General features: G+C 43.8%; 1 long non-coding RNA gene across 1 annotated transcript; it reads right to left on the reverse strand.

Annotated features, from left to right (window-relative positions):
• Positions 1-29,227: 29,227 nt before the first annotated feature.
• Positions 29,228-69,454, reverse strand: LOC125636969 (uncharacterized). The gene is made up of 3 exons (XR_007356785.2): positions 69,298-69,454; positions 61,182-61,308; positions 29,228-29,844 (listed from the first exon to the last, which is right to left on the reverse strand). It is a non-coding gene; the product is annotated as an uncharacterized LOC125636969 (long non-coding RNA).
• Positions 69,455-144,179: the final 74,725 nt, after the last annotated feature.

Raw genomic sequence — 144,179 nt, forward strand, 5'->3', positions numbered from 1 at the left:
GATCTTTTCTGCGCTGTTTGCACCTCCTATTATATGCTCAAGTGAATTTGCAGCACTGTATTTGAACACTTTCCCCCACACAAATCTGAAAACCAAAATGCAAAGCCCCTCTTTGCAGATTGCATGGAGCTTCATAATTTGATTGTCCCTCATTTGTGTCTAATGCTTCAATGTCTCTCTCTTTGTCCATTCCTCCAGTTGCAACAATCTCAGATACCCATTTGTCCTCTTCTCTCACAGATCCCTTTGTGTTCTCTCTGATGCTGTGCCTCATGCATGGAAAACCCTCCCTAATCTGAAAGGTACTACTGCCTTATTCCCCTCAAGAGCCACTGCCTCTGTGATGGCTACAAGAAATCACCAAGCGGTTGGCAAGATTGAACCACAGTTGGAGATAATTGATCTTCAGTATTGCCAAGTCTAGTGGCTTATTGGTGTTGTTTCTTGATGCCCCAGCTCCTCGAGTCATGTAAATAATTGAGAATCTGAACATTCATCGGGTGAAGGGGAAAGTACTGGATATTATCGATTTTTAGGTTTAAAAAAATCTAAAACATTCAGAGTCATCAAGCTGTATATATAACTAACTTGTATAACTGCATCGCTTTTAGCTTCTTTCCCACTCTCTTCTTATTACTTACTACACTTACTATTCTGCCTTGTTTCAAATGATGGCTAAATCATAGAATCATAGAAGATTAGAGTTGGAAGAGACCTCAGGAGGTCATTTAGTCCAACCGCCTACTCAAAGCAGGACCAACACCAACTAAATCATCCCAGCCAGGGATTTGTCAAGCTGGGCCTTAATAACCTCTAAGGATGGAGATTCCACCACCTCCCTAGGTAACCCATTCCAGTGCTTCACCACGCTCCTAGTGAAATAGTTTTTCCTAATATCCAACCTAGACCTCCCCCACTGCAACTTGAGACCATTACTCCTTGTTCTGTCCTCTGCCACCACTGAGAAGAGCCGAGCTCCATCCTCTTTGGAACCCCCCTTCAGGTAGTTGAAAGCTGCTATCAAATCACCCCTCATTCTTCTCTTCTGCAGACTAAACAAGCCCAGTTCCCTCAGCCTCTCCTCCTAAGTCATGTGCCCCAGCCCCCTGATCATTTTTGTTGCTCTCCGCTGGATTCTCTCCAATTTTTCCACATCCTTTCTGTAGTGGGGGGCCCAAAACTGGATGCAATACTCCAGATATGGCCTCATCAGCGCTGAATAGAGGGGAATAATCACTTCCCTCGATCTGCTGGCAATGTTCCTACTAATGCAGCCCAATATGCTGTTAGCCTTCTTGGCAACAAGGGCACACTGCTGACTCATATCCAGCTTCTCATCCACTGTAATCCCCAGGTCCTTTTCTGCAGAACTGCTGCTTAGCCAGTCGGTTCCCAGCCTGTAGCAGTGCATGGGATTCTTCCATCCTAAGTGCAGGATTCTGCACTTGTTCTTGTTGAAGATTTCTTTGGCCCAATCTTCCAATTTGTCTAGGTCACTCTGGACCCTATCCCTAACCCTTTTGTTATATGTAGCAAAATTATCCTATAGCCATATATGAAGCATAGTGTATGGTAAAATGCATTGTGAATGAAACTCATGCTAGAGACTCTCATGAGACTAAGTATCCTGAACAATATAAGCACAATTAAGTGGACAGCTCCCTCCAGCCATGCATGTGAAGCATGCCATGTGAACTGAGATATGTGAGCACAGATCAAAAAAGATTAGGAGGACACCTTTGATCCATTTTTCCCCACTGCTACAGTAGGTGACACTGATCTGTCACTTTTTGTTGAAACTAAAATATATTTGTAGTAGAGCAGGCTGCAAGCTGGGTTCATGGAGGACTGATTCACCGTTCTATTATTCCAGCTGCATGACTCTGTAATTCCATTGATTTCACTGGCGTTGCATCATCAGTAGAGCTGATTGGGAATTCTTTGAAATGGTTTTCATCGAAAATGGTGATTCATTGAAACCACAACTTTTCATCGTTTTGAGGAATTTCTCAACTTGATCCATGTTTGGCAGGGAAAAGTTTCAAAATGGGACATTTTCTAAACAAAAAAATGTTGGGTTTTTCATTTCAAAATGACTTCATTTAGAACAGAGGTAGGCAACCTGTGGCATGCGTTGCCAAAGGCGGCAGGCGAGCTGATTTTCAGTGGTGCTCACACTGCCCAGGTCCTGGCCACCAGTCCGGGGGGCTCTGCATTTTCATTTAATTTTAAATGAAGCTTCTGAAACATTTTAAAAACCTTATTTACTTTACATCCAACAATAGTTTAGTTACATATTATAGACTTATAGAAAGAGACCTTCTAAAAACATTAAAATGTATTCCTGGCACACCAAACCTTCAATTGGAGTGAATAAATGAAAACTCGGCACACCACGTCTGAAAGGTTGCCAACCCCTGATTTAGAAATTTAAGCTAATTAGCGTAAAAAATGGTCAAAATCAAAACCAAACACTTCAAGATTATTGAAATGAAACCTCTGAATTGACCCAACCTGATCTGTTTATCTCCTCTCCTCAGCCCTGCCGACTGTTTGGTTGTGAACATTTTTAAGGTTGAAACTTTTCATTCCAAGTCAGGGCAAAATTCTTTTCATAATCCTGACAATTTTCATGGGATAGAGAAACCAGTTCCTGTCTAGCTCTACTTGGCAATGATATTAGTGTAATCTGATGGTCCTGTATTTGAACCCAGTCACCTTCCCCAAGTTCTCCTGAATACTGGGCATGTTTGGAGCCAGTGCCACATTCAGACTTTGCAGCTCTGCCCTTCCTGTAGAGTTGGTGTCAACACAGAGCTTTATGCTGCAATATCACAGCTTGGTAACATCAGGAATAGCTGTAAACGGTTTGAGTTCAGAACTGCTGTTAGGAGATAGTGCCAACAGCAAGCACAGCCAGGCCAGATGGAATGGGAAAGTTATCTCTTGTGCACTGGAGAAACGGAAGCTGATGAAACATATATAAATATTAAAGCAACAGACAACAACTAAAATCCACCCAGCACATTACTCATCAATAGGCCTTTCTGCACTGCAAAATGCAAGTATAAGGTACATCATGGTTTTCATTAAAGAATTAGGCTTTGTGTACATAAAACTGGGAACTGGGATTGTTTAGTCTGTGGAAAAGAAGAATGAGGGTGGATTTGATAGCTGCTTTCAACTACCTGAAAGGGGGTTCCAAAGAGGATGGATCTAGACTGTTCTCAGTGGTGGCAGATGACAGAACAAGGAGTAATGGTCTCAAGTGTCAGTGGGGGAGGTTTAGGTTGGATATTAGGAAAAACTTTTTCACTAGGAGGGTGGTGAAACACTGGAATGCATTACCTAGGGAGGTGGTGGAATCTCCTTCCTTAGAAGTTTTTAAGGTCAGGCTTGACAAAGTCCTGGCTGGGATGATTTAGTTGGGGATTGGTCCTGCTTTGAGCAGAGGGTTGGACTAGATGACTTCCTGAGGTCCCTTCCAACCCTGATATTCTATGATTCTATGATTCTACATTACAAATTACTTCGTCATGACTTATGTTGCTCAGGGATGTGAATAATCCACACCCCAGAGCGACGTAAATTATGCCGACCTAAGCGCCGGCGTGGACAGCGCTATGTCGGGGCGAGAGCTTCTCCTTCCAACATAGCCACCACCGCTCCCGGAGGTAGGCATTATTAAGCCAATGGGAGAGCTCTCTCCTGTCGGCTTAGAGTGTTTTCACCAGAAGCGTTACAGTGGTGCAGTTGCAGGTGCTGTAGTGTAACCATAGCCTTAGGCTCAGGGAATAGCCCGATTACTAGGATAATAATAATACAATTATGAATAAAGACATGAATATTCGTAGCCTCAGACTGACATGTTGCTTTAGATCAGTGGTGGTCAGTCTGTGGCAATTGGGAGTTGTGGAAAGCAGTGCGGGGCCGCAGGGACATGCTGGCCACCGCTTCCCGCAGCTCCCATTGTCTGGGAACAGTGAACTGTGGCCACTAGGAGCTGCAGGCAGCCTTGCAAGTGTAAACAAACTGGCAGCCTGCCAGCGGATTACCCTGACAGGTTGCAGGTTGCCCACTACTGCTTTAGATTCATGCCTAGCACCAGAAAAACTTCCCTCTGGTGTCATCAGTTTTCATTCTTTCTTTATTTCTCTCCTCCCTCATCCCCCCCAATGTGCATGACCTGCTACTCCTGAGTATTTCGATGTCAATTAACGTGATACTTTAGTCAATATGGTTCTTCCCACTGGGCAATGACACAGGAATCAAACTGAATCCTGCATAACCACATGCAACTTCCAGTCAAATCACTCCAAACCAGCTCACTTCATGCTGATTTTGGTATAAGAATTGTAAAAGCTTTTATTTTTAAAAAAAGTGTTGTTTTTTTAAAACGGGAATGATTTAAATGGATATAGACTACTCTAACAATCAAAATGTGAACTAATTGGCTATATATATGTGCCCCAGTTTGGAAACAGGAACTAAAGTAAGCTTTCTTGTGAAGAAGCATGGTCCAGTGGTTAGGGCACCAACCTAGGAGTTGGTCCCAGTTCAATTCCCGGCTCTATCATGTGCTTCTTGTGTGACAGCCTTTTGGTTCCCCGTCTGTAAAATGGGAATAATAGTACTTCCTTACCTTTCAGGAGTGTTATGATGATAAATATATTTAAGATGATGAAGTTCTTTGAGATCTACTGATGAAAAGCACTATGTCAGAGCTAGGCATTATTATATCTGAAGTGCACATTAGGATGCACTATAGGAGCAGGGTTCTTAGATAAATCTATCCTTAACTAGGATAGTCCCCTTGTTAAGGCACAGTGCTAGGAGTCAGGAACAAAAGTCTCATTTGTGGATCTGCAATTGTCTTCTTGTGTGACTGGCAAATGTAGGTCACCTCTCTGTGCTTCAGCTTCCCCATCAGTAGAACAGGGATAATAAGAGTTGCTTACATCATTGAAGTTTTGTGAGGCTGACTTCATTGTTGTCTGAGCATCTCAGCTGGAAAGTACTAGGAAGAGCCCAGTATTATTAGAGAGTATTTAAATTCTGTAACATGCTTAGGTCTTTAATGATTAATGTGAACCCTCCCCCTTCGCCCACAAGCTATTGCGGTGATGTGTCACCTGCTGTTGGCCATTTTCTCCAAGCGCACGTCATTTGATTTACTTTTGATTTTGCTGAAATTTTGTCAATTTTGCTGTTGCTGAGACTGGGGTTGTCCACCTGTCAGCAAAGGTCTGAGTAGAGTGTATAAGAGAGGGTACAGCAAATGTACTGGTAGAGAGTGAGAGAGAGTAGCAGTGTGGAAAACATACAGGGTGTGTCTAGCATGCAAAGGAGTTACCCAATGTTCTGTAGTAAAGGAAGTGAGTCCACACGCATGAAGGAACAGGTCCAGCATTATTTTGTTGGCAGAGCTCCAGCAGCCTGCTTCAGAGTGCATCACCTTATGCATTACTGGCAGATTCAACCAGTAGCACTAAGATACTTAGGTTCTCACTGTAAATTCACACCACTGCATCAAATGCTAATAGGAAGGAAATTCTACTCTCCCCCGACATGACCCCTCCAGCAGGGGTGAGCAATAAGAGAACGGTGCGTTCCTGTATCCCTCTATAGTGTTGATCAGAACTGGTCGAACTATTCATTGTGAATTTAGTCTTGTTTTTGGCCAGTAAACTGTTCAAGAACTGATCTTGATTTTTTTTCAAACATATTTGTTATTCTTCAAACAGTTTGGATTAATCATTGTCACATTTATACTGTATCTCACAACTCAGAACTATTTGCTATGGCTCTCCACTGATGGTTATTTGGGATGTGCCGTTGGTCTCCTAAATCTCATGGTATTGTTTCTGCTCCCTGAATACATAAATTAAATGTTTTAAACAAGAGAATAATTAACATAGACTAGAGGAGAATGCAGCTCCTTTAGGCACTTTTCACACAAGTAATCATTCAGGCTAAAATTCACCACTCTTTTAGAGTTTGTGATCATTTTCACTTATGCTCGTTGGCTGTCTGAATATTCACTAGTAAAACATGTCTCCAGAAATTATAGCCAACCAAGCTTACTTGGTGCTTTTATTTTCAAAAAATGTTTATGAATCTATTTTCACCCTCTTAATTTTTACTATTCAACCAGCTGTAATGGTGTTGATAAGGGAAAGAAAGAAGATGATCGTTCAAAACTGTCTGGAGCTAAAATTATGGTAGAGGAATGTTTACAAATGTTGACACCTTTTCCTGTGTCACTTTAATACCCCCAATCTATTATGTGTTTTATTATTTTAAAAAACCATATGGACAGCTGGCAATTTCTCACTCACTCACTCACACACCCACCCACCCAGTGCTGTGATGCCCTCAGAAAATAGTATAAATTCAGAATCAGGCCAGGTGAGGATAGAGATGGCTGTGACACAACTGTTTCCCCCATTCCCTGCCCAGAGGTAGCTGAATTTTGGAGGTGTATGAAATGATGGTTTTAACAGAGTTATATTAGTGAATCAAGCCTTAAGTCTATTCAACATTCTCTTCTATCAATCATATCATATCATAACATTCTATTCACTAAAAAGATTAATTGTGACCAGATGCTGAACACAATTTATATTAACAACAAGGGGGAAGGAACACAAGCCAGAATAGGGAAAGAACAGTTTAAAGAATACTTGGAAGTTAGATGTATTCTAGTCCCTGATGAATTTCACCCTAGCGTACTTAAGGAACTAGCTGAAGCAATCTTGGAACCATTAGTGATTATCTGTGAGTACTCATGGAAGACAGGTGAGGTGCCAGAGAAATGGAGAAAGTACTATATTGGCCTATCTTTAAAAGGGGAACAAAGAGGACCTGAGGAATTATAAACCAGTGAGCCTAAATTCAATTCCTGGAAAGATACTGGAACAAATTATCAAAAAATCAGTCTGTAAGCACTTAGAGGATAATAGGGTGATAAATAATAGCCAGCATGGATTCGTCAAGAATAAATCATGCCAAACCAACCTAATTTCCTTCTTTGACAAAGTTACTGGCCTAGCGGATGGGGAGGAAGCAGTAAATGTGGCATATCTTGATTTTTGTAAGGTTTTTGACAAAGCCCCACATGACCTTCTTATAAGCAAACTAGGGTAATGTGGTCTAGATGAAATTACTATTAGGTGGGAGCACAGCTGGTTGGAAAACCATACTCAGAGTATTTATTTGCTGTAAAATTGGGAGGATGTATCTAGTGGGGTCCTGCAGGGGTCAGTCCTGGGTATGATACTAGTCAATAGTTTCATTAATGACTTGGATAATGGAGTGGAGAGTGTGTTTATAACATTTGAAGAGAACACCAAGCTTGGAGGGGTTGCAAGCACTTTGGGGATAGGATTAGAATTCAAAACTACTTTGACAAATTGGAGAATTGGTCTGAAATCAACAACACAAAATTCAGTACAGACAACTACAAAGTACTTAGGAAGGAAAAATCAAATGCACAAATACAAAATAAGGAATAACTGGTGAGGCTATAGTACTGTTGAAAAGAATCCGGGGGTAATAGTGGATCACAAATGAGCCAACAATGTAATACAGTTGCAAAAAGCTAATATTCTGGGATATATTAATTTGAGTGTTGTATGTAAGACATTGACAGTAACTGTTCTGCTGTATTCGGCATTGGTGAGGTTGCATTTGGAGCGCTGTGTCCAGTTTTGGGTGTCACACTTTAAGAAAGATGTGGACAAACTTGAGAGAGTCCAGAGGAGAGCAACAAAAATGATAAAAGGGTTAGAAAACCTGGCCTCAGAGGAAAGGTTTAAAAAACCTGGGCATGTTTAGTCTCGAGAAAAAAAGACTCAGGATGGGACCTGAAAACACTCTTTAAATATTTTAAGGGCTGTTAGAAAGAGGATGTTGATCATTTGTTCTCCATGTCCGCTGAAGGTAGAAGAAGTAATGCACTTAGTCTGTAGCAAGGGAGATTTAGGTTCGCTATTAGGAAAAACTTTCTAACTATAAAGAGCGTTAAGAAGTGGCACAGGTTACCAAGTGAGAGGGTGGAATCCTGAAGGTTTTTAAGCACAGGTTAGACAAACATCTATCAGAGCTTATCCAGTTATACTTGGTCCTGCCTCAGCACGGGGAGATGGACTAGATGACCTCTTGAGGTCCCATCCAGCTCTACATTTCTATGATTCTGTATGCTTCTGAAATCAGTGATGCTTCTTTTACCAACCCTCAGTGGCAGAAGGTCAGATACTGACTTTTCACTGAAGCGAACTACTGATGTATTCCTAGATTTTTAAAGTGAAAAGGGAACAGTGTCTAGTCTGAGCTGCTGCATAACACAGATCATAGAATTTAACCCAGTAATTCCAGTTTCAAGCCGATAAAATATGGTTAAACTAGAGCATACATAGAAAGACACCTCATTTTAATTTAAACTCTTTCAGGGACGGAGAATCCACCACATCACGTGGTAAATTATTCCCATTTTTCATGTTTCTTAATCCCTGTTGATAGCACTGATAGTGAAAGATTTGTGCATGTCATGTAATACAGCTGCCTCCACAGCAGGCTAATGGAAGAAAGGGGCAGCTCATCATCTGATGCCGGTGACAGTGAATTACAGAAAATAAAGTTTTCAGAGTAGCAGCCATGTTAGTCTGTATCCACAAAAAGAAAAGGAGTACTTGTGGCACCTTAGAGACTAACCAATTTATTTGAGCATAAGCTTTCGTGAGCTACAGCTAACTTCAAGTATTCATTTTTTTTTAAATCCCGGATGATACAGTAAGTGGATCAGCTGCTGTCCTTGCTTGTTAGCTCCAGGCAGCAGCTGCAGGGCTTCTATCTTTTTGGATGTGATAAAAATAACATTCTACTCCCTCATGATCATTAAGAACCCATAGCCTGTTTGCTAGAGCTTCAAGTGCCTGTTTCCAGGCTAAATGTCAAGCCGGGTTATATTCTGTTGACCTATATTCCCTTGCAATTTCAACTGATTTATTACAGTAGTTATTCTTCACTTTTACATTGTTAAACACTTGTTTTATTTCACACTGTTGCTGGGAGGCACAGGTCCTGCTCCCTGCTGGTATCCCATTGGTGTTAGCTGTCGGAAAGTGGGCATGCCCACACAGCCCCACTCTGTGCCATGCATCAGCTCCTAAAACTCTCCAGGAGCAGAGTGGGTGCACATGCTGTACCCTCTCCTGGGATGGCAGAGCTCAGCTCTATATTCACATGAGGAATTCTAGCTAGGTAGAGTGTCGCCCAATAATATGATTTTTGCTTGCAAATGGTAGGATCTAGCCCTAAGTCTATGAAGCCAACAGGTGGGAAAGAGGAAAGGTCTATGGATATCGTGGATGAGCTTCTAAATGTTGAGGGGGGTTTCCATACCAAACTTCCAAATCTTTTGAGGGTCACCGTCACAGCATGAGCTGTGGGACCTTGGGTCCAACCTCTCCTGTGCCTGGTTTATTTTCCAGATCAAGGGAATTAGGGCTAAGCCTGTTAGGAGATATAAGGGGCAACTTGTGCTCACTGCAAGGGGGATAGCTGGCAGGAGGAACGCTATGCTGCTCTCTATAAACCAGGCTCAGGGGAAGGACTAATGGTGACTCCTTCCCAGCTAGGGACTTGTGAAGGAGCTAGGAATGGGCTAAAAAAGAGGCCTACAGAAGGGCTACAGCAGGACCTGTGGGAGAGGTTTGTGTACTGGGGGAGCCAGAGAGGTGGCACTGAAGTTATGAAATGGCCCTGGGAAATAGAGAAACAGGGCAGCTTTGAGTCTGAGAATTGAAAGTTTACTACTGGTGTGCTGTAATAGAGGGAGGGCACGCATCCCATTTCCCCCCCCCCCAATGCCCCCATAGTGCCATGCACAGAGGATGTGTTGGAATGCAAGGGGGAAAGGAAATGTATAGAGGGCTGGTGGGACACAGCCAGGAAAAAGCCAGGAAATCACCTGAGAGCCTGGAAAGGGCCACACTGTCCTACAGAGCTCAGAAGGGAGCAGAAAAACATTAGGGCTGTCGCGTGATTAAAAAAAGTAATCCCGATTAATCATGCTATTAATCACACTGTTAATAATAGAATACCATTTATTTAAATAATTTTGGATGTTTTCTACATTTTCAATATATTGATTTCAATTACAACACAGAATACAAAGTGTACAGTGCTCACTTTATATTTATTTTTGTTTACAATATTTGCACTGTAAAAAAACAAAATAGTATTTTTCAGTTCACCTCAGACAAGTAAGCAATCTCTTTCTCATGAAAGTTGAACTTACAAATGTAGAATTATATACAAAAAAACTGCATTCAAAAATAAAACAATGTAAAATTTAAGAGCCTGCAAGTCCACTCAGTCCTACTTCTTGTTCAGCCAATCACTTAGACAAACAAGTTTGTTTACATTTGCAGGAGACAATGCTGTCGGCTTCTTGTTTACAATGTTACCTGAAAATGAGAACAGATGTTCTCATGACCCTGTTGTAGCCGGCATCGCAAGATATTTATGTGCCAGATATGCTAAAGATTCATATGTCCCTTCATGTTTCAACCACCATTCCAGGGGATATGCGTCCATGCTGATGACGGGTTCTGCTTGATAACAATCCAATTAGTGCGGACAGATGCATGTTCATTTTCATCATCTGAGTCAGATGCCACCAGCAGAAGGTTGATTTTCTTTTTTGGTGGTTCGGTTTCCGTAGTTTCTGCATCAGAGTGTTGCTCTTTTAAGACTTCTGAATGCATGCTCCACATCCCGTCCTGATCAGATTTTGGAAGGCACGTCATATTCTTAAACCTTGGGTTCAGTGCTGTAGCTATCTTTAGAAATCTCACATTGGTACCTTCTTTGTTTTGTCAAATCTGCAGTGAAAGTGTTCTTAAAAGGAACAAGAAGTGTTGGGTCATCATTTGAGACTACCATAACATGAATTATATGGCAGAATGTGGATAAAACAGAACAGGAGACATTCAATTCTTCCCAAGTAGTTCAGTCACAAATTTAATTAACACATTATTTTTTTAAGGAGCATCATCAGCATGGAAGCACATCCTCTGGAATGATGGCCCAAGCATGAAGGGGCATACGAATGTTTAGCATATCTGGTATGTAAGTACTTTGCAATGCCAGCTACAAAAGTGCCACACTTCTTATGCCTGTTCTTATATACATGGCACCAGAAAGTGAGAAGAGGGCAGCATAAGTGTAAACAAAGTTGTTTGTCTTCGCGATTTGGCTGAACAAGAAGTAGGACTGAGTGGATTTGTAGGCTCTGAAGTTTTATATTGTTTTGATTTTCAGTGCAGTTATGTAACAAAATAAATCTACATTTGTAAGTTACACTTTCACGGTAAAGAGATTGCACTACAGTACTTGTATGTGGTAAATTGAAAAATACTATTTCTTTTGTTATTTTTACAGTGTAAATATTTGTAATAAAAATAATATAATCTTTGATTTCAACTACAACACAGAATACAATATATATCAAAATGTAGAAAACATCCAAAATATTTAATAAATTTCAATTGGTATTCTACTGTTTAGCAGTGCGATTAAAACTGCGATTAATTGTGATTCAATTTTTAATCACGATTAATATTTTTAAGTTAATCGTGTGCATTAACTGTGATTAACTGACAGCCCTAGAAAAAATGTTTTGTTTAGTTGGCCTTTTGTTTCCCCCTATAAAGGGGAAACCTTTTGCTTAGGCCAGAGGTCCAGAGCTCTGAACTCCCACTACCAGTCTCTGTCGAGAGGGGAACAGAGGCATGAGCCATGTCTCTATGCTGTGGGAGGTGAACCGCTTACAGTCACCCATTGTTAGCAGTGATCAGACAATGCTGATCATGAAAGTAACACAGTGAGCTGAAGTCTCTTCCCCTTCCTTCCCCATTTTATTGAAATAGCCAAGTCTAGGGCAGTTCTGTTGATGGAATCTGCTTTTTGCCTCTAATCTTTACATTTTCAGTAAAACAGCATTGGCCCTGGTCTTCAATCTTTCCATTGGTTTGGATGCAAATGAGTCACTGAAATATTTACAATCATTTCCAATGACAGAAATGCATAGCTGCTGGTGCATAGAGGAATCATAGAAGAGTAGGACTGGAAGGGACCTCAATAGGTTATCTAGTCCAGTCCCCTGTGCACAAGGCAAGACCATTCTTGATAGGTGTTTGTCCAACCTGTTCTTATAAACCTCCCATGATGGAGATTCCACAACCTCCCTAGGCAATTTATTCCAGTGCTTAACTACCCTGACAGCTAGGAAGTTTTTCCTAATGTACAACCTAAACTTCCCTTGCTGCAATTTAAGTCCATTGCTTCTTGTCCTATCCTCAGAGGTTAACAATATTTTTATTCGTGTTACATTTGTCAATATACAAAGAGCAAAGCATGTACTTTCTTTCTTGCAGTTCTCTTTTATCTCAAATTACTCTTTTTAGAAGGAAAGGAAAGTCACCATAAGAGCACTGTGTGTGTATCCTCCATTATAGACTGAAGCACCACTGAGAACAAAATGCCTCACTGTGTCTTTAGACATGAGAGCTTTTAGATATTTAAAGGTGCAGTGCACCACAAAGGCTTAATAGCTACATACGCTACAAATAGGTATGTTCTTCAGATTTATTTATTAATGGACCCAAATCTCCCCTTAGATGCACCCATGGAACTTGGCCCATGTGCCGCAGAAGATACTCACTTCCTTCCTAGATTTCTCTTCACTGATAGTTGTTTGTTAATTGTGACTGTTTGAGAATCTGCCCATCATGTCAGTTTTTCAGAAACCAAGCAGGAGAAACCAAGCTCCTCTTTTGGCCTTTAAGAGAGTGCCTAAGTCTTTTTTTCCAGCAGTCCAAGTTCACTGTGCAGAAAACATAAAGCATTTTTCTTAGTAAATTCCTAGCATATTTTCCTAGTAAACATTTGAAGAAAACTCAAACTTTCCGCCTGTGTCCAGAGGGAAGTTTCTAGCTGTTATCATTTTGCTATGCCTTTGTGCAGAAAAGAGCAGATTTCTGAAGCAAGCTGACTCTAATGTTCAGGCCATACACTAATTTGTATGCAAGGGCCTCTCTTTTTACCTATGGAGAGTTCTAAACTGTTCTTTAACAGGCTAGTGCTTACATAGACACTGGTCTTATTTGCATGCTCTTACACCATAAGTGCATGCAAATATCGTATTCTAAAATACCTAGTGTATTATCACATTGGTGTGCTGTGGATGAATACAGTATTTTAAACCCTCTTGTCTGTCTCCAAGCCATTGTTTTATGTCTGTAGTGGTGTGTAATCCATAATACCTTGAAATTGGTAAACTTTGCCAGTGGTTCCTTCAGTCAGTAGGTGAACATGGATTTTTTTTTTCAGTTGGGGAAGAGATATTAGGCCTGATTCTTCTCTGTTATATCAAAGAAAACTTGGGAGTCACTCCAGTGGTTTCAGTGGATGGCACAGGAAGTAAGTCTGGGCAGAACATGACCCATACTCCCTACTTCACACCTAGACTTGAAAGTTTGCTGTAGAACGGCACAACAAAATCTCTATTAGATATTTTTCATAAGTGCCAGATTCTATCAGACATATTCCCAATGAGTAGAAACTTACTCTGTAGTTAGTTCACTGATTGCAACAGGACTTCAAAAACTTTTACAACTGTCTTCATTTTATTTGCCCTGGAAGGAAGAACAAAATGAAATTCATCAGGCTCCAAAATGGAAAACTTGGTTTCAAAATGAAATTTTCCTTTTGCTTTTCAACAACAACAAAAGAGTTTGTTTCCTCCTTTTCCGCATTTTGCCATGGAATGCAGTGGAATGAATGACGTTTAGTGTGTGGGATGTGTGTGTGTGGGGTGGGGGTTCTTATACCTTCCCTTTTGTTTTTTTCAACTATGGAAAAGTTAGAGTGGGAAACGAAAAAAGTGGGTGGGTGGACACCTCCCTAGACATCAATTAATTTTGTTGGATTCAGTGGCAAAAAGGAAAACAAAATTTGATTAAAAAAAAAAAGACACAAAACCAAACAGAAAACTTCAATTAAAAAATAAAATAAAAATCTTTTTATGTTGCAATTGCCCACCAATTTCATTTAAAACATTTTCCTGCAAATTTTTAAAAATGTTTTGACTAAATGCCATTTTTTTGAGTGGGGGTTTGAAGATGTCAGGTAGTTCTGTTCTTCTTTGGTAGAAATACCAAATTAATGTTGTTCGTTCTTCAGCACTTCCCTTTTTTATAACAAATGCCCCGTACGTTCAGTATACGGAACATGACCCAATCAGCAATTTGTTTGGCCTGGTTTACAAATCAAGCTGTGCACTGTTTAAAGCTGAGGTGAGGCTGTTTCTCAAAACGTCCATGATGCTCTCCTCAGGGAGTTCAGACCCGTGAGTCAAGGTGCTAGCTCTCTGCCTCAGCAAGAGAGTGCTTTGCTGGAACTTAAACTGTGTGACTGCCACACCAGTCTGTCCACCTCCCCAACAAACTCCTCACCAACATACTCTGTCAGTCTAAGCTTTGACTTGCAGGTAACCATCTGTGAACTTCTGGTCCTGAGTTCCCCAGAGGTCTCTCTTTGCAGTGTCCAATCCCTGTCACTGGACACACAGAAATGAACCTAGTCCACTGTTTTCAAAGAGACAGAATAAATGCCAACCTGCTGGATCAGCTGAGGATGCTCACTTTACTTTAATATAACAGCAAGGAGATGGTTTAGAGTAAAACTAAGAATAAGTTTATTCATAAAGAGACGAGATTTAAGTGATTATAGTTATTGGTCGTGTCCCCACCCCCGACCTCTCCTCAAATCTGAACCCTGGAGATTTGTTTAAATCTTTGCTGGTGACCTCATGGAGATTTTCTTCAGCTGTGTACATGAAGAACTTTGTCAGAAGATATATTGGCCTTGATGGACTTTTCATAGTGCAAAGTACAGAGCTGAGCCTTTCCTTTGTTCTAAGAACTCTCTGAATGAAATTCACCCTTGTGCAAGGAGCCAGCACAAGATCTCTGCTAGAGTTGGGCAAAATTTTTCAACTGGATAATTTTTTCACCAAAAAGTGCAGTTTGGGGACAATGAGAACTATTTGGGAACACAGGATGAATAGTTTTGGCCAAATGAAATTAAGATCTTTTTTTTAAAAAAAGTGAAAACTGTTTGTTTTGACATTTTCAAACTGAAAAATTGTGATTTTTTGTTTTGAAACATTCTGAAACCTGTCACTGTTTTGTTTGAAATTTAGCTAGATTTTTGAGGGGCTTTTCAAGGGTAAAAATACCACCTGGAAATATAAATAAATGAAATACTAAAATGGTTTATTTTCAGGTCAAAGGAAACATTTCTTTTAACCCAAAACAATTTTTTTCTAGATTTTTCTGGTTCAGTCACCACGCAAACAAACAAAAAAATAAATTATTTACTGAGCTCTCATCTCTGCACCACTTAAATTCCACTTACAGGGTTAAATGGGATTCAAAAGGGACAGAAGAACTTGTGCTGTCCCTCTGTACAGGGGTGAATTTCACCATCATGTGTCCTGCCTCAGGGAGGACATGGAGTGTCTGGAGCCGGAGTTGGACTTCAAGTACAGTATTACATGAACATTTGTAGCCTTTGCATCCCTGAAGTATTCCTTACTACAGTGTACATAAGGCACTGGTCTGATGTTTATAAACTCTGCATGTTACAGACACATTCAGCTTCAGCAAAAGACTATCAACTCCGTGGTGCTTATAAACTCTGTTGGTGTACAGCTGTGCTGGCAGAGTCTGTAAACTTCAGCCAAACAAGCTACAGAGAATCGAGGAGATCACGTACTCCAGGAGCACATTATTTGAGTTTTCTGTTTCACTGAACCACATGCATTTTTTTACACTAAATCTGTAATTGCAGGAAAAAATATATTCTTGATCTCCGAAGAAATAATCTACATAAATTTTTCACATGACAAGGCTTTGACATAACTTCTTAAACTGAGGACAAAGCACAAACAAAGCTTCATTAAGATACAGTTTTCATGCATTTCAAATGGAAACTACATACCCCTGCTTAGAGCAGTCCATAGAACACCTAATAATGTACAAAGTACCCTCTCGGTACATTGGAGCCACCTACCCTTACAGACTTTGAATTCACCCTCCCGCAATAAGTCAGCTAAAATAATCTTACATTTGTATAGAATCATTGAACCATAGAGTTAGAAGGGACTTCAAGGGTCATCTAGCCTACCCCCATTTTACTTGGCAGATACAAATCAAAGACCTCTGACTCACTTTCCCACTATATTCAAGTGACATTTTGACATCTCATTGTCTACGAGCTATCTTCCAATACTCATCACTATTCCACCACACTCTGCATACAGAGTATAAATTGCCCTTGTCCCCAGTGATGTGGCTGTGAGAGCTAACTATCTATGCACAACCAGGAAGGCACTATGATCCTGGCTGTTGAATAAATGCTAGCTGTACCCTCTGACTTTTAACCTCTATTTAGTGTGTCCAATGGCTTGAAATCACATCTGATCCAATTTTGTGTCTGGGAATATTAAATAAAGCACTCTGCATAAAGAGCCTTAAAAGTAAAATAACACTACAGTTCCCCCTTAATAATGGTGCTGGAATACCATCTCAAACAACTTGACACAGGCAGCTGGTAATATTTAGGCAGTACTGGCTAAATAAAGAGTGACAACTTTCTGTCTATACCAGCAGCACGGTCTGTCGTCTTAATGCAAAGTCTATAAAAGGGCAAATCCAGCTCACCTTAGTCCATGGGATATACAAGTACCAGGATGTGGCCCTCAAGATCTGGAGTCACATGTCATCGTTAGGAATTTACCAGTTCAAATGTGTTTATATCATGCTGAAAAAATCAGATATGCAAACAAACTCAGGACATTGGGCGTGTGCATCAGAGGAGTCAGGAATCAGAGATCCCCTGGCATGCTTATACCCGAGCATGCCACAGTTTGACAAACACGCATTTTCGCTTGACTAGTCAGAACAAAGGCAAATTAGTAAATCCCTGAGAATACAATTACACCCTCACTATCTAATATGCTATTTAATTATACCTGTTGCCATCAATGACAAGGTCACTCGGGCAGTGGTAAATTATTAACTGCTGGCTGTATAGCATACTGTTCTGATTTCTCCTGCCCTTTACATTTTCTGTTCTCTGTTAAGCAGAAACACACAGGGGCCAATGCCATCCCTGATGTAACTCCACTGGAATCAGGGAGTCTGGACTGCTGTGTCTAGCTTTGTTTTGGTTTAGGCTTTGCAGGACACTAATTCTATCGCAAAGGACGAGGGTTTTCTTGCATGAGTGACCTCTCTGTGATTCACAGGAAGCTGGCTGCCTTTCCAGCTCAGGGCCCAATTCTCCACTGCTCTGTACCTAGTGGAACCAATTAGTCTTCTGCAAGACAGGATTTAAATGCTACCAGATCACTTGGCACAGGTTCAAATGGCCACAGTGGGTGCAGAGCAGTAGAGACAGAGGAGCAGGGAAAATTATTTTTATAATATGCTTTGAGATCTTCAGCGGAGGGCTGCTATATGGATACAAAGATATTATAACTTACTTATTTAGCACTGAAAGCAGAGGAAGAGATAAATGAGCATTGGCAGAGAATGGAGAGAGAGAGATTGATTCTTCTGACTCTTGTAAAGATGCAGATATGCAGGACCAAATGAGAACTCAGCCCTTGCACTCAGAGCCGAGAAAGGCTGACAGCTGAGGGGAGGGCATTAAAGCACTACTTCCAGCCTGAAGGGCACTTTGGTGCAGCTCAGCCAACAGGCACTCTCATGAGCTGCTCGTTCTGTTCTGATAGTCGCTAATGATCTGATCTATGTTAGGCATCCACTTTTCTGTGACTACATAGAATTACATGAGAGAATCATAGATGGAAAAGACCTCTGAGGTCCCCTAATCCATCACCCTGCCAAGACAGGATTCTCCCTGACAATGTGTTTTTCCAGTCCTGTTTTATGTGTTCCTTGCTATGAGATTCCCACTTCTCGTCATGTAGTTTTAACGCTGCCCCTTTCCAAATACACATGTGCAAAAGCTGAAAGACAGCACTCACTACAGCCTTATTTCACTAACAAATGAATGGACAGCAGACTGTTTTCTAGGGTTTATTACGTCTTTATCAACCTATTGTCTTGAAAATTAGCACAAGTTTTATCCTTCACCAAGAGCTATTCATACACTTAATGTAAAGGGCCTGATTCTCTTCTACATTAGGAAGCTTTGCACAAAGCTGCCTCAAAGCCAGCTTAGCCATTCACTGCAGGATTATTCTACTGTAGGGAAATCCTTAGGTGGTGTGTTGGCTGATACGGAGGAATGGCTGCAGATTAGTGCATGTGGCTAGGGCATCATTTGTGGCTTGTTAATGTTTAGCCATAATAGTTTCTCAGGGCTGCTGGCAGCCACCGTGAATGTAACGGGCTACAAATATGCATAATTGTCACTGATTCTTCTATCCTATCTCCTCCTTCATGAAGACAGATTTCAGAGATGTCCACTATCTCAGATCTCCTGTTCAAAATTTTGTGAGCACAATGTTTTGTGTAAAAAGTGGCCTTGTTTTTCTGTGATTCAGTGCAAAACCTCAACCCCCTGCAAAACTCCACAACTCCTCCCTCCACACAGTAAAGTGTCTCTTGTGCTGAAATGTGATTTAAAAGTGAAATTTGGAATTGCAAGATCACTTGGCATGGAACCGTACAATCTGTCAAATGAAAAACATTCCTTATTTTTGCATAGGTCTGATACAGACAATGTTGCTAAAACACAATCATACAGAGACGACTGCAGCCAGCTGGCACACAGAATGACATGTGTGTAGCAGAGAACATTGATGATTATGGGGCTAAGGGAATGGACTGGGACTTGGGACACTTGGAGCCTTGAGACCTAGGTTCGATTTCTGGTTCTGTTACACACTTCCTGTATGATGTCAAGCTCACTGTGCTTCAGTTACACACCTAGAAAAATTCTTTCCCCACCCTTTAACTGTCTTATTTAGTTAAGCCCTGAATTTGGAATTGACTCCATATGTGGGCATAGAGTTTCACCTCCTGAGGCCTATTTACACCAGATACCTGAGGTGCTGGAACAATTTGTATAGTGGGGGTGCTGCTGAGAGCCATTGAACCAAACTGTTAACCTTGTATATAATGGTAACCACGTCCAGCCAGGGGCTGCAGCAGCACCCCCAGCGCCCCTAATTCCAGTACCTATGCCAGATATAAGGGCTTTGGTACATTCATGTGTAAGGGATGGGGGAGAGCCAGGACTGTCTCCTTACTACATGTGTAGAGCACCAAGTGCAATGGGGCCTTGATTTTGGAAGTAGCGCATGGTCTCTCCAGTAATACAAATAACTATGTTGGTCAAGGGCAGAAAGATATACTATTATTCTTATGAAAAATGCCATGCCATCATTAATGTCCATGAAGAACAGATTGGATCACTTTTTAAAAATTAATTGTTACTGTATTTTCAAATATTGACCACCTTTGAACTTGACACTCTCACTGTGAATTATGTCTGCCCTTCAGATCTTCAGCTCTTTTATTTCACACTTGAGTCTGAGAAGGGTATCCATTACTTCAGTGGTTGGCTCCTGCAGTTCCGTGACTATTCTGACATCTTAGCAGGGATTATCTTTTGTCACCTGTAGTTCAGACACTTCAAGAAATTTCAATTTCATGTCCTTTATCTATGAAACTTGTTCCAAAGTCCCATACAAAGGTCAAAACAAATATCAACTGTATAATTGCTCACCTGTTTTTGTTGTTTGGTTTCTTCTGAGTTAGTTTGGAGCTTTCATGCTTGATTGAGCAAGAAGAGAGACTTTGGCTGCCAGTCAAAAAAGGAACTGGCAAACTGGATGGTTGGTGATCTTCACTGTAAATATTGGTTTCACAGTAGCAGCCGTGTTAGTCTGTCTTCGCAAAAAGAAAAGGAGGACTTGTGGCACCTTAGAGACTAACCAATTTATTTGAGCATAAGCTTTCGTGAGCTACAGCTCACTTCATCGGATGCATAAAAGTGGAAAATGCAGTGAGGATGTTTTTATACACACAGACCATGAAAAAATGGGTGTTTATCACTTCAAAAGGTTTTCTCCCCCTCCCCACCCCCACTCTCCTGCTGGTAATAGCTTATCTAAAGTGATCACTCTCCTTACAATGTGTATGATAATCAAGGTGGGCCATTTCCAGCACAAATCCAGGGGTTTATCAAGAACGTCTGAGGAACAGGGGGAGGGAAAGGGGGGGAAAAGGGGTAGGATAACCCCTGGTTGGGGTTCTAGGCATGTGTCTGCACAGATCTGTTCCTGTGCTTTTTCAGTGAGTTTCTTGAGCAGATGGTGTAGTTTCTTTTGGTAACCCTCAGTGGGATCAGAGGATAATGGCCTGTGGAATGTGGAGTTAGAGAGCTGCCTAGCAGCCTGTTGTTCATATTCCAACTTATTCATGATGACGACAGCACCTCCTTTGTCAGCCTTTTTGGTTATGATATCAGAGTTGTTCCTGAGGTTGTTGATGGCATTGTGTTCAGCATGGCTGAGGTTATGGGGCAAGTGATGCTGTTTTTCCACAATTTCAGCCCGTGTACGTCGACGGAAGCACTCTATGTAGAAGTCCAGTCTGTTGTTTCGACCTTCAGGAGGAGTCCACTCAGAATTCTTCTTTTTGTAGTGTTGGTAGGAAGGATTCTGTGGCTTAGTATGTTGTTCAGAGGTGCGCTGGAAATATTCTTTGAGTCAGAGACGTGGAAAGTTGGATTCTAGGTCACCACAGAACCGTATCATGTTCGTGGGCCTGGAGGGACAAAAGGAGAGGCCCCGAGATAGGACAGACTCTTCTGCTGGGCTAAGAGTATAGCTGGAAAGATTAACAATATTATTGGGTGGGTTAAGGGAACCACTGTTGTGCCTCCTTGTGGCATGTAGCAGTTTAGATAGTTTAGTGTCCTTTTTCTGTTGTAGAGAAGCAAAGTTTGTGTTGTAAATGGCTTGTCTAGTTTTTGTAAAATCTATCCATGAGGAAGTTTGTGTGGAAGGTTGGTTTTTTACGAGTATCCAGTTTTGAGAGCTCATTCTTAATCTTTCCCTGTTTGCTGTATAGGATGTTGATCAGGTGGTTTCACAGTTTCTTTGAGAGTGTGTGGCTAATCTCTCAGCATAGTCTGTGTGATATGTAGATTGTAATGGATTTTTTACCTTCAGTCCTTTTGGTATGATGTCCATCTGTTTGCATTTGGAAAGGAAGATGATGTCTGTCTATATCTGTATGGGTTTTTTCATTAAGTTGATGGATTTCCATTCCATATGGCTAAATTCAGTGCCTTGCATAATGACAGGTTTCAGAGTAGCAGCCGTGTTAGTCTGTATCCGCAAAAAGACAACTTAGACAACTGATGATTCATGTTATCTGGAATGTCTAGCACCTCATTATTACTCATCCTTCTTGTTACTCTCCACCATCCCATTGTGGTTTGGTCAGCTCTATTCTCCTCGCTCACCCCCACACACTCTGTATTGCTCATAGAATTTACAGATAAAACAGACCATTAGTTCATCTCCTATCCTCTCCCAGGGCAGGATTTTCTCTGTGTCCTGATCTGCTGTACTCTTCCAGTTCCACATTCAGCCGGGTGCCTAGGCACCTGTTTACCATTAGGCATCTGAGCAGTCCCACTGAAGTTAATCAGGGCCCCAGCTCCTTAACCCCTTCCCTTTCTCTTGTGACTCACACTATCTCTGCTCCCACCTACGTTCTGTGCCTTGCTACTCTGAAACCTGTCATTCATGTGCCTTACTCATTCATTTTGTTGTTCTTTCAGCTTATTTACTTAGCACTGATCTCATGCCAGGCATCTCCCTGAATGAGCTACGTGTTTCCTGTTGCTTCACAGAAGCAATCTCCTCCCTGCAGAAATGGGAGTTTGCTGAGAAAGTTCTGTGGAAGTCAAAGCATGGAAGCAGACTCCCATGAGGCAGTGGGGAGGTGCTTCTGATCCTACCACCAATCCTGTTTCTGTGCTGTCCTGCATCACTGCCTCAGATGGAGAGGCATTGGGGAGCTGCTGGCATGGAGTCTCCCACCCCTCTTATCCATAGCAGGGTAGGGAAACTGGTTCCCCAGATCCTGGCTTGAATGGTGAGGAGAGGCCAGCTAGTCATAAGAACATAAGAATGGCCATACTGGGTCAGACCAAAGGTCCATCTAGCCCAGTATCCTGTCTTCCAACAGTGGCCAATGCCCGGTGCCCCAGAGGGAATGAACAGAACAGGCGATCTTCAAGTGATACATTCCCAGCTTCTGGCAAACAGAGGCTAGGGACACCGTCCTTGCCCGCCCTGGCTAATAGCCACTGATGGAAATATCCTCCATGAATTTATCTAGTTTTTTTGAACCCTGTTATAGTCTTGGCCTTCACAACATCCTCTGGCAAAGAGTTCCACAGGTTGACTGTGCGTTGTGTGAAGAATACTTCCTTTTGTTTGTTTGTTTTGTTTGCTGCCTATTAATTTCATTTGGTGACCTCTAGTTCTTGTGTTATGAGAAGGAGTAAATAGCACTTCCTTATTTATTTTCTCTACACAGCCATGATTTTATAGACCTCTATCATATCCCCCCTTAGTCGTCTCTTTTCCAAGTTGAAAACTCCCAGTCTTATTAATCTCTCCTCATACGGAAGCCGTTCCATACCCCTAATCATTTTTGTTGCCCTTTCTGAACCCTGCCCAATTCCAATATATCTTTTTTGAGATGGGGCGGCCACATCTGCGCACAGTATTCAAGATGTGGGCATACCATGGATTTATATAGAGGCAATATGATATTTTCTGTCCTATTATCTATCCCTTTCTTAATGATTCCCAACATTCTGTTCACTTTTTTGACTGCCATTGCACATTGAGTGGATGTTTTCAGAGAACTATCCACGATGGCTCCAAGATCTCTTTCTTGAGTGGTAACAGCTAATTTAGACCCCATCATTTTATATGTATAGTTGGGATTATGTTTTCCAACGTGCATTACTTGCATTTATCAACATTAAATTTCATCTGCCATTTTGTTGCCCAGTCACCCAATTTTGAGAGATCCTTTTGTAGCTCTTCGCCGTCTGCCTGGGACGTAACTATTTTGAGTAGTTTTGTATCGTCTGCAAATTTTACCTCCTTCTCCAGATCATTTACGAAGATGTTGAATAGGACTGGTTCCAGTACAGACCCCTGGGGGACACCACTGTTTACCTCTTTCCATTCTGAAAACTAATCATTTATACCTACCTTTTGTTTTCTATCTTTTAACCAGTTACCAATCCATAAGAGGACCTTCCCTCTTATCCCATGACTTCGGGAATGGACTAAGGTTACTTTGCTTAGTCCATTCCCTCTCCCTGCTCCTGGACCTACTTATGTAGTTTTCAGTAATTTCCTCCTGGAACGAGAGAGGCCTTTCCTATGGCAGTCCCTGGAAAGTGCTGGTGGATTTTTCTGCCTCATGGAAGGGATGGGAGGCCACAGGGCAGCTAGGTTTCTACTGTCTGGGTTTATATGGCACTGATGCTCTCTTCCCTCTTGACCATGATCCAACTGCTGTCCTGGGCAAGTTCCTCGCCAGGGCCTTTTCAGGTCAGCCTCCAAGAGGTGGTGGTGGGAGCTCCTGGTTCACATGTTCCTGGGGGTGGAGGAAGTAGGGGTTGGAGTAGGAGAGAGATGGCGGCCTGGTGTCCCAGAGTCCAGGCCTTCAGGGTAAGGAGTTCAGGGGTACCTGATCATGTTCGTGTTACTCCGTAAGTCTAAGACCTGACAAACCTTTGCTTTTGTTAACACTTAGCACTTAGTTTCAACAGAAGTCTGTTTACAATAAGTCAAAATCAGAAGATGGTTGCTTACGGGAAGGTAGGATACAAGTGGGATTGTTGGCAAATATGGTTTAAATTGGACCAAGACCAACATTTTAAAATCTGTGTACTGAAAGTTACTTGACAAGAGCGGGAGGTGCTCACCGCTGCTAATATACAGATCATTTATTAGAACAATAAACATAAGAACATAAGAACGGCCATACTAGGTCAGACCAAAGATCCATCTAGCTCAATATCCTGTCTTCCAACAGTGGCCAATGCCAAGTGCCCCAGAGGGAATGAACAGAACAGGTAATCATCAGGTGATTCATCCCCTGTCACCCATTCCCAGCTTCTGGCAGAAGAAGGTGTTTAAGTATAGATTGAGCTGCGTAATGTTAGCATATGTGGAAAACTTGGGCTCCAAACCTAAGTCTTCATTCAAATCAGAACTCCTGCTGAAGTTAATGGAAGTTTTACCTGAATGAAGACTTCAAGATTTGGCCCAATAACTTTAGGATGAAAGTTAGTCACTGAGATAATGCATGCTGGGTGCCAATGTGAGAATCTGATGGGTAGAGAGAGAAACTGGGATATTTTGATTATTTTGTAAATAGAACCATTATGAGCCCTTTGAAGTTTTTTTTCCCTACACACACATGTACATTGTAGGAAATGTATGTCTGAGTACAGGGTGATAGATAATTTGATTACAACAGACTCTGGTAAAGTTGGGATTAAAAACTGGGACTATTTACTATACATTTATATACGAGAGAGTAACGTGGGGAGGCAAATGCAGCTGCAACGGTTGGTGATAAGCTCTCTGCCAAAAATTAATCAAGAATCTCACATGAAGGCTTCATACTGTGAATCTACTGTGTGCAATTGAGCAAGTTTCAGCCAGTGTGCTCAACCAGTCAATGATCCAGTAGTGTTACTTCCACAAAATGTTTGTCGTAATCCCAAGGGTGTGCATTATTTCACTGTTGGAAATAATAGTGTATCCTTCAGGATGTCTGTAACCTCCTTGTCCTTCCTGGAATCAAATACAGAACAGTCTACACTGTATAGGATCTGAAGTCATATAATCAGCTGCAATATGCACTTGGACAGCTTCAGCATATGTAAAATATAGCTAGCTAAGCAATCATTGTTCAAGCATATGAAGAGAGCCAAAACAGCACAACATTCAGGCTTTCTTCTTTCCTCCACATATCCAGATGCCTCTTATCAAGCACTTCCTGTAAGTTCTCCAAGTTTCTAGACCTTACTCTATACATAAGCATCAGACTATAATGCCCCCTATTGGGGAGCTATTTATTGTAACAAGCATCATTCAACATACACTACATGTAGAATGAGCTGCACTGTAGTGATACCTAATGATGATATCTAATGGGAACTTCTCCTTGAGCCCTCAGATACCCTAGTGATGGAAACATTATTAGAACCTGATGGACAGATAAATAGAATGTCCCCTTAGCACAGGAATACGTAATACTTAACAAAGGCTCACCTGGTGAAACCAGAGAGGACCAGGACAGTAGCTGAGCATGAACCAGAGCCTGAAGATAATGCTGGTTATGATCTATGGCTGACTGTTTTAAATGAATAAATACTAGAGCTATTGGAAACTTTCTGCAAACAAAGTTTTGTTCGGCATAAAATGGTCTCTTTCAAAAATGAAACATTAAAGTTGTCATTCACCAAAAACTGCATTTTCTTATAGAAAACCAGGCTTATGGTAAATGAAAAATGTCAAAGCAATTTCAGTAAGGATTTCATGGAAATTGAGTCCATTTAGAACCCTGCAAAAAAGAAACCCCTTTGAAATGTTTTGTGAAATATTTTTCTATTTCTTCTTCTTCCAACCAGTGCTAATAAATACATATTGTACTGCTATTAAGGCAGACTTAGTGCAGGAGATTCCATGAGAACACCACTATACATTAACAAAATGAGTCACTGGTGAGGCAAGATGGCTGTCGCTAAGGAAAACATATTTGATTGGTACAGTACTCCTCAGATTTGCACTCCACAGGTAGCTGCCTGACCATTTACTGGATTCAACACCTTAATTGGGCCAAATGCAGACCTGTTTGCTGTGAAATGATTACATGGTTGCAAGTTAAAGTGTAGCGCCCCTGATGAGTTCTATACCCAGTGTGGGTTACTTCTGGAAGCGGTAGGAGTAAACTGTGAGAGGAACTGGACAACAGCGTCAGGAAGAGGGCACATTAAAATGTGTCCATTATACCTCTTTGATCTGAAGCCCCACCCCAGGATCCCCTTCCACATATCTGACAATGGAAAACCAATGGAATGTGATCTCTGCAGGGTTTGGGGAAGCCAGCTGAATGGATCAAAACTAGTATAGTCTTTTGGGCTCATGCCTATGTAGGCTGATAACTGATTTTTGCCAGTGATCATAAAAGCTTTATCTTAACCCTGGTCTTTCAGTGTCATCTGAACTTTCTCAAGCCCACCAGAACTGATCTGCCCATTGCTCTCTGGTGAGCTGACACTCTAAAAATAAGATGAATACACATTTTAAATGGCTGTGACCCCTGGGATTGTCTCTCTTCTCAGGTGATACCACAGCATTTGTGATAAAAAAGGAGGCATTTGAGCTAAGAGTCCCATCGTCAATAAGGGGAGAGGTTTATAGTCAGGCCTCCTCAATTTACTTCTCCCTTGGATCCCAAGGAGAAAGACACTGATCACCTCCAGGATCTGCAGTAAGACACTTCTTTCCCTGGGACGAATGAACTGTGGGACTGGAGCAGTGGTGTGCAGTCTTAAGGGAGGAGTCTATAGAGCATCAAACTACAATAAAGGGAAACCCAAGTTCTATTCCCAGTTCTGCGTTGGGCAAGTCCCTTCATTTCTCTGTGCCCCTATTTCCCTTTGTCTGTCTTGGCTATTTAGAGGATAAGCTCTTCAGGGCAGATGTTTGTTTACTATGGGTATGTCTACACTACGGAATTAGGTCGAATTTATAGAAGTCGTTTTTTTAGAAATCGGTTTTATATATTCGAGTGTGTGTGTCCCCACAGAAAATGCTCTAAGTGCATTAACTCGGCGGAGTGCTTCCACAGTATTGAGGCAAGTGTCGACTTCCGAAGTGTTGCACTGTGGGTAGCTATCCCACAGTTCCCGCAGTCTCCGCTGCCCATTGGAATTCTGGGTTGAGATCCCTGATGGGGCTAAAACATTGTTGCGGGTGGTTCTGGGTACATATCGTCAGGCCCCCGTTCCCTCCCTCCCTCCGTGAAAGCAAGGACAGACAATCGTTTTGCGCCTTTTTTCCTGAGTTACCTGTGCAGACGCCATACCACGGCAAGCATGGAGCCCACTCAGGTAACCGTCACCGTATGTCTCCTGGGTGCTGGCAGACGCGGCACTGCATTGCTACACAGTAGCAGCAACCCATTGCCTTCTGGCAGCAGACGGTGCAATACGACTGGTAGCCGTCATCGTCATGTCCGAGTTGCTCCTTGCCACGTCGGGCAGGAGCGCCTGGGCAGACATGGGTGCAGGGACTAAATTTGGAGTGACTTGACCAGGTCATTCTCTTTAGTCCTGCAGTCAGTCCTATTGAACCGTCTTATGGTGAGCAGGCAGGCGATATGGATTGCTAGCAGTTGTACTGTACCATCTTCTGCCGGGCAGGCAAGAGATGAGGATGGATAGCAGTCATATTGCACCATCTTCTGCCGGGCAGGCAAGAGATGAGGAGGGCTAGCAGTCGTATTGCACCATCTTCTGCCGAGCAGCCATGAGATGTGGATGGCTTGCAGTCCTTCTGCACCGTCTGCTGCCAGCCAAAGATGTAAAAGATAGATGGAGTGGATCAAAACAAGAAATAGACTGGATTTGTTTTGTACTCATTTGCTTCCCCCTTCCCCCCCTGTCTAGGGGACTCATTCCTCTAGGTCATACTGCAGTCACTCATAGAGAAGGTGCAGCGAGGTAAATCTAGCCATGTATCAATCAGAGGCCAGACTAACCTCCTTGTTCCAATAAGAACAATAACTTAGGTGCACCATTTCTTATTGGAACCCTCCATGAAGTCCTGCCTGAAATAATCCTTGATGTAAAGCCACCCCCTTTGTTGATTTTAGCTCCCTGAAGCCAGCCCTGTAAGCCATGTCGTCAGTCACCCCTCCCTCCATCAGAGCAATGGCAGACAGTGGCTGCGAAACTTTCGCATGCGTAAGGGCACTTTCATGGAACTTTGTGACTTGCTTTCCCCTGCCCTGAAGCGCATGAATACCAAGATGAGAGCAGCCCTCACAGTTGAGAAGCGAGTGGCGATAGCCCTGTGAAAGCTTGCAACGCCAGACAGCTACCGGTCAGTTGGGAATCAATTTGGAGTGGGCAAATCTACTGTGGGGGCTGCTGTGATGCAAGTAGCCCACGCAATCAAAGATCTGCTGATATCAAGGGTAGTGACCCTGGGAAATGTGCAGGTCATAGTGGATGGCTTTGCTGCAATGGGATTCCCTAACTGTGGTGGGGCCATAGACGGAACCCATATCCCTATCTTGGCACCGGAGCACCAAGCCGGCGAGTACATAAACCGCAAGGGGTACTTTTCAATAGTGCTGCAAGCTCTGGTGGATCACAAGGGACGTTTCACCAACATCAACGTGGAATGGCCGGGAAAGGTACATGACGCTCGCATCTTCAGGAACTCTGGTCTGTTTCAAAAGCTGCAGGAAGGGACTTTATTCCCAGACCAGAAAATAACTGTTGGGGACGTTGAAATGCCTATATGTATCCTTGGGGACCCAGCCTACCCCTTAATGCCCTGGCTCATGAAGCCGTACACAGGCAGCCTGGACAGTTGTCAGGAGCTGTTGAACTACAGGCTGAGCAAGTGCAGAATGGTGGTAGAATGTGCATTTGGACGTTTAAAGGCACGCTGGCGCAGTTTACTGACTCGCTTAGACCTCAGTGAAACCAATATTCCCACTGTTATTACTGCTTGCTGTGTGCTCCACAATATCTGTGAGAGTAAGGGGGAGACGTTTATGGCGGGGTGGGAGGTTGAGGCAAATCGCCTGGCTGCTGGTTACGCGCAGCCAGACACCAGGGCGGTTAGAAGAGCACAGGAGGGCGCGGTACGCATCAGAGAAGCTTTGAAAACCAGTTTCATGACTGGCCAGGCTACAGTGTGAAAGTTCTCTTTGTTTCTCCTTGATGAAACCCCCCACCCCTTGGTTCACTCTACTTCCCTGCAAGCTAACCACCCTCCCCTCCTCCCTTTAATCATTGCTTGCAGAGGCAATAAAGTCATTGTTGCTTCACATTCATGCATTCTTTATTCATTCATCACACAAATAGGGGGATGGCTACCAAGGTAGCCCAGGAGGGGTGGTGGAGGAGGGAAGGAAAATGCCACACAGCACTTTAAAAGTTTACAACTTTAAAATTTATTGAATGCCAGCCTTCTTTTTTTGGGGCAATCCTCTGTGGCAGAGTGGCTGGTTGGCCGGTGGCCCCCCCACCGCGTTCTTGGGCATCTGGGTGTGGAGGCTATGGAACTTGGGGAGGAGGGCGGTTGGTTACACAGGGGCTGTAGTGGCAGTCTGTGCTCCAGCTGCCTTTGCTGCAGCTCAACCATACACTGGAGCATACTGGTTTGGTCCTCCAGCAGCCTCAGCATTGAATCCTGCCTCCTCTCATCACGCTGACGCCGCATTTGAGCTTCAGCCCTGTCTTCAGCCCGCCACCTCTCCTCCCGGTCATTTTGTGCTTTCCTGCACTCTGACATTATTTGCCTCCACGCATTCATCTGTGCTCTGTCAGTGTGGGAGGACAGCATGAGCTCAGAGAACATTTCATCACGAGTACGTTTTTTTTTCTTTCTAATCTTCACTAGCCTCTGGGAAGGAAAAGATCCTGTGATCATTGAAACACATGCAGCTGGTGGAGAAAAAAAAAGGGGCAGCGGTACTTAAAAAGACACATTTTATAAAACAGTGGCTACAGTCTTTCAGGGTAAACCTTGCTGTTAACATTACATACATAGCACATGTGCTTTCGTTACAAGGTCGCATTTTGCCTCCCCCCACCGCGTGGCTACCCCCTCAACCCTCCCCATGGCTAACAGCGGGGAACATTTCTGTTCAGCCACAGGCAAACAGCTCAGCAGGAACGGGCTCCTCTGAATGTCCCCTGAAGAAAAGCACCCTATTTCAACCAGGAGACCATGAATGATATCTCACTCTCCTGAGGATAACACAGAGAGATAAAGAACGGATGTTGTTTGAACTCCAGCAAACATACACTGCAATGCTTTGTTGTACAATGATTCCCAAGTACGTGTTACCGGCCTGGAGTGGTAAAGTGTCCTACCATGAAGGACGCAATAAGGCTGCCCTCCCCAGAAACCTTTTGCAAAGGCTTTGGGAGTACATCCAGGAGAGCCGCGAATGCCAGGGCAAATTAATCTTTTCACATGCTTGCTTTTAAACCATGTATAGTATTTTAAAAGGTACAGTCACCAGAGGTCCCTTCTCCGCCTGCCGGGTCCAGGAGGCAGCCTTGGGTGGGTTCGGGGAGTACTGGCTCCAGGTCCAGGGTGAGAAACAGTTCCTGGCTGTCAGGAAAACTGATTTCTCTGCTTGCTTGCTGTGAGCTATCTACAACCTCATCATCATCATCATCATCTTCTTCGTCCCCAAAACCTGCTTCTGTGTTGCCTCCATCTCCATTGAAGGAGTCAAACAACACGGCTGGGGTAGTGGTGGCTGAACCCCCTAAAATGGCATGCAGTTCATCATAGAAGCGGCATGTTTGAGGCTCTGACCCGGAGCGGCCGTTCGCCCCTCTGGTTTTCTGGTAGGCTCGCCTCAGCTCCTTCAGTTTCACGCGGCACTGCTTCGGGTCCCTGTTATGGCCTCTGTCCTTCATGCCCTGGGAGATTTTGACAAAGGTTTTGGCATTTCGAAAACTGGCACGGAGTTCTGATAGCATGGATTCCTCTCACCATACAACGATCAGATCCCGTACCTCCCGTTCAGTCCATGCTGGAGCTCTTTTGCGATTCTGGGACTCCATCATGGTCACCTGTGCTGATGAGCTCTGCATGGTCACCTGCAGCTTGCCACGCTGGCCAAACAGGAAATGAGATTCAAAAGTTCGCAGTTCTTTTCCTGTCTACCTGGCCAGTGCATCTGAGTTGAGAGTGCTGTCCAGAGCGGTCACAATGGAGCACTCTGGGATAGCTCCCAGAGGCCAATACCGTCGAATTGTGTCCACAGTACCCCAAATTCGACCCGGCAAGGCCAATTTAAGCGCTAATCCACTTGTCAGGGGTGGAGTACGGAAATCGATTTTAAGAGCCCTTTAAGTCGAAATAAAGGGCTTCATCGTGTGGACGGGTGCAGGTTTACATCGATTTAACGCTGCTAAATTCGACCTAAAGTCCTAGTGTAGACCAGGGCTATGTGTTTGTAAAGGGCCTAATGCAATGAGGCCTTGTGGAATTTTGGTTAGGATTCCTAGATGCTACTTTAATACAAATAAGATTATATGTAAATATATTTTATACATGCTCATATGATCATAGAAGATTAGGGTTGGAAGAGACCTCACAAGGTCATCTAGTCCAACCCCCTGCTCAAAGCAGGACCAGCCCCAACTAAATCATCCCAACCAGGGCTTTGTCAAGCCGGGCCTTAAAAACCTCTGCGGATGGAGGTTACACCATCTCCCTAGGTAACCCATTCCAGTGCTTCACCACCCTCCTAGTGAAGTAGTGTTTCCTAATATCCAAAGTAGACCTCCCACACTGCAACGTGAGACCATTGCTCCTTGTTCTGTCATCTGCCACCACTGAGAACAGCCAAGCTCCATCCTCTTTGGAACTCCTCTTCAGGTAGTTGAAAGCTGCTATCAAATCCCCCCTCACTCTTCCCTTCTGCAGAATAAACAAGCCCAGTTCCCTCAGCCTCTCCTCATAAGTCATGTGCCTCAGCCCCCTGATAATTTTTGTTGCCCTCCGCTGGACTCTCTCCAATTTTTCCACATCCTTTCTGTAGTGGGGGCCCAAAACTGGATGCAATACTCCACATGTGGCCTCCCCAGTGCCGAATAGAGGGAAATAATCACTTCCCTCGATCTGCTGGCAGCCCAATATGCTGTTAGCCTTCTTGGCACAAGGGAACACTGCTGACTCATATCCAGCTTCTCGTCCACTGTAATCCCCAGGTCCTTTTCTGCAGAACTGTCTCTTAGCCAGTTGGTCCCCAGCCTGTAGCAATGCATGGGATTCTTCTGTCCTAAGTGCAGGACTCTGCACTTGTCCTTGTTGAACCTCATCAGATTTATTTTGGCCCAATCCTCCAATTTGTCTAGGTCTCTCTAGACCCTATCCCTATGGACCCTCCAGCATATCTACCTCTCCCCCGAGTGTAGTGTCATCTGCAAACTTGCTGAGGGTGCAATCCATCCCATCATCCAGATCATTAATGAAGATGTTGAACAAAACCGGCCTCAGGACCAACCTCTGGGGCACTGCGCTTGATACCGGCTGCCAACTAGACATCGAGCCGTTGATCACTACCAACTGAGCCTGACGATCTAGCCAGCTTTCTATCCACCTTACAGTTCATTCATCCAATCCATACTTTTTTAACTTGCTGGCAAGAATACTGTGGGAGACCATATCTAAAGCTTTGCTAAGTCAAGATATATCACGTCCACTGCTTTCCCCATATCCACAGAGCCAGTTATCTCATCATAGAAGGCAATCAGGTTGGTCAGACATGACTTCCCTTGGAGAATCCATGTTGACTGTTCCTGATCACCTTCCTCTCCTCCAAGTGCTTCAAAATGGATTCCTTGAGGACCTGCTTCATGATTTTCCAGGGACTGAGGTGAGGCTGACCGGTTTGTAGGTTCCCTGATTCTCCTTCTTCCCTTTTTTAAAGATGGGCACTATATTTGCCTTTTTCCAATCATCCACCTCCCCTGATTGCCATGAGTTTTTGAAGATAATGGCCAATGGCTCTGCAATCACATCAGCCAACTCCCCTCAGTGCCCTCAGATGCATTAGATTCGGATCCATGGATTTGTGCATGTCCAGCTTTTCTAAATAGTCCTTAAGATGTTCTTTCACCACTGAGGGCTGCTCACCTCCTCCCTATACTGTGCTGCCCAGCACAGCAGTCTGGGAGCTGACCTTGTCCGTGAAGGCCAAGGCAAAAAAAGTATTGAGTACTTCAGCTTTTTCCACATCATCTGTCACTAGGTTGCTTCCCCCATTCAGTAAGGGTCCCACACTTTCCCTGACCACCTTCTTGTTGCTAACATACCTGTAGAAACCCTTCTCATTACCCTTCACATTCCTTGCTAGCTGCAAATCCAATTGTGCTTTGGCCTTCCTGATTACAACCTTGCATGCTTGAGCAATATTTTAACATTATGAATGTTACCCACTAAAATGTATCACATTATGAGTTTATTATTTTACATTGGCTGTAATATATTATTTGAGCCAGGTAGAGAGAGTTATTTGTATTTTAATTGTATTAAGGATATTGTGCTTTTAATTGGTTCAGTTCCTCGGGCTTGAAGAGGTGTTGTTATATATAAATGGGCTAGTTTGATTCAGATGGATCTTCTTTGGCATCCCTTCAGCACCCCCCATTTCCCTAGCAGTCTCTTCTGTACACTTTGGGCCTAATTTTTAAAGTTGTTGAATGCTTACAATTCCCAGCGGCTTCAGTTGTAGTTGTGGGTGCCTGGCACCTCTGAAAAAATCCAGCTCTATTTTCCTTTTTTGCTTCTACCCTGCATTTGTATGGAGATGGAGGGGATGGCCTACTAGATAGGGTGACTAGGTATCTGGTTTTGGACTGAAATACCCAGTCGAAAAGGAATCCTGTCGGCTGTGCTGACCGGGATGTTGAATGTCCGGTTCGTGGTGCTGCAGCGGGGATGGCAGGCTCCCTGCTAGTGCTGTGCGCAGCTCCCTGGTCCAGAAGGAGCCAGTATTTCTGGCTCCTAGCCTTAGGGGCTGCCAAGGGCGCTCCACGTGCTGCTCTGTCCCACTCCTGCAGGCGCAGCTCCCATTGGCTGGGTCAGGGCAGGGGAGGAACTATTGCCACTCATGAGCCGTCAGCAGGCAGCTGTTGAGGGGTTGCATGGCACGCACTTCTCCCACTGCTGCCCGGCCCTCTTCTCCTCACACTCCTCCTCTGGCTGGGCTTGAGCTGCGGCGCGTGCCCTGCTGTGAACCGCAGTCTGTCGCCCCATCACCGGCACCCAGGAGTTGGAGGTATGTGTATCCCCATCTTCGAGTGCTGGGAATGCTGCATCCCAATCCCCCTCACTGCATCCCTCCCCATCTCAACCCTGCTGCACTCTCATCCTCCCGTCACTGCATCCCTCCCTGTCCCAGCCCCCTGCATTCCCATCCCCCTCACTGCATCCCGCCCCCCCATCCGCCCATCACTGCATCCCTCCCCATCCCATCCTGCCCCCAACGCGTACTCATTCCAGCCCTCCACCTCCCAGAGCCACCACCCCCCATGTCCCTCACCCCCCACAGCCCTGCACCCCATTCACCTCCACACACTGCTGCATTCCCATTATGTCCCTATACACCCCTGTGCCCCTCACGTCCTCATGCACTTGTAGCTTTCTGCCTCTCCCTGCATCCCCATCCACCCCACATACCCCCTCCTCTCTCCTTCACTGCCCCCTCTCACCCCCACCTTGCTCTCATCCTTGGCCTCTTTCCCTCCCCATCCTCTCTCCTCCACCCCCACCCATCTTTTCCCCTCCAGCCCACCCTCTTCCCTTCCCGGCTGGGTGATTTAGGCAGCCCCTGGAAAAGTGTTTGAAAAAGTGTCTCTGTGTAGGCAAGTGTGTGCATTGTATGTGTGTAAGAGACTGTGAGTCTTTGTGTAGGGAGATGTGTGTATTGCCGCATGTGTGTATACCTGTGAGAATAAAATTTGCAGCCTGACTTTTTGACTTTTATTCCTTTTGCTGGCTTGTGCACGAAAAAAAAATGACGACATAAAATGTGTGTATTCATTTCATAACAAGTTTTTAAACGAGAAGAACTCTAAAAGAAATGTATTATTTCTTAAAAGCTGAATGTTGTTGACTAGTAATTGGAAAAGAGCCAATGTATCATACATTTCTCCCCACCTTTGTCTAGTTACATTATAAACTCTTTGTTGCAGACTCTCTCTTTTTATGTGTGTATCCAGCACCTACCACCCTGGAGCCCTGATCTTAGTTGGGTTCTCTAGACACTAAACAACAATTGTAATAATAAATAGTGTAGAAGTATGTGTCTTAATGCATGCTAGATATGTACACATGTGTATCTGCATGTAGGTGTGGGAGTCAGTTTCTGCAGATTTATTTTTATAGGTATCTGGACAGGTGTGCATTTCTGTGGTTGTGCTCTATGGATTTGTATTTGGGCTTTGGGAGTGGGCCTTTAATGGACCCATTGCAGCTGTGATAATGTGTGGTGCTAATTCCACACATAAAATTACAATAACTTTAGTAAACAAAAAACATGGAGCTGGTTATGAAAAATGGGAAGAGGGGAGGGAAAGAATCATGAAAATCTTTGTGAAATTTAATTTTTTTTAAAAATTACCCTTTTTGACTATTTTGCTGCCAGCTCTAGTGTCCTGTAACAAATAAAACCTGAATTTAGCATAATCATAGACGATTAGGGTTGGAAGAGACCTCAGGAGGTCATCTAGTCCAACCCCCTGCTCAAAGCAGGACCAACACCATAAGAATATATCTGTCAAAACAATACATATGCCTGTTTGGGCCTTGCAGTGAAAATGAGCACATGAGAGAGGATAGGGGAGAGCAAGCGACGGAGGGAGAGGGGATGGAGTGAGCGGGAGGTGGGGCAGTGGGCGGGGCAAGGGTGTTCAGTTTTCTGGAATTAGAAAGTTGGCAACCCTACTACTAGGTCTATTTTGTTTCTAACATCTATGATTCACTAGGGCCTTTGGATCCAAAGTGCTATGTAAAGAACTAAATGGTAATATACTATGATTCAGTCTCGTTTTACTTATGTCTTTAATGTTCTTTTCTGTTTTAATCATTTAAGCATAATGGATTTATGTTAAGAACTCTTCAATGCATATAACATGCTTATAAGCTAACTGAATGCCTCAAAAGTTTCAGGGAACATTTGCTTGAATTAAAAAAAAAAAAAAAGAATTCACTTTGGCTGGAAGGTTAGTAATATACAAAGAGTAGGAATGAAATGGTGTTATGTTCCAGCCCCCAAGCTTCAGATCTTGAACATGCTTTCCGGGCAGACAGTGTGCATCCAACACACAGCCCAGAAAAGTGACACTGTTAGGAAAAGTCAGCAGACAGCACACAAAGCATTGGGGTGGACACCCTTGTTGGCAGATTGCTACACAAATTAGTTCTGGATAAGTTGGCTCATCTACAGGCACATGAAACTATTGCTCTCCAACCCTCCTTCCTAATGCAGTAACACTGAAAGAACTACAGGACTGGAAATGTTTGGAGAAAGTATGAAGGGGGAATATGTGTTTGGGCGGGGAAGTCTGTAAGCACTTAGACAAAAAGAGTCGTGCAATAAACAGTTTGGGTTTATAAGGATAAAACATGCCAGACAAACAGGATTGGTTTTTTGGAAGGAATTACGGAATTAGTGGAGGAAAGGAATGCTGTAGATGTGATGGGCCAGATCCCAAGCTGTTTCTCAAGAGCACTCAGCATAGTTTAAGCCACTTTGGTGCTTCCCTGAAACTGGGGCTGCTGTACTTTATATTGGCTGTTAGCTGGGTGTGAAGGAGCTTTGACCATGCCCCATTACCTCTGGCCCTGCCCTTATATCAGCAGCCAGTGTGTTTATGGGGGGTGGTCTGGTGCAGAGCTAGCAGAGAAGCTCCCATATGCTTAGAGAATCCTTTACGTCCAGCTAAGCTGGCTTTTGGGCATCTTTGTGCCAGTACAGGATTGGGCTAGATGCTCTAGCACAGTGTTTCTCAAACTTTTGTACTGGTCACCCCTTTCAGATAGAAAGCCTCTGAGTGCAACCCCCCTTATAAATTAAAAACACTTTTAAATATATTTAACACCATTATAAGTTCTGGATGCAAAGCGGGGCCTGGGGTTAAGGCTGACAGCTCGCGACCCCCTATGTAATAACCTCACGACCCTCTGAGGAGTCCCAACCCCCAGTTTGAGAACTGCTGCTCTAGCGTGCTATCTGGAGTAAAATCCTGGCCCCGCTGCAGTCAATGGCAAAGCCTTTGCTGACTTCAGTGGAGCTAGAATTCCACCCTACGTTTTAGAGAAACATTTGATAGAGTATGTATCAACACTTTACTTGGAACAATGCATCTACATTGGATTGAGTACAGTCAGTGGTGCAAGTAGAAATAATTTCTTGCTGGTATGCTGCACTCATGGAGGGACACGGGGGGAGGGGGCACGTGACCCCTCCACATGATTCTTCCCCACCCTGTCCCCAGCCCAGGCCCCTGCGCTCTCCCCATCCCCTCCCCATGGTCCACATCCATCCCCATTATCAGGGGGAGGGAGGAGTCTCTGTCCTCCTCCCACTGCGCTGGACACCTCTGCTGTACAGACCCCAGGCAGGAGGACTCAGGAGATGCAGCTGTGTGGAAGGGCTGGGGGTGGGCTCCTCCTGTGTCTTTCCGTTACACCATACCAGCCATAAATATCTTACTGGTACAGCATACAGTACCGTACCACCATACTTGCACCACTGGGTACAGTTGTCTCTTGGCTGAAAACTAGCTGAAGCACCATAAGCAAAGGGTAGGGATTTGGGGCAGTGCAGCCCCATCCCCAATGGTGTGCAACAGAAATTGATGTTATTCCTGCCTTATTGAATTGGAGGAGGAAGGACTGCCCTGATTCCTGCTCCATACTCGTCAGCAAGGTGTCCTATTATGGCGAGGAGCATGTGCTTACACGCCATGAGCGTTTCAGTGGATATGTACCCCTGCAAGCTGGGAAGCTCCAGCAGTCGTCCTGGCTCCAGTAGCTTCTGTCACTGTGGTACGGCTTTGCACTACTCCAGTGAGGGGCTGGACATGTTAGGCACGAGTGGGACTGATTTGGGACAAGTTGTCAATACCATTGTGAATAGAGATCGAACTAATTGTGCTCCCTTTTTGTTATAAAGGTAGGTGGGAAATTAACAGGATAAGATGTTATTTGAACACATGCAAGTGAATACAGAGTGTACTTTCTCCTTTCAGCTCTGTGATCAACACTAGCAATGGCCTTTGCCTGATGCTTCAAATTCCACCCTCTGAGCCAGTGAAGCTGATTTCCTCCCAGGGGAGAGTCACCCACAAAGGACGGCAGGTAGCATTTCTGTTGCTGTTCTCTTTTACAAGGTTTGCCTGGGGAGGGCAGCTTTAAACTATGGTTAGGCCTCCATAAGAGCCCCCCTGTCCTAGAGAGAGCAGCCTGGGGAAGTCCTGAATCAAAGCATCCCCTAGCCGCTTTTAACACCCCAGTGCTCCACCAGCAACCCCACCCCCGCAACTGGGGGCTCTGTTGGCCAGCTGCAGATCACCTGGTTAAGGAAGCTCATAAAGGCCTTGTGCTGATGTAACCCCCTCTGTATTCCTCCACTATGCCAGTTGTCCGCTACTAGGGCTCATGTGCCCACGGTTCCACCAGCAGAGGCTACCTAACCCAAGGATAATCTAATCCTAAATATGTACTTTTTGACTAAACAACAAATAAAGAAAATGTATCCACAAGGATTTGATAGATATAAAGTCCAGCAAGGAAGAGGAATTGTTTAGTGTGGTTGAAAGAGATATGGCTAAGAGTGATTAAATAGAACAAAGAAAAATGCAAGATGAATATCAAGAAAAATCTACGAGACCTCTTAGACCATAGGAGATATTCCCAGGGATGCCCTATTGCTTGGGCTATTTTTAAACCAGACCCTATAAAGCATTGGCTGAAATATTGTACGGAAGAGTGGAATGTTCTTATTTCCAAAGATATTCTGTCATGCCTGGCACGTACACTCTCTCAGCTATACTTACACCCACATGGCTAGATGCCCATATGGGTGCATCACATGCAAAGAAGGAGAAGGGTAATGTAGAAATAAGAATTTAAACACTTTCTTTCAACCTGATTTGTCCTCTCATTCTGGGACCATAGTATCTTATGTCCAATCAAGAAAGCAGATAATTGGCTTTCTGTGCTGTCAGTAGTGATTCTGATATCTGTATCACCAGGTGAGGCGATAGCTTTTCATAGCATCCAGCACTGATTGCTTCAGACATGGGTATGTTTTCCTAGTATTTCAGCAGGCTGGGACTAGAGAATTCTTAAATTCACCACTTACCTGGGGTACTCAGATGTTTTAAGTGATGGCTGCCACCTACACCGCCTGGATTGGCTTATGCCTTAGATGGACAAATACACACCTCCAGATTAGACCTTTGCCAAATGTATAGGATGATGTTTGATGTGACAAATGAACAAGGTATCCAGTATCCCTCTTAAAGCACATGGGTGGAGCATTTGTAGCATACAAGAAATGGCATATAATAACTCCACCTACACCAGGAGTAGCTTTATCTCGGAGTCCTATAAATAGAAAACGTAATCAGTCATCTGACAGATGTTTCAGCCAGAAAGCACAAGTTTACTCTGGCATGGACAGCACTAGCAAGTGGCTTGATTGTTTCAGTATCTTCTCTTTAAAAAGTCTCTTGCCTGTCAGAGGGAGAATTAAAGAGATATATAATGTTCAGGGGATAGGAATGCTTCTGCCTGGCGCCTATAAATCTACAGCTAACTGAGACACAAATGGCAAAGATGAACCAGGTAAGGCTTATTGTTTGTGTCCTCGTTGTCAAGGAGACAAGAGCTTTGTTTGACTGACATGGATAGCAGGCAAGAGTAGGAAATGTATACCCTGTTTCTAGAACCATTTCCAAATTACAGGTTCTGTTCTGAAACAACACCATTGAATGATTTTTTTTTTGTAATAGGCATCTAACTAAATCCTACTTAACACAAGTGTTGACACATTTCTGAAAGCCAAAGCAGACTAAAGTCAGAAAGGAAAGAATTATTGCACCACAATCCCATATTGTTTGCAAGGAGGGGTGCAATGATGCTGTCACAGCTCTGGCAAAAGGTGGTGAAAAGTGTGAGGGACATAAACCTTTTAAAACAAACAGGATTAAAACCTTAAGTAACCAACATATGAAATGAATAGTCTCAAACTGTCTTCTCTCTGTAGAATAATTATTCTATCCTATATCATCCCACCACCAAGGTACCTGAGCACCTACTCTTCCCTCTAGAGAAGTTCTTTCTTTCTTCCATTTACTAAGTCTTCTCTCTCCATTACCCTTCCTACTGAGGCCTGAGCTGTTTGAAGTGGCCCAGGCACTATACTCTGCTTGTCTACATACCTGTAGTAACAGGTTTCAGAGTAGCAGCCGTGTTAGTCTGTATTCGCAAAAAGAAAAGGAGTACTTGCGGCACCTTAGAGACTAACCAATTTATTTGAGCATAAGCTTTCGTGAGCTACAGCTCACTTCATCGGATGCATACTGTGGAAAGTACAGAAGACGTTTTTATACACACAAACCATGAAAAAATGGGTGATTATCACTACAAAAGGTTTTCTCTCCCCCCACCCCACTCTCCGGTTGGTAATAGCTCATCTAAAGTGATCACTCTCCTTACAATGTATATGATAATCAAGGTGGGCCGTCCCCCGTCCCCCCCCACAGACCAACAGAGTGGGTTTGTGTGTGTGGGAAAAAACAAAAGGGGGGGGGGAGAAAACCTGGATTTGTGCTGGAAATGGCCCAACTTGATTATCATACACATTGTAAGGAGAGTGATCACTTTAGATAAGCTATTATCAACCTTTTGTAGTGATAATCACCCATTTTTTCATGGTTTGTGTGTATAAAAACGTCTTCTGTATTTTCCACAGCATGCATCCGATGAAGTGAGCTGTAGCTCACGAAAGCTTATGTTCAGATAAATTGGTTAGTCTCTAAGGTGCCACAAGTCCTCCTTTTCTTTATACCTATAGTAAATGCCTTTGTGGCCGCACTTCAAACTACAAGCTAGGGATGGGACAACTAGTTTGGATAAGACAGCTCATCTTCCTGCCTGTGATTCTTCACCTAAAACTTGAACTGAACCTGAACTTTATCAAAGTTTAGAAAAGCCTTTGATTCACTTTCCCTCCTCCATATGCCGCATGTCTTTATATCCAGGTTCCAGCAGGGACTGGAAATGCAGCTACACTGCAAGAAGTGCTGATCCTGGGGTCTTCTAGTCTGACCAGAAAATAGAAGCACTCAAAATCTCTGGTGAGATCCTATTCCCTAAAGCCTCTGTTTCACAAGAGGTTCAGAGACTATGAATTGGCTTCAGATAAGCATCCAGGTTTTGGAGAGATTATGTGATCTGAGCCTAAATACTGAACCTATTAAAGAGGCTCATCTGTATTTCGTATCCAAACTAAGCATGTGTAAGTTCCTTTAAATAGCAGCTCACTTTAAAAATAAAGGCTACCAAGTCATCTGTTCTCCTGAACTGGGGAATGAATACAGGGGTCCAACATATGAAATGCATTATTTACTGGCAGATGAATTCCTCATGGAAGAATGGGAAAGTCAGATGTCCAGCGCAGACAGCTTTGTGGTCTTTAGAGTTTCATTGTGTGCTGTCTTGTCCTTAATGCTGTGGAACTCTGTCAGCAGTATTGACAACAGCCTGACTGACACACTCATGCCACTCACGATGTCATCTCACAGGCATTTGTGTCAGTTCTTTCCGAGTATCCACTCCTGTACAAACAGCATTTCACTCAAGTGTAGCGGTAAAAGCTGTTTTCCATATTAATTAGGTTATATCCCCTAAAAAAGGCAATATACAATGAAGGGAACAATCTGGCAGTGGTAGAGGGATAGACTGCCTGACCCAACAGATCTCTGTATTGTACTTACCTGCCCCCCCTTACCATAGTATCCGAGCACCTCACAATCAGTAATATACTTCTCTTCACTACATTCCTGTGAGGTAGGGAAGTACTATTACCACTGTTTTACAGAGGAGGAATTGAGGCACAGAGAGACTAAGGCCTGAACGCACAAAAGGAGTTAGGTATTGAATTGAACAGAGATCAGCTTCTTCTCCCCATCTGGTGGAGGAGGGACTTGAACCCAGGGTCTCCCACATGAATACCCTAACCACTAAGCTAGGAGTCATGAGAAAGGTTGTCCTCCCTCGGCTGTTTTGTGTGAACGCACCTGCAGAGCCTGAGCTGCTAGGTGGTCTCTGAAAGCACGCCATCAGGGTAGGCTCTGTGACTTAGGCAGCGGAATGCTTGTTTGTGAATCACTCTGGGGCTTCGGTGGGGAGATACGCATGTGGATGCTCCCAGAGAGGCAGCGATGCACATGCTCAGAAGTGGAAACATAGGCGGTTAGGGAATTTTACTGCCAAAAAACCCTCCAAAACCATAGGTGCCTACAGGGTTTCAGCAGGAGTTTTATGCCTTGCAGCAGTTCTGAAACTGGGACTTAGGCACCTAAATCCTTTGTGCATTCAGGTGTAAATGACTTGCCCGTCACACAGGGAATCTATAGCAGAGCAGGGAACTGAACCCAAGTCTCAAGCTAGTGCCCTGACCACTGGATCGTCCTTTCTCTCTGTGCCTATGCTATTATGTCTTATGTATATAGACTATAGTTGTGGGTGGTGCAAGTAAAAGTCATGGCCCCTGCCCTGAGCATCTTACAGTCTAAGATATATAAATCACAGCATAGCACAAGAAGGGGACATTGGGCAAAATGTTGGGAAAATGTGGGAGACTTATATTGTTTAAGGCTGTGAGGTAACTAATCTTCACATTGTACATTGTGTTATGGATTTTTGTTGTTTTAAATTGTAGTTTTGGCAAATGGGGCAAATTCAAAAATGACGTGCACCTTGATACAAGAGAAACATCAGCAAAGTGGAGGAAATTCAGAGACAAGCAATAAAGAAAGAGTAATCTTGGAAACTTTCTTAAGATTCAATTTAGAGTTCAGACTGTTAGCCTGGTGGGTCAGCACTGAAGTCAAACAAAAATAAACTTGTTAAATGTTTTTCCTTTCAAAAACATGCATTTCAAAGTACCTTCCCATGTAGATGACTTGTGTGGACAGCGAGTTTCACTTGGGGTCGGTCTTTGTAAATATGCATTGTTTGCAATAATCTAGACTCATCTAGACTCTGATGAGTGGATATATTCCAAGGGTGTCCATCCTATCCAGATGAGTGCTTTTTGCTCAGTAGGGCCCCAATCCTGCAATTAGACGCGCACAGACTTCTGCATGGAATCCTGTTGGCTTCACTGGGGCTCTGACCAGACACAGGAGTTCACCAATATGGTTGGCTTTGCCGTATCAGAGCCTAGAAGAGCAAGGGGCTACACCTAATTTGCATTAAATGGAACAGATTGCATCTGCGTTTCCTTTTAATATAGTGATTTGATCCATAAAATACAGCCAGCCAGGAAATGGAGCATGGGCAAGATGTTTCATGCCATCTTTCCACCCTACATCATCTGGCATGGGCCAGGAGCCTCCCCAGCACCTGACACAACGAGGAGGAGCTCCAGAAGTTTCTCTGAATTACTCCACCTTTGGCACAGTCTGTACCTCAGGACAGTTACAGCACATAATATTCTGGCCCCACCCTCTCCCAGCACCCAAACATACATTTACATTGTTGTGCGGGGCTTAGCGAGTCAACCCCATGCCAGTGGGAAAGCCCCCTCGGCCCAAGAATTCCCCTTGGGAGTTCACTGTGCCTTTTGCACTGCATTGGCATAAAGGGGCCATAGTGGAACAGAACTGAGCCCTACAGAGGACAGAGCAGGCATTCTACATCTTGATACTAGTGGCCATAACTCCATATCAGAGATTAATATTGCACTAAATTTGATCCATGGGCTGTTTTTTCCAACACATTTTGAAGAACTGCTTTAAACTCAAGGTCAGGAGACTTGGGGTTTTTCATACCTTGCTACATAATATCAAGGACTAACCAAGAGCAGAACTAACAAACATCCAGGACCCAGCCCACAGGGTTTAAGATGCATTCTGATATTTTGAGTTCTAAGTGAAAACTATTCATTGTAGGATTGGGGAAGGAATTTATCCTTTTTGTTTATTTTCTTTGGGCCTGGTTGCAGTTGTTACAGCTTGGTTGGAAATTACTCCCCTGGCAAAGGAGATAAGAAACCCAGAAGAATCAGTGAGCAAAAATAAAGCACAGGAAGCCCAGCCTCAACATTCAAGGAATACTGCTCTGCAGAAACTGAAGTCATATGCAGGCCCTTCAAGCTTGCATAACTACCAGGAAGAACTAATATTATTCTGTTGTAAATGTACCTATTTGTGCTAGCATTAGATTTAGGCAACAAGTGAGAGGTCTGCAAACCTTTCAGTGACCTACAAACCTGCAATTTGACCAGGTTTGCCCCAATTTTTATTCTGTAATAAGTAAAAAATTTTCCCCAAGAATCGATAGTAGAGTGCGCTTCAATCTATCAGGCAAAGGCATAACAAAATCCCATGGCTAGAAATGGAAGCTAGCTAAATTCAAGCTAGAAATAAGGAGTAAATAAAATATTTAACTGTGAAGATAATTAATCATTGGCACAACTCCCCAAGGGATGTGGTAGATTCTCCACCACTTCAAATCAAAATTTGATGTCTATCTAAAAATTACACTCTACCTCAAACACAATATTTGGGCTGGATGCAGGAATTACTAGATGGAATTCTCTGGTCTGTGCTATGCAGGATGTCTGGCTAGATGACCATAATGGTCCCTTCTACCCTTAAAATCTATTAATACTGATGGAAAGTGAATTTTAGGCCCATAGCTGAGACAACATTTATATAAAAAAAACAACCCTTATTTCCTCTTATATTGTTTGTACAGCAATGTAAGCCTAAGGTCAGTGGGATATGAGTCAGCTGTCACATATCAGGGAACCTTGGGCTTGAGCATCTACACTACATTTTAACCCTATATTGAGGATTTTCTGACCTGTGCTGGTGTAACACTGACAGACTCCCCCGGTCGTCAACAGGCAGGATCGAACTGGGGACCTCTGGAGCTTCGTGCATGAGCCTCTTCAGCATAAGCTAAAAGCCAACTGCCTGGTAGCTAAGGCAGAAGAGCAGGCTCATTTAGCTCTCTCTCTTTAAGTGGTCTCGCTGCCACTAGATGGGAGCTCAGTGGTTTGAGCATTGGCCTGCTAAACCCAGGGTTGTGAGTTCAATCCTTGAGGGGGCCATTTAGGGTTCTGGGGCAAAAATTGGGGTTTGGTCCTGCTTTGAGCAGGGGGTTGGACTAGATGACCTCCTGAGGTCCCTTCCAACTCTGATATTCTATGAATCTATGAATCAAACCACACCCAGGAGGTGCGTGGGTTACACTGGAACCTAGGCTCTGACGTCTACACTCCAGCACACAGACCTGAGTCAAAGTATCCCTATGTCAGAGTGCTTAGTACCCCCCCTCCCAACGTTGACATGCTAGCCCTAGGAGCATGGTGCACTGTCGGAAAACTCAACTGTCCACCCTGTTTCCTAACTGTGACAGTGCTATCAATGGGATGCTGGTGCTGATAAGGAGCACACGAGTATATAAACAGCATGATATGCTCCTTTGGCTCCTGTCCTATAAAAAGTCTTCAAGGAGCTAAGGCATACTACAAAGTCTGCTGCACTCATCTTAGACCTGATGTAGCTCGTGAAACATCACTTTGCATGATCCCTGTTCTGCCAATAAATCCAAAAGTGTTCCAGCCACTGGACTCCGCCTATGCGTGGAGGGGAATGGAAAAGATAGAAAATCTATCAGCTGTCCCAGCTTCCCTCTGTAGCAATGGGAGACTATTCTCTCTTCCCCCCACCCTTGGCTTTACCACATGGGAGTGCAGAGAGAGCCCCACCAAACCAAAGAATCAGGAGGGGGAGCCAGGGGTGGAGAAAACCCACCAACAAAAAAACTCCTTTCTGCCAAGGAAAGACATTTCGTACCTGGGTCATTGTTCCTCAATTACACGCTGTATTGGATTGGAGCAGAGACCATTTATCCCTTTTATGGCTTTTATCATCCATAATCAAACAGAAACCTCCCCTATCCACAGAGGACTTTGAGGTTTTAAGGGATGGTTACCAGACTAGATTACAGCAATGCCATACTCTTCATGGGCCTCTTGGTTCTGCTCTTCCCAGACTTGTATGCTGGAGCTGGTATGTGTGGATCTGACATGGTAGCATTCTCTTTGACCTGCTCTTCCTCTTGCCCTCAGCGCTACACGCTGCTCTACTCCAGATCTGAGTGGAATAACTGAGATTAACCAGCTGTGAAGCATGTCAGCCCTTCCTAGCTGGTTAATTACACTCCCTTGACTTCTCAATATACTGTTTCCAGTCCCACTACTCCAGCTCAATCAGCAGCTTGATGCAGCAGGGGAGATGCTGTGTGGGGATTAGGGAGTGTAATTAACCAACTAGAGAGCATTGGTCACATTCCTTTAGCTATTCTGTTATATAGCCCCCCACTCCACACTAACTTGGCTGCAATGTGAAAGGGCCGCCCTCATTCTCACATACCCTGCTTTATTAGGGTGCAGGCAGAAAGGGGAACTGACCCCAGAGCCCTGGTTGGTGAGAGAACTGGGATGAAATCCCACCCCTGACTTCCTCCTAACCAGCCCACCTCTTACTGAGGGAGAGGAATTCCATTTACAGCCGGAGCCCAGCCCTGTCCAACCACGGACAGGGAACTGGGTGACATGGGGTGGAGCTGGAGAGAAGAGCCACACAAATGAGGTGAGAACATGTGGTGTTGCTACTGGCAGCAGAAGGCGGCCTAACCACAGGCTGGGTCTAACGTCAGTACCGGGCAAATTAGTTGAAACAATAGTAAAGAATAAAATTGTCAGACACATAGAAGAACATAAATTGTTGCGCAAAAGTCAACATGGTTTCTGTAAAGGGAGATCATGTCTTACTCATCTATTAGAGTTCTTTGGGGGGGTCAACAAACATGTGGACAAGTGGGATCCAGTGGACATAGTGTACTTAGATTTCCAGAAAGCCTTTGACAAGGTCCCTCACCAAAGGCTCTTACATAAATTAAATTGTCATGGGATAAGAGGGAAGAGCCTTTTATGGATTGAGAACTGGTTAAAAGACAGGGAACAAAGGGTAGGAAAAAATGGTAAATTTTCAGAATGGAGAGGGGTGACTAGTGGTGTTCCTCAAGGATCAGTCCTAGGACCAATCCTATTCAACTTATTTATAAATGATCTGGAGGAGGGGGTAAACCAGTGAGGTGGCAAAGTTTGCAGATGATACTAAACTGCTCAAGATAGTTAAGACCAAAGCAGACTGTGAAGAACTTCAAAAAGATCTCACAAAACTAAGTGATTGGGCAACAAAATGGCAAATGAAATTTTAATGTGGATAAATGTAAAGTAATGCACATTGGAAAAAATAACCCCAACTATACATACAATATGATGGGGGCTAATTTAGCGACAACTAATCAGGAGAAAGATCTTGGAGTCCTCATGGATAGTTCTCTGAAGATGTCCACACAGTGTGCAGCGGCAGTCAAAAAAGCAAACGGGATGTTAGGAATCATTAAAAAAGGGATAGAGAATAAGACGGAGAATATCTTATTGCCCTTCTATAAATCCATGGTACGCCCACATCTTGAATACTACATACAGATGTCGTCCCCTCATCTCAAAAAAAATATATTGGCATTGGAAAAGGTTCAGAAAAGGGCAACTAAAATGATTAGGGGTTTGGAATGGGTCCCATATGAGGAGAGATTAAAGAGGCTAGAACTTTTCAGCTTGGAAAAGAGGAGACTAAGGGGGGATATGAGAGAGGTGTATATAAAATCATGAGTGGTGTGGAGAAAGTGAATAAGGAAAAGTTGTTTATTTGTTTCCATAATATAAGAACTAGGGGCCACCAAATGAAATTAATGGGTAGCAGGTTTAAAACAAATAAAAGGAAGCTCTTTGTCACTCAGCGCACAGTCAACCTGTGGAACTCCTGGCCTGAGGAGGTTGTGAAGGCTAGGACTATAACAGGATTTAAAAGAGAACTGGATAAATTCATGGAGGTTAAGTCCATTAATGGCTATTAGCCAGGATGGGTAAGGAATGGTGTCCCTAGCCTCTGTTTGTCAGAGGGTGGAGATGGATGGCAGGAGAGAGATCACTAGATCATTACCTGTTGGGTTCACTCCCTCTGGGGCACCTGGCATTGGCCACTGTCAGTAGACAGGATGCTGGGCTGGATGGACCTTTGGTCTGACCCAGTATGGCCGTTCTTATGTTCTTAGGTTAGCGGAGCAGCTTAGAGTAGTCTGGGGCATGCTTACAGCTAGGCTGGGGGACAGATCCAGATCCAGAGAAGAGGCCTGACCAGCACTGCGACCATGGGGAAGGACACCCAACAACACAGCAGGGACCAGAAGTTACCCCTCTTCACACTGTGCAAGAAATGGCAAGGGGCTGAAGTTACCCTGTTTTGGCACTAAGAGACTGGGGCATCTGGGATGGGTCAATTCAGACTCTTACTTGGGTTAGTGAGGGTTAACCTGTATGCCTAGGTGTTGGGGACTCAGTATATTGTACTATTGCTTGTGGGGGGAGAAAGGGAGTGTATATGTGAGTCCCTGTAGGACCCTCATCAGTCCCTTTTACTTGTTAAGTTTTGTTGCTGCCCAGAAAAGTGTGGGGTCATAGCCGAGTGCAGCATTTTTTCTGAGGTTGATTCCTGCTTCCCCCAAAATTGTGGAAGGCGACCAAGGGGTCTGGCCCTGGTGGGAGGCAAGCCATGTTCTCTGGCGTATGTGCCTGGGGGTTTGGGATCCAGTTAACAAACCCGGGATGCCTCCACCACTCTGTTCAGCTCAGGACTGGAGCAGTGCATGGCTGGGCAGAGCAGCAGCAGGGGAGGCTGGGAAAGAAATTGCTTAGGGCTGTGGGAGTAGGAAAGGGAAGTACCCGGATGCTGAAGAGGCAGGAAGGAGGCCAGTGAACAGGAAAGGAGGCAAATGTTAGAGAGAGAGAGAAGATTCTGAGGAAAAGGCAGTAAAGAAAAGAGGCAGCAAAGGGCAGGAGAATAAAAACATGACAGAAAAGAAGGAAGAAGACAAAATACAGAGATAAGCAAAGTGATACCATGAAGGATGTCTCCAGCAGACATCCTGGGGAAAGGGCAGCTTGCATGAAGGCAGTGGGGAGTCTGGTCTCACAGTATGTGAGTGTGTAGGCCACTGCAGTGACGTAAGCACATGCTTGACTTTACACAGTGTAAATAACCGCATTGAAACCAAGCCACTTTGAAGTCAATGGGGCTACTCATAGTGTTTAAAATGAAGCATGTACATAAATCTTTGCAGGATTGGGTATATAGTCACAATATAGGGGGAACTAGGCACAGACAGACAAAGCAGAGTGATTAATTGATTTTTAAAAGGGGAATCCAGTATTTTATACATATAAAGCAAACTAACATTGGAAGAAGTAGCTATTGTATCAATTTTAAAATAATGATCTGAAGTAAACTTGTAAATGACAGTATTACTGAAAAATGGATCAAACAATTAGAAATGTTTCAAAATATTTAAAAATTCTTGACACGTTATTTCTGAATTGGAATTTAGGGCTGCGTACACAGGTTTTGCAGGAACCCAAATAAACCAGGATTTAGTATGTTGATATTCAGGTAAACCTGAATATCCTCAAGTATCTTAGTGTTTGTATGTTTTTCGCCAGCTTTTGTGAGATTTTGTTTTGTTTTTTGTTCATGGTATTTCCACCATCCAGGAACATGCTGAAGAGGCAAAATTTTGTCATTTTGGTCTCATAAATGGCCAAACAGGCACTAATAGTGTCCTAGAAAAAGGTAAGTGGAATTGCAAATACTCAAACACAATCTGAATAAAAGCTGTAATGCCCGCTTGCACCCCAATACAATCTTCGATGACCTGCCGTTAAGTAAGAAAAAGGGGTGGTCCTAACTATGTGGGAGTGGTAAGTAGGGAATGCTAGCATGCTGGGAGTGATGAGTGAGGAATGCTGGGATTGTGGTTTGAGATTACTATACATTCGCCTTGCTCCCACACCACCACCAATTTGACCCCTGCTTTTCAAATGCCAGGATTGTACTGGTGTGTGTGTGAGTTTTAAGTCAAGTATAATTAACTCCTCTGCCAGAGAGCTTTCAGATTTGCTATAGAACATTAATGGTGCCTTACAGAGAATATAATGAGTTAACCAATAAATGCACCAGTAAATCGCATGGATTTAGATTCCTACCAGTATTCCATACTCTTATAACATTAATTCCAAATGTTAATGGAACTCTTTGCCAATGAATGCTTTGTTTAGAAGTAATTTGAAAGCTTATTTTAAAAGTGACTTTCTTTTCTTTAAACTGGATTTGATGGTACAGTATGAAAGTTGTTTGTATAAAGCATTGGGGAACACGTATAAAGGTTAGTAGAGAAATACTGCATGCATTACATTGTGTTATTTTATTGTGTAACTAAAAGGTTTCCTGTTCTGCAACAGAATTATGATTTGTTGTTTTTCCAGCACATGCATTAGTCTGTATTCAACACCTATACAACCCAAATCAAATTTTCACGCTGACCTGAGCAAAGCCATTTAGCTCTGGCCAGATCATGTTTCTGTGACTCAATAGCATTGTATATAATGATGTGTTCCAAGAAAATGAAGCTATAAATCTCTGTGTTTATTTCTTGGATTTACTCTTGTACCCAACATTACACTATAGAATTATTGTGTTACTTTCTACAAAATAATGGGTTAAGTACAAGGATGGAGTCTAACACTACCGTGAGCAGATGCACAGCCCATAAAAATCTGCCCAAATCTGGCCAAGCTATGAGCCTTTGGAAAAATCTTACTTTGCACATGCTTGGATTGTACCAGATGTGGGCGGGGGATTGGGAGCCAGTTGGCAGTGGGGAGGCTGAAGGGAAAGTAAGACTGGAAACCAGTGTGGGGGGGAAGAGAAAACAGATCTGACGTGGAGTCAGAGTCTAGGGGGAGAACTGAGACTGGTTGGGGAAGAGCCTGGGACAAGGAGCGAAGGAGTGGTCAGGCTGGTTAGCACACTGAGATTGTCTGAGGAGCCCATGGTACTGGAAGTAAACTGGTACTGGGAGCCAGTGTGGGAAGAAGAGAGGGATTGGACAAGGAGCTGATAAAGGCAGAACTGGGACTGGCTGGGCAAAGACACTGGAGCTGGGATGAGAAGTCTGGGGAGTGGAGAGTGAGTCTCGATAAATGAGGAGAATGGGTCTTGGACAAAGAGTCGGGCACAGGGAAGAGACAGGACTGGGACAGAGTCAAGTCGGAGGAGATGGGGCAAAAGGGGTCAAGCTTGTGATGGTGTAATTTAAGATCATGTCATAATGTACATGCACAAGGGGAGGGGGTGAATTAAGGCCCCATAGCTAACCTTAATTCTGGCTTTTACCTAATTTTTGAGAGCCTAACTTTGCAACTGTAGTGTTCTTGTAATATATTTTGTGTGTGTGTGTGTGTGTGTGTGTGTGTGTGTGTGTAATACACATCTATTGTAATCATATCACACCAAAAGTCAATTTCTAACTTTCCTACCATACATCTTACAAAACGTAGGTTGCCCTTCCCCTGACATTCCTTGCTGGCTTGCACTTGACATTTTAATGTGATAAATGCACATCAGACTTTGCATTTCGAACACTACTTGACTTGGCTCTAGTTTTTTGTGTTCATTAGAATTTCAGCAATGTGCTGTTTCATGGCAGATAATCTCCTCTCCCTTTCTGAGCTAAGTGTATGTAGGGGGTGAGGGCATGGGTGCATTTCTTGTCTTCTCGACATTTATTACATTCCTATTTCTCCACCTCATCTGCACCAATAAATCAATGCTGCTTGTTATTGTCTGCTCCCTGAGCAGTGTTTGGGAAAGCTGAACTGGGAGAGATCTGCTATCCTGGCTACAATTGTGTGTGGATTTTTTAAAATTCCCTCTTCCTGAGGCATGTAGATGAAGGACACCGTCTGGGCTTTGTAAACCAGATCCATCCTTGGGAGAGAGAGACCGTAGAGGTGCTCTGTCTGAGTGATAGACCCCAGGAGTGCTCTAGCTGAATCAGCCAGAAGCCTTTTGATGCAATTGGAGAGGGAGTGGTGTACTGCCCCTTGTGTAGCCCTATTCCATCATGTGCTATAGAAAGAGTATAGGGTTGCTGTCAGTATTAGGGACATATGCAGAGAGAGGAAGGATTGAGATGGTGGCTGCCCCTTGCATAGGTGTGTGAAATGCATGTGTTCCCTGCACACCCACAGGCAGCTAGTCAAAACTGAGCCCTAAAGAATGATCAAGGATGCGGAAGAAGAATATTACTTCTACGTTGCTTACCCTGTGGGCACTCTATCACATGCAGCAGCACACATCTTGCAGAGCAGCTTGGGAGAACTGTAAGTTCGCAGCAACATAATTGTGAAATATTGCACTCACTGGCAGAATCTGCCTGGAGGAGCCTTGCTCAGAGAGCCTCCCTGCTTGCCCAGTGTGTTTTTGTTACCTAATCCCAGTAAACAAGTTTCCTTCAAACATGCTTTCTGCCTATCCACAGAAATAAAAGACAATACCAGTTAACCACTGCTAGGGGCAGTGAAACAGGTTGTTACCTCATCATTGAAAATGGCAAGGAAAAAATGAAAGGTTTATACTGATTGTGACTGGGGAGGTACATGTTCCCAGTAAACTTAACTAGGGTTTCAATGGAGGATTACCTCAAAACAGAGAGGTATGGTTGAACCCAGCCTGAAAGGAGCCCTCACATTTTGTAACACCAATAGGCCCCACCATAAACATGTGGGTTTGAAGCTCACATTTACGGTCAATCTGGGCTGTGTTCAGCCTTAACTTGTTCCTTCTGAATGTAACTAAAAGACATGAATACAGGATTTTATAAAATGGATTTTGCAGGAAGTTTGTCATGCTTTATCTGCTGAATGGAGAAGGGCCTGGGCATAATAGGAAGGGAACTCATCCTGTGTTAATAGAAGAATCAGGAGTATTTCCATTTTGTGTTGGGCTGAAAGGTTAACGTTTTTTTAAAAAGAAGCTTAATATTAGCTGTTCTCAACCTATTCCTTCTTATGGGTTTTTTCATACAGAGATGAGAATTTGACCCACAGATACAGACAGACATCATCTTCCTTTCCAAATGCAAACAGATGGACATCATACCAAAAGGACTGAAGGTAAAAAATCCATTACAGTCTACATACCACACAGACTATGTTGACAGCTTGTGCCACATGCTCTCAAAGAAACTTGGAACCATCTGATCAACATCCTCTACAGCAAACAGGGAAAGATTAAGAATGAGCTCTCAAAACTGGATACTCTCATAAAAAACCAACCTTCCACACAAACTTCCTTGTGGCTGGACTTTACAAAAACTAGACAAGCCATTTACAACACACACTTTGCTTCTCTACAAAAGAAAAAGGACACTAAACTATCTAAACTACTACATGCCACAAGGGCCACAACAGTGGTTCCCTTAATCCACCCAGCAATATTGTTAATCTATCCAACTATACTCTTAGCCCAGCAGAAGAACCTGTCCTATCTCGGGGCCTCTCCTTCTGCCCCTCCATCCCCATGAACATGATACAGTTCTGGGGTGACCTAGAATCCTATTTTCGACGTCTCTGACTCAAAGAATATTTCCAACACACCTCTGAACAACATACTAACCCACAGAGACCTTCCTACCAAGACTACAAAAAGAAGGATTCTGGGTGGACTCCTCCTGAAGGTCAAAACAACAGACTGGACTTCTACATAGAGTGCTTCCGCCGACGTGCACAGGCTGGAATTGTGGAAAAGCAGCATCTCTTGCCCTATAACCTCAGCCGTGCAGAACACAATGCCATCCACAGTCTCAGAAACAACTCTGACATCATAATCAAAAAGGCTGACAAAGGAGGTGCTGTCGTCATCATGAATAGGTCGGAACATGAACAAGAGGCTGCTAGGCAGCTCTCCAACACCACTTTCTACAAGCCATTACCCTCTGATCCCACTGAGGGTTACCAAAAGAAACTACACCATTTGCTCAAGAAACTCCCTGAAAAAGCACAAGAACAAATCCGCACAGACACACCCCTAGAACCCTGACCTGGGGTATTCTATCTGCTACCCAAGATCCATAAACCTGGAAATCCTGGACGCCCCATCATCTCAGGCATTGGCACCCTGACAGCAGGATTGTTTGGCTATGTAGGCTCCCTCCTTAGGCCCTACGCTACCAGCACTCCCAGCTATCTTCGAGACACCACTGACTTCCTGAGGAAACTACAATCCATCGGTGATCTTCCTGAAAACACCATTCTGGCCACAAAGGATGTAGAAGCCCTCTACACCAACATTCCACACAAAGATGGACTACAAGCCATCAGGAACAGTATCCCCGATAATGTCACGGCAAACCTGGTGGCTGAACTTTGTGACTTTGTCCTCACCCATAACTATTTCACATTTGGGGACAATGTATAGCTTCAAATCAGCAGCACTGCTATGGGTACCCGCATGGCCCCACAGTATGCCCCATTTTTATGGCTGACTTAGAACAATGCTTCCTCAGCTCTCATCCCCTAATGCCCCTACTCTACTTGCGCTACATTGATGACATCTTCATCATCTGGACCCATGGAAAAGAAGCCCTTGAGGAATTCCACCATGATTTCAACAATTTCCTTCCCACCATCAACCTCAGCCTGGACCAGTCCACACAAGAGATCCACTTCCCGGACACTACAGTGCTAATAAGCGATGGTCACATAAACACCACCCTATACCGGAAACCAACTGACCGCGATTCCTACTTACATGCCTCCAGCTTTCATCCAGACCACACCACACAATCCATTGTCTACAGCCAAGCTCTGCGATACAACCGCATTTGCTCCAACCCCTCAGACAGAGACAAACGCCTACAAGATCTCAATCAAGCATTCTGACAACTACAGTACCCACCTGCTGAAGTGAAGAAACAGATTGACAGAGCCAGAAGAGTACCCAGAAGCCACCTACTACAGGACAGGCCCAACAAAGAAAATAACAGAACGCCACTAGCCATCACCTTCAGCCCCCAACTAAAACCTCTCCAACGCATCATCAAGGATCTACAACCTATCCTGAAGGACGAGCCATCACTCTCACAGATCTTGGGAGACAGGCCAGTCCTTGCTTACAGACAGCGCACAAACCTGAAGCAAATACTCACCAGCAACCACACACCACACGACAAAAACACTAACTCAGGAACCTATCTTTGCAACAAAGCCCGTTGCCAACTGTGTCCACATATCTATTCAGGGGACACCATCACAGGGCCTAATCACATCAGCCACACTATCAGAGGCTCGTTCACCTGCACATCCACCAATGTGATATATGTGATCATGTGCAAGCAATGCCCCTCTGCTATGTACATTGGGCAAACTGGACAGTCTCTACATCAAAGAATAAATGTACACAAATCAGACGTCAAGAATTATAACATTCAAAAACCAGTCGGAGAACACTTCAATCTCTTTGATCACTCGATTACAGACCTAAAAGTGGCAATTCTTCAACCAAAAAACTTCAAAAACAGACTCCAAGGAGAGACTGCTGAATTGGAATTAATTTGCAAACTGGATACAATTAACTTAGGCTTGAATAAGACTGGGAGTGGATGGGTCATTACACAAAGTAAAACTATTTCCCCTTGTTTATTCCCCCCCCCCCCGCTGTTCTTCCTCAGACGTTCTTGTCAACTGCTGGAAATGGCCCACCTTTATTATCACTACAATATGTTCCCTCCCCACCCCACTCTCTCCTGCTGGTAATAGCTCACCTTAAGTGATCACTCTCGTTACAGTGTGTATGGTAACACCCATTGTTTCATGTTCTCTATGTATATAAATCTCCCCACTGTATTTTCCACTGAATACATCCGATGAAGTGAACTGTAGCTCACGAAAGGTTATGCTCAAATAAATTTGTTAGTCTCTAAGGTGCCACAAGTCCTCCTTTTCTTTTTGCGAATACAGACTAATGCGGCTGCTACTCTGAAACAGAGCAAATACTGTGTGAGCACGGTCTTTATTTTGGACTGAGAACAAAACAAGACCAGAAGCAATATCTCCATGAGAGAGAGGGAGTCTTTCTCCTGTAGCTGTCTTCATTGAACTCTGCTTCTTAAAATGGCTGCCTGCAGCTATAAGCCATCCGTTCCTACAGCCTGAAAGGTACAGTACATGGGGAAAATAAGCCATAATAAATACAAACCTCATAACAGCACACTCCTCCTGTCCCTCTCTCATGCTGACCACTCACTACCTGTCGAAGGGCTTGCCTTGCCTCCTCTGTTTCTGAGGAGAAAGTGTACACAAGAATTTTCAATTATTAAAACCTTTCATGCTAGATAATGTCTTAACATGAGGTTGGGTTTGAGCCTGCCTCTCTCCCTCTGGAGGCTGGACATGTATTACTGACCGCATCAGTGAACAAACAGCATGAAGAGTGGAGAAGCAGATTCACATGCGGCGAAAAAATAAGTTCCCTTTTATGTGGCACAGGAAACTTTCCAGGGCTCCAAAATGCACGTGATGACACACAGATAAAAATCTTCCCTTTTATACAGTCATGAAAGGGGTTTTGTTTTTCTTCCCCCATGTTAATACAGCTGCCAGGGGATAAACACTCAGTGTGACAGAAATTAGATCCTCTTACAAGTACAGTCTCAGCCTTTGGGGATGTTATGAACACCTCTGGTTATAAAATTCCCCTTTCACCAACATGCAGTGACTAGAGAGAGAAAGTGGGTTAGAAATGAGTGAAAAGTAGATCAAAGACAATTAGGTTCTGAAGACTTTCTGCATTTCCTCTCCCCTCCCCTCCCAGCCCAAGCTCTAAGTGCTTTGAGTACTCCTTGCCCCCTCTCACCTAGAAATCCCAGAGCACTGCCCTGCTTTGCCCCCCACAAGTACACAGTGGTTGGGGAGTCCGGTGTTTGGTCTTTACAGGGAATGAAAGCTGCATTTTAATTCTACTTATCTCTAGCTAAAAGGCCTATTGAGACTATTGAGACAGATACAATGTATTGTCAACAGCGTTGCTGCCTTTTCACATTTCCTTTTCCACAACTCACTCTCTTGCTGATTATAATTACCCTTTAATAGCTCATATAATTTCAGCTATATAACAACTGAGTTGTACTGTAGCTACCAAAAGTATCATGTATTTTTAATCATTAATTGAGGCTAAATAATTCCACAACATCTCTGAGTATGATAATTAGGTAACATTGGATACATCTCACGAGTGAACTTTCTTCAGTATACTGTGTGCTGGTATAAGTGTAATGCACCATTTTTCTCTCCAAGAACCATTTGCATCTGATGCTGCTGATCAGAGCTAGAGTGACAGTCTCAGTGAAAACAAGTGGAATACAATGACTATGAGAGGATTCAAAGTCTGGATGTATAGAAATTTGGAATATTGGTGAGGGCCCCTATTCTAGCTATCTGTAAGTGAAATAATCTCAGCACAAGTCCACTAACACATACCAACTGTCTCTAAGGTGGGATAACATGATTTCAAAGTCTGCTCTAACAAATGTCATGGAGACATCCAGCCATATGAATATGACCCACAGCCAAGAAGATACTACCCATTGATGTCCGTGCCAATTCCATTCCATGCCCCGATTGGATGCCTAATTGGAAGGAGTAAAGGATGGCAGTATCAAGATGGAGGTAACCCTTGTGAAAGTTCACTTAGCTTACTTAGTTTTGGGAAATTTAGATGCTGAGCCATATTTGGGGAGGTTGCTTGAATCAGGTGATGGTTTCTAAATAACAACAAGCTTGGATAGATCATAGATTTCTTAAAGAAGGTGTTGAAAATCTCATTTGTAGGCATCTCAGATACTCTGGACTCTTTCTCTAGTCATGAAAGGAATGGTTCAGAGCTGCAGGAGGTGGCTTGGCTTTCCTGCAGTGTTTCTAGGACCTCTTGTTATGTGAAGGGGCTGAATTCAGAATGAGGAGGTATTTGAAATACTGGGCCTTGAATGCAAGTGATTTTCTCTGAGAAGCAGGTTGACAATAGTGTTTCACTGTGAGAGGTGCTGGTTTATGGAGTTGAGTGGAAGCATTCTGGGCTAAAAAGACCATTCACAGCCCGAATAGTTCAGTGGGACATTATTTAGCAGATGCTATGGTTGGACAGAGGTGGATCATTTTGCTTTTTCCACAGGCAGAAAGAAAGAATTCCCTGTGCAGGAATTTGTTGATATCTGCCCATGTTTTCTGCCATTAACACTTAAGTTTTCTTATCTAGTCCTAGGCCACCAGAGAACTATGGATATCTATAGGGGTGATGGGAAGAGAATGGAATTTTGGTGCCTGAATGTCAATGACCTTTCCTGCTTGCACCTCCCTCTCACCTCTACTAGATCTGTTCCTATCAGATTCCCTTTACCTAAGGATGCCCTCTTGAAGGGGAGGCCTGCTGACCTGCTATCCTAACATTTCCGACTAAGTGGATTCACTGCCTTTCTGGTATTTTTCCTAAGTGGCCACTAGTCTCCTTCTATCTGTCTTTGTCTCTCTCTGTCTCCAGTGGACACTGCAGGCCCCCTTTTCCCATATCAGTCTGAGGGTGGCCAGAAATACTACTGACTTTGTTACTTCAGAGGTCCCAGTCAGGAAATGGAAGTAAAAAGTAAACCTTAGCCAGACATTTCAGTCTCTCTCTAAAAGCTCGTGTTGAGTTTGCCTCCATAGGTGGGCAAAAGTTTGAGGTGGAGTTCTATCTGAAACAAAACAATCCCCAATGTAAGATGGGGGGAGGGAACACAGATCCTCAGTTAATTTGGACAAGGTTTTGATAATGATTTGCCCCTGACTGCTAAAAAGAGACGTTACAGCAGGGAACAATGTGAATTTATCAGATACTGAAGCCAGATGTGGACTCATGTAGTGATGAACACATATATAGTACAAAACCAAGGTCTCTTCTGCATCTGATGTTATGCAGCCAAAAAAGAGCTTTTTGTGAAATTGTTAAGGTTGACACCTGACACAAAAGCAGGGAAATAAAAAGTTATTTTTAGTTACATTAACACCAAGCGGTACATCTCCTCTACTCTTTCATAATTCCTACCATTGACCAACAAGTTGGCTTTCCATGAGCCCTCAATAAGCTGCATGTCTCCTGCAACCAGATCTCAGGGAGGAATAAGATCAGCTGAGAAACAATCTACAATAGTCAACACACACCTGTGTTTAATCTGTCTTCAGTTGCACCACTTCTGTTGCACTTAGTTATCACCATCAGCATGAACAGTGAGTTACCCTGATGCTAATGATCATGCTGAAGCACTGATGCCGACTTCCTCATATAAATGCTTAATTGTTGCTAGTGATTCCCATGGTAGCATTAGCCAGTTTAACATTACATAGCATGAGAAAATTAAATGACCAGTGTCAGGCTAGGAGTGTTCATTGTTCTTTCTTTGTTTTTGTAAATGCTAGTGTGATGTGAGAATAATTGCTATGCTGGGTTTATTGCCTTTGCCATTGCCCTGTGTGTGTGTGTGATTTAAATTGTCTATAATAGTGTTGTCTTGGAAGGGAAGGGACAGGAAGTAGGAGGAAATGGAGATTGATCTGAGATTAAAGTGGGTGTTTACTTTGATCACTTACAGGGTCCATTTGTAAGAGCAGAGTCCCAAAGCAAATGTCATCCAGGCTGGATTTGCTTTAAAGGGACCCTGTCAATTTAAAAATCACACTTCTTGCTGGGTCTTTTACCTCATGTTGCTACAGAAAACACCTAAGTCTATTATAGTCTTGTATTACCTTTGTAACACATACAATTATTATAGCTAAAAGACTAGAGAAACATATTTCTGTATTTTTTTCCAAATTTGTTTAATTAGTGCAATTGACAGCACTCTGCCTCTAGAATGTAGATGAGACTGAAAAACTGCAAAGAACACTGTGTAACATTTTGCCAAAATTTGTCATCCCCTTTCATTGAAATTTCAAACAGTGGACCAGTTTTTCGTCAGTTTCAATGTTTTTCTCTATATGGTCAGTTAGTAAGTAAACTTTCCTGTTGTCTGTGTGTCTCTTTCAGACAGCAAGAAGGGCAAGTAAAACATAAATACATTTGAACATGTGATTTTTTTTTTTTTAAAATCAGTACAATACACACAGTGCTTGCTTGAACGGCATATTATCCTAGGTCTTGATCCTGCAAAGAGCTCTGTGTGGGAACCAGTATCTGCCTATGCAGAGTTCATTACAAAATTGGGCCTGATTTCAGGCATGATTTGATGAAAGGGGAACAAAACACAAGGCAGGAAGGCATAAATGAATATTACCAATAGAAATATTGCATTGTATGGAAATGCTTCTGCTCTTTACCCTTCATGGGAGGTGGCAGCTCATAGACCTTTGACAGGGACTAGGTACATGCTGGGTGCAGGAGTTTCTAACTTTCAGCCACACACAGACGAGGCAGCCATGAATGAACGAATACCTGCAGCTTTAAGAAACTACTGAAAGTGTGGCTGATAAAGAGATCTATTTGACTGTGACAACTGCGAGTCACTGTCAGTATTAGACATCCCAAGAGAAAGGGGGAGACAAACGTGGTTGTTCACAGCCTTTGTTTGGCAGCTTTCAGAGATTTGAAGGAGCTGAACAAAATGACGCAGTGCTACATGCCAACTGTTGGGCTTTATCAAATAATAAAGCAATCCCACTGGGTATTAAGAGGCATGGAATTATTCTAATGAGTTTGGCAAAATCTCATTAGGATGAACAGCAGGCAATTACAAAGTGTATGATCAGTATGCAAATGACTTTCTTTCCTCTCTCTGACTACACACAATTTCTTGGGCTTGCAGAATAGGAGCTGTCAGAGAAATGATTACTCACTGGAGCAGAGTATTGTGTACAGTGGGGTCAGTATTTCAGATGCACCAATGGTAGAGATGGGTAAGGTCTGGAAATATATTCCATCCTCAGCGCAAGAACCCCTCTGCATCACTAAATTCTTACCTTATGAAGAGGTGGGCAGCAGATATCTTTCTGTTAGGCCTCCAGAGGTAGTGCTTCCAGGAATACCTTCAGAGTGTGACCAGGTCAGTGGCGCGTGCTGTTACAACCCAGAGTAGCTTCTCTGCAGCTGTGGGAAGTGGGGACAAGATTTGGGGGCTGCAGTGAATGACGCTAAAAATGACAGCTCCCATTGGTGGAGAGGTAAATTAGGTGGACAAAGTTGCTTGTATGCCTCTAAGTCTGAACTCTCTACTCTGGGTTCAGAAATGCTCTTCTAATTAAATAGAAAATGTCAGGTATGCACACTAAAGTTTTGCTGTGCATGGTAAATGACTCCTTTGTCCCATTTGGCTGTCTTATGTCAGGCAGTGTAATCCCTGATATATTCAGTTTTCCAGGTTGAGAAACTCTGTGTAGGCCTCTAAAGTGATTGTAGGAAATCAGGCTTTCATTGTATCCAGCTATAATTAATAGTTTTAAGTCATATTTTATTTCTTACCCAAGGTCTGATTTTGCTCCTTATATAAGTCAGTGGCAAAACTTTTTGCACAGTGGACAGGAAATTCCACAAGGGACTCATTTTTCTGTTGGAGTGTGGCAGGGAAGTGGGATGGGGAGGAGAGAAGAGAATTGAAGAGCTTTCAGATTAGATGAATCGACACGGACAGATATTCCAGTCAGTCTTCTCTCCAATGTGTGGAAACCAAACACATTCACTGCACTGTCCACATGTGGCTCTGGTTTGCTCCCAAGTAGGTAGCAGGAAGTTTTCTCCTGTCCCTCCCCTTCTCCCCCATGTAGAATGTGGGACTCTGGAAGGCAAAGCACCATAAGTGTAGAAGTCGTGTGCTTCCACTGTGCCTTTTGGCTCCTGCAGGAGTCCTTTTGCCAAGGACTCTCCATCATGGAGGGGAAAGTTGGGTAAATTAATGGTGATAGTTAGGCATTTACTTCCACTCTAAAGGGCCATGGAGTTGGGAAGAAAATGATGCCTTAAAGAGCAACCATTCCTTGGCCCAGACTCCTCCTAGCTCACCCTTTCCAACAGCATAAAGCCCAATCTGGAAGGGGAGAAATGATTCCATGGAGGAGACAGTGTCCTTCGATTGACCCTCTCCTTGGAAGACTCAATCTGTTTAACTTGAGGGGTCAATGTGATCCATAGATATTAAGGTGGATGTCCTCCATTGCTAGAATTAAGTTGTGATGGAGCTCTAGCCAAAGTACTTTCCAGTGACAGAACTTGAAAGAGATTATCGGGTCAGTACTCCGTCAAGTGGGCCAGGCTGTCTCCCCAAAAGGTTAGTGAACGGATATTTTTAGGTTTAGTACATAAGGAGTTTTTAAAGCTGTTTATATAGTTTAGTAATCATTTTATATTAAATAATTGTATTAAATCTGACCTCTATAATCTAAGCACTGCCAAAATGATTGTGGTCCAAACATTACATTAAATATTAAAATGCAGAATGGGCTCCGTTTGCACTGCAGAGGAGTTCACTCCCAAGATTGGATTACACATCTCGATGTTGGGTGTTCCAAACCAAACCGACAGCTGTACAACGATGCCATAGGCTTCTGTTTCTGTTTAGCCTGTTTTGCTGACCGATGAAAAGAGATGGAAATTCCAAACCTGAAATACAGGGCTTGGACAAATATATTTTTTTCCTCATACAGTCTATCTATGTACACTACTGGCTGGTCATAAAATGTATAGCTTTACTTAATGAAGGTCTTCTATTCATTATGAAGTTCTTCTGTACCATGGTCAGCTTTTACAGTAGTGACCAAACCAAGCTGGAGAGAGTACTGTCATTATTCTCTATTTAGAACAGAGATAGCAGGGAACCTGAGGTGTTACCCTGAAAACACAGAGCAGGGAAGCTTTATTCTCTTTGTATTTTTGTACAGACCTAATATCCAATGCTGGATCTGCAGGATTAATCCTTACTTTCTTATGGTAGCTCCATTAAAGACAATGGGAGTAGTGCATGCTCAACCCTAAAAAGTCAAACCACTTTTTTTTGGATGCCTAAATATGAATGTGCGTCTAACTTTAAGCACGAAAGTTTGATCTAAGCAATTTAGCTAAGCTCACAAGAAATCTGTGCAGATCCAGGATCCTAATGCCCACTTCCTGACTCCCTAGCCTTCTTTCTTTTGATAACTGACTAATCAAATCATTCTGACTTCACCTAGTCTATATTCGTAGGAATCCCTCAATCCCCGTGACTTCCCAATTCATCTACTGTACAAGATAGATTGTGCACCAAGGTACTGCAGCCTGTACAAAAGATGGTTGTTCAGAAGGTGATGTCTGCTTGAAGGTCGACACTGGCACTGGGAGGGCAGGTTTAGAGAGAGTCACTGATAGAAGCCAGGATGGACTTAAGCAGCATGGAAGAAATGTGGTCTTTATTGTTGGACTGTGACACTGACCAAGAATTACTCCCAGTTCTGACTAACTGTTCAGTTTGCTCCGTTTTTCCTGGGACATTGAACACATCTAACTGACAATCCTCCTCATCTCCCTCTCCTTTTTTTAAGCAGTACCAAATAGATCCTTTTAGTTTCCTGTCTTCTTTTCTTTGAATAGCAAATGTGGCCATTCAAGTGGGTAACCCTTTCTTAGCATGACTGATTTTATAGATACTGGGTCAAATTGTGCTCACCGGACCTAATTGTGCTCCTGGGATGGACAAAAAGGCCTCCCCACAAGTGGATCAGCTTTTTCCCCTTCTCCTGAGCACTAGAGAAAGCTCTTAGCAGATCCAGGGATCTATGTGGAGGAGTGGGCTGGGGGATGGGTGAACTGGGCACCCAGAGATGAGCACCTCATTACTTTTGAGTGCCTTCTTACAGATTCTTGAGAGTTCAAGGGGCTGCTGTGCCCAGAGGTGGCCCTTGGGAAAGCCACAGAAGGTCAAGAGCCCACGCATGATACTAAGTGTGTATCATGTGATACTGAGTCCTGTGCGTCCACATACAGCCACAAGATTTATAGGCCAGACCTTTATGTTCTTCCATGGGTAGGGCAAAGCCCATGATCTGTTCTCCCCTCAGTGAGATAACACAAAGAAAACTTTGCTGAGGGACGGTAGTGAGGTAAGGCTCACCGGTGCGGTGCCTCCTCCTGGTCATCCAGGGAATTAGCTCACATCCCGCTCCGGAGTACCCCCCGCTGGTTGTTGTCTCACCTGCCTCAGGCCCTGTGTCCCTCCCAGGACCTTAGTGCCCTTTACCTCAGGTTTCTGCCCCAACCGTATCACCACACTCTGGGTATCTCCTTCCAGGGAAACCCCTAACTCTTTAAACCCACCTTGCCTTAGTGGCTACTGCCAGTCGTCATCTAGCCCCTGCTCACTGGGGCAGACTGCAGTCTGTAAGGGCCACTCATCATCGGCAAGGGGTTAGGCCCTGCCACCTTTGTCTATCCCCGGGCTGCACCTTTGCAACCCCTGTACCTGTTTTGGCCTTTAGCAAGGCTAGAGAGAGACTGACCTAGCTCCTCCCTGAGCCCTTATAACAGGACCAGGTGTGGCCTGATTGGGGCATGGCCCCAGCTGTGGCTGCTTCCCCAATCAGCCTAGCCTTTTCTCTCAGGAGTAGGGTACCCACTACAGGGACGCATGCAGAGTTATCTTCACCCTTCCTGGGTGTTATCTGACCCACTGGTACAACTGTTTTTGACTTCAGTGTAACTGAGAGCAGAATTCAGTTCATCACATAGTTAACTAACTTTTTTTTTTTTTTTAAATCTGTGCAACTAGGTTTTAACCTATGGAACTATGAACTGCAATTACGATCGTTAGCCTGCTGATTTCTATCCTTTTATAGAGGAGATAGAACACTTCCACGGAACATTGGGTGCTAACTAAACCCACATTATATTACCATACAGCTGCAATCAACAATCCAAGAAACAATAATTCCTTTATCAGTATATATTACCATAAAGAACTTAAGTAGTGCCACGTGTTATATATCACAGTTGATACAGGCGTTAGAGAAGCCTTTATTCTACTAACTGCACAACAAAGTATCTCCTCTTGAAAATGTTCTTATCTTCTTGGTATAAGCATGAGGTGGTGTTACTTGGAGAAAGCACTTCGATTTAATGATCACATACTATCAGATTACCCCCCACCAGTCCTGTGTTTAGCTTTTGTCAATTTCTTAACATTTCTAAATCATCAAATGCCAGCCAGAGACACCTTTTAACATGTGATGATAATACATAGATTTGTCGAGCAGGCAAATGAAACTTTGTACCAAATGAACTGTATGAACTGCAATTAATATGGTTTGGATGTAGATCTGTAGGCAATGGTCCCTCTTTTAATCATACAATTACAGAGAAACTGATGTGCTGCAGGGTTTATGAAAGAATTATTGCTGAGCAACTATTGCAGTGGTTCAGTAAATATTGGTTGAAATGTTTCAATAAATTCACTTTGACCATGGTTGCTTTTCATGAGCATCCATGTGATCTAGTAAAAGGCTTTTCATGAGAATTCACACCAGAAACCTGGTCATAAGAGTTACATTCATTTTGTCAAGGAACAGAAACAATATCATGTGACTTACATGACTAATCACAACTAAGCAAACACCACTTGGTTTAGAGATTTCCAATGCCGGGACAGAGGAAATGATGAATTGCAAATAAACTGGAAGAGACTGCAGTCAGATTGTGGCTATTACATGAATACAAAGATAGTTAATTGAATGAAACTTTACAAATTATTTTCTCAGCTCTAAAAACTAATGATTTGTCTCAAAGCAGTTACATGTGCTGACCACAAATGCTACACTGAAATGTCTCACCTTGACACTTTGGAATCCATGCATGATTTGAGTCACAAGAATTCAAAGTAAACCAATCAAGCTTGGTTTGGGAATTGAGGTCAACAAAGTCAAAAAAGATCTCCCAGGCTGGGCTTCCAGACTATCCCTTCCCTCCACTTCCCAGATCCAGTGTCTTCAGGAAGGTCTTGGGGTTTGTTGAGGAAGTCGGGAAGTTGAGTAAATAGAGAGAGACTGGCTGTGGGGAGGGGAATCGTCAAGCTCTTCAGTACAAATATCCACAGCCCATGTTCACTGAACATTGTGAGTAAAAGCCAAAGTTCAACTTCAACCCCAGAACTAAGTTTTAGTGGGTCTGGAGCTCAGAATAATTTGCAGAGCTCTTCTCATGTTACAAAGATCTTCAGGGATTCATCCTGTGTTCTGAATTCTAGAGGGGAAATTAATGGGTTAGCCTCATAGGTAACTATGAATAGAAGCTGGTAGCAGGCATTCCAAGCTAGCTAGAGACTGCCTCTGTCCCTATGCAATACTACTGCAGCTGGTATCAGGAGGAGAATTCAGATGGAGCCCCGTTCACTTTAAATGTGAGGAGCTGGCATCAAAGCATTCTCTGGGAAGGGTCTTTGACTCTGAAATTTTCTCACGCCTCCATCCACAAGAGTCGAGGAGCCTGATCCAGCACCCACTGATGTAGCTGGGAGTCTTTCCAAGGACAGTGATGCATGCTGGATCGGACTCCAGATTTATTAACCTTTTGGACATGTTACAAAGCCCAGCCTTTCTCTCTGTTTTTGGTCAGCAGAGTGGGGTAAAGGCTGGTTGGTTGAGGGTGGATGATAATTGACTAGAGTTGTTGTTATCATGGGTTAACTATTGTAGCCAGTATGGTCCTGGTTGGGAAGTTTAGCTGTTTTGCTTTTAGTTTTTATTTAGTTTATAATAGTTGTATTTTAATTATGTACTGCGGCTAGATCTCTAGAGAGAGGCTTGATAAACTGAAGTAAACAAATGTTCCTCCCTCTGCCATACCATACACACACCTGTCTATCCCTAACACATGTGTCTAGTGTTCACACCATGATCGGATACTCTTTCTTTGTGCCGCCCACCCACAAATATCACAGAATGCAGCTACTTCAGCTGGTGATCTTTGCACTGTGCTCAGCAACATCAGGAAGTAATCACAGCTAATTGTTATGGCTGTAATTTCAAACCTGCCAGCTGGCAGCGAATCAGTGTTCATAGTCACATTTGCTAAATGTCTCCTTAATATGTTTCATCAGACACTTATGGCAGAGCTCCTTGAAACCTTGCCTTTTGACTACTTCCATTTCTCCAGCTCTTATTTGGCTGCTGTCAAGCTATCCTCCTCCAGGGCAATTATTTGCACAGTGTAATTTCTTGGCAGCCCACCTGGCAAATGTTGCTTTCACACAGGCTAGACTAGATCTACGTTGGGTTCGGATGACAGGGTAAAGAGTTTAGTAGTATATAGAGTGAATGAATAAAAATGTTTAGAATAGAAATATAGATGCCATCTGCTTCCATTCAAACTAATGGCAAAACTCCTAATAGCAGCAAAGAGTCCTATGGCACTTTATAGACTAACAGACATCTTGGAATATAAGCTTTTGAGGGTGAATACCCACTTTGTCAGATGCATGTAGTGGAAATTTCCAGAGGCAGGTATAAATATGCAAGCAAGAATCAGGCTAGGGATAACGAGGTCAGTTCAATCAGGGAGGATGAGGCCCTCTTCCAGCAGATAAGGTGTGAACACCAAGGGAAGAGAAACTCCTTTTGTCCTTGGCTAGCCATTCACAGTCTTTGTTTAATCCTCAGCTGATGGTGTCAAATTTGCAAATGAACTGAAGCTCAGCAGTTTCTCTTTGAAGTCTGGTCCTGAAGTTTTTTGCTGCAGGATGGCTACCTTTAAATCTGCTATTGTGTGTCCAGGGAGGTTGAAGTGTTCTCCTACAGAACACTTTTGTATATTGCCATTCCTAATATCTGATTTGTGTCCATTTATCCTTTTACGTAGGGACTGTCCAGTTTGGCCAACGTACATAGCAGAGGGGCATTGCTGGCACATGATGGCATATATTACATGGGTACAGATGAATGAACCAGTAATGATGTGGCTGATCTGGTTAGGTCCTGTGATGGTGTCGCTGGTGTAGATATGTGGGCAGAGTTGGCATCGAAGTTTGTTGCAGGGATTGGTTCCTGAGTTAGAGTTACTATGGTGCGGTGTGTAGTTGCTGGTGAGAATATGCTTCAGGTTGGCAGGTTGTCTGTGCGCGAGGACTGGCCTGCCTCCCAAGGCCTGTGAAAGTGAGGGATCGTTTTCCAGGATGGGTTGTAGATCACTGATGATGTGTTGGAGAGGTTTTAGCTGAGGACTGTATGTGATGGCCAGTGGAGTTCTGTTGGTTTCTTTCTTGTGCTTGTCTCGCAGCAGGAGGCTTCTGGGTACACATCTGGCTCTGTAGATCTGTTTCCTTATTTCCTCATGCGGGTTATCGTAGTTTTGAGAATGCTTGGTGAAGATCTTGTAGGTGTCTCTTGTAGAGACCAACACCTACAAGATCTTCACCAAGCATTCTCAAAACTACAATACCTGCATGAGGAAATAAGGAAACAGATCAACAGAGCCAGACATGTACCCAGAAGCCTCCTGCTGCGAGACAGGATTGGTGTACTAAGGAAGCCTGATCAAATTTAAGGGACTCTACTATTAATTATTTCTATCATGGTAGCACCTAAATACCTCAACCAGAGATCAGCTCCCAATTGTACTAGGTAGTGTACAAACAAATACTATGAAGACAGTCCCTGACTTGGAGAACTCACAGTGTAGTTACACAGCCTTTCACCACCTGTGAATTTGGTGTCAGGTGCAAGTATTAAAATGTGCTGATAGGATGAAACGTAAACTCTGATTCTAACACAATGCAGAGGTTTTGGGTAAATATGAAATCATCATTTTTTAAATAGCTTTAAAGATATTTTTAACCAACAGTACAGTAAAAGAAAGCCAAATCAAGAGATGAGCTCTTGATATGGAGCTTTTCAGATCCTAAGAGAACTGGGGTTCCAGAATGAAGAGGATAGACCCCCGCCCGCCCCCCGGTTGATTATTCAGTGCCATGGGTAATTCAGCATCTGCACATGTTTGTGATGGGCCAAGCACAGTGCTTCTATGTTTGACTAACCAGGCAGAGCTTCGCTAATAGAACTGAAAGGGGCTAAATGACTTCAAGATAAATAAGACTTTAGAAAAAAATAATGAAGGAATTAAACTGACCTTCTTTAGAAATGGGTGAGACAGGGTAAACAGGGAAGGATCTTGTTTTGCTTTCATCCTGAAAAAATAAAATTTCTTCCTTTCCAGCTCAGCACAGTTGACTGATTTGGAAACAGATCTGTTTTCTCTGGAAAGATTTGTTTGCCCAACAGACTGCCTTCTTTTTTTTTTTTTTTTTGTTGGCAAAAAGCAATAGGCTGGAAGAACAAGGATCGTCTTGTTAGCAAGTTTACAGGGCTCAGTAATTAACGGGTACATTTGAAGGCACAGCATGCAGGATACTTACAGTAACCTACTGTATTACGGTGTCATGTGGAAGTGCTTTGAATGGCATGATAACTTCAGAGAATGCAATGTACTTCAATTCTCAGCCAGTGTTAGGTAGCAGGAATATTTAACTATGAAGGAAGCAATAATCTTTGTTGAGGTAAGGACCACTCAAGTGTCCCTTGTGAAAACAACCGTGAATTTGTGAAGTGGTTTTTTTTTGGGGGGGGGGGGGAGAGATATAGTTCTTAAAAACAAAGATGCATTAATGTGGTGTGGAGGCAGCAGCCTGCACTTTTTCCACACCAGTCACTAATGATACGTAGTATGTGCCCAGTAACTACAACTCCCCACCCAGTGCTTTGGGGAATCCAATCTCCAAGGGGGATTGAGCCATGAAGTCATCTCTTTTTGGTGTATGGTATGTAATGGTGTTCTGCATGACCAAAGATTTCTTAAGGCAATTGAGCTCTGCTTCCAGTTAACTTCTGTGGTGCCAGACCATCAACATACCTTTTTGGTTTGTTTGTGTTTTTGTTTTTGCTAATGAAGGCAATTATTGACTTAGGGCAAATTTGCTAACCTGGATACCTAACATTAGGCTTCTAAAACCGTATTGTAATTATTTATGTGCAGTTAATGTGATTTTCAGAAGTGCTGAATAGCTACAGCTCCCATTGACAATGATATGATCTGGAGGATGGTGTGGATTGCACCCTCAGCAAGTTTGCAGATGACACTAAACTGGGAGGAGAGGTAGATACGCTGGAGGGTAGGGATAGGATACAGAGGGACCTAGACAAATTAGAGGATTGGGCCAAAAGAAATCTGATGAGGTTCAACAAGGACAAGTGGCAGAGTCCTGCACTTGGGATGGAAGAATTCCTTGCACTGCTGCGGACTAGGGACCGAATGACTAGGCAGCAGCTCTGTAGAAAAGGACCTAGGGATTACAGTGGATGAGAAGCTGGATATGAGTCAACAGTGTGCACTTGTTGCCAAGAAGGCCAATGGCATTTTGGGATGTATAAGTAGGGGCATTGCCAGCAGATCGAGAGACATGATCGTTCCCCTCTATTCGACATTGGTGAGGCCTCATCTGGAGTACTGTGTCCAGTTTTGGGCCCCACACTACAAGAAGGATGTGGAACAATTCGAAAATGTCCAGCGGAGGGCAACAAAAATGATTAGGGGACTGGAACACATGAGTTATGAGGAGAGGCTGAGGGAACTGGGATTGTTTAGTCTGCGGAAGAGAAGAATGAGGGGAGATTTGATAGCTGCTTTCAACTACCTGAAAGGGGGTTCCAAAGTGGATGGATCTAGACTGTTCTCAGTGGTAGCAGATGACAGAACAAGGCGTAATGGTCTCAAGTTGCAGTGGGGGAGGTTTAGGTTGGATATTAGGAAAAACTTTTTCACTAGGAGGGTGGTGAAACACTGGAATGCGTTACCTAGGGAGGTGGTGGAATCTCCTTCCTTAGAAGTTTTTAAGGTCAGGCTTGACAAAGCCCTGGCTGGGATGATTTAGTATGGATTGGTCCTGCTTTGAGCAGGGGGTTGGATTAGATGACCTCCTGAGGTCCCTTCCAACCCTGATATTCTATGATTCTATGATATTTGTAAGTGCTTGCTGCTTCTGAAAAGCAGACTACTTAAAATGGATAAAAATGGATTTAGAACCCAAATTGTATGCAACAACCTACCTGGAACTTGGAGGGAGAGACAAAGGTTGCAAGAGGGAAGAGTTTGGAGAAAACACCAGAAAGTCTGTGGGCATGTAGCTGAATTGTAGCATATTCACCCAAGTATTCTGAAAGAACTCAAATATGAAATTGCAGGACTACTAAGTGCTGTATGTAACAGATTGCTTAAATCACTTTCTGTACCAGATGACTGGAGGATGGCTAATGTGACACCACTTTTTTAGAAAGGCTCTGGAGACGATCCTGGCAATTACAGGCTGGTAAACTTAACTTCAGTGCTAGGCAAATTGGTTGAAACTATAGTAAAGAACAGAATTATCAGACACATAGCTGAACCCAATTTGTTGGGAGAAGAGTCAACACAGCTTTTGTAAAGGGAAATCATGCCTCACCAATCTATTAGAATCCTTTAAAGCGATCCACAAACATCTGGACAATGGAGATCCAGTGGATATAGTATATATGGACTTTCAGAAAGCCTTTGACAAAGTCCCTCAGCAAAAGCTCTTAAGCAAAGTAAGCAGTCATGGGATAAGAGGGAAGGTCCTCTCATGGATCAGTAATTCGTTAAAAAAAAGAAAACAAAAGGTAGAAATGCACAGTCAGTTTTCCGAATGGAGAGAGGTAAATAGTGATGTCCTCCAGGGATCTGTACTGGGACCAGTGCTGTTCAACATATTCATAAATGATCTGAAAAGAGGGGTAAACAGTGAGGTGCCAAAATTTGCAGACAATACAAAATTACCCAAGATAGTTAAGTCCAAAGCAGACTGCAAAGAGTTACAAAGGCATCTCACAAAACTGGGTGACTGGGCAACAAAAATGACAGATGCAATTCAATGTTGATAAATGCAAAGTAATGCACATTGGAAAACATAATTCCAGGTATACATACGGAGGAGGACCGGAATATCATACAAGAAGATCTGCATGACCTTGTAAACTGGAGTAATAGAAATGGGATGAAATTTAATAGTGCAACGTGTAAGGTCATGCATTCAGGGACTAACAACAAGAATTTTTGCTATAAGCTGGGCACTTATCAGTTGGAAGCAACAGAGGAGGAGAAAGACCTGGGAGGAGTGGCTGATCACAGGAAAACTATGAGCTGTCAATGTGATGCGTCCATGAAAAAGGCTAATACAGCCCTAGGATACCTCAGGCGAGGTATTTCCAGTCGAGACAGGGAAGTGTTAGTACCATTATACAAGGCACTGGTGAGACCTCACCTGGAATACTGCGTGCAGTTCTGGTCTCCCATGTTTAAGAAAGATTAATTCAAAGTATAACAGGTGCAGAGAAGGGCTACTAAAATGATCTGAGGAATGGAAAATCTACCTCATGAGAGGGGACGCAAAGAGCTTGACTTGTTTAGCCTAACCAAAAGAAGGCTGAGGAGCAGGGCTGGCTCTAGGCACCAGCAAAACAAGCAGGTGTTTGGGGCAGTACATTTCTAGGGGCGGCGTTCCGGCGCTGGCCATGCCACCCCTAGAAATGTGCCCCCCGCCGCCCCAGATTGCCTCCGTTCCATCTGCTCCCTTGAGCGTGCTGCCGCCGCTCCACTTCTCCCCACTCCCTCCCAGGCTTGCCGCGCGCAAAACAGGTAAATACCAGGGAGGGAGGGGAGTTATTTAAATTAAGCACCAATATGGACTCAAGAACAAATGGCTATAAATGGCCATCAACAAATTTAGGCTTCAAATTAGGTGAAGGTTTCTAACCGTCAGAGGAGTGAAGTTCTGGAACAGCCTTCCAAGTGGAGCAGTGGGGGCAAAAATCCTAACTGGCTTCCAGACTGAACTGGATAAGTTTATGGAGGGGATGGTAGGGTGGCACTGCCTATAATGGGTTTTGCTCATAGCAAAAATCCCCAATGGCTGGAGACAGGGCCGTAGATGGGGAGGGTTATGCGTTACTACAGAGAATTCTTTCTCAGGTGTCTGCCTAATGGTTCTTGAGTACATGCTCAGGATCTAACTGATCACCATATTTGGGGTTGGGAAGGACTTTTCCCCTGGGTAAGATTGGCGAGATCCTGGGGTTTTTTTGCCTTCCTCTGCATCATGGAGCACAGATCACTTACAGTTTAAATGAGTGTAAACGGTGAATTATCTGTAACATGAAGTCTTTAAACCATGATTTGAGGAGTTCAGTAACTCAGCCTGAGGTTAGAGATCTATTACAGGAGTGGGTGGTTGACGTTCTGTGGCCTGCAATGTGCAAGTCAGACTAGATGATCACAATGGTCCCTTCTGGCCTTAAAAATCTATGATCTAAATTAACTGTTACCACTCAAGAAAGTGATCTTGGAGTCATTGTGGACTGTTCTCTGAAAACAGCTTTATTCACTGCTGCTGTCCATTGAGCAGATAACAGAATGTTAAAACCATTATGAAAGAGATAGATAAGAGAGAAAATATCATAATGCCACTGTATAAATCCATGGTACACCCACAGCTTGAATACTGAGTGTAGTTCTGGTTACCTTATCTCTTCACATAACGCACAGTCAACCTGTGGAACTCTTTGCCAGAGGATGTTGGAAAGGCCAAAACAATAACAGGGCTCAAAAAGGAATTAGATAAGATCATGGAAGACAGGTCTATCCATGGCTATTAGCCAAAATGGTGATGGATGCAACCCCATACTCACGGTGTCCCTAGCCCCTGATTGCCAGAAGCTGGGAGTGCATGACAGGGGATGGATCACTCAATGATTGCCTGTTCTGTTCATTCCCTCTGAAGCACCTGGCGTGGCCACTTTTGGAAGACAGAATACTGGGCTAGATGGACCACTGGTCTGACCCAGTATGGCCATTCTTATTTTAATCTCTATGTTATATATTTGTATTACTCCCCTCTGTGCTAGGTGCTGTACAAATGTAGAACAAAAAGCAAATAGTTCTCTTAAAAAAGAGCCAGTTTTGTTTTAGAAATATGAAGTCCACATGTTATTACACACCATCCGGTACTAGAAACATTTGTGTTTGAAAATGTGGGCCTCAATACCCAGTAAGCCTTCTATAATTCTTAATAAAAACTATATAGGAGTGAATGGAGTATCTTCAAGCACACTGACTTTTTTTAAAACTATATCTGTTATTTATTTTGCAAACTGCAACTTCAATACCTCAGGTGAGAGCCAATGACTGAAATCTACAAGTAATTTCAGTTTCTTATTCAGGACCAGTTTTTGCCATGGGTATCAGTGCTGAGTAGTACCTTATTCCACAACCAATCCCCCTCCACTCTTTGACATTTACAGGGCCAAGTAGTCCCTTAGAAAGTACACACTTCCCCCACCCCCTGTAAAGAGAACCACTCACAAGCACCTGAGAGCAGAATTTGACCCACAACGTTAGAAAATTTCTATCATGCTGTTTCTCTTTCTCACTGTTCCATTCTTTAGATCAGTGGTGGGCAACCTGTGGTCTGCATGCCGCACGTGGCCCGTTAGGGTAATCTGCTGGTGGGCCACGAGACAGTTTGTTTACATTGACCGTCCGCAGTCTCGGCCACCTGCAGCTCCCAGTGGCCACGGTTTGCCATTCCCGGCCAATGAGAGCTGCGGGAAGCGGCAGCCAGCACGTCCCTGCGGCCCGCACATCCCTGTGGCCCACGCTGCTACATTGCCAGGCGTAACTACATTGCCAGGACAAACTGGGGATAGGGAAAGGTAGTGCTAAAGACACTTCAGTGTCCTCCCACCTCTTCCTGGCTATCTACACAAGGAGGGGGGATGACCAACCAGCTCTGTGGAGCCTATTTCTCCTTGTACATAGGAAGTGTTGGTACAGTGCATCAGTGCAAGGGAGTATGATATGGCCCTAACCTAAGAAGATCCAAGGGATGTTCAGCATGGATTTTTTTTTCCATTTTAGTGGCTGGAAAGGATTAAGTTTAAAAGATCAAAGTAGAATGAGATAAATCGATTATTGGCATACGTTGTGGAGGGAACAGTGCCCTTGGGACTGGATGGGTAAAGTGGATATTGCATTGCCAGTCCATCTGTAGTCTGGGTCTGTAGTCTCAATCTAGCATTGAGTGGGTAGCCTGGAAAACTACACGGCTGAAATGCTGTAAGCAGTGCCAAATGCAGACGGCAGTCTCGTCCATCCTTTGAGGAAGATATATTTGGCCACATCGCCCGAATGTGACACACTGGAACAAAGGCAGAGTTAGTAATTAAGAGAGCCTACAGTATTTTTCTCCCTGTGCTAAAGGATGGTTAGTCCAGGCCAGTCCAGGCCTAATCCCTCATTGAACAGTGAGGGAAGCTTGCATTACATGATACCCGCTTTGCACAAAGGAGCAGGTTGCTGCAGTGCCAAGGCCAAATTCAATTCTCTGACTTCACTGGGGTTGCAACTGTATAAGCAAGAGCAACACCGAGCTCTGGGTGTCTAATCTGGGATCTTCGCTGGGACAAAAAGAGCTTGGTTTTGCCCAGTATTTAAAATAAACACATGAAAGCAAAGCATATGAAAGGAGATACCAGCATTAAATCAAGAGACTAAGGAGGGACTTGTATTTGGGGAACTGAACTGGGATGTAGAAACTTAGGCTAAATTCCCAGCTCCTTTGTGAATGTGGACAAATTACTTTCCCTTCCAGTACCTCTAGTAATCTTCTGCTTCTGGGGGCATTGGGAGGATACAGTCATTAGCATTTCTGAGGTGCTCAGCTCCTATAACGATGGGTACCCAGACATGCCAGGTAGATTAATCATATTCGCAGAGTTTAAATGACTAAATTATTTTTGTTTAATTACCTGATTTTTTTTTCTTTCCAACAAACAGATATTAAAAGTATCTGGAGGTATTTACATGGGATTGTGACACCAGAAATTTTTATATCTTAATTGAGATGTTTTATACATTACCTTTTAACACATATTACAGCTTTGGAGGAAGTGTGGGCTAGTGGAACAGGCATTAGGCTAGGAGTTAGGAGATCCAGGTGCTAGCCCTGGTTTGTCACTGCCCTTAGGTAGATCGCTAAACCATTCTGTGCCTTTGTTTTACCTCCTACTTTTTATTTGTCTTGTCTCTTTAGAGCATAAAATCTTCAGGGCATGGACTAGGCATGTGTACAGCTCCTTACATGGTAGCGTTTCAATATCAGCTGGGGCCTCTAAGATCTATTGTAACACAAATACGGAATAATATATTCACAGGGTTAAATTCTGTTCTTACATACACCTGCACAAATCCCAGTGTGCACATGCTAACCCCTCCTGAACAGCACATATACATAATGAATGTAAACTAAATCTGTCCCTTGCTGCGGTTTGTCTTTCTTATGACCTTCAATCACCACAAAACCATAAGCTTTCCTAAGGTTTCCCCTGTAGGACCTCATAGTATCTGCCCCTAGTTCTCTTTACCTCCAACTCCCTCTTATACTTCTAAAATGGATCTAGTCTAACCGCAGAGTGACTCAACAGAAATACCTCTGCATCTCTATGTATAGTTCAAGCACCTCTGACATCAAGATGACTCAACAGAAAAGTTATGCATCTTCATTCAGGATCCTAGAATCTGCCTCCCTGTTACACTCCCATTGGGCTTGTATTGCATCTGTAAATTTTAATGGCCTTTTTTTTAATAACTCCCTCAGCTGCTGCCACGGTCTAGGATCCTACAGTACCTTGTGATCCCAGAGAGTTAGACAGGCTGTAAGGGGAGCCTTTTTACATTGAGCATTCCCACTCCCTCACCATGGCACTTTCTGCTGCTCCATGAAGTTAGAGTCATATTAGGGAATAGCTCAGGAGAGTCCTGCAGTCTCCTGGCTGAAGGTCAGTTACTACACGCCTGTGCTTGGGGGCAGGGATGCCTTTAAGCCACCTTTGCACTTCCTTTGTTCTGTGGCCATGGAGAGGGCTGCCAACACCCAGCGTTAGCACACTGTCAGGAATGGTTTAACGTATGCTTTGCTTCCCATGGCCAAACATGAGCCCTAGGAAACAGAAGAGCCACAGTGTAATACACTCCAGTCAAGTCCTACACATGCCCTCTGTCAAGGCTGATTCCCCACTCTGGCACTTCGAGTGCAGAAGGTGGCGGCCCGCAAGGATTTTAAAAATTAATACTGGCCACTCCAGGCTGGTATTAAGCTCCCAAGGCCACAGCTTCTCTCTGACCTTGGATTGGTAGATGCTGACACCGCCCAAGTGCAAACTCCCCCACCCCCCTTTTTGAGAACCCAGGAAGGAACACTTGGAAATTTCTTCCTGTGGGGTACCCTCAAGCCCTTTCACACCCCCTCCAGGGAAGAGCTGAGAAAAAAGCAAAGGAAATCAGCTGTTGCCACCAGCTAATTAAACAACATGTACACAAACCTCTTAGGAATACAAGAACCCAATTCTGTTCTTAAAAAGGTAAATTTTATTAAACCCCAAAAGAAAGGAAATACATTTGGAACTAAGGCTTTTTGCTAGATCTTAAAAGAAACAATTACAAAAATTAAGCATCAAGATAGCTCTCTTGATGTTCAGCTTAAAGGTTACAAGCAAAACAAAAGCATCTAGGGTTAGGACAGAAGAGTCCACAAGCCTTACAGAAAATAAAAGAAATAAACCTAATTGAGTCTCTCTAAACATTCCCTGTCCTAATGAATCCTTCTAGGTATGGATGATGAATTTTCATATCTGGTCCAAACTTTACACCGCATTCCAGCTGCCCCCGTCTCTTCAGCCCAGAGAGAACAACAGAGAGACAAAGGGAAAGCTTTTTTCCCCATTTAAAAAAGTTCTAGCCCTCCCATAGGCTCTTTTGGTCAGGTGCCCACTCCCTTTTCTTTACCTGGGGGACTTTTTAACCCTTTACAGGTAAAACAAGCAGCCACCAAGAGGGACTTTTTAGCTAACTGGCTGGCTGGGTGTCCATAAAAGGTAGCTCCCACTCCCTTAATTTATCACACCCTCACTCCAGCCCTATGCCTGGGTCTGGGAACAGGGCCACTGTACAGCTTTTTACCCCAGCTCCGCATCAGCTAGGGAAGCCCTTTGTGCGAGGGTATTCCTAGGGGGTCATTTCTGCCCATTGAAAAGCCCCTTTATGCTGTTACACTGATGTAAATGGGCCTAAGCAGGACTGAAAATCAGACCCTATATGTCTAGGGTAGCTTTCTATAGCTCATAGAATCATAGAATCATAGAATATAAGGGTTGGAAGGGACCCCAGAAGGTCATCTAGTCCAACCCCCTGCTCAAAGCAGGACCAATTCCCAGTTAAATCATCCCAGCCAGGGCTTTGTCAAGCCTGACCTTAAAAACCTCTAAGGAAGGAGATTCTACCACCTCCCTAGGTAACGCATTCCAGTGTTTCACCACCCTCATAGTGAAAAAGTTTTTCCTAATATCCAATCTAAACCTCCCCCACTGTAACTTGAGACCATTACTCCTCGTTCTGTCATCTGATACCATTGAGAACAGTCTAGAGCCATCCTCTTTGGAACCCCCTTTCAGGTAGTTGAAAACAGCTATCAAATCCCCCCTCATTCTTCTCTTCTGCAGGCTAAACAATCCCAGCTCCCTCAGCCTCTCCTCATAACTCATATGTTCCAGACCCCTAATCATTTTTGTTGCCCTTCGCTGGACTCTCTCCAAATTATCCACATCCTTCTTGAAGTGTGGGGCCCAAAACTGGACACAGTACTCCAGATGAGGCCTCACCAATGTCGAATAGAGGGGAACGATCACGTCCCTCGATCTGCTCGCTATGCCCCTACTTATACATCCCAAAATGCCATTGGCCTTCTTGGCAACAAGGGCACACTGCTGACTCATATCCAGCTTCTCGTCCACTGTCACCCCTAGGTCCTTTTCCGCAGAACTGCTGCCTAGCCATTCGGTCCCTAGTCTGTAGCTGTGCATTGGGTTCTTCCGTCCTAAGTGCAGGACCCTGCACTTATCCTTATTGAACCTCATCAGATTTCTTTTGGCCCAATCCTCCAATTTGTCTAGGTCCTTCTGTATCCTATCCCTCCCCTCCAGTGTATCTACCACTCCTCCCAGTTTAGTATCATCCGCAAATTTGCTGAGAGTGCAATCCACACCATCCTCCAGATCATTTATGAAGATATTGAACAAAACCGGCCCCAGGACCGACCCTTGGGGCACTCCACTTGATACCGGCTGCCAACTAGACATGGAGCCATTGATCACTACCCGTTGAGCCCGACAATCTAGCCAGCTTTCTACCCACCTTGTAGTGCATTCATCCAGCCCATACTTCCTTAACTTGCTGACAAGAATACTGTGGGAGACCGTGTCAAAAGCTTTGCTAAAGTCAAGAAACAATACATCCACTGCTTTCCCTTCATCCACAGAACCAGTAATCTCATCATAGAAGGCGATTAGATTAGTCAGGCATGACCTTCCCTTGGTGAATCCATGCTGGCTGTTCCTGATCACTTTCCTCTCATGCAAGTGCTTCAGGATTGATTCTTTGAGGACCTGCTCCATGATTTTTCCAGGGACTGAAGTGAGGCTGACTGGCCTGTAGTTCCCAGGATCCTCCTTCTTCCCTTTTTTAAAGATTGGCACTACATTAGCCTTTTTCCAGTCATCCGGGACTTCCCCGGTTTGCCACGAGTTTTCAAAGATAATGGCCAATGGCTCTGCAATCACAGCCGCCAGTTCCTTCAGCACTCTCGGATGCAACTCGTCCGGCCCCATGGACTTGTGCACGTCCAGCTTTTCTAAAAAGTCCCTAACCACCTCTATCTCCACAGAGGGCTGGCCATCTCTTCCCCATTTTGTGATGCCCAGCGTAGCAGTCTGGGAGCTGACCTTGTTAGTGAAAACAGAGGCAAAAAAAGCATTGAGTACATTAGCTTTTTCCACATCCTCTGTCACTAGTTCGCCTCCCTCATTCAGTAAGGGGCCCACACATTCCTTGGCTTTCTTCTTGTTGCCAACATACCTGAAGAAACCCTTCTTGTTACTCTTGACATCTCTGGCTAGCTGCAGCTCCAGGTGCGATTTGGCCCTCCTGATAACATTCCTACATGCCCGAGCAATATTTTTATACTCTTCCCTGGTCATATGTCCAACCTTCCACTTCTTGTAAGCTTCTTTTTTATGTTTAAGATCCGCTAAGATTTCACCATTAAGCCAAGCTGGTCGCCTGCCATATTTACTATTCTTTCGACTCATCGGGATGGTTTGTCCCTGTAACCTCAACAGGGATTCCTTGAAATACAGCCAGCTCTCCTGGACTCCTTTCCCCTTCAAGTTAGTCCCCCAGGGGATCCTGGCCATCCGTTCCCTGAGGGAGTCGAAGTCTGCTTTCCTGAAGTCCAGGGTCCGTATCGTGCTGCTTACCTTTCTTCCCTGTGTCAGGATCCTGAACTCAACCAACTCATGGTCACTGCCCCCCAGATTCCCATCCACTTTTGCTTCCCCCACTAATTCTACCCGGTTTGTGAGCAGCAGGTCAAGAAAAGCGCCCCCCCTAGTTGGCTCCTCTAGCACTTGCGCCAGGAAATTGTCCCCTACGCTTTCCAAAAACTTCCTGGATTGTCTATGCACCGCTGTATTGCTCTCCCAGCAGATATCAGGAAAATTAAAGTCACCCATGAGAATCAGGGCATGCGATCCAGTAGCTTCCGTGAGCTGCCGGAAGAAAGCCTCATCTACCTCATCCCCCTGGTCCGGTGGTCTATAGCAGACTCCCACCACTACATCACTCTTGTTGCACACACTTCTAAACTTAATCCAGAGACACTCAGGTTTTTCTGCAGTTTTGTACCGGAGCTCTGAGCAGTCATACTGCTCCCTTACATACAGTGCTACTCCCCCACCTTTTCTGCCCTGCCTGTCCTTCCTGAACAGTTTATAACCATCCATGACAGTACTCCAGTCATGTGAGTTATCCCACCAAGTCTCTGTTATTCCAATCACGTCATAGTTCCTTGACATCACCAGGACCTCCAGTTCTCCCTGCTTGTTTCCAAGGCTTTCTGCATTTGTATATAAGCACTTGAGATAACCTGTTGATCGCCCCTCATTCCCAGTATGAGGCAGGAGCCCTCCCCTCACAGACATTCCTGCCTGTGCTTCCTCCCGGTATCCCGCTTTCCCACTTACCTCAGGGCTTTGGTCTCCTTCCCCCGGTGAACCTAGTTTAAAGCCCTCCTCACTAGGTTAGCCAGCCTGCTCGCGAAGATGCTCTTCCCTCTCTTCGTTAAGTGGAGCCCGTCTCTGCCTAGCACTCCTTCTTGGAACACCATCCCATGGTCGAAGAATCCAAAGCCTTCTCTCCGACACCACCTGCGTAGCCATTCGTTGACTTCCACGATTCGACGCTCCCTACCTAGGCCTTTTCCTTCCACGGGGAGGATGGACGAGAACACCACTTGCACCTCCAACTCCTTTATCCTTCTTCCTAGAGCCACATAGTCCGCAGTGATCCGCTCAAGGTCATTCTTGGCAGTATCATTGGTGCCCACGTGGAGAAGCAGGAAGGGGTAGCGATCCGAGGGCTTGATGAGTCTCGGCAGTCTCTCCGTCACATCGCGAATCTTAGCCCCCGGCAAGCAGCAGACTTCTCGGTTTTCCCGGTCAGGGCGGCAGATAGATGACTCAGTCCCCCGGAGGAGCGAGTCCCCGACCACCACCACCCGCCTTCTCCTCTTGGGAGTGGTGGTCGTGGAACTCCCAACCTCAGGACAGCGCATCTCATGCCTTCCAACCAGCGGAGTCTCCTTCTGCTTTCTCGCCCCAGACATATCATCTGGTCCGCTCTCCGCAACGATACCTGTGGAGAGTTCATCATCACCCCACCTTGGAACCTTCTGCTATCTAGGGCCAAGGCCAGGGAGACATCAGTAGTCTAAGATAGAGGAAGATTACTTATAAGTGGCCAGATCCTAGTCCTTACTCTGGCTTCTTTGTCCTGCATTTGTGATGTAAACATCTGTAAATCCATCTTAACTGAGACGTGAAAGACTCCGCCACCTGTATCCTGTAGGGGAATCCCTGGGTGATGTAGAACTGCTTTACTGACTCCTATGCCAGCACACTATCCCAGTCCTTTGCCTTAAGCCCTGACAGTCTACTGCTGAGATTGAACCTGCATCCTTCCATCGGTTTCTTTTGATGCTTCTTTAAACATATACTCTCCAAATTATTCCACGGGCAAACCACTGGTGTATGTAAACTGGAAACATCAGACATACCGTCTTATGAATGGAATCTATAATTTCATGCCAGAAGTTTTCAATGCCATAACAATCCCCTAGCATGAATAAAAAGTTTCCTTCCAACAATTTTACACACATAACAAAGCTCTGTTCTTGATGGGAACAGTTTATGCAATCTCTTTAGAAATAAATAAGCCTTCTGCTGAAAGTTAAATGACACTATAATTTTCTTGACGTTTACAGACTTCATTTCATCCTGCTCACATGTAGCTGTCTGAGCCAGATGTAAGCCAGGATGTGAATGAGCTCTCCCCTGCCTTCCACTGACAAACTGGGACAATGAACCGGACTTCAGGAGCAGACTGTATTTGCAGCAACACACCTACTTTGCTTAGGTGATCAGGGGATAGACCTGCTTTGCCAAAGTGATCAATTTTGCCTGCTTTGGGTTAAAATTCACTTTAGTCTTGAACACGGGCAATGAAATGTTATTTTTACTGTATGACTAAACAGCTGAACTGTATTTAATATGTCCTAATCGAGGGGGTCACCCTAACTTTAACCTCACTTGCTAAGAAGGAGATAGTGATACCAAATCTGACTGAAAATCAGAAGGGGTGTGGATTCTGTTGAAAGGGTACTAGACACAATTTGACCTGTCTAGTGTTTAAAGACAGAGCTGCTCAGGTTCAGTTGAGTATCCTTGTTTCTATTCAGTAATTGCAGTGCTTGAACCAGAATAGTGTTGCAGTGAAAGATAACCCAGAGGCTATAGCAGCAGTGGGTTTCCCCATTACCTGGTGCAATCCCTTAGAAGAGGGCTAAGTGGCGGAATCTCAGAACATGGGATCACAGCAGCAGCCATGAGCATTATGCAGCAGCAAAGACAACGATAGTGGTGAGCAGCAGGACCAGAGGCATGGCTCAACCACACCCCCTCCCCCCCTTCAGAGTTGGGAGGTGAACTCACATGAACACACCTTGGACAACTAGCAGTGAGTGGGTGTAGGACCAGGAGCCTGGAACCAGAGTCCAGGTCAGAACCAGAGGCAGAGATCAGAGTCAGGGTTAGGGTGACCAGATTGTAAGAGCAAAATATTAGGACACATTGGGCGAGCGGGGCGGGGAGAAGAGACAGACACAGGTGCACAGCCCTGACCGGAGCCAGAGGCACACTGGTCCGCCTGGCCCTGTGCTACCAGCATGCCCCTTCCTGTTGGAGGTGGGCCCATGCAGCGCCACACAGCTCCCCTGCCCAGCAGCCCCTGGATCCACTATGCCCAGAGCCCCCCTACAACCCTTCCACCACAAATGCACAGTGCTGTGCACACACACACCCTGCCCAGTGCCCCCTGCCCACAGCCCCACCACAGCTGTCCAGCACCCCACACAGAACCCCCCACTCACTAGTTTCCCAATACACACAGATTTCCCCTCCCTCCCATCCTTCCTCCCAGTGCCCTTCCCCACAGCCCCACCACCACAACTACACAATGCCCCACACAGACCCCCAGTGCCCTGACACACACAAATCTCCCCCACTCCCCAACAGGGCCCCACTGTCTAGCACCCCAAAACACACAAACCTCCCTCACTGCCCAGCGCCCTCCACACCCTCACAGCCCAGCACCCCCCCCCCAACTCCTAGATACTCACCATCACACCCAGCCCCCTTCCCTGGCCGCACTCACCAGCCCTGCTAGGAGGTCTCTGGCTCTTACAGTGAGAGCGGCAAGGGGGGTCTCCAGACTCTCCACATGCTGCACCCACCACAAGTGCAAGCTCCGTGGCTCCCATTGTCCGGGAAAAGTGCCAATGGAAGCTGCCAGAGGCCCCCCCCCACCATAAGAGCCAGAGGGACTTGCCGGGGGGCAAGGTGGGTAGTCCCGGTGGTGCTTACCTGGGGCGGCTCCCGTCCTTTCTTCCCCCTTCCCTTAAAAACAAAACACCATACTAACCGTAGGACCAAAGAAGAGAATAAAGAGTAAGAAAAGTAGTATCCCAAAAACCTAAGATTTTTTTATTTTGCCTGAATGAAACAAGTTTTCCAATCCAGTCAAACAAACCAAAATACTCATTTTCTTTTCAAGTGTTTGTGAATTTTTTTTTTTTTTTTTTGCAACCAAGTCTAGCTACTTACATAAGAATCCTCTATGGAAAAATGAGAAAACAGACACCAACTACAGGGTGGGTTTCTCCTTTTCTTCTGTTAATTTCCCTTATCCTATAAAAGAGACTTAAATACTTTTCCATAGGGGAGATTTGTTGGTGGTGCTCTCTTAAACCTGTGAGACTTCATTTTGAATCAAGTGGAGGATGCTGATTGGCCAGAATCTGTTAGGGGTGGGTTGAAGAAGCTATAAAGTCTGCTTCAAGCAGTAGGGACTCACTGCAGTCTGGAAGTTGATTTTAGTAAGAATTCTACTCTGTGTTGCGGAGCTGTTGTCAATATGGGAGCTTAACTAGGCAGAGGTCTACTCCAGACCAGCTGCTAGGGTTTCACGCCATTTTGGAAGCTTAGACTTGTTAGAAGCTTGTTCTGACTCTGTGGCATTGATTCCAGTTAAGTAGATCAGTTTATTTAGAGCCATGCTACAGCTCTGAGGAGGTTATGTCAGCATGGGAGTTTAATATAACTCAGGAGCCTACTTCAGATTGGGAATGTGTTAGAACTCAGAAACACGGTCTAGCTTGGAGGTTTTTAGCTCAGAAGCTTGCTACAGCCTTAGAGTTCAGTTTAACTTTGGAGCCAGGTCTAGTTTTAGGTTGCAATTAAGGGCCTGCCTGCCTTTAATTAAGGGATTTGTTAAGGGACATTTATTTCTGATGAATCTGCTATTTGAATTTTATAATTTAAAATTAACATACTTCTTAGTATCCTAAATTACAAACCACTTATTTTCTACAACTTTAATAGACATATTCTCCTTATTTCCCCTACAGTCTATGACCTACAGCACACAAGCCACAAATACAGTGTGACACATGAAACCCCACAATGCTGACTTTTGCGGTCACTGTTCAGGTTAGATTCTCACTTAAAGTGCCTACAAGTTACCATGGGGACCACTAAAAGTTGTACATGTGCTTGCACAGCTAGAGACTCAGGCCCAGATCCATAAAGGGTCCTAACTTCATTTCAATGGATCTGGGCCTCAGGGACTTGGACTTCTCACTCAACAGTAACTCACTGAGTCTTCTTGTCCAGAAGCCAGGGAAACAGCAACAGAAACAGCAAAAAACACTTATGTATTTTCTTGACTCTACTCTGAAGATGACCTCCTCTGCACTAAAGGTCTTGTTTGCAGCACAGAAGGCTACGTCTTTCATGCCATTTGAAAGTCTGTAGTGAGTTAAATAGAGCAAACACAGTGTTAAATAGGAAATGGCACAGCAGAATGAAAGAGAAACTAGGAGGTACAGGCCAGAAGAAGGGCAGTGTTGTGCTGGAGGGGGCTCTTGGAATCTTCACAGATAACCCTTCTTCACATTTTGTCACCAAGTAAAGGGAGGAGGGTCTGTGTGACTTACTTCTTGAGTTCACTTGCTCTCTTCATGCTGCTAAATCACCCCTGGCACAGTTAATCTATGGCAGGAGATCACAAAACTGGAGAGCAAATTACTTGGCTTCATAATGGACCAGATTGCAGCAAGTGCACTTATTTTCCCATTTCCCTCCCACCCGGTCTGTGAAGTCAGCTGAAGCAGTTTCTGTGAAGCCAGATGAAAATTTCCAGCTGTATCTTGAAATAAATGGGGAGCTGGTGGAGCTGTGTGAGGATGTTGGTGCTGTGATAGTGTTCCAACTTTTCCTTTTAACGCACACAAGAAGCTCTTACTCTTGTTACGAGGAACTACTACGGACTGAGAAGAGAATAGGCTCCGCCCGCTTGCAGGTTTAATAAAAAATGAAACTACGTAAGTCTTGAAAATTGGCCTTTCTAATGCAAATATTGAGAAAACTCAAACCACAATACCTTATCCAAGTAGATAACACTACATATACAGCTCACTGGGCAAAGTCAGTCAGCATGGCTGCGACAACAACAAAACAGCAAGGCTTTAGCATTCCAGGAGTTGCTATCATTATTATATTTGTCCCTAGAGGCTCAAAGCAAGATTAGGGCCTGTTGCTAGGCACTGTACGTAGACAACAGTCTCTTCATTGACAACATACTGACTAAATAGACAAAGAAAAGTATTATCATCCTCATTTCACAGTTGGGGCGCAGAAAGAGATTAAGTGACTTGCCCAAGGTCCTAATGTGCATAGCAAGAGAAGAAATTAAAAGCTCAGTCCAGTGTCTGAACCACAAGCCGCCTTCTCTTACTACCACATGAGGAAGCTTTCTAAGGCCAACTTGCATGAAAACTATTAAAGCAGGAATAAAACTGACCTTGTTTTAAAAAAAAAAAAAAAAGGGTGCAAACAACAAAAGTCTTAATAAACACCATCTTGGCAGTCTCAAAGCCAGGCTTATTCTGTCACTAGAGAGGCCATCTGTGTCATTATTGCCTTTCACTTTCATATATTAACTTCAATTTTCTCATTTTTATGTAAGACCTGGGTAGGCTCAGACTGCAGTGTTCATCATCGGGGGCAAGAAAACAACACAGTTGGAGTGGTTTCAAGTGCTTAAGTAACCTTCTGGGAAATGGTAAGAGCTGCTCCAGTCAATTACAAGTATTAGTCCAGGCTTCCTTTCAGCTATAGAGAAAGATTGTAAACCCTCCAGCTCCTCCCTTCGTATTAACAGTTTGCTAGGACAACCACGGCATCGCACACTTGTCTTTCGTGATCTTCCAATTAATTGTGAGTGTTTTGCAAATGAAAGGACCAGCTCCAGAAGCTTGTTTTCCAGTTCTGTGATGGCCAGGTCCCTGTTTATATCCAAATGAAGAGGGACAGACCATTTTAGGCAAATAAGGGCTCCAGAGCCAAAGCTATACTGAGTGCGGAAAAGGAGATAGTGGGGAAGGAGTTGCACTATGATAATGTGCTGCTGGAGCCATTATACTGGTGCAGGATAGGATTGGGCATATGGCTCCAGCTTCAGAAATGCTGGGGGGCAGAAGGGGTTCAATTTGTTGCAACTTTGGAAAGATGTAATCTGTAAATCCCCATGGTGCTATTGTGTGACCCTGGGAATCAAGGCCGGATTTATCCTTCCACCCTGCCCAGCCAGGCCACCCTTGGGGTGCTGAGCAGGCTCAGGCTCAGGCTCAGGCTAGCAGCAACCTCTTTCCATGCTAAGGGAGTACAGACAGCCAAACCATAGCTGCCTCCTATGCATGAGCAATTGGGGAGAGGAAGGGCTCCAGGTAGCCTTGTCCACCCCCGTACACTCATCAGTAGGATTGTAACATTTAGATAGTATCATATTATTACAGAGTAACCAACCTAGTAGATGGGGGGAAGTGGCTGATGTGTTATATCTGGACTTTAGCAAGGCTTTTGACACAGTCCCACACAACATTCTCATAAGCAACCTAAGGAAATATGGTCTAGATAGAATTACTGAAAAGTGGGTACAGAGCTGGTTTGAAAGACCATATTAAAGAGCAGTTACCAATGGCTCGCTCTCAAACTAGGAGGGCATATCTGGGGGGGCTTGCAGGAATCTCTTGTAAGTTCATATTGTTCATTATTTTCCTTAATAACTTGGATGATGGAATGGAAACTATGCTTATAAAATTGGCAGATGACACCAAGCTGGGAAGGGTTGCAAGCACTTTGAGGATAGAATCAGAATTCAAAACAACCTTGACAAATTAGAGAATTGGTCTGAAATCAATGAGATGAAATTCAGCAAAGGCAAGTGCAGAGTACTACACTTAAGGAAAGAAAAACCAAATGCACAACTACAAAATGAGGACTAACTGGCTAGGCGGTAGTACTGCAGAAAAGGATCTGAGGGTTATAGTGTATCACACATTGAATGAGTCAACAGTGTGCTGCTGTTGCAAAAGAGACAAATATCAGTCTGTGATATATTAACAGGAGTGTCATAAGCAAGACACAGGAGGTAATTGTCCCACCCAATTGTGTGATGGCTCATCTGGAGTACTGTGTTGAGTTTTGGGCACCACATTGTGAGAAAGATGGGAACAAACTGAAAAGAGTCCAGAGGAGAGCAACAAAATAAGAGGTTTAGAAAATATGATTTATGAAGAAAGGTTGAAAGAATGGGGCATGTTTAATGTAGAGAAGGGAAGGCTGAGAGAAGACATGGTAACAATTTTTAAATTGTTTCTGAAGAGGACAGTGTCACTTCTCCATGTCCATCGAGAGTAGAACAAGAAGTAAGTGGCTTAATTTGCAACAAGGAAGATTTAGGTTAAATATTAGGAAAAACTTTCAAACTCTAAGGATAGTTAAGTACAGGAATAGGTTACCAAGGGAGGTTGTGAAATCACCATCGTTGGAAGTTTTTAAGAACAGGTTAGACAAACATCTGTCATGGATGATCTAAGTATACTTGGTCCTGCCTCAGTGCAGGGGATGAACTAGATCAGTATTTCTCAACTACCAGTCTGTAGACTGGTGCCGATCCCTGAGATCTCCTAACACGGTTTAGGAAAGCAGCAAGCCGGTCCCTAGTATTAAAAAGATTGTGAAACACTGAACTAGATGACTTCTCAAAGCCCCTTTCAACTCAACATTCTTCTGATTCTATTTTATTTGAGCATAGCTGTAGCTCACGAAAGCTTATGCTCAAATAAATTGGTTAGTCTATAAGGTGCCACAAGTAATCCTTTTCTTTTTGCGAATACAGACTAACACAGCTGTTACTCTGAAACTTCTGATTCTATGTCGACAGTCTGCCCAAATCTGTTAATCAACACTCATGGGAAGTACATATTTAAGAGGGATCTCTGCTTATGAGAGTAATGCTAACATGAATAGTGGGGAGAAAGGGTGTTCAAGCAAGGAACCAGCAGTTAGGAGATCTAGATTCTTTTCCCCATAACTACACAGTGAATCACAGACAAATCACCTAGCCCCACATTTTCCAATTTGGGTGCATCGCTTCTGGCACCTAAGGAAAGATACTTAGAAGTGCTGAAGTGTTCTCCTTTTGTCAAGTGCTCTGAGATCCTCAGATGAAAGCTATTAATGTAAATGTAAGGTATTATTGTTTGTGATGTGTAAGCTAATCAGAGGACAACATATTCCTTTGCACTATGGCTGCCATGGTAGCTTGGCATACCATCTGAAATGTACATCATATCTAAAGTGGGAAATGTCAAACTAGAAAGGAATTTTCAAGGTAATCTGAAAAATTTCTGATCCTTTTTGAAGTTTCACAAAATGTGTAAAAACATAGAAACATGCAAAATGAATTGGCAAAAAAATTGGCACTAAATTTTGCTCAATGCCTACTTTGCTTCAGTCTTCTCACAAAAAATAACATTTGACCAGATGACTGGTGAAGTTACCACTGACAGAAAAGGGGAAAGGATGCAGATCAGGATATATAAAGATATGCCAGGAATCTTCTGATCAATTTGAATGAATTCAAATCAGTGGGCCCAGATGCTATTCACCTGAGGATACTGAAGGAATTAGCTGAAGAAATCTCAGAGCCACTGGCAATAATATTTGCAAAGTCATGGATTACAGGAGAGGTCCCAGAAAACTGGAGAAGAGCTAATGTAGTGTCCATTTTTAAAAAAGGGGAAAAAGAAGGAGCTGGGGAACTATAGACCAGTCAGCCTGACTTCAATACCTGGGAAGCTATTAAAGCAATGTATAAAACATTCAATTTACAAATACCTGGAGGATCACTAGCAGCCAGCATGGATTTACCAAGAACAAATCATGCCAAACCAGCTTGATTTCCTTCTTTGACAGGGTAACTGGTTTGGTGGATAGGGGGAATGCGGTGGACAAAATATATTTGGACTTCAGCAAGGTTTTTGACACAGTCCCACATGACATTCTGATAGATAAGCTCGAGAAATATGGGCATGGCAGAACTACCCTTAAGTGGATATATAATTCGTTAAACAACCACAAACAAAGAATAACTATTAATGGAATTATGTCTGATTGTAGGGATGTCTCAAGTGGGGTTCCACAGGGATCTTTTCTGGGTCTGGTGTTGTTTAACATCTTTATTAATGACCTGGATGTAGGGATAGAGGGCATACTGATCAAATTTGTAGATGACACAAACCTGGGGTGGGGGGTTGCCAACATTTTGGATGATAGAGCTAAAATTCAGAGGGATCTTGATAAATTGGAGAACTGGGCTATGGACAATAAAATGAAATTCAACAAAGACAAATGTAAGTGCTACACTTAGGGATGAACAAATGAACAAATACAGAATGGGGGATAACTGTCTTGGCAGCAGCACTGCTGAGAAGGATCTGGGAGTTGTGGTGGATCACAACCTCAACATGAATCAGCAATGCAATGCTGTTGCAAAAAAAGCAAATACAATTTTAGGTTGCATTAACAGAAGCATAGCATGCAAGTCATGGGAGGTGATAGTACTGCTCTACTTGGCTCTGGTGAGGCCTCTGCTGGAGTACTGTGTCCAATTTTGGTCACCAATGTATAGAAAGAATGTAGAGAAACTGGAAAGGATCCAAAGGCATAAGACCAAGATGTTCAAAGGGATGGAATGCAAGCCATATGAGCAAAGGCTGAAGGAACTGGGTATGTTTAGTTTGGAAAAGAGGAGATTAAGGGGGGACATGATAGCGGTCTTCAAATACTTAAAAAGCTGCCATAAAAAAGATGGAGAAAAGTTGTTCTATCTTGTCATAGAGGGCAGGACAAGAGGCAATGGGTTCAAACTACAGCAGAGCAGATTTAGATTAAATCTCAGGAAAAACTTCCTAACTGTAAGAACAGTAGGACAATGGAACAGACTGCCCAGGGAAGCTGTGGAATCTTTGCTGGAGGCTTTCAAAAGGAGGCTGAGTCTTGAATGGTTTAGACACAACAAATCCTGTATGATAGCAGGGGGTTAGACTAGATGACCCTGGTGGTCCCTTCGATCCCTATGATTCTAAAAACTTTTTTCCAGTTTTACCCAGCACTAGTGGTCAAGTATTCCTCACTTTTTAAAAACAAAACAAAACACCGTGAGCTATGCAGAGCTATTTCACATGTGAGTAGTTATTCAGTCAGAAGCTCTGGCTAGTTCCTAAACAAACATCCTTTACTTTAACAAGGAAAGTTATTGTGTAGCCTCTCAGGTTACAGTTTGATGCCTTGTGTAATGTCTGACATCTGTTAATTATTTCTCAATGGTTACACCATTATCAACCTTTTAGGAAATTCTTTCTTTATAGTGTAATCCAAACTACAGGAGAAAAAAAACCCAATGTTTTGCTGTCTTCCAACCCCAAACATAACAAATTATTCATCATCGTCGTCACACCAGAAAGCCTCATGATTTGGGAAGAGTTAATAAGATGATGCATCCCACCTATAACTGACTCATTGGATATAAAAAGTATATTTATGTGTGGGACCAGTAGACCTCACCCCTCTAACCTCGTGCTGCAAAGGGGAGCTCCCAACTGTTTGTACTTTCCCTCTATAGCAATCCAATTATCAGTTATATTGTCCCAAGGAAAAGAGCTAGAGATCTATTGGGTTTGTTTTAAGTGAAAGCTGAGATTCTACTTCATGGGCCCCAAACCCAGGCCTGTTAACAAATTTTCAGTCTGCAGGGGTATGATTCTAGGACCTCCTCTTTCTGAGCTGTAATGTCTGGCTGAATTAGAGTATAAACTACTTGGGTCAGTAACAAGTGTTCCCTTGTATGACCATAAAGTGCCAAAGCTGTCTGTCAGCACTCAATAAATACAAATTAATAATAGGTCTGTAAATACTAAATATTGCTTCCAAGATACCTCTGATTGCAGGCGTGAGAATGATCTGCCCAAGAAGAATGAAGCATGTTCTTGGTTAAGTGATGTTTGTACATGGAACTGTTCTCTGATATGAAAGATTTGAATTTGTTTTAATGTGTGTCAGATCTACCCTATTGTATAAGTATGTCCAAACAAGATGTCCAGTGTTTACACTGTATAGCAAGAAAGGGAGGCACATGGAATGAAAATACAGATAGGCCACCTTCCTGAGTCAGTTGGGGGTCCCTCCCCCTTAGGTGGAATTCACCCACACTGGAGAACAGGCAATGTTTGCTCAGACATCCTCCTTTGGAATTTCTGCTAGAAAAGGGCAGCCTTTAACTGCTGTTAGGGCTTCATAGGAGCTGCCCAGGGATGCAGTGATTCAGGTTATCAACCCACTGCCATGGCCACGCTATCTCCCCACCCAGTACCATTCACTTTTTGTATTGTGCCAAATGGCTATTGCCCACTTATGGCCACTTGGTGCTACCTTTCCCCAGCAGACTTCTACCACAAAGGGCAGTTCACTAGCAGAGGCAGGCGCTACCCAGGGCTGAATCTTACATAAATGTCTGAGTAAACTAAGGGCGGTGATTATAATGTACTGTTATGAAAGAGGTGTTAACGGCCTGCCCTTGGGGATGTTAGATGCAAAGGCAATCACCGCATTCTCTTTTGTACCGAGCAATGGAGGTTCTTCTTCTAGTGCAGAGCAACAGTGCACAAAGAAGGGGGCTAATGCCTGGAGCCACTTGGTGAGACCACGTGGTCCAGAGGGAGAGGTGAAGGTAACAGGGTTTCCTAGCTTTCAGGTGGGAAGAAAATGGTGCCTTAAGCAGTTGGGAGATTGAGTTTAATGTGGAAAGAAGCAGCCTGCGTTTGGCTGGGACTCTGTGGGAGGTCTTGGAGAGAGGGAGGCTCCGTAGCTGCTGCTTGGGACCAGGCAGTGGTTCCTTACCTGGGAAAAGGGAGCTGCCTGCATGCAGTGTGTTCCTGCAGCTGTTCACAGATACAGGATTCAGGTACGCTATGAAACAAACAAATTACATTCAGAAAATACCTGACTTTGTGCCACCAATTTCTGCTCCAAGTGGGAAAGTGAACTGCCAGGCCCTGAATTTCAGCTATTACTTCATCAAGGAGGCAACAGTAACAGCAAACTTCTTTTGTAAGGTCTAACTGTGTATTCCTCACTGAGGCAGAACTGCTACTAATGTTAGTGGGAATTTGGACTGTAAGAACTGCAGAATTGTGCACCCCATCTGGAAAGCACACTGACTTGGGGCAAGGATACCCTGTTCTGTGTGATTAGAATGTTACACTCCTGCTTCCTCCACTCAGCCCCAATCACTCTACCTCCCAGACAGGATGAGCTGCCATTTCTGCACTGTAATTCAAAAAGCTTTTAGGCATAAACTTCCCCACTTCTCTCTGGGTTTTTCCATGGAAGGGGATGATCTGGCCCCTAAACTTTAGAGAGAAAAAAGATATGTTATTTTGTATATGGCATCATACTTATCCATGCCACGATCTAATGGGCAAAGTGTGGCAAAAAGAAAAGTCCTTGCCTGAAAGATTCAAATGGGTGCAATACAATACAGAGCAAACACAGAGCAGGGTATGACCATTGTAGCTGGAAAGCTTCACAGAATCCGTGTGTCTTGAGTAGTTTTCTGAGGCAGGATGTTTTCTGAACTTTAAAGGGGAGCCTGCTCTGAGTATAAGGCCTGGACTACACTAGGAAATTAGGTCAGTATAACTACGTTGCTCAGGAGTGTGAAAAATTCACACCCCTGAGCGATGCAACTAAACCAACCTAATAGCTTTAGGTAGATGGGGAAATTCTCCCACTGAACTAGCTACTGCCTCTCCTAGAGGTGAATTACCTATGATGAGAGAAGAATCCCTCCCATCAGAGTAGCTAACCTCTTCACTGAAATGTTACAGTGGCACTGCTGTAGCGGTGCAGCTGCGCCCCTGCAGTGTTTTAAGTGTAGACAAGCCCTAAGAGGTGGCATGGAAGAAATCATGGTGTCAGGAGTGGACCAAAGAGAAAAAGGACAGAACGCTGGTGGGAATGTCAAGCCCTGAATTAGGAGCTGTGCTGAGCTGAATCACCGCAGCTGGAGTTCCAATGCCTCCAGGAGCTTCCAGATAGTGCAGACACTGTACCACCCTTCACAAGTAGGGTTGCCAATTGTCTAACCACACAAACCCAAACACCCCTGCCCTGTCCCTTCTCTGAGGTCCCGCCCCGCTCACTCCATCCCCCTCCTTCCATTGCTCGCTCTCCCTGACCCTCACTCAGTTTCACCGGGCTAGGGCAGGGGGTTGGGCTGCGGGAGGGGGTGCAGACTCTGGGCTGGGGCCGAGGGGTTCGGATTGTGGGAGGGGGCTCTGGGCTGAGCCTGGGACAGAGGGCTGGGGTACAGGAGGGGGTGTGGGGTGCAAGCTCTGGGAGGGAGTTTGGGTGCAGGAGGGGGCTCTGGGCTGGGGCAGGGAGTGTGGGCTCTGGGAGGGAGTTTGGGTGTAGGTGGGGACTCTGGGCTGGGGTTGGGGTGGAGGAAGGGGTGCGGGGTGCAGGCTCTGGCCGGGCGATGCTTACCTTGGGCAGCTCCTGGTCAGCAGCGCAGCAGGGCTAAGGCAGGCTCCCTGCCTGCCCTGGCCCTGCACCACTTGTGGAAGCAGCAGCCATGTCCCTGAGGCCAATGGGAACTGCAGAGGTAGTGCTTGCAGGCAGGGGCAGCGCACAGAGGCCCCTTGCCCCCACAGGGGCCACAGAGGCGTGCTGACTGCTTCCCGGAGCAGAATGGGGGCCAGGGCAGGCAGAAAATCTCCCAGTTTGGTTTCAGTAGCCTCCGGGAGATAGAGCACGATTCCAGGAGACTCCTGGCGAAAGCAGGAGTGTTGGCAACCCTATAGAATGCTGCTGTGAAAGTGAAGAACGATCGGACACAGGCACATTGCTTCTGGGAGACAAACCTCTGATGTCTTTGTTAAAGTACCCCTTACAGGGCTTCTGGTTCCTGGAGACCAGATAGATGACCATGATCTTTATGGTTTTAACTTAACTTAACAGGGGCAAGGTCCACTCCTCCTTCTTGCCCCGCACTGCCCTCTTTGCAGAGACTAGTGCTCATTGTCCTGCAGAATTCTCCCACTCCCTAAGCACAGGGATCCTTATTGTGCCTGACCCAAGAGAGCAGACAGGCACAAAGGGATGAGGCTTCTTATACTTCCTGGGGCCAAGAGATGATTAGAGTGGACGGGGAGAAGTTGATGTTGGTAGGGACATTTTGGATCTCTTTGGCTACCTAATTCACCTCCATCACAAAGCCGGATGGTTCCCTGCAGACAGTATATCTTCCCGTGCTTTGTCCAATCCCATTTTAACTGCTCACTCTGTGGAACTGCCACCATTGCCCCAGGATGATGTTCTGCCGCCTTACAGACCTCACTGTTCTTTGATTTTAAGTTCTGATTTTCTTTGCTCAAATTGATCCTGTGACTCCACGTCATTACAGTAAAACCTCAGAGTTACTAACACCACAGTTACAAACTGACCTCAGTTGGAACCAGAAGCACGCAATCAGGCAGCAGCAGAGGCAAAAAAAAAAAAAAAAACCAAAAGAAACCCAAAAACCAAACACAGTGCTGTGTTAAATGTAAACTACTAAAAAAAAAAAAGGGAAAGAAGCATTTTTCTTCTGCATAGTAAAGTTTCAAAGCTTTAAGTCAATGTTCGGTTGTAAACTTTTGAAAGAATAATCATAACGTTTTGTTCAGCGTTACAAACATTTCAGAGTTATGAACAACCTCCATTCCCGAGCTGTTCATAACTCTGAGGTTCTACTGTGTTCTCACATGTTCTTAACAATTCTCTGCCTTCTCTGTCTTTACTCCCTGCCAAATAATTGGCCATCGTTATCACAATTCCCGTAAAGATAGGACATAGTTTAAAACCTTAACCTACACATGTTGTACCCCTTCTAGTTCCATTAAAAAGAAACAAAGTGGAGCATGTTAAGTATGGGATATTTGGTTTCAAAAGCAGGGCTTTTCCCCAATCAAACAGGGTAGATCACAGCAGCAACCTTTACAGAACATTGAAACATCATTTTGGAATGTTGATATTTCAGAGAGAGAGGTTTGTTGGCTACCATCAAAAAGCACAAAAATGCAAAGTTAAAAAAAAGAGTAAAAAATGAAACTGCAAACACTGAATTTTGCTATTTTTGTATTTTTCAAAATACTGACATTTTCTAAAACTCCTTTCCTCTTTTGACAGGTTTCAGAGTAGCAGCCGTGTTAGTCTGTATTCGCAAAAAGAAAAGGAGTAATTGTGGCTAACAAATTTATTTGAGCATAAGCTTTTCCGATGAAGTGAGCTGTAGCTCATGAAAGCTTATGCTCACATATATTTGTTAGTCTCTAAGGTGCCACAATTACTCCTTTTCTTTTTCCTCTTTTGGGGGCCCATCACTTAATATCTTAATGCCGAATTGAGGTTTACTAGTAAAAACAAACAGATAAATGGAAATGAAAACTAAGAGTTGAAAAACAAGAGATTGTTGTAATATTGTACTTTTCCATGAAAATTAACCACAACAACAACGTGAATGAGTCACTGACCTTTCCAGAATTGTCTCTAGTCCTGCTGGTAGACAGTTTCCAAATCTCACAGTATATTGAGTGCCATAATGGTGTTAAAAGAATATGTAGTAAAGGCTGTTTGGCATGAGAAACTATTTCTTCTTAAAATCAGGGTTGTGATTTTTAAAGCTGTCTAGGGGATTTAGATTAAAATGAATAAAAGATATGTATCTAAATCCTCTAGGTGGCTTTGGAAATCTTATCCTAGGTCTATTGAGAGAAAATTGCTGTTGATTAAAGTGTTATTTTGAAGAACTATAAATCAATAGATACTATACTGGAGAGGGGACAGACCTTTTAACATAGATTCATCGGTGCATAGATGGAGAAGCCCTGCTCAGATCCTACCACTTTGCTGTTCACATGTCAAACATAGTGATGTTCAGGTGGCGTTATATTGATCTGGATTACTAGTTAAAACCCAGTCCAAGTCCATATTGACTGAAGAACGTTACCATCTAATGGCTGTTTGGTCGCCTCTCTGGACCACGTTTTGGTGGTGTGATTCTAAGTCCCAGTAGACAGGTTATATCCACATTGTTATTGGCACGAGTTAGCATCCTTCTAGAAAACCCCACAGAAGAAACTGAATGGGTATAAAGAATTAATTATGCTCTCTCCCCCTAAAAGCGGTCCCTTTGGATCAGGTGTTGATGCACGTTGCTGTGGGTGTGAGAGAGAGAACCGAGTCAGTATGGTACGTACATATGAACAATACATTTGCACACACAACATGTACAAATGAATAATGGTTTCCTTTGTGAAGCAATAGTGTGTTCACACTGTGGTCTCAGGGCAATCTATCTCACTTGCGATCTGGTTTAAAAATCCGTGTTTTAATATTTTTTCCCATTGTAAAATATTGCAGTTGACTGAATGATGAACCATGGACCATGCATCAGCTAACCCTTTTCACCTTTGCCAATCCTGGACTAGAGTTTCTTTCCTCCCAAATTAGTTTCTAGGTATAGTGCCTATTGCATCTATGGGGTTGGGATTGTCTAAAATTACTAATGGTTTGTTCTAGAAACACTGGCATTATAGGAAGATGTCAAATCCTGTTAATGCGTTCTTTTTTCCAGTGTGATAATACAGTTCTATATTTTACTGTCCATTTTACCCGTTGCAGAAAGCATTAATGAGCAACTGTAAGCAGAAAGCTCTAATTCCAGATTTGTTTAAATACAGAGTGTATTGCAGGCTTTGTTGAGTGCTACTGGCTAAGTGACTTGGTTCAGCTGAACTGCTGTGGATTTCCTAGACGTTTGTGAAAATAACATTGCCCTCCTACTAGCTGGAGTCAATGCAAGATGACATTTAGTCTCCATTTACTTGGTAATGAATTGTAGGATGGAAGCTAGAAAGACTTTAAATTGCCCTGCTCAGTAAATAAGGAGTGAGAGAGTGCACAATGAGGGAGGTGGGTTGAATGAGGGAGAGATTTATTTATGGGCAGCAGAAACTGTCCAGATCAGTCTGCACTCCAAATATAGGAGCAAATTACAGCTGTCCCTGTGCAAGTGCTCTGGGGTGTAAGCGTGGAGAGGAAGTGTCAGGAACTCCTCCCTCCATCTACTCCACAGACGACAACTACAAAGTAGCTCACAGAGAAGTGGGGTGAGCACTAGTTCGGCCAGTAGCTCTCAGTGACACTGGCTGGTGTGAGCCTTGGTAGTTTGGGGGTGGAGGACTACACTGGGAAAGTATAAGCTGCAGCTTTCCTAAAGAGGAAGCAAGGTCATGTTTCCCTGATTGTCAAAATGATGCTTCTGAAATCTGAAAATATAATATCTTCATCTGTTGCCACTTGGAAGGTATGGGTGTATATGATGGCCACGTGAAGTAGTGGAAAAGAGGGCAGAGCTGTTACAATCAGTACTAAAAATGACATGGCCAAGCGGCTCAGCAGCCAGGATAGTCACTGATTAGTGAGAATAGCAAATCCAGCGAGAAGATGGAAGAGAGCTGAATGGTGGCCATGAGACTCAACCGATGAAGTGAGCTGTAGCTCACGAAAGCTTATCCTCAAATAAATTTGTTAGTCTCTAAGGTGCCACAAGTCCTCCTTTTCTTTTAACCAGTTATGTGTATTGCCAGTGAGGGCAGAAATGGGTTATGAAGCTGGCTTGGAGAAAACTATCCATATGCAGGTCACAGCAATCATTTAGTTTGACTTAGACTCTCTTGTTGAGGCAACCAGTTTTTCCCACTGCAATCTCTCCAGAGCAAGAACTTTGACTCCATCATAAGCTGTCTCCAGGACAGCAGCATCATTTTTGATCATCCTGTGATAGGTCATTTTTTATCCTCCATGTCTTCTCTTCCCTCCAGGTGGAATCCAATCTAAGATATACCTTGTGCTTCTGCCGTGGGGTAGCCCGATGGCATGGCGAAACCACCATAGCAGTCTCTGTCTAATTATTATGTCAGCTGTCTGCTGACCCGTATGGCGCAACACCTCCACATTGGTTACATGATCTTTTCAATGAATTCCCAAGATTCTTCTTTAACAATGTTGGTGGAATACATTCAGCATTCTGTTGTATACTTCTACCATCTATACCTCTACCACTTTTCAGAGGCAGACAGTACTGTTGGGAGGAGAATAGCGTACAATCTCATTTTAGTGTGTAGATGTATCTTCTTACTCTTCCAGATGTTTGACAATGGGAAAATGATCCACTGGCTCTAGTGATTCATACCATCACTTCTTTAGTGAGCTGATCATTAGCACATATTGTACTACCAACTCTTTTGTATGCTTCTCCATCAATCACGCATCTTCCAGTCTTGATAGCATTCTCTCCTATCTCCATGGTCTTGGTCTTCTGCGTATTCATACAAAGCCAACTTTAGCAGCTTCTGCTTTTATGCTCATAATGAGTTTTTCATTACACCCAAGCTGTTATCCAGTCTGACGATATTATCTGCAAAATCTAAGTCTTGCAAACAGTACCAGTGGCCTTGGCTGCAGCCATTGCTCTTCCCATTACAAAGCCTATGGCAGTGCAGAAGAGAAGTGGAAATAGTATGCAACCTTGCCTTATGACAGTTAGAAACTTAAACCATTCTGTGTCTCCACTCTCTGTCCTGATGCAGCATGCAGCTTTTTCATACAAAGCTTTTATCAAATTAACAATCTTTGCTGGAATTGTAGGAAGGTGATATGGAAGGGGGGGGTTCAGCTGTTGTGACCTGCACTGGATGTGCCATGTTTGTCTTTCTTCCACAGGACAGAAGCGACTTTGTCTGTACAAAGTGCAAGCTGGTCTCCATATTGGAAGAGAAGATTGAAGGTCTGGAGCAACAGATAACAACCCTGCGTTGCATACGGGAAACTGAGGATTTTCTGGACAAAACTCAGGATAGGCTTCTAGGGGCACAAAGCTCTACAGATATAGAGCAGGTTGCACAGAGGAGCCAAGAGGCCAGTGAAGAAGCTTGGCAACATGTGACCTCCAGAAGAGGTAAGCGGAATGTCCGGGTTCCAGTAACACAGACACAGGTAACTAACCGCTTTCATGTTCTCTCCACAGGTATCGTTGCGGAGAGTGGACCAGATGATATGTCTGGGGCGAGAAAGCAGAAGGAGACTCCGCTGGTTGGAAGGCATGAGATGCGCTGTCCTGAGGTTGGGAGTTCCACGACCACCACTCCCAAGAGGAGAAGGCGGGTGGTGGTGGTCGGGGACTCTCTCCTCCGGGGGACTGAGTCATCTATCTGCCGCCCTGACCGGGAAAACCGAGAAGTCTGCTGCTTGCCCGGGGCTAAGATTCGCGATGTGACGGAGAGACTGCCGAGACTCATCAAGCCCTCGGATCGCTACCCCTTCCTGCTTCTCCACGTGGGCACCAATGATACTGCCAAGAATGACCTTGAGCGGATCACTGTGGACTATGTGGCTCTAGGAAGAAGGATAAAGGAGTTGGAGGCGCAAGTGGTGTTCTCGTCCATCCTCCCCGTGGAAGGAAAAGGCCTAGGTAGGGAGCGTCGAATCGTGGAAGTCAACGAATGGCTACGCAGGTGGTGTCGGAGAGAAGGCTTTGGATTCTTCGACCATGGGATGGTGTTCCAAGAAGGAGTGCTAGGCAGAGACAGGCTTCACTTAACGAAGAGAGGGAAGAGCATCTTCGCGAGCAGGCTGGCTAACCTAGTGAGGAGGGCTTTAAACTAGGTTCACCGGGGGAAGGAGACCAAAGCCCTGAGGTAAGTGGGAAAGCGGGATACCGGGAGGAAGCACAGGCAGGAATGTCTGTGAGGGGAGGGCTCCTGCCTCATACTGGGAATGAGGGGCGATCAACAGGTTATCTCAAGTGCTTATATACAAATGCACAAAGCCTTGGAAACAAGCAGGGAGAACTGGAGGTCCTGGTGATGTCAAAGAACTATGACGTGATCGGAATAACAGAGACTTGGTGGGATAACTCACATGACTGGAGTACTGTCATGGATGGTTATAAACTGTTCAGGAAGGACAGGCAGGGCAGAAAAGGTGGGGGAGTAGCACTGTATGTAAGGGAGCAGTATGACTGCTCAGAGCTCCGGTACGAAACTGCAGAAAAACCTGAGTGTCTCTGGATTAAGTTTAGAAGTGTGTGCAACAAGAGTGATGTAGTGGTGGGAGTCTGCTATAGACCACCGGACCAGGGGGATGAGGTAGATGAGGCTTTCTTCCGGCAGCTCACGGAAGCTACTAGATCGCATGCCCTGATTCTCATGGGTGACTTTAATTTTCCTGATATCTGCTGGGAGAGCAATACAGCGGTGCATAGACAATCCAGGAAGTTTTTGGAAAGCGTAGGGGACAATTTCCTGGCGCAAGTGCTAGAGGAGCCAACTAGGGGGGGCGCTTTTCTTGACCTGCTGCTCACAAACCGGGTAGAATTAGTGGGGGAAGCAAAAGTGGATGGGAATCTGGGAGGCAGTGACCATGAGTTGGTTGAGTTCAGGATCCTGACACAGGGAAGAAAGGTAAGCAGCACGATACGGACCCTGGACTTCAGGAAAGCAGACTTCGACTCCCTCAGGGAACGGATGGCCAGGATCCCCTGGGGGACTAACTTGAAGGGGAAAGGAGTCCAGGAGAGCTGGCTGTATTTCAAGGAATCCCTGTTGAGGTTACAGGGACAAACCATCCCGATGAGTCGAAAGAATAGTAAATATGGCAGGCGACCAGCTTGGCTTAATGGTGAAATCTTAGCGGATCTTAAACATAAAAAAGAAGCTTACAAGAAGTGGAAGGTTGGACATATGACCAGGGAAGAGTATAAAAATATTGCTCGGGCATGTAGGAATGTTATCAGGAGGGCCAAATCGCACCTGGAGCTGCAGCTAGCCAGAGATGTCAAGAGTAACAAGAAGGGTTTCTTCAGGTATGTTGGCAACAAGAAGAAAGCCAAGGAATGTGTGGGCCCCTTACTGAATGAGGGAGGCAAACTAGTGACAGAGGATGTGGAAAAAGCTAATGTACTCAATGCTTTTTTTGCCTCTGTTTTCACTAACAAGGTCAGCTCCCAGACTGCTACGCTGGGCATCACAAAATGGGGAAGAGATGGACAGCCCTCTGTGGAGATAGAGGTGGTTAGGGACTTTTTAGAAAAGCTGGACGTGCACAAGTCCATGGGGCCGGACGAGTTGCATCCGAGAGTGCTGAAGGAACTGGCGGCTGTGATTGCAGAGCCATTGGCCATTATCTTTGAAAACTCGTGGCGAACCGGGGAAGTCCTGGATGACTGGAAAAAGGCTAATGTAGTGCCAATCTTTAAAAAAGGGAAGAAGGAGGATCCTGGGAACTACAGGCCAGTCAGCCTCACTTCAGTCCCTGGAAAAATCATGGAGCAGGTCCTCAAAGAATCAATCCTGAAGCACTTGCATGAGAGGAAAGTGATCAGGAACAGCCAGCATGGATTCACCAAGGGAAGATCATGCCTGACTAATCTAATCGCCTTCTATGATGAGATTACTGGTTCTGTAGATGAAGGGAAAGCAGTGGATGTATTGTTTCTTGATTTTAGCAAAGCTTTTGACACGGTCTCCCACAGTATTCTTGTCAGCAAGTTAAGGAAGTATGGGCTGGATGAATGCACTACAAGGTGGGTAGAAAGCTGGCTAGATTGTCGGGCTCAACGGGTAGTGATCAATGGCTCCATGTCTAGTTGGCAGCCGGTATCAAGTGGAGTGCCCCAAGGGTCAGTCCTGGGGCCGGTTTTGTTCAATATCTTCATAAATGATCTGGAGGATGGTGTGGATTGCACTCTCAGCAAATTTGCGGATGATACTAAACTGGGAGGAGTGGTAGATACGCTGGAGGGGAGGGATAGGATACAGAAGGACCTAGACAAATTGGAGGATTGGGCCAAAAGAAATCTGATGAGGTTCAATAAGGATAAGTGCAGGGTCCTGCACTTAGGACGGAAGAACCCAATGCACAGCTACAGACTAGGGACCGAATGGCTAGGCAGCAGTTCTGCAGAAAAGGACCTAGGGGTGACAGTGGACGAGAAGCTGGATATGAGTCAGCAGTGTGCCCTTGTTGCCAAGAAGGCCAATGGCATTTTGGGATGTATAAGTAGGGGCATAGCGAGCAGATCGAGGGACGTGATCGTTCCCCTCTATTCGACATTGGTGAGGCCTCATCTGGAGTACTGTGTCCAGTTTTGGGCCCCACACTTCAAGAAGGATGTGGATAAATTGGAGAGAGTCCAGCGAAGGGCAACAAAAATGATTAGGGGTCTGGAACACATGAGTTATGAGGAGAGGCTGAGGGAGCTGGGATTGTTTAGCCTGCAGAAGAGAAGAATGAGGGGGGATTTGATAGCTGCTTTCAACTACCTGAAAGGGGGTTCCAAAGAGGATGGCTCTAGACTGTTCTCAATGGTATCAGATGACGGAACGAGGAGTAATGGTCTCAAGCTGCAGTGGGGGAGGTTTAGATTGGATATTAGGAAAAACTTTTTCACTAAGAGGGTGGTGAAACACTGGAATGCGTTACCTAGGGAGGTGGTAGAATCTCCTTCCTTAGAGGTTTTTAAGGTCAGGCTTGACAAAGCCCTGGCTGGGATGATTTAACTGGGAATTGGTCCTGCTTCGAGCAGGGGGTTGGACTAGATGACCTTCTGGGGTCCCTTCCAACTCTTATATTCTATGATTCTATGATTCTATGAATTCTATAGTGTTTCAAGATCTTACAAAAGGCTTCTCTATGGACGCTATCAAATGCTTTCGTAAAATCAAGGAAGTTTTAAAAAAACATCTGCTGGTCTTCTAAGCCTTCCTCAATAAGTCTTCTGAAGTTGAAAATCTGGTCTGAGCACAGCCTACCAGATACAAATCCAGCCTATTCTTCCCTGAGTACTTTATGAATAGTAGTTTTCATCCTATTCAAAATGGTAATGCAAAACACTTTTCCAGTACAGATTGGAGTGTTATCCCTCTACAGGTATCACAAAAAAGCTGGTTTTAGGGATTTTGCAAATAACATTTCTTCTCCAATCTTTAGGACAGATCTCCTTTTCCCAAAAGCGTTCTGTACAACCTGCACATTTCAGCATCTAATCATAGCATGGTGCTTTATCACTCTTCCACTGGTGTATTGACCTAGTTACTTCTTCAAATGCAATTACTTCTAGTGATCTAGATAAGTCTGTTGTTTCTTCATGTCCCTCAGAGTGTGTTTGTGGTCCTGGCTGGTTGAGCACAGCCTGGAAATGTTCCATCCAACTGACTCTCTGCCCTTCCTCTGTGGTTAAAAGTGTACCATCTTAAGCCTTCACAATGCCACAGTGATTCAAAAATTCTGATGTCAGTTGTTTAGATACTAAAAAAAGCTCTTTAGAAACCCCCTCTCTTGTAAGCCTCCTCAGCTTTTCTTACGTCATTTTCCAGTCATTCTCTCTTATCTGTTCTGGCTGATCTTTTAACTTCCTTGGTTTTGTCCGCATATTTTGTTATTGTGGAATAGGTTGTTTACTGTTGTCTCATTTTTGTTAGATTCTCTTCTTTTGTTGTTTCCTCTCTTCAACAGACTTCCATGTGTGTGGTAGGAGCCACTCTTCTTAGATCTTCTCACCCCCCACTGTACTCCTGGAGGCATCCACACTTGCTTCTTTGAAAAATTGCTGTAATTCTTCTATGTCATCCATTAGTGTCTTTAACTTTTCAAATGTATTGCTAAGTTGCAGCTTGAAATGCGCCTTCACTGCTGGATCTGGCATTTTTCTAGTACCATACGTACCCTCTACCTTGCATGATGTAACTTTTGTTTAGTTTTGTTTTGATTGTCCCAGTAACAAGATGGTGGTCACTTCCGGCATCAGCAGTCTTACACACCCTGGGGTCCAACTGTGGTCTTCTCCCGTGCCTACTAGTAGCAACATGATCAAGCTGTTTCTGGGTGAAGTCATCATTTGATATCCAAGTCAATTTGTGTCTTTCCCTCTGTGGAACTAGTGTACCACCGGTGCAAAGACTGCATAGGCAACAGAGTTCAAGAAGACATTTTCCCTTGTCAGTCTCTGCTAGGGTGCACATGTCTTCCCATAATGTGTTCATATACAGTATTATCATTGCCAGTCTGTGCATTTAGATCTCCCATGAGGTTAACTATGTCATATTGATTAATCTTGCCAAGAACACTCCGCAATCTTTCATAGAATGACAGGGTCAAGTAAAGGGACAAGGTAGGTGAGGTAATATCTTTTATTGGACCAACTTCTGTTGGTGAGGGAGACACGCTTTCAGGCTTACACTGTGCTCTTCCTCAGGTTAAGGTAAAAATGTTCAGTAATCCTTCTCACCCACACATCATGTTTACCATTGTCAAAGGCAGACACCGCCCCTCCACCGACTGATCATTTCTGCCTCCGGAAGCACAACACAGACCCTGCATTCTTCTCACTCCTGCTGTAACAAAAAACCTGAACTCTGACTATAGCAATATAAGCATGATGTAGTGGTAGGCTTATGGGGGCCAAGTTCTAGGGTGATGTGGAGCTGGTTTGTGGAGAGCATATGAGGCTGGAGTAGAGGTTTGGTGTCACAGTGATTTGGAATGTGCATGTGTTTCAGTATGTGCTGGAGCCAGGCACCATTTATCTGATAAAGGCAACAAGGATTCCTGGAGACCCCATCGTAGAAGCTCCCCTGGGTCTGTGTGTGGTCTCCAGGGCAGCAGGGTTGTTTGTGGAGGAGCTCCATCAGGAAAGGGGAGAGTGGGGAAAGCGGGATGGTTGTAGTGCGGTGGAGGCATCTGGAGTGGATGTTTGCAGTGCAGAAGGGTCCTTGGTGGTGTCAGCAGGAGTTGGGGCAACATCCCTAACTCCCCCTTCATCAAGCTGGGACATGGGATGGGGTTAGAGGACTGGAGGATAGGGGGCAGCACAGAATAGTGGGATTGGTGTGGATAGAAGCGGGATTAGCTGAGGCATTGGGGGGGGCAGTCCTTATTGTGCACATGTGTGCAGGGCTGAGAATCTGGACCGAGATGTGTGACAAGTGGTAAGTACAACGGAGGCTGAGTTAAGCATTATACAACAATTTACATGCCAAAGTTCTAGCTGCTGGAAGCTTGTGTCACTACTTTGTTGAAAGATGAAATCGGTGTTTGAGTTTAGATTTTTAATGGCAGTATAACTGATCATAAACACTGGTTTGGTTTCCCTTTAATTTTATAATGATGTGATCTCTATGGACGTGCCTTGAAATCATTTTCTTGTGTAACTGAGGTGTATGATGGCACAATCTCCAGGTCCTCTTCATGTACGCATATGGTAATAAGATTGTAAAGGGATCTACAATTTTTAATGGTTTCAGAACAGATTCTCTTCATCAGTGACATCTTAACTGGCTCAGTATTATCTCACATATTGGTAACAATGGCAATGAATAAAACAGATAGCAAAAATGACATCTGTAGCACATGTACATTTGCCTTTTTAAAAAAAATAATCAGAGACATTGAAAATACTTTCAATTTCCAAGTTGCTAAAAGGTGCTAAAGTAGAAGAAGGAGTAAAGAGCTGCCAGATTGAGACTTGTTTTAGCTGAAGTTTGGAAAACAAAATAACAAAACAAAACAAACAAAAAAGGCATCAACAATCACAACACAGAAAGACAAACCAAGCCACAAACAAGGGGCCAAATACTCTTCTTAATTACTCATTGAAAGATAGTTACCCATTGATTTCAATTAATTATACGGCTGATCAGTAACTGTTGTAAATACCCATCTAAGGATTTGCATTTATTCGTTATGGCCCATATTTTGTCCTGGTTTTTACATCCCACTGAAATCAAGGTACATATCAGAATTCAAGTTGTAAGTTTACATCAGATTTCCATAAAGTGCATAATGAAGTGTAGCCACTTCAATGGCAGTTGTGCCCAGGCACCATAACTGAGAGCAAAATTTGGCCCAGTATGTTTTATTCAACACATAATAAATTGCAAATAAAAACATTTCATATTAGTACATTTCTCCTGTACTGCCACAGGTTTGGAAATCTCAGCCTGCAATACTGCACATCACAAAAAAGTGAATGAGGGAGTCTGACAGCCATTCACACACTGCCATTATTTGTAAAACTACAATCAGAGATCAGAGACCCTCATATTGCAAGGAACTTTACACCCACATATAATGAAAAGACTGGTCCTGTCCCAAAGCATTTGTAATCTCTGAAAATCTCAGGATTTGAAAAACATTTTTAAAGTCATTAAGGAAAACAGTTAAATCATTAAGCAGAATTAATTAATAAAGTATAATAAGTGATGTGATGCCACAAGATTTAACTGGGAATTGGTCCTGCTTCGAGCAGGGGGTTGGACTAGATGACCTTCTGGGGTTCCTTCCAACCCTTATATTCTATGATTCTATGATTCTAAGTCCTCCTTTTCTTTTTGCGAAGACAGTCTAACACGGCTGTTACTCTGAAACCTATAATAAACTAGTGTCTTGATGTTAATGTGGAACAATGCAATTACCTGTTGTAATGTTTTGTATTGCTTGAGTGCGTCCAATCTGTAGGCAGCAATGACACCTAAATACAATTCTTAGAGAGATTTAGGCAGAAATGACTTTACTGAATGATATGCTCAGCTTCTTAAAAAAAGATCTTAATAACAGTTTACAAGTGTTTCTCCAAGATCTAAGTGCTTATACATTCAGAGGAGAATTTATATCCTTCTCTGTAACAGTGCCATAGGTGACATCCAATAATGTTACACCAACAGACACAGATCCTGCAAACATTTCAAAGTGTGTAACTTAACACACATGAATAGAGCCATAGAGTTGAAGACCAGAAGGGACAGGCAGATAATCTAGTCGGATCTCTTGTATATCACAGGCTGCTAAACACATCCGGCCATCCCTAACACCTAACACAACAACCAGAATTAGACCAAAGTATTACAGCTGGTCTACACTGCTGCTTAAGTCAATGTAACTTACGTTGCTCAGGAGTGTGAAAAAGACACCCCCCTGAGCCAGGCAAGTTACATCAACTTAAATGCGGACCACAGTGGTGCTATGTCGGTGGGAGATGCTCTCCCGCCGACATAGCTTCCGCCTCTCTCAGAGGTGGAGTAATTATGCAGATGAGAAAATGCTCTCCCATTGGCACAGTGTGTCTCACTAGATGCACTACATGGATGCAGCTACACCAGTGCAGCTGCGCCTATGTAGCGCCATAGTGTAGACGTGCCCTAAGCTATTGTGTGCCACAGGTAAAGAAAAGGAGGGATCATTGGCTTCATGTTAAGGAGTGGGAGGCTACATATATGCAATCAAAAATTATGCCCTAGTCCTCCAAATGTTTTACAGGATCATAGCTGTTCTTTAGCAGATTTACCCAACATCAATCAACAGTAGAGCGCTCTCTGGTCAACTCTGGTACTCCAGCTCTCCGAGAAGAGTAAGGGAAGTCCACTGGAGAGTGCCTCCCATCGACGCAGGGCAGTGAAGACATTGGGATAAGTTGACCTAAGTTACATCAACTCCAGCTGCGTTATTCACGTAGCTGGAGTAGCGTAACTTAGATCGATTTACCCCCATAGTGAAGACCTGCCCTCAGTCTAAACAGTAACACGAGATTAAGATCTGTTTAGCCAAACCCTGGTCCAACTGAAGTCCATGGGAATTTTTCCTTTTACACTGTTATACTTACATTTTACAAACATCAATTAAGCCAAAAAAAAAAAAGGGGAAAGTATTTTCCTCATTTTTATGGATGGGAAAACTAAGGCACTGAGAGATTAGACAAACAGTGATTCATTGGCACCCTAGTCAGGAATAGAATTTAGTAGCCCCGACACTCAGCCCCCTTCTCTGAGCATATATTACCATCTTGTTTGTTGTCTCTACTGTGGAGTTTAATTTATAAGAAACTTGAATTTTGTGGTATACTTCTGACTCAGGCCTTTGCCACATAAGTGTCACACCCACTGGTGTTTGGTTTAGTTAGCCTTAATAACTCTTAGTCACAGTAAATGGGATAAGGAGGTGCTGTAACTTTATATGGATTGGCAAAGTGTCCCAATCCTACAAAGCACCGGACTGTAATCGTTCCAGCACACACGGTGGTCTCTTGCTCTATCCCTTAGTATTGTAGGACTGTGGGTCTCTGCCTACAGAAATTATTCCAGTGGAAGGTATGACAGTACTTAGCCAGGTCAATGTAATAATTTCCTTTCTCCTCAAGTAGATTGACTGACTGCTAAGTGATTTACCTTTGATGTGAAATTACTGTTCTGACTTTTCCCCCCCTTCTTTGATTAAGCTTGGGGAAAAATCACATTGTGGTTTTACGGTATGTATTTAGAAATATTTAGCCAGAAAATTGTGGGTTATGTAAGAGCAGTGCCATTTCCAAGTGATGTCTGTGAACTATCAAATCCAAATATGATGACAATACAACCCCCCACCCTGTATTAGACAACTTTTACTACATTATTTTGTTTTGACTTTGGGCATCAGGAGACTTCATCCTAACAACTACCCTTTCATGCCTATGTTTTTAGGTGAAGTGTAGTTGTAGCCGTGTTGGTCCCAGGATATTAGAGAGACAAGGTGGGCCCAATAAAAGATATTACCTCACCTACCTTGTCTTGCAAGGTGACATTGCAACCAAAGTGGTCATTGGTTGCAGGAAATGTGGAGATTTATTGGAGCTGCCTCTGCTTTATGTGCACATACTTCAAAAGAAACAAATTCTGTATTCTACTTTTGATATTTTCATTTAAGACAAGGCAGAAAGGAAAAACTCCTATTGTACTATTAATCTGAATGTCTCAAGGGAAGACAGGATCTAGCTCTTGATTACCAGTCTGTTTAGTTAATGTCAGACATATTACATAGACAGCTATAGCTCTGTTGTTATATATATTATAGTAACACCTAGGGCATGTCTACACTTACCTCCGGAGCGACTGATCCAGCGGGGGTCAATATAGCATGTCCAGTGAAGACGCGATAAATTGACCGCCGAGCGCTCTCCCATCGACTCCAGTACTCCACCAGAGCGAGACACATAGGCGGAGTCGACGGGCGAGTGTCAGCAGACAACCTACTGCAGTGAGTAGATCTAAGTATGTCCATTTCAGCTACGTTATTCACGTAGCTAAAGTTGCATAACTTAGATCGATCTCCCCCTCCCCCCAGTGTAGACCAGGCCTTCGAGGCCCCATTGTGTTTAGCACTATGCAAACACATCATAAGAGATGGTGCCTGCTCTGAAGAGCTCACAAGCTAAATAGACAAGAAAGACAAACGGCTAGGTGGAAGAAAGCATTATTGTCTCCATGTTACAGATAGGGAACCGAAGCATAGGAAGATTAAGTGACTTGCCCAGGCCACAGAGGATGTTTGTGGAAAAAACAGGTATTAAACATTGGTCTCCTGAGTCTCACTCCTGTGTCTTAACCACAAGACTATCTTGGTACCAGGGAAGAACATTTCTGAGAATGTCATGTGATTTTTTTGGCGAGTGGGGAAAGGAAACATAAGCCAAACAACGCAAATCACAATTGCTTTCAGGAGAACGTTGATTTCTCTGGAGTGTGACATCTCTTCCAAATATCCAGCAACCTTTGGGCAGTTTTCAAAAGTTCTCCTCAAGAGCTCTAGAAAATGAGTATGAAAAAAGACTAGCTTCTTAGAAAGCAAACAGAAAGTTGTCCAAATCCTCACACATGGTAGCTACCTTTCATGATGTGGCATTATTTGCAGAGACATGCCCTCATAAAGGAAGTCAATATACCGCTGCTGGGCTGGCAACTGCAGAGACTGCATGCAAACCAGCATGTAGAAACCAGTTATCTCCCCGTCCCACTTAAACTTGCATAGGAGACCCACATAAAATGCAGAGGTCCCCTTCTCTGCCTCTCCATGCATACCAGGGATGTGAATGAGGGTGGGGCCAGAAAGATGGCAGTGGACAGGCTGGTTGATTCATGAAGCCACCGATTCACCATCCCAGCCCCTATGCCTCCCACAGCTTACTTGCCCCACTTTGAAGTCCCTTTCCATAGCAGTCCATGAGACACATTTCCATCGTGTGCATGGGATGAGAAGCCTTCCTCCATCTGCCATGCAGCAGAATCACAGTCTGCCTTCAGAGCCCCTGTATAACTTGGTGATACGGAGGGGAAGAATGTGCCCCCTAGTAACTCATGTACAAGTTGTCTGAGGGTGCAAATGAACCAGTGGTTCAACAGACCCTCAAGATAGAAGTGTCCCTGAAAGTGAAGCTGGCCAGGGATCCTCAAAATCTTCTCACAGTGCTCTTGGCTTTGGCAGATGTGAGTTTTGGCTGCAGCATGAATGCAGGTTCAGGCCCAGCAGCACATTATTGTGGGGATTGTTAAAGTCAACAGACTCTTAAGGATCTTGCCTCTTCTCAGCCACCTTGAAATACAAGTGACACAAAAGAAGACAGAAAGCAATCAGGGTCAGTGCCCTCAGTCAGATAAATGTTTCAGTTAGTGGTGTTTTGGGCACATCAAAGAGCTTATAAAATAGTTGGGTGGTAAAGCAGGAAAGAAGCATGGTTTTGGAGATCTTACAAACGGCCTAGTATCCACACAAATGAACTCGCATGCTAAATGGGCTAAAAGCCATTCATTACAAACAACCGGTTATCAAAGGGGGAGTGCTATGAAAGCCTACAATGTTGCTTTGATGCAATTTGCAGGCTCTCCTGCTTTGACATTTTCCATTCTAAACTGCCTTGCTGGCACAGCCCCCCAAGGAAGCTGTAGAGATCAGCCAACAGAGAAGGAAGGATGGGTGGCTACCAGCACACGTGCACTTGTGCGGGGAGTAGGGGGAGGATAAGAAGAGCAGCAATCAGAACTGACAGACCGGAGATATTTCACAGAGAAAAGTGCCTACATGTCTTGGAAATTGAATGCTCCAAACTAATTTGTCTTGGTATATCTCAGACATGGGACAAAACGCAGATTGAAAAAAGTCTAGGGTCATGGCAGTGTTTTAATATCTGTAAATTCTTGACTTTGAAATGCAACAACTAGAAAAGGAGGATGTCTATGAAACCAATAGAAGAGATTTCACCCAGCCCCTGTTCATGGTTGGCTTGTAGCAGCATAATCCAGGGAAAAGAGTTTCCATTTGTGGAATGTCCACCGGGAAGAAGTTGCCGCAGCAATCACCCCCGCCCCGCCCCCCTTCCCCCACTCCACAAGAAGCCAAAGGACCACAGAACAGGAGAGAGGAGTTTATTAGCCCTTGAGGAGACAGGTGGCCATTTTCTATGTAAGATGGAACCCTCTGCTTTGCTTCAGTGTTCTTCAGCTCCTTCCTCCTGCTCTCACACTCAGAGGCCTGAGAGTCCATTCTCATCCTGAAATGCCAGGGGCTCAGCCTCACTTCTCCTATGGTAGCCCACTGATATAGGCACAAAAGTAGGAGGTGCAGGCCAGAGAATAGTAGCAGCTAGGGTGCTGGGGGTGGATGCCCATTCTCAGCAGCATGCCCTGGGAGAGAAGCATGCAAACACAGCCAGCCCTCAACAGGGATGAACTCACCCAGGAACACAGCAGCCTCTGCTGGCCCAGGGAGATGCAGTTCCCTCCAGCAAGGGTGAATCAATCCTCGTAGGTTGTGATGCTCTCCTCAGGGAGCCCAGAACTGTAAGCCACTGTGTTACCTCTCTGTGTTAGCAAGGGAGAGCTTTCCTGGAGCTTAAACTGTGTGACAGCTCCCTGCCCCACCCAGCTGCCTGCCTTTCCAGTAATCTCCTCAAGACTGCTCATCTAAATCACACCTTGCAGGTACCGTCCAGTGAACCCCAGGTCCTGAATTCCCCAAAGGTGTCTTTGTGCATTACCCAGGCCCTCCCGCTGGACACTCACAGAAATTAACCAAGTCCGCTGTCCCCAAAGATACAACAAGCTATCAGCAATTCCAGCCCGTCAGGTAGGAGGGTTTCGCAGAATCAGATGGTGCCATTCCTATTGTCCCCAAATTGAGGGATAACTAAGGAGTTCTCTCCCCTTCTCTTTATAGTCCAGTCAACCTTTGAAACGTAGCGTATTCTTTTGAAGTGTATCCCCGCACGAAGTTCTTCTCCCCTGCTGTTTGTCTCTTCCTGTTGAGTTCCCATCCCCGTGTTGACTCATATGTAAATGTAACTTCCATTGCCTCTGGCATCACCTTGCTCATTTTACATTGGAGACACAGGCAAAACAACATTCCTTCCATGGGGACAAACTTCTTTATCAAGTTTGCTTCCAAAACATATTTTAGGAACATGTTTCCAGCACACCTATGTAATCCTTTACACACCGTCCATCCATGCATCATAATGATATTCATGACCAGCGTGTCACCAGTTTTTATATGATGCCTTACTCGATAACACTTTTATAGTACAATAATATTGTACGGTTTCAGAGGAACAGCCGTGTTAGTCTGTATTCGCAAAAAGAAAAGGAGTACTTGTGGCACCTTAGAGACTAACCAATTTATTTGAGCATGAGCTTTCGTGAGCCACAGCTCACTCTGATGAAGTGAGCTGTGGCTCACGAAAGCTCATGCTCAAATAAATTGGTTAGTCTCTAAGGTGCCACAAGTACTCCTTTTCTTTTTGTTAATATTGTACGCAATCAGTTGATGAAATGCCTATCCCCTGGGATGTCTGAACCCTGACTGTCACATTATTGAAATAATCTGGGTTCAGTTCACCCCAACACAACCTGCTCAGTGCAGATATACTGCATCCAGGGCCCTCTACTTTGAGCTATATGGATACAGAATCAAGCCCTCTGCAAATAATAAGTAGAGATCTGCTTAATAAATGGATCATACTGCATGGGAGTAGCAGTGATTCAGTTCTAAAGAACTGCAGGCTGTTCTCTCGCTATGTTAACACTCAGTGCAATTATGATCAGGAATCACTTGACAATGGTAGGGTTTGGTGATTTTTAAAAGAAGCAGGAATCTGTAAAATAAAAAGGGTAACATGTTTTTTCCTAATATTCGTTAAAAACTGGATCAGTCCAAATCTCAGCATTCTTCCGAGGGAAAGACTCGACATCTAGATTCACTTGGGTCACTGGAGGCTGGTGAACTCAAGGATATTACAATATCAGCAGAGGAAAGGGTGGGGGTATTTGTCCCCAGAGCCAGGCTGGAAGATGGTCCCATTTTTAATAGCCCTGTTTTTATGCAGGGCAGGGTCCATAGATGTAGCAACAGAGGAAAAGACAAACTTTCTCCACTGTCTGCTGACTAATTCTGGAACTTCATCTGATAACTTTCAGTCATTTCTCTTCTATTGTCTGCTCAGCATGATGCTTAGGGCCAGATTTTCAAACCCCTCCTCAGGGTGAGTTGTCTACTCCCCAATTTATCCCATTGATTTAACTGGAGCTACTCACAGAGTAAAGTATTACTCAGCACAAGCAAGGGCGGCATAATCTGAATTAGTTGTTTAGTAATAATTATCTCAGTCTATCGGCTATGCTGATTGGGGCCTTGTTAATTGCCTGATTGATCACTGCCTAGCCGACCTGCTCTTAATCAAATGATTCTTTCTTCTCAACTGATTTTTGTTAATTGTCACTACATTTAATCATCTTGCCCAACTGTTCTGCTCTAATTAATTGCTCAATGTATTGATTGTCTGGCTCTTATTTTATTGATTCATTGGTTATTAATTGCCTTGGTAATCCACCACCTACCTCCCTGGCTTCTACAGTCACTGACATGTATTCTAATCATGGACTCCATTCATCCACCTCTATCTATCACCTCACTCCTTAACCATTCTTAACACCCTTCTCCATTTCCCTCTCTCTTTTATCCTACTCTACTCTTCTGGCCAGCCCCTCACTATCCTTTCTCCCTCTCACTCAACTATGTCTCCTCTCCCCTTCATATTCTTCTTTCTGCTTTGCCTCTGCACCACCCATCATCCTACCCAACCTTCCTCACTCTCTTCTGAATCCTTCCAGTGATACCTGCATCCTGATTGTCCCTTGCTGCCAAACCTCACCCTAGTCCCCCCAGCTGCCCCCTCTGGAACACATGTTCCAGCTGTAAGATCACTGCCATTGATGGCCTCTTCATTTCTCTTTTCTCTGTTTCTCTTCCTCTTCCCTCTCTTTGTCGCCTCTGCTTTTCTCTCTCCAAAATAATTCCACGTCTCACCCCTACAGGCTTAACTCCCCCTTCCCCCAATCTGTAAAATAATCACCATGGAAATAGTTAACTCTGCCATTTTAAAGTGTCATCACTAGGTGTTAGTTAGCACCTTGTGAGATGAATGGAAGTGGAAAGTTCACATCCCTCTGAGTTATTGTTTCAGGCTCTCTGCAGACTCAGGCAGGCATCAATACTTGGTTACATTTGATTTACATTTGGAAGGTTTTTTCACACCATGCGGGCTAGATATTTCTTATTAATTCTTTTAGACTCTGCAGAATCTGAGTATGTTAAACAGGCTAGATCTGGTCTGTGGACTGGGTGTTCTCCACTGCTACTACCTACATGCTCTATTTATTTTTTTCATTAGAATTTTTCCCTTTGCCTTCTGTGTTCTTTTCTCCACATTCCCTGCCAAGTGTAATGCAAACCCAGTGATGTTCAACTCTGACGTAAGCTTTTCAACACCTGGTGTTTAAATGGGTTCTAAATTAGGCAAAACGAATAGACCCATCCCTGAGTAAAATGCACCAGAAGCAAGTGCACGTGTAAGACTGTAAATCCACTTTGGGATTTCAGTTACAGTAACAAACCATTAGAGATTTCCTCTCACAGTTTATACTCAGCAGAAAACAAGCCCATGTGTGATGCGGCAGTAACCATAGCAGCTGCCACAAGAAGATTTCATTAACTGTTCACAGCACGGCTGTACAGAGAATTATCAGGCAGTGAGTGAACTTTTGCACCTTTTAAAAATGTCTCTAGGGGCAAATATGTTGTCATATATGGTGGAACAACAGAATACCAATATGTTGTAATGAAATGTTACTGCACTGTTAGCCTCAAGCTGCCATGTCAGTGGCAATTTTGAAAGATACTGCGCACTTCTTCCTTTTTCCTGTCGGGTGGGTTTTGTTGTTTTGTTTTGTGCAAAAGGCAGCAATGAGTTGGTGGTCTTGGCCCAGTGCCTAATGGCCCATGTTCCATCCATCCCTACATCCCTCTGCAATTGGATTCTTTGTCAACAGCCTCAGGAGAGAGGCTAATGTCTGAATGGCTGTGCAGAAAGAACTGTTAGTATTAATAATTTATGTTATGGTAGTAGCCAGAAGTTCCAACCAGGATCACAGCCTCATTATGCTATATGCTGTACAAACACCAAGGTAGACACGGCCCCTACTCCCAGTGCCTTTGGGGGTTGGCTTGTTCTTAAAATCTGCTGCCAGCTGCGTAAGTATTTCTTTCAGACACAGAATGTGGCAAGTAGTATTGAGATTTCCTATCACAAAGAGTGACTTTGGGCTTGCAAGCTGGAAGAATGAGCAAAATATGAAAGGGATTGGGGTGGGGTGAGAGGGAGACAGCTATATTCAAATTTTTTTTAAATGATAAAATTAATTAAGTTTAAAATTGTATATATTTGTAATCGCTTCCTTAAGTAAATGTTTGCCTTTCCCAGCTGCCTGCATCAAATGCTCCTTGACTTGGTTATTTTAAATATTTTTTAAAAATCTAACATTGGTGCTAACTTGTATGTAACACCTCCACCAGAAATATGAAAGTTCAGGAAACGAGCAGATAAAATGTCAGTAAACAAGCTCCATGCAGCAGTCTGAAACGTAATGCATGCTCCGTACAGCACACATTCCCAACGCTGCACAGATCGCTCTGCTGTCCAATTTCAAAGCAGAAATTGCAGCCTTTCCTGTGGCCAGAGGAGGAAGTGGGACTCCCCCTTACACAGGTGCAGTCTCATCCTAACAAATGCCACACATCTGCAATGACAGGTTTCCCTTTCAGCTCCTCTTCTTGGCTACTCCCTGGCTTCTGATCAGGCAGGCAAGGTTTCCTCCCCCACTTCCTACTGCTCTCTGTTCTGGCTCCCACTGTGCCTTTCAGTGCAACACAATGGGGAAGGAATGGCCAGTACTGCTGCTTCCTGACCCTTAGGAGCAGCATGTTCCACCCCCAGTAGGCAGCAGTGACATGGGAGATACAGGACCTGAGGGAATAAAAGGAAATGTAGTGAGATTATGGACCGAGAAGGGGAAGCCAGATCACTGTGGTGAGAGGGCCAGTGGAAAAGTGTAGGGTGGTAGCAAAGAGAGAGACAATGGTGAAGAAATGAACTGGAAGAGAGATTGCAAGGAAAGTAAACACAGCAGATAAAAACAGGGGAAGGATGGTCTCGTAGCTAATGCACAAGCTTAGGAATCAGACTTCTAGGTTCCATTCCCAGCTCTGCCACTGATCAGCCGTATGACCTTGGGAATGACATGTCATCTCTTTGTGCCTCAGTTTGCCCATCTGTAAAATGTGAATGATAATGCTGACCTACCTCAAAGGCAGGTGAAAGCACCGTAAATTCCTGGGATGGAAGTGTTATTCTTATTGGGCGGGGGTGAGGAAAGGCTGTATCGGAGGAAGCATGGTCACTTCCCATAATCACATCTGCAAAAATGTCACCAGAGTTGCCCCTCAGAGCCTGGCAGTGATGCAGGCTCCACTCAGTGTATATGGAAGGAGCATGCAGTCCTGCATATTAACCTCAGGATCTGGCCCTTAATTTTTCTTTCTTGCATCACTGCCTTACGGATGTGACTTATTGACAAAAGCTGGTGACCGCCCTGTAATTATCTCTTTCAAACACAGAACATGGCAGTTAATATTGAGATTTCCTTTCACAAAGGTATAACAGGTCTGGAATAAAAGAAGAGTTATGTAAAAATAGCAGAGTGGTTATCTAACCCAAATCTGGTGCTCTTCCAGGTGTCAGGTAGGTCACTTAAAACTTTTAAAAACCTCCACGCCATATGTATCAAAATAGCCACATGAAGAGCCATTAAAAAGTATCCATAACTAGAAAACTATGTTTTCAAAAAAAATAAATTCTCTGAGAATCAGAATTGAGCCAGACCTCAGTAAGGTATCATTTGCTTCCTGTTTACTGCAAAAGCACAATGAGTCTTGGCTTTGGGCCCCACCTTTTAGCATCTAAAAATATAGCAATGAACTTGTGGCACGATGGCCATGTCTCGCAGAAAAGCTGAAGTTAAGATTCAGAGACAAGCCTATTAAATAAGACATACATTTTACTCTGTTTAAAGCAAAACAAACGTAAATAGGTAGAGGGTTTTTTCTGCTAATTTTTTTGCATTTTTAAAATGCCAGATTTGGGATGATTTGATTTGGATTAGGTCAGACCTATACAGGAGTTTATTATTTTCAATGATTATGATTAAAACCATTTTCAGGCACACATCACCATAGTTACCTAGACACCATTATCAGAGGTGTCTGATCTACAAGATGCATGCCGTGTTGTTATAAGCATGTTGGTCCCAAGATATTAGAGAGACAAGGTGGGTAAGGTAACAGATTTTATTGGACCAACTTCTGTTGGTGAGAGAATCAAGTTTTTGCATGTACACAAAGTTCTTCTTTAGGTGAGAAGAGCTCCATGTAAACTCAAAAGCTTGTCTCTCTCACCAACAGAAGTTGACCCAATAAAAGATGTTATCTCACCCACCTTGTCTCTCTGATCTACAAGATGGTCAAGATAGAATGCAGGGGTATGCAGATAATTACAACATGTGCTGACATACAGATGTTTAATCTATAATCCTCTTTCTTACCTAAAAAATGCTCAGTCTAGACTCCAGATGTTGCATTTGAAATGAACTGCCTGGATCAATAAATTACACAGACACACGCACACTCACTTAATTTGCCCTGATATGCCAGCAACCTGACCTGGGGCCAAATAATGCCCTGCTTTACACTATGAAACAGTGATAACGGTGGGTTGCATGGGTGTAAATGAGGGCAGAATTAGTCCTCAGGACTAAATCCAAAATTAAATTATGTGAATTGAATCTGAAACATCTACTCTTAAACCATAGCTGTTTTTAAATTTTTAACTCTTATGCCAAAGATATTTTTTATATTTCTCCTAAACTCTTTTAGTGTAACGTCTGCGTGTGTTTAGTTGGGGCTATCACCGAACCATGATCTGTGGTGCTCTCCCAGCCAGTGGGTGACTAATATTGTGGTTTTGTCTGAAAATAGCTCATTAGTTTCCTTTTCTCTTTTTAGGAATCGTTTCTTCTCTTACTGTTTTTTTCCCCCTTATGCTTTTATGTTATTTTCAGGGTTTTTTTATTCCTAATGCAAACATATTTTTAATAATTGTTTTTTAATGACTGAAAATCCTAGCTAATTGAGTAGCGGGATGGTGCATTCAAAATTTCTCCCAAACAGGTAGGATGGGTTACTGTTTTGCTATTTGGGCTTGTACTAGCACCTAAGTCCTTTTTCTAAGCCAGATCAAGCCCCACAGATCTGTTTGTATGAATCTGTCCATCTGCATAGATGGGGTGGGGTTGGAAGCTGCCTCAGCACCACCCTCTTACTCTTGCTAGATTTGGAATGGGATCTCCATAGTTCCAAGGATCTGTACATATGGGGCTGTGATAAGAAGGAAGAAGACACAGGAGAAATGCACTGCCTGCATTTCCTATCAAGGGACTCCTGGGGGTGTCACACATGGGGAAAATCATTGGATCCATGCTGCCAGAGGGCTGGAGGAAAACCACAAGAGTCCTCAGCAATGCTGTGGGGATGCAGTGGCTCTCAGGGTTCTATAGGAAGGAAAGAGGCAACCACCCAGATACCAGAGTATCCACCAGGTTGTGAGGCCTGATCACCCAGGGTATGAGTCCCCTGACCCCCCCAATAGGCAAATTCTGACCCTGGGTTTTTACCCAGTCCTTACTCCAGCAAAGCTGACTGTGTGCAAAAGAGAATGCTACAAAAATATCTTAGCAGATATTACATTACAACAAAGTCACTGTACAATTCTCTGCAGTTGGCAGGCTTTTTTCAAGAGAGGTCCAGGACTGGAATAGCAAGGACATTGTATGGCAGGAGTGAGTGGCACTGGCAGAGCATTGTAGGGAAGTTTGCACAGTGCCTGCCTATAGTATGCCTGGCTCTAGTTGGCCTTGCTAGTCACTTAGCACTAAATTCATTCTGCACATGAAAAATGGTCACCACTAATTGCTAAATAGTAACATGATGTGAATTAAAATGTCCAAGTTAAATCCTATCAGTTCCAGAATTTGTATTAAGAAATAAAAGCACTAATACAGGACGGTGTTATTTCTAAGCACTAGTCTACACTACAGAGTTAGGTTGAAGCAAGGTAGTTTACATTGACCTAACTCTGTAAGTGTCTACTCTAAAATTTCGCTCCTGCTGACGTAACTCGCCTGCTATGCTGATTTAATAACAGCACTCCCATGGGAGGCATAGAGTTTGATGTAGTTAGGTCAACGTAGAGTCAGTGTAGACACTATGTTCCTTACATCGACTGTTGCTGGCTTTCAGAAGCCATCCTACAATGCCCCACGCTGATAGTTCAATCGGTGCAAGCACTCCTTGTGAGGACAAGCGTTGCCGACACAAGGAGCAAAATGTAGTGACACACAAGCCATGTAATTACTGCGGCGGTTGAATGCTGACCTAAGTTAGGTCGACTTAATTTTGTAGCAGAGACATGCTCTAAGTGGCTTAGTCATTGCTTTATACATAGACAGTGCATGATGCTATGACACAAAATGCACAGAGCTTGATTATGAAAGAGGACTCAGTCTGGCCTCTGATGTGCACACCAACAATTTCATGTGTGCTTTTAAATCATGATTAAGGGGCTTGTGCATGCACACTCTACCAACTGTGCATGGAGGTATTAGTATCAATAACAATTATTGAGCTATCCCCTCAACTAGGGACCAGGGTCCCATCTAGTACAGGTCACAGGAGTAAAACAAAGGCACACCCCCACCCGCCATCCGGAAAGCTCACTGTTTAGACTCATAGACTTTAAGCCCAGAAGGGACCGTTGTGATCATCTAGTCAGACCTGCACATTGCAGGCCACAGAACCTCACCCACTCACTCCAGTAATAGACCCCTAACCTCCGGCTGAGTTAATGAAGTCCTCAAATCATGATTTAAAGACTTCAAGTTCCAGAGAATCTGACACATACGCTGCTTTAAACCTGCGAGTGACCTGTGCCCGAGGCTGCAGAGGAAGGCAAAAAACCTCCAAGATCTCTGCCAATCTGACTAGGGGAAAATTCCTTCCCGACCCCAAACATGGTGATCAGATGGACCCTGAACATGTGGGCAAGACCCACCAGCCAGATACCTGGGAAAGAACTCTCTGTAGTAACTCAGAGCCCTCCCCATCTAGTGTCCCATCTCCAGCCACTGGGAATTTTTGCTACTAGTAGTCGCCGATCAGCCACCTGCCATTATAGGCAGTCTCATCATACCACCCCCTCCATAGGCTTATCAAGCTCTGTCTTGAAGCCAGTTAGGATTTTTGCCCCCACTGCTTCCCTTGGAGGGTTGTTTACTAGGATGATCATACAATGCAACAGATGGATAAACAGACAAAATGATGGGGCACACGGTAACAACAGAAGTGGATATGTTTGCCAGCATTGTCTCCACAGGTGGCCACCAGTCTACTCAATGCTGTGATTGCTGAAAAAAAGCTAAAAGATGTTTGTACATACACAAAGAGAGTCTGTCTTGAAGCCTCTTTCAAAATAGACCCTAATTCTCAAGGAATACCCAGTATAATATAGTTAATATAATATAATAATACCTGGTATAATATAGTTTATCTAATGGGCTATTTTTCTAGAGTATCTTTTTCTGAATACTTTTTAATTAATTTTCATAAAGAAACAAACAATAAAAGTGCAAAAAGGTAAAGGACTTACAGCTTGTATATGTCACCAAATGCCACATACTTCAACAGGATAGCCAATATATTTTTTAAAAAAAGTTAACTTGTAGTAGCAATAATGTCTACTCTGTAAACAGTGGTCATTTGACCTATCTGTACTCTACCCTTGTGCGTTTGTATTTCCTGTGTTGTCTCTCTTTCTAAGTCGGAAATTCTTCAAGATTTTTAAAACAAAAAAATCCAATCATCCATGAAGTGCAGGAGAAACTTGATTTGCTTGTAAATAATACACCAGTCCAACAATTCAGTAGATTTTGTACTTTTCAGCTAAATTCTATAGAGGGGTCTTGTGTCATGTTTGGACAGCTGTTGCTATTAAAACTCTTGCCAAGTAAGTTTTAAAAAAAAGCCACCTTCTAACTGCTATATTAACAATTACCCCAGGAAATTTACAGGCACTTCAGTGCCAAATTCTGAAACCTTTCTGGAGCTACCTTTAGGATTACTTTGAAATCTGTTTTGCACTATAGAGTTTGCAATCACTTTGCTTTACCCCACACTCTCCTTTTCACATCACAGATCTACCACAAAGTAAGATTTTTTTAAAAAAAATATTATACTCAGGTGCTGGTGTATCCCAGTTTCTTTATTTCAGGGAAATTTCAGACCAGGTGTTCCATTTGGCTGTGGGAAAAAAAATTACAGAATTGCACTGCTAAATGAAAATGAGTTACTCCTCCGCTGGCTGTAGGGCAAACTAAATTCTTTAATACTTCCAATGACTTCACTAAAACCAAAGGGGGGATGTATATGTAATGGAGATACTCCTCAAAATGTTCCTGGAGGTAGCAGTTCTTTAATTTAGCAAATGCCATGTCATGCACATGCACTCCTGCACATGCAAAGGGCAATGGACATGTGCTGAAGGGCAGTCTGGAGATCTCAAGATGGTGAGGAGCATACAGAGAAGGCACAGTCAACAGTGTCTTTCTTCTATGTTATTCAAGTGAATCCCTGTTCATGCATTTTTCAACTTAATAATATTGTACTTTGTATTAGCTTTGTGTGTCCTCCATTGCTGCTCTGAGGGGTGGAATATCTGCTGTTTGGAGAGTGCAGATGAAGCAGAGTTGAGACCAGCAATTTTATGAACTCAGCAGATCCATAACTAGAGTGGGATTCAAAGCATTTTGATGGAACTCTTTCCCATCTGAATGAGAGAATTCAATGGGAATGGGAATTACAAAGGAGTGGGGGTTCCATATTTTTTCATAAGAGAACATTTTTATTTTACCTTCTTGCGGAGATTTTCCTCTTGGTGCCAGGCAGAACCTTCATTCACAAAATATATAACTTCTTTCAGGTCTCCCTACAACCCAGTGATTTTGTGCCAGTTGAAAGTAAATCAAAAGGCACGGAAAACTTGGCAACATGAGTGGTGGATTTTTCCCCTCTATGAAGATCCTGAGCAGTGGTAACTGTCGTAAGGTTTTGGCATGCAGCTTACACCCAGTACTGAGAAGAGATCATTGTGACCAGGCTAATGCAGTCTTGTGAGACCAACATTTCAAATTACACATTAATTACCAAAGAGAGGTGTGGTCTGATGGTGTGACCACAGGGCCGAGAGCCAGAAATTTATGTGCTTTAGCCTTGGCTCGGTCACTGACTCCCTCCGGTAAGTTATTTAAACAACCTCACCCACACGATAGGATAATGATACTTACTAACCGGTACCAACCCCACAGGGAGATGAAGAGGGTTCATTTGTCTTTCCATGTTTGGAAAAACACTTTGAAGAGGAGGGCAAACTTTAGAATATTTTGCTGAAAATACCAGTGCTGTTTGGCTTCGAATCTGGGAGAAACTTTTTGGAAAGAAATGGTCCATTTATCTAAGCTCTAAATGGTCATCTAGGATGCAGAATGCTCAGCCTACTTGATATCACTGAGCTGGATTGGATAAAAGACAAAATGTGGTCATTGCAGTGGTTGGGGAACAAAGTAAAATGTTCCCTGGCCCCAGATGCTGGTTTCTGCTTTATGACTTACTAAACTAGATTACCAGGTGGGGAAAATTACATTCAATATTTTTTCAGTTCTTGTGTATACAGTAAGGACATTCTTCTTCCAGGAGCAGGAGCACTGCCTCGGCTCATCCTTTGGAGGTGTTTGTGTTACCATTACCATGGTAACAAGAAAGGATTAAATCGGGACTTTAAAAAATTGTGCAGCAAGGCGTGGATGGGGAGTAAAACTGCAAAACCGGGCACTGGCTTTTAAGGGATCTATTGCTTCTATATTAAACACATAGAGTAGAAATTCCTGGTGCCACTGCCTAAAAATAGCACGTCAGCCTTTATTATTGCACAGTGACTTTTATATATATAAAAATCTAGCAAGTCTTAGTTAAAGCAGATTGCAGAAATGGAAGCGGCTGGAAATCTACCTTTGTCTAGGTTGAGATCTGTGTCTTTTGCCCTATCTGGGGGATGGTGTTTTCATGAAACATAGCTGTTCCAGAGCAACATCCATAGTAATGGTTCTATGTGAACCGTGTTATAACACATGGACTTGAGCTGAAACTTAAAATCGGAGCCCCCCTAATTTTCAGGGCCGGGTGCAGTTGGGATTCAAATCTTTGGCTCTGAACCTGCCCCTTTAGTTTTGGTTGTGGTGTGAGGCCTATTTTCTAGATTTAGTTTGAATGCCACTCTGTAATCCTGCAAGATTTTGCTGCTATCCTACCCAAATGCTAGCCCTGGCCAGATGGTTAAAGCCTATCAAATAGAATGGGGATGAAACCAAAAGATTCTGTAGACATTATTCTAAACAACCTATCAAACTGAAAGGAGAATTATAGCCCTGCTATGGAATTCAATAATACTGATCTCTAGATATTCCCCAGATTTCCCAGAGAAATGTTCCATAAAGGCAGGTTTGGCCTTGAACCTTAATTCAGAACCCTAACCTAAAATTAAAGTAGGTCTGGAGCTGAACAGTCCCTCCTCAGCCCATCTCTGGTTACACTATAGTTCAAGATCCTGGTCATAACAGTTTGCATCCATGTGGACAGCTGTGCTAGGCAGTAATTGAGTCTTAAAGATGATTTTCAAATCCAGTTGCAAGCCCAAGGTTAATCAGATCTCTGCCTAGAGAATTTTCATAAACCACCAAAAAACATTGCCTCATTTCATAAGGGGAAGGCAGAGAAGCACACCAGTCAGTTTCAGTTTTAGGTAGGCCAGGTGCTCTTTCAGGTCTTCTTTTGTAATTAACAATTTATTTAAGTCCGATAAAGAATTTTTCCCAAGTTTGTTTAAGGGCTGGATAAATAAACCTAAACAACACTGAGTTAAGCCAGGACTTGCAAGTTAAACACTTACCAACTCAAAGAATTTTAAAGCTTCTGTTTATCACTATCTCAGATATTTTTCTGCAGACTGTAGTTCACGTCTCACCTTCTTACACTTTTTAAAGGCTAAGTTAGGTGGGTCCTGCTGCATTCAATTAGTGGACTGATGCTTCTTCAGCGCTGTGTGACCCAGCATTTGATAGTTTTCATGGTCTCATCATATTTAACAGCCTTTCCAGCACTGTTCCACTACGCACTTGCTGCTACTCCATAGCTAATTACTTGCTCTTTAAATGCGAAGTGAGGCTGGCATGCTGCATTCAGTTAATAGACGGATACATTAAAAATACAAGGTTCATCTTTAATTCCACCATGCTTGCAAAGGATAATTTAATGAACAGTCAGCAAGCTGCAAATTCTCTTCCTAGCACCCAGCCCAGGTAACTCAGATGGTTGATGGGCAACTTTGTAGGGGCAGAACAGTAGATTCTGTAGCAATGGCATTCCCCATTGAGTGGTGGGGGAGGATGAATGGCTCCAGTTAATGATGCATCCTGTGCCCTGGCCCCTTGTTCATCTTGCTTCCAAAGAGCCAGTCTGTGTGTCTTTCTCAGGACGCTTTGTGGCACTGGGCTCCAAAGCATGGGCTAAGGTGACCAGATGTCCCAATTTTATAGGGATAGTCCTGATATCCTGGACTTTGTCTTATATAGGCGCCTATAACCTCCCACCCCCATCCCAATTTTTCACACTTGCTGGCTGGTCACCCTATGGGCTCCTGTCATTGGTCCCCTAGCCCCAGGTGCAGTGGAATCCCACTTTCACTGTGTTACAGGGCCCCCCACAGCTGCAGGCAAGGAATTCATTTGTCACATTCCTAGGCCATACACTGAAGGACTTGAATCGTACCAAACACTTCCAGCTGACACAATATGATGCCGAAAGGCTTTTTATCTTCTAAGACCTGAGATCAGAGTTCTGTGTTTCTCCTGCTGTTGGGGTCATTCCTTACTAGTGGAGAACATGACATCCCCGGGGCAAAACCCAGGCCAGCTGACACAGGATTGGGGAGGGACAGCATGGAGAAGAAGGATGAGTGGCAAGAAGGTTTGCACAGGAGACTGCCAAAGTTCCCAGATCTCCTGTGTCAGTTAATGCCTTTCCCTGCCCACCCATGGATCTGGGTATGTGAAGGGCTTCTGGTTAAAGGGCTTGTAAAGGGTGTGCTCACTACATGACCTGGAGAGCAAAGGACAGGGGCCTCACGTTGCTGGGCCTGTTAGGGGAGAGCTCCTTGAAATATACATGCATTCAGTGGGCCTTTCGTTAGCTCAGTTTATGAAGCCTGGGACAATACCTTCACATTTGTGTAATTGATGGGGATGCTGGGACATTTCCAGTATTTAGGGACATTTGTCAACCGTATTCTTCACACCTCTACAGCAAAAGGCACCTCCTATGAAAGGAAACACATTCCTTCCCCTAGATAATGAAGCAATCTGTGGAATACAGATACAACTGAGCCTGGTTCCCAGTTGGTGTACACTGGGGTCGCTCCACCGATTTCAATGCCAATTTACACCAGCCAGGAACATGGTCCAGTTCGCATTATACAACCCAGTACAGGGTGAATGTGTGCTACAGGTCTCCCCACCCCCTCTGTGTCCAATCCACAGAGGACATGAGTTGGTTGCAGCCCCACATAGAAAGCTTTAGCTCAAATTGTAGCAGCTCATGCATTTAGCAATGTGGTTCTACTGTGTTGACCGAAGTGGCAGTTGTCACATAAGTGGGGTAGTTTCTGGAATTTGAACTGCTGTTGGCCTCAGCTGTAGCAACTCCAGGCTACAATAAACACATGGGGAACTGAGTTCCAAAAATCCAGACCTCAGCTACTCAAAGTAAAGAAGATCTACACTTCTTGGATAGAGTGGCAGGCTCTCTTCAGGCCAACATTACATATGACACAGCCAATATGTTAGATCTGCCATAGATAAGAAAAGACCTTTTTCTGGTGAATTAGATAATGGCTCCCTTCTGATCACTGTTGCATGCCTTGCTGTTGCAATATGTTCCCATATCCCCAAAGCTTCAGTCTTTATATGTAATCCTGCAAACAGAAAGGGATCCCAGGGAAAGAAAGAAACAAATTATACTGAAATAACTGAAAGCTTTATGTGAGTGGAAATGAAGCAAAAGTCACTGCCGTTGAATTTATTTTCACTAGTTCTCAGCTTTGCAGAGATTCAGCAAAATGAAATTTGATGATAATCCCAGCTAGTTACAGTGTCCAAAAAGAGTGAAAATACCTTCAAACTGGATGAAACTTGATGCTGCCAGAACTCTGCTGAATCCCCCTCCAGTGTATTTCCAAATCACATTCCTCCATTACTCTGTTAAGTGCTGCCCAAAGAATCAACAATAAATCAAGTAACCTGCAATATGGTTCTTTTTATAATGCATCTATAAATTTCATGGAACGATGGATTTCTTCTTATGAAATTTCAGTTAAGACATTGGAGGATACAAGGAACTCTTGGGTTTTACTGTATTACAAGTGCTTTGGTTAAAGAGACATTGTCCAGGTAAAACCCAACTCCACTCCAGCCCTCAATCATCAATGTTATTCCAGGTTCACCTCCTATAGGAAAATATGGCCTTTAAATCAAGAACTACAACTGTCTTAATCTCAGTTGAGCAATCTAATTACAACAAACCTCGTGAAGGTGGTCATGGACGTGTGGTGAGCACAGGCATGCTTGCTACACTGTTCCTTCTTTCTTCTAGCCTGCTTTTTTGCTATGCAGCTAAGACTGTGTTCATTTTAAAATCAAAGATGGGATGGTTTATGCACCAGTTCAAACAGGAATTATTTTTGGGAAGGTCTATGGGCTGTGTTATGAAGGAGGTCAGATTAGATGATCACAATGGTCCCTTAAGACTGTGGAATGTATAAATTTGAACAAGAATTCCCATTGAATGGCTCCAAAGAGCAGCACTTCCATCACATTGTACACTCTGCTTGTGTGTGATAGCCTTTCCCCCATTCTGTGGCTGTCTTGTCTACTTAGATTGTAAACTCTTTGGGGGCAGGGGCCATCTACTACTCTGTGTTTGTACAGTGCCTAGCACAATGCGGCTGCACTCTTGGTTGGCCATTAGACACTAGTATACTAAATATGATTAGCTTTCAATCCCCTATGGGTTCCTGAAGGCGGGGTGAGGGCAGGTTGGCTTGGCAAGGCTTGTTTCCTGGAGCATGAAACATCCAGCATTCTGGATTTGTTGTTTTGCTTTCAGCTCACCACCCAGGATTTTTGTAAACAGGAATTTTTGATCATCAAAGTTTGGCTGTGGATAAAAATCCAAAATATTGGCTCCAAACCTCCTGAATGATCAAAATCTCATAAAAACCCACTTTTCCATAAGATTGCTGGGATTTCAATGTCCTGTCCCAACCACGAATTCTGTGAGACTAGCTTACAAGTGGACAGTGCCCCTTATTCACTTTTCTTTTTTTTTTTAAATTTAACCAAGTGTCCGAGTGTGGTGGGCATTCCTTCCTGGCACTAGCTGCTGCCCAGCTGGGGCAGGACCAACCCAGATAGGTTCTCCTTGAGGTGTTCCATGCAAACGGCAGCATCACTTGCCCCAACCTCTCCTGCATTAGCACCACTTTAGGGCTGCTTCCTGTGTGGCTGCAGTAGTGGGGGAGAAGCACCCTGTAAGCACCCACACAAGTCAGCCCCAGTTTGGCCCTATATGTGCATGCACAGTCCAATTAAAGCTAAATCTTATACAATCTAATTGCATCTCACTTCTAAAGGTCAATCTCCTCGTTTAAATTTAAACTCAGCTTCTACCTAAATTCCACAGCCTCATTGACACTCCTGAGAAAAGAACCTGTGACCCCTGTTTGGCCTAGGGGACTCATTCCTTACTTCTCCAAAAGGCAGTATAGCTATGGAATATTCTCACCTCCTCAGGCTCTGAGCACTGTGCCTGAGAGAACATGCACTGAAGGTCCATATTGCTGTACCTGTCACATCCATGAACCAATATATCAATATACCTATAAAGAAATCCACGCCCCCATAAAAACTCTATTTCATTCTATTTCACCAATAAAGCATGAAACATTTTAAAGGGAGATTTCTTTTCACCAAACAGCTTTCCATTACTTTTTCATCTAATTTTAAAAAGTAAGCAAAGATAAATATGTTGCCTATACAGTATATACACATTGTCAATAAAATCTGAGCTTGGACCAGTTCTGGAAATGTGTAGTTATTTGCTAAGTAAAAGGATTTTACCATTACGTGATACACTAAGTGTTCCCCTTAGAAAGCCTTTAAATAAAGGAACTGTTTTGTTTCAGAAGGGGATTGATTTGTGGGCTAAATCTATCTACACCTTCATTAATTAGAGTTTAAAGGGTCAAAGCTCTGAAGGCCAGAGGGCATCATTTGCAAATAGTAAAGCTGGCTTAACACTTGATGTAGATCAGGAATAGGCAGCTGGCAGCCCAGGACTCTGGTCCACCAGATTGTTTTATTTGACCTGCCACAGCCAGGTTGGCAGGTGAAACCCTGCATCAGCTGGTACCAGGCAGGACCGGCTCTAGGCACCAGCAAACTAAGCATGTTGGCAATTGCACTCTCGGAGCTTGGGGCGGCAAAAAGCCTAGAGCCGGCCCTGGTGCCAGGGCCAAGAAGGGAGCAGGACATCGTAGGCAAAGAACTCCACCTGAACACGGATGCATGTCATGCGACATTATGGTGGGCTCTTTCTAATCTTCACTGTGAGAGTCAGTGGACTAGCTCACTCTCCTCCCCCATGTCTCACCTGTGCAGAACCAGACCCTCCTGGTGTCACCCCCCGCCCAGGAGTAGAACCTGACCCCTCCAATGTATGGCTTGCCAAAGAGTTTTCGTGGATTTTGTGGTGCTCTACTACCTTAAAGCTGCCTATCTCTGATGCAGGTAATAAAAGACCCATCTGTCTGTCTACCTTTCAGCATGTCTGTGGCTGTGTGCCAATAAAAACATCAGTTGATGGTATCGCAGCAGAAGAAACTTTTGTCGTGGACAAAGTGAGGCAATTGTAAAGTGACTTTTCAGATCTAGTTCTTGCTCAAAATCTTTGGAGATGGTTAAGTGAGTCTATATAATCTTATTTTTCAAATCTTTATTGTAAGTAATACCCTCTTAGAAGAATGGAAATAATGGGCCAGATCCCCACTCTGCTGATTTAGACCAGCTAACAATGTGACCCTCTATTTTGAAGGTCCACAAAATGAGTGATTTGGAAAAAACCCTCATTGATAGATGGGTAGATTTCAACAAACCAACCCTAGCTATTTAGGGCATGATTGTGTAACAGCTTTGCTCTGAAAACTATTATTGAATTATTATTGAAAGGTTTGAATGTACAAGGAATTCAGGCTCAAACACTTAGACTTCAGAAAACTCATCCTGTCTCCTTTAGGATGCTGTGAATTTAAAGTTCAACCAAAAATATACAAGACCAAATCCTTGGGAATTTTATTTTATTTTAACTCTTTGGAGATGACAGACATCTCTTGCATTCCATGCATTCATTTGTCTAGCAGTCTGGAAGTGCCACTGTCTGAGTGTTTACAAGTAGACAGTGCCTCTTATTCACTGTTTAATTTTTTTTAAAAAATATTAACCAAGAGTTCCAGTAATGATTCCTAAATTTCCATAAAATCACCAGATATTTAGCTAAGAGCAATGTCCTGTATTTATGAAGAGCCAGTTTTAAAAAAAAATGTAGAAATCCAGTAATTATCACTAGAACTAATTATTAAACTTTGAAAATCAGCAAAGGATGAGCATCAGGACTACATTTTCAGCTATGAGTGCAACCATGGCCTCAACCGAAGTGCAAATTTCAGGCAGTTGTGTGCCTAATTACTGACTGGTACATGAAATCACCCAACTTGTGTGTGCAAGTGTGGGGTTACAGAAAGAAAATCCGGGGGTGTAGGTGTGGGAGAAATATGTAATGAGCTCACCTGCTTCACCAGAGGCTGAAAACTTGGTCCATATTACAGAGGCTTATTCATTAGCATTTGAAAAATAAAACAATACCCATACTCTCTCCCTACAAATGACAATGATTAATGCTTTATAAAGACCTAACATGAATGAGCAGATCGTTTTGGTCTCGCCAGCCTATTATGTAACACAGATTTCCCTCTCTTTTACATTTTGTCTTGTTCATTTTTCAGCATGTTTGCTCAAGTGTATGTGTGAAAGAGACAGGAGAGAGAAATTTCAATTAAGAAACCCAGATAAGAAACACCTACAGATAGCTGTGCTCATAAGCTAAACTCTAGAGGCTGTAGAGAGCAAGGGAGGGAAAAATAGAAATTCCACTCAGACAGCCTTTGAGATAAGAGGAATGGCCTCAGAAAGCCAAGGAAATCTAAGTCTGCTTCAATGGCTCTCAGCACCCCCACTATTCAAATTGTTCCAGCACCCTGCTTGGCACCCCAGAAAGCTTCAAAATCCTCAAGTGGGGCACTTCCCCGAGCAGGTACTTTTTCCTGGTCAAACCTTGCCCTGCACTTTCATGTTTAAAGCCATAAACCACCCCTTCTTCCTCAGACCAGCGCGGGGCAGGGCAGAGGGGAAAGAGAGGCAGCCTTTGCATCAATATCTTGAGAAGGTGCCAAAATTCTACTATTAACTCCCCTCATTTTGACACAGCTCTCTGTGTATAACAGGAATCTACAGCCAAGCAATTTGCATAAGCCTACACCTGATTTAGATACACAATCAAAATAATGGAACACACCAATAAGGCTTACAGCTGTGTGTTTATTTGCAACAGTAAGCATGTTGTTTTGAAAAATCAGTCCCAGTATGTTTCCCCCCTTGATTTAATAAAGTTGAAATTCCAAAATATTAAGAACAAAGAATATGTAAATGTTTGCTTTATTGCAAAGGCGCACACACACACACACGAGTTCGAATGGCCCAGAAAATCCACGATAAGCCCTCTCAAATTATCACATTGGTATATCTCTATCTTAAGTATGGCCCTCCATTACTAGAGTATCTGAACACCTCACACTCTTTAATGTATGTGTCCTCACAACACCCCTGTGAGATAGATAAATGCTGTTACCCCCTTGCCCCGCTCCTTCCCATTTTACAAAAGAGAAATGAGGCAGAGAGAGACCAGGGCCAAATTTTGAAAGGTATTTAGTTGCCTCAGGAGATTTTCAAAAGTGCCTAATGAGGATAGGCACCTATTTCCCATTGACTGCAACTGGAGTTTGAAGTCTTAAAATCCCCTTAGCACCAATCTGCATCTATATGTACCTACAGACCATTAAAAGTCTGGTCCTAAGTGATTTGCCCAGGGTCATGCAGTAAGTTTCTATCAGAACAAACACTTAAACCCAAGTCTCCGGCTAGTCCCCGACCTGTTGGGCCATCCTTCCTCTCTCCTACATGATTTGCTTGCACAGTTACAGTCACTATGCACATACATTAGGTTGCTGTGCAACTGCACCTGTAATTGTGAGTTCCCTATATTGAAAATGCAGCCAATTCTGGCCTCAGATTAGTGAAACTGAATGAGAAACTTCCCAGGAGTTTATCTGAAAGTTTTCCCTAAAAAGCAAGTTGTCATTATTCATTGCTGATGAAGTCGTTTCTGTCACCTGTATAAGTAGTGGGCATCACTCATCCTCCCCCCACTCGAAATCATCTAACTGTTCTGTACAGTTAGGTTCTTCATTTTACAGAAGCTGTCACAGAATTGTGTGGAATGCCAGGATAATGGTCCCTGGGAGAATCAGAGCCAAGGGACACAGAATTACTGCTCATGCTTCTGAGCACACTCTAGCTGCTGCTTAATTTTTTGGTGGATGGATAGATAGATAAATCAATAGACACATAAACAGACATATAAGATACACAGGTCATTAAAGTTTATAGCTCTTTTAAAAGGGAGATCTTGCATAGCATGCCTGTTTTGCACACAGCACTTAATTAGAGTGTGATTTCCTCTGCAGCGTGGCAGGTACATTAATCTTTAATACAACAGAGCTTTATAGTGAGATAGTGACGTTATGTCCCTGGTGCCTTAAGTCAAACCAGGCTACTGACCAAAATGAAAGTTTATTGAAACAATTCTGCTCCTCCCTTCTCAAGCTTTAGCACTGGGGGAGGTGGGGAACAACACATAATCCAGCTAATTCCTGGGAAAAAGAAAAGGAGTACTTGTGGAACCTTAGGGACTAACCAATTTATTTGAGCATAAGCTTTCTTGAGCTACAGTAGCTCACGAAAGTTTATGCTCAAATAAATTGGTTAGTCCCTAAGGTGCCACAAGTCCTCCTTTTCTTTTTGCGAATACAGACTAACACGGCTGTTACTCTGAAACCTAATTCCTGGGGAATGTCAACTCTTTGAGGTTAGTGACAGTGAAAATAGTAGCAATAGCTAATATTTTTCTGATGCGTTTGGGTCAGTTTTCTATTTTCAAAGGTACATACTTTGCACGTGCCACTTCCTAGGAGGAGGAGGAGGGTCTTATGGTTAAAGCACAGGTTGGGAACTCAGGAAATCTGGATTCTATTATTGTTCTGCAACAGCTTTCCTGAGTGAACTTGGACAAATGTACATAACCTCGCTGGTTGAGGGTATGTCTACACAGCACCTACCAGATGTGTGTCCCAGTGCAAGTAGACACACGCTAGCTCTGCTTGAGCTAGTGCTCTAAAAATAGCAGTGTGGCCAGGGCTGCTTGGGCTAATTGCCAGAGCACATATTCAGGCGGGACTGTACTTGGGTGGCTAGTTTGAGCCACTGCTTGCACCACTGTGGCCACACTGCTATTTTCAGTACAATGGCTCCAGCAGAGCTAACACATCTCTGTCTACCTGTGCTGGGATTCCCACCTCCTAGCTGTGGTGTAGACATTACCCTGAGAGTCTCCTGACTGTAAGAGAAGGATAATGGTTCTTTTCTACCTTGCAGGGCTGCTGTGAGGTTTAATCCATTAAGATTTGTAAAGTGCTTTGTAATTCTTAGCTGGGAAGGTAAAAATGCACCCTTGCAGAGGGGCCCCTCACACAGCATGGAATGTTGTACAGAAAGGCAGCAGAGTACAATCTTTGCACGTACATAGCTCCTTCTATTGGAGGGTAACACTGATTTTCAGATATTCATTTAGACTGAAGGCTCTTTATTAGGTAAGTGTTAGCTGCATTTTCTAGCTAAGTAAGGAAGCTGAGGCATGTGGAGTTTAAGTGTCTTGCATAAGCTCATGCAGAAAGTTTGTGGCAGGAATAGAACTCGTGTCTTGCAAGACCTTGATGTCTGTGGTAACCACAAAGCCACCCTCCCTGTCTGCAGGGTCACTTCTGCCAGAAGTGTGAGATTCCACACACGACATGCTGATCTGACACTCTAGAAAATAGAAAAACGCAATTTTGAAAAATTGCAAGGGGAAAAAAAATGAAATGCATTTTCTTTGTTATAAACAACAAAACAGAGGAGCTCTGCTGATTCACCTCAGCTGAGCCTACATATCTTAACAGTATATTTCTGAAAATACGCAAGTTGCTGTTTTCTGATAATTTTTCTAAGTAATCAGGTGGGGGAGGAAGAGAGATCCAACTGCATATTTACTACTGTACACCCAAAGACTAGAGAGAAACTGCAGCACATTCAGGTACTTATAACTCTGACAAAGACACCTTAGTATTAAAAAGTCAGGCAACAACATGAGGCAGCTTTATTGTTAATCGGAACAGAATGATACATCAGAGATTTGCCTTGTTTCAGCCTTATTAGATTGGCATCTCTCAGAAATTTTTAAGATGCTATGAGTTAAAGTCCCTTTACGGGCAGGTTATCCACGCTGGCACATGAGGCATGAAATAGTATGAGAAAAACAACACGAAAAGTAGGTGTTTGTGTATCACTTCAGCCAATTAGATTAAGAGAGCGTTGCTGGCAATGATTTTGTCTGTTTTCTGAGGAACCCATCAGGAACTGTATTCAAACAACTCTAACCTGCTGATGGTTTCTTTTTTATCCAACCAATGATCTTGGGTTGTTGGTAACAAAGGATGTTCTTGTTTTCAGTACTCTGAACTATGTAATTAAGGTACCTTGGAGAGAAATCAATAGTTTATATCACCTTTGAATAGCATGCTTGCCAGTGAACCTGCCTTGCTTACTTAGCTATATCTAGCAGTCACAGATGGCAAAACTAACCCTGTTTTGTTATTGCTAAAGACTCAAATCTTTCTTTTCTCAGAAAAGAGGAGTTAGAGTACAGAAGCCACACCTTCAGTTTCAAGAAACTGTGGGTTTGATTCTGCTCTCCTTGACACTGGTTTCAAATCTCTGTAGCTCCACTGACTAGAGTGGCTTGACTATAGGTTTAAACTGGTAAGTGAGAGCAAATTAAGCCCTTCATATTTTAATCTTTCCACCACCCGAATACCGGTTTCCTCTCACAGTTTAAAAGTGTATTTCCTCCTACCCTCCACCTCCAATTGTTGCCATTAGGTGCCACCTTGGTGGAGGGTGGGAGGGAACAATTCCCTAGGATGGTTCTGGGGCATTCTAAGAAGTCTGGCTAAGCACCTCCATGTAATGTGTAACACTTCTTAGGTGTAATAACTTAATTGCTTTGAACAGCTCCAGCTTGTCACTCTGGTCAGTGGTCTAGACATATTTTTTACTAAGACTCCTTTTTTCAGGATATTGAAAAAATTCAGATGGGTTACATCAGAGCCTGGCAAAGTTTATCCAGTTCTTTAGAGCTCTGATGCAATTTTGCCAACTTCTAGGCCAAAACTGACTGTATTTTATGAAAACCTGAATTACAGTTTGGAGCATTTAGTCCTTCAAATAGTCTTAGTGCTTTCAAGCTTGGTTTGAAATGACCTATGTAATATATGTAGAATTAGGTGATTTTAATAGAAATATCTCATTTAGTCAATGGGCCTGGAGTTCAGTTTGGAACTTCAGACTGGAAGGGAGCTTCCAGGTCACAGAATTGGATCCCCTGCCATCGAGGGCAACCCCAACATATAATCCTGTTAACTATTTTTGAGTTGGAGCTTGACAAACTCTTAAGTTGTTTGCCTACACAGTTAAGCAGATGGAACCCATGGAGATCTTGACCCTCCACAAACAATCCTCCAGCACCAAACAAGTGCCCCCCACTCCCTTACCTGCAGGTACATAGCAGCATGGGATAACATGGCCGAATACTCGGTCTTTTCCTCAGTTGTTATTCAGTCAGAACTCCCGTTAGGGTGAACTCCACACAGAGACTCTCTGCACACCTTAGAACAGCAGCTGTACCAGTGCATTCTAGGAATCCTGACGCACCTTCTCCCACAGTAGTGATTGCTCTGATTAGAAATTACTCAAAACTTCCATTCCCAAACATGAAGCACGGAAGTTTGGAGGAGCAGCTGAAACACAACAGCTCTGACTCTTGTGCCTTTCTGTCCTCACTGAGAGGACAACACAAACTGGACTGGTGCAGTCAGACCTGATTCCAGCCAGAATAACCAGTGCTTGAAAAAAAGCGGGGATAGCCAGGGACTGAAAGATCAAGGTCTTCCATTGAGCAGTTTAGAATGCTCCCCCCCCCCCCTTGTCTATTGCTGACAAGACCTTTATCTGCATAGCTGTCTGGAGTGCTCATAGAATATCAGGGTTGGAAGGGACCTCAGGAGGTCATCTAGTCCAACCCACAGCTCAAAGCAGGGCCAATCCCCAATTAAATCATCCCAGCCAGGGCTTTGTCAAGCCTGACCTTAAAAACTTCTAAGGAAGGAGATTCTACCACCTCCCTAGGTAATGCATTCCAGTGTTTCACCACCCTCCTAGTGGAGAAGTTTTTCCTAATATCCAACCTAAACCTCCCCCACTGCAACTTGAGACCATTACTCCTTGTCCTGTCCTCTTCTACCACTGAGAATAGTCTAGAACCATCCTCTCTGGAACCACTCTCAGGTAGTTGAAAGCAGCTATCAAATCCCCTCTCATTCTTCTCTTCTGCAGACTAAACAATCCCAGTTCCCTCAGCCGCTCCTCATAACTCATGTGTTCCAGACCCCTAATCATTTTTGTTGCCCTTCGCTGGACTCTCTCCAATTTATCCACATCCTTCTTGTAGTGTGGGGCCCAAAACTGGACACAGTACTCCAGATGAGGCCTCACCAATGTCGAATAGAGGGGAACAATCACGTCCCTCGATCTGCTCGCTATGCCCCTACTTATACATCCCAAAATGCCATTGGCCTTCTTGGCAACAAGGGCACACTGCTGACTCATATCCAGCTTCTCGTCCACTGTCACCGCTAGGTCCTTTTCCGCAGAACTGCTGCCTAGCCATTCGGTCCCTAGTCTGTAGCTGTGCATTGGGTTCTTCCGTCCTAAGTGCAGGACCCTGCACTTATCCTTATTGAACCTCATCAGATTTCTTTTGGCCCAATCCTCCAATTTGTCTAGGTCCCTCTGTATCCTATCCCTGCCCTCCAGCGTATCAACCACTCCTCCCAGTTTAGTATCATAGAGAGGAAGGAGAAAACAACATTAGAGGGGTTACAGCAGGAACACAGATTGCAAAGAAAAAGGACATATTTGGGTTCATTTATGCACTTAGCACCACAATAGGACAGTGTGGTGAAGGCTGCTGGCTTCTCTTTTGTCAGCCCAAGCTCAGTTGGTAGTGTCTGGGAATTCTTAAGCATATCTAGGTGCAAAATGGGGGAATAATCAGTATATTGCGGAGAATGGCAAACACAGGTGCAAATGAAACACTTCTTCCTTCACTGGTAGGACTGTACCTATGACTGTCCTGTGAAATCTATTCCCTTCCACAGGAGTATTAAGGAAGCACGACAATAGTGTGGATGTTTCGACTAAAATGACCGATGATTGATGCAGTCTCTCCTATCATATGTATGGCCCTGTCAGTGTTTTCTTTAATTAAGCAATGTCTAATGAAAACATACCATATGCTCTTGTTGTCTACATGCAAGTCTGGACAAGGAACCAGGAGGTTCCTAACGTCTAATCCTGGCTATGATACTAACTCACTTTGTGGTCTTGGGTCACTTAATCTCTCTCAGGGCCCCCTCCATAAAACAGGATTAATCCCTACTTACTGTTGGAGGTTTAATGATTAAGTAACTAGTATTTTTAAAGCTTTGAATAGGAAAGGTGCTAATTATTATTTTTTATTGTTGTGAGGGAGTTCACTCACCACACCTCCTCATGGTCAGGCGTGGCATAATGGTTCTCTCCCTCTCCAATGCCCCCTGCTGACAGTCACTCCAGTGCTGCTGTGACTGCTTCCCATAATTTGGCCCTGGCTAGGTCACTATTTACACCACCCCTTCTGCGGTAACAAAGAGTCCAACCAAATAAACAGTCCAAACATCCAAAAAGTCTTCAGCCCCAACTCCAGGCCCTATGGCCTTCATACCCTTCTCTCCAGGCTCTCTATAATCCCTATCCCCGCTGTCTCTGGACTCGAGCCGCCTTGCCAATGCTGCGAGGGAAACCTGGGCCCTCCCACTACTGGGCCATATAACCAGCAGCCAAGATTGGCTCAGTTCAACTCCTCACTGTTTCTTATCCAGTCTCCCTCAGGCCTTCTTCCCCACAAGATCTCCAGGTTCACCCTTTGTTCAGGGCCAAGACTCTCAGGACCCTCCACTGGAATTCCCCAGCAAAATGCCAAATCAAAATATATAAACAAAACCCACTTGACTTTATTTCTAGGGATGCCAGGAGTCTAGTTTTCAACCAGAATGCCCAGTCGAAAAGGGACCCTGTTAGCTTTGGTCAACACCACTTAAAAGTCCAGTTGGTGGCACAGTGGGGCTAAGGCAGGCTCCCTGCAGCTCCTGGAAGTGACCAGCATGTCCCTACGGCCCCTAGGCTTCCAGGAGTCACCTGAGGTAAGCGCTGCCTGGACCCTAACCCCTCAACTCCCTCCTGGAGCCCACACCCTCTCCCGCATCCCAAACCCCTGCCCTATCCCTAAGCCTCCTCCTGTGCTCTAAACCCCTCGGCTCCAGCCCCAAGCCTCTCATCCCTGGCCCCACCCCAGAGTCCACACCCCAACCCCCTTCCACAGCCCCCTAATGCACCCAAAGCTCTCATCCACAGCCCCACCCCAGAGCTTACATCCCCTGCTGAAGCCTGTACCCCCTCCTGCACCCCAACCCTCTGACCCAGCCCAGAGCCCCCTCCTGCACCCTGAACCCTTCATTTCTGGCCCCAACCCAGAGCCTGCACCCCAACCCCTTACCCCAGCCTGGTGAAATTGAGTGAAGCTGTGTGAGAGCAAGCAATGGAGGGAGGGGGGCTGGAGTGAGTGGGGGGCAGGGCTGGGCCTCAGAGAAGAGTCAGGGCAGGGGGTGGGGAAAGGGTGTTCAGTTTTATGCAATTAGAAAGTTGGCAACCCTATTTACCTCCCTCTCAATTAGACAGCTCTCAGACTTCTCTCCCTGGAAGTTCACTTTCTGTCCTTTTATCAGGGCATCCCAGCAGAGCCTCTTCCACTCTCATGGCTGTTTTATGTCTCTCCTGGCTTCTTGCCAGCCTCTTCTACATAGGTGAGGATTGCTGGTTTTACTCTTCCCCCTAATCTCTAATCCCAGAGATTGAAGGGGGGTGCTCTCCCTCCAACCCCTTTCTTCTTTAAGCTTCCTACTTTCATAATCACCACCCAGCCCCATCCCAGCTGGGCTTCATCTCCAATTAAGCTGGCTGTCCCGTCAGGTGCAGTCAGGTAGCAGACTTGGCTGCTCAGGACCACATTAACCCTTTCAGCTGCCTGGGTGGGGTATAGTCCCCATCATAATTATTATTATGAATAAATCAGAGAAAATGTAAAAACTTGGTGTTGAAGAGATGGAGTGAGCCATTTTGCTCGGCAGCCCTGTGATTGTGAATTAAGTCTCTCCTCTCATGGCAAATGAGATTTAAAGAGCTGATGAATGTGAATTGGAATTTTTTGCTGAAATACAGCATGGAACTCTTCCTTTAGAAGTCAAGTTAATACAAATGGAGCATGAAATTGAAGTCAATAATTAGTAAATCAATCCCAATGTGAAGGTCTTGGCAGTTTGGACCCTCAGGCTTTGTGCAAAGTGGTTCTCTGGACTGATAGGGGAAACACTTCTCTCTAGCTGCACATGCTACAGCAGAGTTCAAAAGCCTTTACCTGAGGATATGACAATGTGGTGAGTTAAGCCCTGATGAAAATAAAGACACTGCAAAGCAGATGGTTCAGCAGAGCCTGGTTCAAAGCAGCCTGCCAGAGAGCTCTGCAAAGCTCAGTGACAGGAACAAGCTGATTCTGTCTGAGCCATCAGTGCACTTGTCATCAGAGCCACTGTCTGATGCGTGGCTACTTGCTGATGTTTATTGCTGCTGTTGGACATGGAGTGAGGTCTTCAACTCTTAACCTTTCACTCTGAGTGTAAACTTCTGCATTTAAACCACACCATGTATCAGTTGCTTGCATGCATCAACATGATTTATTTCACATCACTAGAAAAGCAAACCCACATTTCAGGCCGTTAACATTACTGAACATTTTTTAAATGGAGACCAATTAACTTTTTTTGTTTGCTGTGGTGTTATGCAGCCCCAGGCCACACTGGTAGGGCCTGATCCAGGGCCCATTCAAGACGTTGGACAGACTCTCAATTGTCTTTGGATCAGTCAGCTAATGAGGAAAGGGAACTCATTGAAAAACTATGCCTGCAGCCTGATGTGCTTGTGGTTTTGTGGTCAGTGCTCTGTGCTACACTTCTGCCTGTCTGGGTTTGATTCCAACACTTTTGGTGGATTTACTCTGCCTTTACATTGGTCTAAATAAAATTTAGTCTCTCTGGCTGTGTGAAATGTGAAGCCAGAGTGTTCATTCCCAGAAGGAGGGGGATGGCTTGTATTCCTCAGTAGTGCTGCACAAATTGTCTTGAAGTTAAACTCAATAATAAACCACTTAAGCTGTTTATTAAGGCCCCAGTTTTTCCACAAAAACCATTTAGAGGGGAACAAGGTAGTAAATCCTACCCCCTGCAGGTTTTGACATGTGGCCATTGGGTCCCATGTTTCCCCCCACTCCTGAAAACTGTGGCATAGGCAGGATGCAGGGTTGGAAAAATTCATATGTATCCATGAGCTGCAAGGAATATCCAAGCTAGTGGCTCTGCAGCAGGTGCATTCAGTGCCTCCTCCTCCACACTCCATTCCAGCCACCTCAGTAATGGCTGGTGGACATGGTGGTTGCTAGTGGCTGCAGACAACACTAAATGACTCTTCTGATAGGAGTCGCAGAACAGGCTGGGCTGGTTAGTGCCACACACAGCAGCATTAACAAATCCACAATTAGAACAGGAGTACTTGTGGTACCTTACCTTATATATCTTACTATATGTTCCATTCTATGCATCTGATGAAGTGGGCTGTAGCCCACGAAAGCTTATGCTCTCATAAATTTGTTAGCCTCTAAGGTGCCACAAGTCCTCCTGTTCTTTTTGGGGATACAGACTAACACGGCTGCTACTCTGAAATCCACAGTTGTAACATAGACGGTCACTGGTTTTTCCCTCTACTCTTTGGTTGCTCCCGTTATTAGCATGTTCCTTTTTGTGACGTGGAGAAGATTCTGAGAGTTGTTCAGAGGTGGGAGACATCCTACGTCGCCAGCTTGTGGCATGATCCTTCTGCGATATTCTTGGGTTTCCGTCCTGTCCATGTCAGACAGCATACGCTGGAGGTGGCAGGGAGGAGTGCAAAGCACACATGCCTATCTACTATTCTTGTTAGTCATAGTAGTAGTATTGGATTACAGTAACACTTAGAGGCCCCAACTGAGATCAGGGCCCTAGTGAGCTAGGTACTGTACCTACAAATAGTAAGAATTATTCCCCACCCTTAAGGTCTCACAGGCAGACAAATGGTGGTGTGGTGTTCAGTCATCACCCAACGCCCAGGAGCCTAACAGGGTTCTTCTCTATTCAGTGTCTGAGCTCTCACTGATCAGCATTGCATAACATAAGCCATCATAGCAACTGGTTCCAATTGGCTCCTGCCATTGCCTTGTAAAGGACAGTTCCCCACAGCTCAGAGAAAATAATTTTTTTATCAGAATAGTTATGCTTGTATGATCCCTAGTGTGGATGCTGTTATGTCAATATAAAAGGTACCTTTATACCAGTGGATTTTATTTCCCTTCCTGTACAGGAATAGCTATACCAGTATAAGCACCTTCATACTCCTATGACTGCATCCACACTGAAGGGTTATCTGTACCACTTTCACTATACTGGCATATTAAAGTGCATTATGCTGAATTGCTTGAGGGCACTTGTAGTGTTCTGTGAGAGTGTCCCCACAGAGGGTTAGTGTGGAGTATCTGGTACCTGCAAATTCACAGCCTATCTTTTTGTATGCTAACTTCCTGTGTAGACAAGCCCTTAGGCTCCTAAGTCAACCAGGCATTGCAATGCTAAATGGAACAACACCTACATACCTTTAAAAATATGGTCTTAGTTACTTGCCCAAGGTCATATAAGAAGTCTATGGCAGAGCCAGGAATTTTAGACAGATCTCAACAACCCCAGTTCAGTGCTGTAAGCACAAAACCATCCATCCTCTCTAGGTAGTTAGGTATTAGCCAAGCTTCCCATACAACTGTGCTGTTTGCATGTCACATGAAACCTAAGCAGTTTGGAACAGAACAGTCAGGTGCAGCAGGGTTCAACTCCTATTGTCAGGGCTGACCTTAGACCAAATGGCGCACCAGTCAAGGAGCATCTTTGGTGTGCTTTCTCTATCCCCCCCCAACACCCCGCCATTTGTTAAACTTTTGAATACCTTATATTTTACTGTATTTGTAGCCCATTTCATGAATTTGATGCACAATTTGCATGCATGATTTATGCCTGTCATAAATAAATGTGATAAATGTGAATGCTAGGATCTGTAAATCTGTATTTCTTCATGCCATATATAAGCAAATAAAAAAATTGTTTCCTCTCAGCTTATAGAAACTTTTCAATTTTAAGAATAATTGAAATGTATTAACATCAAGAAATTGAACTGTGAACCAGCAATTGGGTGGACCAGTATTAAATAGTGTTACAATAGGTGACAGCCTTAGAATGGTAACTTTAGTCCTTTAGTTTAAAAGGTCACTTTTCTCACCTTTGCCCTCACAAACTGAAGCACAGCATCAGAGAGATCCGAAGACCGGCCAATGGCAATTTCAAGTGATAAAATAGCAAACGATGTCAGTCTCTCATCAGCCATCATTGATCAAAGATATGTTTGAATGAGCCTGAGCTTCAAAAAGCTGCACTCACCACTCGTGACTATGACTGGTAGCGTGAGCAGAATCCTCAAAGCTATCCACACA

Source organism: Caretta caretta, chromosome 1, assembly GCF_965140235.1.
Source record: "Caretta caretta isolate rCarCar2 chromosome 1, rCarCar1.hap1, whole genome shotgun sequence".
Classification (NCBI taxonomy): Eukaryota; Metazoa; Chordata; order Testudines; family Cheloniidae; genus Caretta; species Caretta caretta.